This window comes from Aotus nancymaae, unplaced genomic scaffold (genome assembly GCF_030222135.1).
Source record: "Aotus nancymaae isolate 86718 unplaced genomic scaffold, 86718_ANA_hifiasm-v0.15.2.pri h1tg000062l, whole genome shotgun sequence".
NCBI classification, from domain to species: domain Eukaryota; kingdom Metazoa; phylum Chordata; class Mammalia; order Primates; family Aotidae; genus Aotus; species Aotus nancymaae.
The window spans coordinates 25,568,958-25,713,136 of NW_026988476.1; the positions used below are offsets into that span (position 1 = coordinate 25,568,958).

A 144,179-nucleotide genomic window follows, 5' to 3' on the forward strand; every position below is an offset into this window, starting at 1 on the left:
TTCTCACTTCTTATAATGTTAGCTGCTTCTTGTGAATTCTTTAAGCCTTAGCTCATTGCTTCAGTCTGCTGTGAAATCAGTTTCTTTGTCAGAAGCAACACTGTGTGGTGTGTCAGAAGAGCCACGGGGATGAGATGACTGGAGTCAAGGAAAGAGAAGCAGTTCAAGAAGTGATCAGTGGTGTCATATGTAACAGGGAGGTTCTACCAGATGAAGACGGAGATGCTTCACTGGAGTTAGCAGCTGGAATGTCATTGGTGACTTTGGTGAGAAGAGTTTCAGAATCTGGTTGTGGGTACAGAAGCAGACTACCATAATATGAGGAGTGAGTGCGGGTGAAAATACGCAGTCAAGTAAGTGACTTTTCTTTTATTTGAGACGAGGTCTCACTCTGTCACCCAGGCTGGAGTGCAGTGGTGCAATCTCAACTTACTGCAACCTTCACCTCTCCGGTGATCCTCCCACCTCAAATTCTGCAGTTGCTGGGACTACAGGCACACACCACCATGCCCAGCTAATTTTTGTATTTTTTTTTGTAGAGATAGGTTTTTACCGTGTTGCCCAGGTTAGTCTCAAACTCCTGAGCTCAAGCAATCCACCTGCTTTGGCCTCCCAAAGTGCTGGGATTACAGGTGTGAATCATCACACCCAGCCTAAGTAAGTGACTCTTAACCAACCAACCAACTAACCAACTAACCAACCAGCCAGCCAGCCAGCCAGCCAGCCAACCAACCAACCAACCAACCAAAAAAGTTCCAACTCCAGATCACCCCATCTACTTCATTTGATCTGGAGTTGGAAGTAACTTTTTTTCCCCATTTAAGTGGAGAGAGCCCTAAATGCACTAATGGCTGACAGAGAGAGAGAGAGGTTGGAAATATAGACAGAAAGGGCATTGCTGATGGAGTGAGGTCCCTGAGGGGGCTGAAAAGGCTGACATCCAGAGCTCTGTGTCATGAGACCTGGCATCTAGAGAAATTATTCTACAGCCCTCATGGCATAATGATTTGTAATGGAGCTTGGAGTCTATTTACTTTTTCTCATAGACAGAAAATTTCCAAAGCAATATGTAGAAGTACCAAAAGGTGGCTTTTAAAAAAATTGTTGACTCAGATTAAAGAAATTGGTAAATTGGAGATGTGGTCAAAAATAAATGGAACAAAGCCTGTGAAGGTTAATCACAGAGTTGTCATACTCCAGGGGGGAAAAACCCTGGGTAAGTGCTGGCTGGGATCCAAGCGTTATCACAAAGGAGCTGAATAGGAGTCAGTAAACAGAAGTGAGGTTTAAAATGTGAGCACCATTTTGGAGGACAAAAATTTTTGAATGCATGTTTTATGTTCAAACACCTAACAGGATGCTATGCACGTTATAAATATTTGCTGACTTGATTTGATATGTTGCTACTGATCTGCCCTTGCCTGGCCATATTAAGAGTTATTTGGACAGCAGTGGTGATGGTTTATGCTGACATATCCACATTCTCTGGCCTGAGGAATCAGGCCAGGTTTATCCCTGCAACATGGCTAGTTGGGATGAAGGTTGTATAGGGAGTGGAAGAGAGCTTTTTTTTTTTTCCCCTTATATGACACTTATATGACAGGCTGCTGCCCATATGTTGATGAAATTTTTTATTTAGGTCTTATTGAAGAGCTAATACTGATCACTTAAAACTGATCTAACCTTCCAAGCAAATAAAACTTATCAAGTGAGGTCTAAAGAACTACAAAGTAACCTTCCATTACTGGGAGCATTCTTTAGTGATCTTACTAGCAAAAGTGTAGCATCCACTATTAAAGACAGCCATGGAAAATCTTCCAGAGACTTTCCCAACCACCGCCCCCGCCCCTGCAAAGACAAGGAGAGCACTGGCATCATAAGATGTGTGGGCAATTGGATTAGAGGATGCTGCAAGGTTTGATTTTTAACAAACACTTTAAAGTATTGACTAAAAAAGTAACCATCACAAAAGATACAAGGAAAGGTTGCAAACCATTGGTTTTTGCGCTTATATATTTTTTCTGCAAATTTTCTACAATAGTCGTATTTTTCCTTTGGAATTTTCCCTCAGTATTTTATTGTGAACATTTGGAAGCATGCAGAAATGTTGAAAAACAGTGCAATGTACACCTGTACAGCTACCACTTAGACTCAACAACTGTTGACATTTTTCCATGTTATCTTTATCTATATATATTTACTAAATCATTTGAAATGAAAGTAAGTTAGAGACGTCATTAATTTACTCCTAAAGTACTTAAATGGGTGTTTCTGAAACATAAGGATATTGTACATAATTCTGTAGTATAAGCACACATATAATCATTCCCAAGAAAATTAACAATTCCTCTAATATTATTCAATATTCAGTCCATATTCAAATAACTCCCATTTGTACCAAAAATATCTTTTATAACTTTGTTTTTTGTATGAGAATCCAATCAAGGGTAACTTAATTATGTTTCTTTGTTCTGTCTCTTTGGTCTTTTAAAATATATAATAGTCGGAGCTTGGCTGTTAGGCAACTATGCCACCTTGCTCCAGGACGAATAAACCCTCCTTCCTCCTGTATTAGGTGTCTGAGAGATGTGTTTCCTGGCAGCCGCTCCTGCTACATTTTGGTGCGTTGGCCGGGAAGTGAGTCTCGGATAGCAGACGGCGGGAAAAAGTCTCTTAGGTGGTTTGCCTAGCCCTGTGGAGCATCCCTGCAGGGGTACTCCTACTCGCTGGGGTGATGCATCCTGAGAGCGCTCCTGGGTAGGTATTTGCCTGGTGGAAAAGCCTCACCAGAGTGGAGCAGGGAGGCCCTGCAGTGTGGATCCACCCAGTGGCTGAACACCGAGGAGGAACGAGTATTTGGGGAAGTCCGGACCACTGAATTTGGTAAGATTGAACCCGGGAAAGTAGCCCACCCCATTTTGGGTGGAAGCGTGACCTGATCACCCACGGGTGCCAGATCAGCACTTTTGAAGGTAGCTCTCTCTGTAACTAACCTTGGAAGCTTTTGCTTATGGTTTTTTTTTTTTTTAATTTTAATAATTCTTTAAAAAATAAAAATAAAAAAATATATATACAATTGTCTTCCCAAATTTATTTGTTAATTTTAAAGTCAGAAAGAAACAGATGTTAAAAAAACAAAACAGGACATTATTTAAAAGTTTTGCATGTGTTATTTCATTTAGCATTCACTATCACAATTACAATAAAAGTATGCACAGACATTTAAAAAGAAATAAAAATGCTACTCATGACTGTATCTAGATATAAAACTATAGGTGATTTTTCAAAACTTCTCTTTTATTTTTATTTTTTTCACAATGAACATGGAATTAAAAATGTTTCTAAGACTGAGGCCGGGTGAGGGGGCTCACGCCTGTTATCCCAGCACTTTGAGAAACCAAGGAGAGTGGATCACCTGAGGTCAGGAGTTGGAGACCAGCCTGGCCAGCATGGTGAAACCCTGTCTCTATTAAAAATACAAAAAATTAGCCGGGTGCAGTGGCGGGCGCCTGTAATCCCAGCTACTCGGGAGGCTGAGGGAATCTTTTGAACTGGGGAGGTGAAGGTTGCAGTGAGCCAGAATTCTGCCACCGCATACCAGCCTAGGCAACAAGTGCGAAACTCAGTCTCAAAAAAATAAAAAAAGAAAACAAAAGTTTCTAAGACTGTGTTCAGTGACAGAAGAATTACATAACAGTGAAGGACATTAAAGGTAAGTGGCTGTTGAGAAAGGATGTTGACTTATATGTAAAGTTTTTAAAAATAAGGGCTGGGCATGGTGGTTCATGCCTGTAATCCCAGCTCTTTGGGAAGTCGAGGCAGGTGGAGTTTGAGCCCAGGAGTTCAAGACAATGCTGGGCAAAATGGCAAAACCCTGTCTCTACAAAAAATACAAAAATTAGCCTAGTGTGGTGGTGCGTGCCTGTAGTCAGTCCCAGCTATTTTGGGGGCTGAGGTAGGCAGATTGCTTGAGTCCTGGAGGTCGAGACTGCAGTGAGCTGAGATTGCACCACTGCACTCCAGCCTAGGCATTGGGAGTGAGACCCTGTCCTCCTTCCTCTGCCACAAAAAAAAAGGATTCCCACCTATGTGGTGGTGGAACTAAGAGTGGTTTTCCTGAAAAGTGAGAAGGAAGAGATCAAATCTTCCTTTTTTCCTACTGTTCAAGAAGGTTGTAAACTAGCCTATTGGCATGTAAGGAACAGTTTGGTAGAGAGGAAGGAGTTTGAACTTCAGTCCCATCTCTGCCATTTAGTAGCCATTTGACCTTAGATAAGTTATTTCATTCATTCTTTCTATTTTTTCCTTCTTTTGCACACCTCTCTGCTGTGAATTATTTCCTTTTCTAAGCCTGCTTTGTCATCTGTAAAGTGAGCATAATTACATCCCATGCGGTTGTTAGAATTGGCAATTATATACAGTATATGAAAAGTAGGCTAATAGAGTGGTTATTATTATTCAGATACATTATAGGTTAAATAATGCCTATTTATATTTAGACCCTATTAATAAGGTGGTTACTCTATTATATAGTTATATGCTATTTTATTATTTAAAAATATTTTAAAATACATTAGCTCATGTATTAATAATTCTCACACTAACTCTTAGAGCTAACTCTTGGCCTCCATTAATTAGTAAGGGAACTACAGCTCTGAGAGGTGACTTGTCCAAAGTCTCACAACTAGAAAGGGGCACAGCTGGGAGGAAAACCAGGTTTTGTAATTGCAAAATCAATACCTAAAAAGAAAAAAAAATTCTTAAAAGGCAATGTATTAAAAAATCACAGAATCAAACAGCGAAGTGGCTTTAAAGATTCTTTCTTCCAACTGCTAGGTGTACTCGGACAAAAATGTACACATTTCAATGCTACGTTCTTTCTGTTAGAAAAATTTACATGAAACTGGCTGATAGCCAATATAATATTGCTAATGTAATGTTATATATCTTATTATTTATTCAAATGACAAGATATCATAAGTAAAATTATGTATAAATGAAAATTCACATTTTAATTGTATACTAAAGATTTTACACCTTGGGAGTCAACATATTGGGGCATGTACACTGGAATTGGAGTCACACAGCTCAAGATTCAGGTACCAGTTTATGAGCCTTGTGTCTTTGCACTAGTTACCCGTCTGAGCCTGTTACTACAATATGGGGTTGTTTCAAGGACCACTTGAGCTAAGATATATTAAATATCTGGCACAGTGCATACGCACAATAAATACTTGCTTCTCTGTCCTCATTTAATCCATTAGTTTCCAATTCGCTGGCAGCCTTTGAGGATGGGAGACATCAAGATGGTTTCAATCATGTTAAATAATGTTACATGATAGCTTTACCTCTCTACCTACTTCTGTCCAAATTTCTCTTGAAAGTCTCCAGTGATGTCTTGAGACTGTATGAACAAAGTAGAAATTTCCTTCTGCTTGAATAAGATTTCTTGCAGCTATTTAAAAAAGAAGTGGAAGAAGGTTGTTCCATTGATCTATCACGACAAATTGTCAAAAAAATCACAAAAATTATTTTATTTGTATGGGGGTCAGAATTCTGCGGGGTCAGAAACTCAGGCAGTGCTGTTGGGTGGCACTGTGCTCCATGTAGTATTAACTGGGGTCAGTTGGTGGCATTTACCTTGTAGTATGGATGGTCTGCAGTTCAAGAAGACTTCATTTATATATCTGTCATCTTGGTGGGGACAGTTGAAGATGGTCCAGCTGAGCCCCTTTCCCACCCAGTGTAGTCTCAGGGCCTCTCTACATGGTTTCTCCAGCAATGTAGATGAACTTTTTACATGGCTCTAAGAGACAGTGAGTGGAACTGCCTGTCTTATACAGCCTGGCCCATAAGTTGGTAAAGCATCACTTCTGCCATATTCATTGGTCACAGCAGTCACAGAGCCCCCCAAGATTCAAGAGGGAGGCCTACAGATCCCACCTTTCATGCAATGATTGGAAAATAATTTTCATTCATCTTTAATTTGTTATGAAAGCACATGCTTGAAGACACAGGTCAAAGGAGCATAGTGCAGGCCTTTATTAAGCACCATTCTGTGACAGACACTTTGCTAGAAAAGTGGATTACTTCTAGATCTGCAGCTCAAGAAGTTTCGATGAACCTTCCCTCTCCATTATTTGGGTGAAAATCAACCTGTAATCCTCCAGTTGCTTCCACTCTACTTTCATCTCTGCCATCCCTGATCTTGTGGAGTCAAGAGATATAATCTGTTACTCACGTATTACTCAAATCTCTACACAAATCACCACTTATGGGAAAACTACCCTAGTCAAAACAGGAATAGCCAGCTTGTTCTCCATCTTCAAGACAGGCATGTTTTATTTCTCTTTAAAACTTTCCCCAAACTGAGAAGAAACAGTTGTTACACATAAAAATTTCAGAAGACAGTCTTCAGTAAATTGTAATTTTGTTAAATTAAAAATAAAAAAGGATATGTGCTCTTTAGATAACAGTGTTTAGACTTTATAGTTTTCAATAAAATTTAATTTCTTGTTGCTGCTGGAGATACCTCGGATGCTGGGTGTGTTGCTAATCCTTTTTAACAAGTTAGTTGTTGGTTTCAGTGACATTAGGGGGTAGTAAACAGGAGCCAAAGTTAATTATACCTTGGTTAATTACATGTGTTAACTATAGCTAATTATATTACATTATACTATACTCTAAAACCTAGAGGGTTGATGTTAATTTATAATAGGGCTGGCCTATTTATGTATAACACCGGAAATGCATAGCATTTCTAGTAAATCTTCTTTTTTTTTTGAGATGGAGTCTTGCTCTGTTGCCCAGGCTGGAGTGCAGTGGCATGATCTTGGCTCATTGCAACCTCCGCCTCTCGGGTTGAAGTGATTGTCCTGCCACAGCCTCCCAAGTAGCTGGGATTACAAGCACCCACCACCATGCCTGGCTAATTTTTGTATTTTTAGTATAGACAGGGTTTCGCCATGTTGGCCAGGCTGGTCTGGATTTCCTGACCTCAGGTGATCCACCCAGCTTGGCCTATCAGAATGCTGGGATTACAGGCGTGAGCCACCGCGCGCAGCCTCTAGTAAATCTTTTTGTTTTGATGTGAATAAATAGAAAGCTTATAAAAAATAAATCATTCAACCACTTCCCTTTCAAAAGTCAAAGTTCAAATGCCAGAAAAGCTGAAATAGCTGATACAAAGTCATCCTTGACTAGTATATTTTGAGAAAATCTTAAAACTCCACTTACTATCTTTTTTTTTTTTTTTTTTTTTTGAGACGGAGTTTCACTCTTGTTACCCAGGCTGGAGTGCAATGGTGCGATCTCGGCTCACCGCAACCTCCGCCTCCTGGGTTCAGGCAATTCTCCTGCCTCAGCCTCCTGAGTAGCTGGGATTACAGGCACGCGCCACTATGCTCAGCTAATTTTTTGTATTTTTAGTAGAGACGGGGTTTCACCATGTTGACCAGGATGGTCTCCATTTCTTGACCTCGTGATCCACCCGCCTCGGCCTCCCAAAGTGCTGAGATTACAGGCTTGAGCCACCGCGCCCGGCCTTCCACTTACTATCTTACAAGTACACCGAAATATTGCCTCCGAATGACACTGTGGTTTTACTGATCAGGAAAATGATATAAATTTTTAATTCTAACCTAAAACCTGCTTTAGTACTAATCTGAGGAAATTACATGGTTGTTTGTAAGCTAATCAAGAGCCCTTAAACTCCATTACAGAAATGATACACTTCCCCTTTGTATTAAGGAACTAATGGCTTCGCTTTTCAACAGAGCTGGATCTTCTGGCACACGCTCAGAAGACAGCCAGTACTTGAGAGATATATTGCTTTGAGGGCAATGGAGCCGCTGAGGGGCAGAGTAATCCTAATGAGAAAGGAAAAAGAGGACGCCTCTGGAGTTAAAATAAGACAGAATGCATCTGTGGAGAACACAGTGACTGAAGACTGGCAGAATTCTCAATATCTCAGGCCACTACACACTGCACAGTTTTCATTTGTACTTTGAAGGTGCTCTAGAAAACTTAAAAATGATTAGAATGAAAAGTATAGATACTGTTAACCAGCCCATGTACAGGTAATTTTGTTGGTGTAGAATTTCCTGTTCTGCTGTTCATTCCTTAACTGCTTCTTCTGTTCCCACTTTGTCAGGACGTAGAAGAGGTGGTGGTGGTGAGTCCTAATTTTTTGTATCTCTATCCACACTCTGGAAGCATTTGGATCATTTTGAGCCTTCATAATATTTGCGGAAAGCTTGGATTGTTTTATTCACACAGTGGGCAGTGTCTGTCCTTCTGTGAGAGATTGAACATCGGTAAATAATCCACATAAAACTCATTTGCCACTGGACCAGGAGAGTCGCCGCCATCCTTTCAGCAAAGAGCAAACGAATAAGAGATCCGGGCCCATCCCTCCTTGAGCAGCAGTTTCTAGATATTTACCCCACCTTCAGGAATGGCCACCAGCTGGCAGACACAACACTTTCATAATATTTGCACACAATTTATTTGGGTCGCTTTTTTTTTTTTTTTTTTTTTGAGAGACAGAGTCTCATTCTGTCGTCCAGGCTGGAGTGCAGTGGCTCGATCTCGGCTCACTGCAACCTCCACTTCCTGGATTCATGCAATTCTCCTGCCTCAGCTTCCCAAACAGCTGGGACTACAGGCGTGCGCCACTACGCCCAGCTAATTTTTTGTATTTTTTTTGGTAGAGTTGGGGTTTCACTATATGTTGGCCAGGCTGGTCTCGAACCCCTGATCTCAGGTGATCTGCCCGCCTCGGCCTCCCAAAGTGGTGGGATTATAGGCATGAGCCACCGCGCCCGACCATTAATTGGGTCACTTTCTAAATTCTTTCTCCGTTTATAGCTAGCGTTGCCTGAAGGAGAATTCAAAGAGAGGTCCCCTGGAGACAAGGACGGAGGAGGTGGTTTTCCATTGATTTATGGGGGAAATCTGGGACAGTCAGGGGGCAAATCTAGTGCCGTTTGCTGAAGTTAAAGGAAAGGCGTGAGGAACCAGGCGGTGCCCTGGAGCAAGGGCCATGCGAGACGAGACCAACCTTCTGGGGAGGAGAGAGCAGGGCTACTGAACGCAGGGCATTCCGCGGAGCCTCCAGCCCCTGAGCGCCCACCCTCGGCCCAGCTGGGGGACGCGGTCTCGGGAGAAAAGCCCGGAATCCCGAGGCGACCGGCCGCTAGTTGCGGGTACCGGAACGCGTGGGCGGGAGCGCTGAGGCAGAGGCGGGCGGGCGTCTGTCCCTTTAAGGGGCCGGTCTCCGGGCGCCGCCGGCCCAGACGCCCGGACGTGCCGGGGCCGCCCCGCCCCGAAGCCGCCCGTTTCCTGCCGAGCGGCGCGACGGCACCTGAGCTACTGCGGCGGCGGCGGCGGCGCCTCGGAGCGGGCGGCCCGGGCTGTAGTGCCGGCGCCGCCGCGTCTTTCCGGTCTCCTTCCCCGGCCGCGCAGGGTGAGGGAGAGCAGGCCGCACCGGGCCGGGCGCCGGAGGCGGCAGGGAGCGCGGGGGGAGGCGGCGCCGGCCGCGGGGTCCTGGGGCAAGCGGGAGGTCCGGGCAGGGCGGGGGGCGCGGCCGCGGGGCTGGGGCGCCGCCCGCCGGGTAGGCCTCGGGCATCCGGTCGCCGGCGCCGGGCTCCTGCTCGGGCCGGGACGCCGTAGGGGGCGTGCTCGGAGGGGCCTCCTCGGCCTCGCGGGGCCGCCCAGGCCCTGACCCCGGCTCTGTCGCGGCGCCCGGGGCGCGGCAGAGGGACACCCCCCTCCTCCGCAAGGACGACTCCAGAGGGGGAGGTCGGCCCAAAAGGGCCCTGGGGTGACCGACGCACCTATTTTTAGCCAGGCCTGAGGGCCCCCGGGAGGGAAGGTGGATTACCGTCGCCTCGGCCGGTGGACGGACGCAGCGCGTCTCCGGCGGTGTCCCTGGGCCGGAGCTGGGCCATGCTTACGCCATGCTGGAATTCCAGTCCTCGCTGCTGCCTCCGGCTGCCCGGGGACCCGGCCCGGGCGCTGTCCCCCTTCCCTGGCGCCCCTCCCGCTGCCTAGTGCGAGTTCCCAGGTCAGGGCGGGAGGCGGTTGGGCACGGAAAGCAGCGTGAGGGGAGACTTTGGAAAAATCCATGGAGCACCCTCGAGATTGGCGAAGTTATCCCTTCCTCTCCCCGAGGGGTGTGTCTTAGCGATTCTGCTGGACCCCTTCAGTTTCCCACAGTGAGATTTTTGGCCTTGGGGACCTCGCCGGAAAACTACACGAGTAGTCTAGAGAGAAGTCGTCTGGCCCTCAGCCATGCGCTTGGTGTGGGATGTGCAGCCCCGCACGCTGGCGTTGGAGGCGCTGGGTGCACTAGACGCGGGCAGCCCCGGACGCGGACAACGGTGTCCCAGCCTCGCCCCGCTGCACCTTGACTAGGTTAGGTTAAAAGTAAGCGTTCAGTGTTAGCCCTTCTTCCTCCTGGGAGGAAGGAGGAATCTAAATTCATAACTGTGTGGGGCTTATATCAGAAACGGATTCTTTAGCAGCTGTTTGAGTTAGTAGTGCTTAAAAAGCTGTATATGAAGTTAACTGTTCACATAAAGTTGTGGATTTTTTTTTTTTTTTTGAGATGACTTCGTGGAAAGCCTTGAAAAATTTATATACCTATAGCCAGCACAGCTAAAGATAAGCATCTTGAGGTGAACGAAACGTTCCGAATTGTGTAGGAGTTGACTTTAAAGTTAGAATTTTGGCTAAATTAGGTTGCATTTGTTTTCCTTCACTCACCAAGCAGGCAAATGGCAACAGTGTCTCCAGTTTGGTCCAAAGCAGTAGCTAGTGAGACTTGGGATAATGTTCCCAAGAATAACACTGAATTACTCTGGAATGTTTTGGGTAGACATGCCTTGTAATAGACTTTCATATTTGGTGTGTTGCGTGATAAACAAGGCTCTTTTTTTCCCCCCTTTTTCCTTTTGTCTTTAGTTTAAGGATCTAACCTGAAATAGCTGGGTCTATTTTGGTAAGTTCCCCTCCCACCCCAACACTGAGTTACAAATGTCTCTTCTAATTTTGTACTTTCAGCAGACAATACCTTATCAAGTGAGCTCAGAGAATAAGATGTTCTACTTAATTTATTTGACTGATAACGAATCTGAAAATATAACAAGCTATTGAAAAATTTTCTTAAATACTTGAAAATTATAAAGAATATAAAGTATTTAACTCTTAATGATTCAGGGTCAGCATTATGAAGGGACATTTATTTACGATTTTGTTTCCGATTTAGATCTTTATATATTCTTTTAATACCAGTAGTCTCGTCTGTTTGATGTTGTTTTTCCCTAAAAATTCCTCACTTCAGGCCTCCTTCTGGTTTATAGGCTTTAATCTGCTTTTGGTAGGGAGATGGTTTTAATAATTATATGTTTAATACTAGTTAATATGGCTTTTTAAAATCGTCTAAAACGTGAAAAACTTTTTGAGGCTTAACTTCTAAAGAACCCATATTAAGATTGTCGCTGTTGTTAAGTTCTTAACTTGAATTTAAAGTTATGGTTAAAAGGTCTTAATCAGCCTGTCATGATGATGGCACATAGAATACTGGAGCAAACTTTTTTTTTTAAGTTGAGTATGTCTTACACATTTCCTGTGTGTATAAGTTCTTAACTTGAATGGAAGGTGTATTTTTCGTTGTATGCTTATAATATTTATAGCAAATGAAATTGTAACCTAAAAGATTTCCAATACTTTGTAAAACTATAAAAGTGTTACTGAACTTAATGGTTTTAGTAAGGTTTTGGTTCTCTTGGGAATCTGACCTAATATGTAATAAATGAGAAAAACTACTTTGCAAGATCATTCATATATTTGAGAATACATCTTACGACCTGCTTGTTCTCTGTACTGTTTTCAGTGACTTTGAAGGTAAATCCAGAGTATACTTAGAGGATAGAAGCAAGTGATTATTTCTCTAGAAGTGACATTGATGCTCACTCATGCACAAAGAGAATTGCATTTCATTGCTTCCTTTTTCAGTTTCTGTGAACATGACTTTTGAGTGTCCTGATCAGAAAAATGTAATTTATTTGTAAATCGCTGGGAAAACATTGGTTTAGATGAGAATGTAAGGCTTTTTTCCCCCTCTATAAATAGAAAATTAAACAGTAAGGAGAAGAACCTTATGTGCTGTGAACTAAGGAGTTTAATTTAACCTTCAGTATCTGAGGTCTAGAGAAAGAGAAATAATGATAGTTTACAACTGTGTGCCAGGCTGTTGTGCTTAAATGTATTTTTGGTCTTTGACAGGTAGCAGTGAAAACTAGGCTATTTCTTTTTCTTTTTTTAAAAATGGTACAAGTGTTTAATTGGTTTTATGTAAAAAGAAAATAGGCAAGATATACTTTTAATTCTAACAATAATTTTAGTAGACACTGATAGGAAATATAGTGTTCCTAGGAAATACATAGGACATACTGTGAAAAAAAGTTATGGCTTAGTATTTTATGACTCACCTTAACTACTACAGGCTGATTAAGAAGTTTTAAAAATCTGGTTTCAGCAAAGTGATTTATACACTAAGTGTAATTTGTTTGCACTCTTCTTCCAGGACATTCTGCTTTTTGGGCTTTCTTCTTACTAATTGCTTTGTTCATTGTATCTTATGGATTATCTTCTACTCTTAAAGTTGACATGCTCAGTCCTTGTTTCACTTTTCTTTTTATATTCCTCTGACGATCTTATCCAGTGTCATGGTTTTAAATACCCATATGCTGATGGCTCCCATATTTATACCTCTAGCCCAGACTTTCCACACATCTCGTTAGGCCTATCTACTTAGATGTGCAGTGGTCAACTCCAACTAAACTTACATATTTTTCCTTAAACCTACCTCATATACAGCCTAGCCCATCTTATCTGGAGGCAGCTCCATCCAGCATTCAGGTAAAAAAACGTTGGAGTCATCCCTGACTTACCTCTTTCACACTTAGGATTCTGTGCTCTGTCTTATCTTGAAAATATAACCAGAATCCAATCAGTACTTACTGTCTCCACTGCTCACTAGCCTGGTCCAAGCCATTCTTATCTCTTACCTAGATTTCTGCTATTAGCCTCCTAACTGATCTCCCTGCCTCTGCACTAGCTCTCTACAGTCTTCTCAACACAGCAACTGGATTGTATCACTTACCTTCTCAGAATGCTACAGTGACTTTTTCTATGCAGAGTGAAAGCTGAAGGTCTTAACGTCCTCAAGGCCATACAGAATCTGGACACTTCCGCTCTCCCCATTCCCCCTTACCTCTAAGGTTAGCTACTATCTTCCCTCTGCTTATTTCCCTCTGGCCGGATTGGCTTTCTTAGGACAGCTACATAGGCCAGACACTGCCCTAAACACTTAGGATCCATCAATAAACAAAACAGATGAAAAGCTCTGCCCTGATAGTTATGTAATAGTGTGTGTTTGAGGGCAAGGGAAGGAGGTGGTAAACACAATCAAGAGGAAATTATATAGTATTTCCTTCGTCTGGCAAGAAGGTGACAAGTGCTATGGAGGAAACAGTGCTGTTTTTTACCCTGGCTGTTGCCCCTCTTTAGGTCACTTTTTTTCTGAAGATACATGCATGGCTTATTGTCTTTGTCTAGTCTTTGCTTTTAAAATGTCACTTTCTTTAAAAGATCTGCTTATTTTATTTAAAACTGCACTCCCCTACGTCTAATTCTTGTACCTTGCTGTTTTCTTTATAGCACTTGTCACCTTCTGTCATACTATATAATTTCCTGATTGTGTTTATTGTTTCTTCCCTGTACTCCTGTACACATAGTATTATATAACTTCTATGAGGGTAGGCTTTTTGTCTGTTTTGTTTATTGATGACTCTCAAGAGTTCAGAGCAGTGTGTAGCACGTAGCAGGTCCTCAATAAGGATTTGTTGAACAAAATAATTAAATCCTGACTGGGTGTGATGACTCACATCTGTAATGTCAGTACCTCGGGGGACCGAGGTAGATGGAGTGTTTGAGCCCAGCAGTTCAAGACAGCCTGGGCAACATGGCAAAACCCTGTCTCTACAAAAAATATAAAAATAGCTAGGCATGGTGGCATGCACCTGTGGTCCCAGCTTCTTGGGAGGCTGAGGTGGGAGGATTGCTTGAGACAGGGAGGTAGAGGTTGCAATGAGCTGAGATCCTGCCACAGCACTCCAGCCTGGGTGACAGAGTGAGACCCTGTCTCAAAAAAAAAAAAAGAAAAAGAAAAGAAAAGAAATTCTCATCTTGCATTTCTTCCTTTGATGGATACCTTGTTATTGGATACATGTAGTTTACAGTTTTCTCCTTTCCTCTTTTAGGGATGGGCAGAGAGTGGAAGAAAGTGGCATGGAGCCTTTGGGAACTGCTTGGTGGAGGGAGTGATATTAGAGTGTGGTAGAGATCCTCTTACATATCCCACATGATTAGGACCATTCATTAGTTAATTCAAAAAGTTGATTAAAGCGAGGGCTCAAACTATATATGCACCTTAAATGTTTTCACTTAAAACATTTGCTTTTACTTTTATTTGCCTGTCTTTTTATTTGTACTGATTTCTTAAAATAAAGGTTATCCTGATTTTTCTTTCATAGATTGTACTTTGAAAGCATTATCTATGATTTTTAGTATTGGTTTATTTTCTTTTTTCTTTTCTTTTTCCTATACGGAGTCTTGCTCTATCACCTAGGCTGGAGTGCAATGGCGTTTTTGGCTCACCGCAACTTCTGCCTCCCAGGTTCAAGCGATTCTTCTGCCTCAACCTTTTAAGTAGCTGGGATTACAGGTGGCTGCCACCACGCCTGGCTAATTTTTGTGTTTTTAGTGGAGATGGGGTTTCACCATGTTGGCCAGGCTGGTCTTGAACTCCTGATCTCAGGTAATTTGCCCACCTCAGCCTCCCAAAGTGTTGGAATTACAGATGTGAGCCACCGCGCCCAGCCTGGTATTGGTTTCTTTAAAGTGGAATGAAAATGTAGGAACTGGGAAACTCTCCAATTATAAAATCTTTATGGATTTTTTCCAGTTATTCATCAAGGCTTTCCAAAGGATTTAATGTCATTTTTATAGAAATAATACCTTTTGACTCTATTTTCACATTTAATGGATTTATAGAAATAAGTGAGTAGGAGAGTAACTGCTAGCCAGAAAAGCTTTCTGAAGACACCAGACCCTGTATTTTTACAAAGGAGGAGAATGTCAGTTAATCCAGTGAGAGAGCCTTTAAGACAGCTTCCACTTTGAATAGGTTTCATAGGGGCCATAGGATCATAGCAGCCTAATGATTACTAGAGGAGAATGTTATTTACCTATATTTATTTATTTTGACTCTGAGTAACATCTACAATTAGTTATCAGAACTTAACATGAATTCAAGTAAGTACATTGTCTATCAGGACACATGATGTTATACTATATTTTCACTGGAAAATGTGGGACAGTTCTTCTTACAGATGAGTCACTGAGTTGTCAAGGAAACAGTCTGGTCTGGTATAATAGGCTGGAATTCAGTAGTTAGGAGACCTACAGGTCTTAGACCTTATTAACTCTAAGGTTTTATGCAAGTTCTTTATTGTCCAGTTCTTTAATTACATAGTGTCCTGTGCTATAGTGGAAAGAGCGTGAACACTAGGGAGTCTGAAGACCTTGAGCTTGAATTTAGTTTTGCTAGTCAGTGCCACTTACTGTATGTGTGATCTTAACCTGTATTAACTTGCCTAAGGCTCACTAGGGAATTATTTTATCTCAGTAGTTGCCTCATAAGTGATAGCTAACATTAGAGTACCTATTTGCTGTTAGACTATAAATGCTTTATGTGCATTATCATATTTAGTCCTCTAAACAACCTTATGTGGTAGGTACTGTTTGGTAAAAACCAGGGAGACTAGTTAAATGATTTGTTCAAAGACGCAGCAAATGTCTTTAGGAGGAGACTGAATTTTAACTGAGGCATTCTGACTTAGCCCATTTTTACCCATTGAGCTGTTTTATAAGAATGCTTTCTGAAAAAATATAAAACGCCGTCCATGTGTAGTTGTCTAATATTAGGTGTTAGTTACAAAGCTAAATTAAGGCCACAAGGATCCCTCCCCACCATGGGAGTTAGAAGATTAACTGTTTAGTGTTTAAATTTAAAGACTTGAAGTTTTTCATTTACTATTTTCAAGAGAAAATAGTAAAAGCTACTTAAACCACATGCTACAAAATGTTTTAGTTACATGGAAAGCAGTAGATAGAATGTCATCCGTTTAGTTACCAAGAAATTTTTCTGTCTCATTTCCTGCGTATGTTCATTATGAGTTATTCTTACATGATCTTACAGACATTTCTTAATGGTTACCTCAGAAAAGCTAACCCTGATTACACTATCTAAAATGCATATCCTCCCTGTTCTTTGTTGCAGCCTTATTTTTCTCCGTTGCACCATCAGTCACTACCTGACATTATAATACGCTTATTTCTTTTTTTTTTTTTGAGATGGAGTTTTGCTCTCGTTACCCAGGCTGGAGTGCAATGGCGCGATCTTGGCTCACCGCAACCTCTGCCTCCTGGGTTCAGGCAATTCTCCTGCCTCAGCCTCCTGAGTAGCCGGGATTACAGGCATGTGCCGGGATTACAGCTAATTTTTTTTTGTATTTTTAGTAGAGACGGGGTTTCACCATATTGACCAGGATGGTCTCGATCTCTTGACCTCGTGATCCACCCGCCTTGGCCTCCCAAAGTGCTGGGATTACAGGCGTGAGCCACTGCGCCTGGCCCGCTTATTTCTTTATATAGTTGGCATCTCACCTACAAGATTATAAGCGTTGTGAGGCAGGGACTGTGTCTTGTTCATCACTGTAAGCTGTATGTCTGACCCTTAGGTAGTGCTTAACTTGAATGAAGGATGCTTGAAAATGATTGAGACTCATTGAGTTTTTTGCTTTACTTGCCATCCTTTATTAGAATGGCTGAGTGGTATTTGGAATGCCATATAAAGTGAAACTCTAAGAATAAGGGTTTCATGGAATACTCTGCAGTCGTAAAAAGGATGAGTTCTTGTCCTTTGCAGGAACATAGATGAAGCTGGACACCATCATTCCAAGCAAACTAACACAGCAATGGAAAACCAAACACTGCATGTTCTCACTCATAAGTGGGAGTTAAACAATGAGAACACATGGACACAGGAAGGGGAATATTACACACTGGGACCTGTTGGAGGGTGGGGGGCTAGAGGAGGGATAGCATTAGGAGAAATACCTAATGTAGATGACGGGTTGATGAGTGCAGCAAACCACCATGGCATATGTATACCTATGTAATCTGCACATTATGCACATGTACTCCAGAACTTAAAGTATAATAATAATAATAATAATAAGGGTTTCAGGTTTTTACTCTTGGGAGAGTGGAATGGAAAACAATTTAAAACATGAATTTCAGCAAAATACTTGTGCTTAGGCTGGGTGCAGTGGGTCATGCCTGTAATCCCAGCACTTTGGGAGGCCGAGGTGGGTGGATCGTGAGGTCAGGAGTTTGAGACCAGCCTGGCCAACATGGTGAAACTCCATCTCTACTAAAAATACAATAATTAACCAGGCGTGGTGGCGCACCTGTAATCCCAGCTACTTGGGAGGCTGAGGCAGGAGAAGCATTTGAAACTGGAAGGCGGAGTTTACAGTGAGCTGAGATTGCGCCACTGCACTCCAGCCTGGGTGAAAGAGTGAAACTCTCAAAAAAAACAAAAACACAAACAAACAAACTTGTGCTAAGTACCAGTTAATCTTGTTCATCAGTAATGTAAGTGTTCTAAGTGGAATCTGTACATAAATAATTAAGTGAATGCCTGTGTTTAGATCTAATTATCTTTTGAAATAAAATTGGACAAACTAAGCTATGCACCAAAAACTCCCTGTGTTCTGAATGCTGTGTTGCAGAACATTGAAGATGTTTCCTTAAATCTGTAATATCCACACAGATTGAATTCACTTACGTGCTACTGACTTGTACTTACCTACTTTATTGGGAAGTCATGTTCATTTGAAATGTTTCCTATAATTATTTTACATAGTTTTCTATAGCCTGGATCTCTTCGGTTTGGCTGAACGTCGTGATTTCTGTGAAGGGAATTTCTCAAAGTAGTATTTAGTGCTCTTATTTCTGGGTACAGTTTCAGGCACTGTGCTGTATAATCTGCTTGGTACTCCATTGCTGGGGAATCATTTCTTAAATAGCTTCCAGTTTGACCTAGATGTTTGCTGTAATTTTAAGTTTAAACTGGATCCTTTTTGTGAAAGTGGCTTTAGTTCTTTTGCTTTGTTTTTTTTTTTTTAGTCTAAATAATTGGATTTAGTTTTAACTTGAAGTATTTCTGAGCTTGAAAATTTTGGAGTTTTTTTTTTTTTGAAAGAAAAAGAGAAAAAAAAAAGAAAGAAAAAGGGGAAGAGAAAGAGGGAGAGAGAACGGGAATCTTGTTCTATTGCCCAGGCTAGAATACAGTCTAAAAATGGGTGTTAAAAACCTCTTTTATGCCAATGATTGCGCTTAACAATGGAGATAGGAGGGAATGAGGGAAGAAAATAACAAATAAGCAGCCAACCAATATTTCATTTAAACCTGTGAAATGCTATGCAACTGGTGAGGAGTGATTTACTTCCAATTATGTGATCGCTTTTAGAATAGGTATGATGTGATACTGAGAAAAATATGTTTTGTGGATTTGGGGTCGAGAGTTCTGTAAATATTTGTTAAGTTTACTTGTTCCAGGTCTGAGTTCAAGTCCTGGATATCCTTGTTAATTTTCTATCTCGTTGATCTAATATTGACAATGTAATATTAAAGTCTCCCACTATTATTGTGTGGGAGTCTAAGTCGCTTTGTAAGTCATTAAGAACTTGCCTTATGTATCTGGGTGCTCCTGTATTGGGTGCGTATATATTTAGGATCGTTAGCTCTTCTCGTTGCATTAATCCTTTTACCATTATGTAATGTCCTTCTTTGTTTCTTTTGGTCTTTGTTGCTTTAAAGTCTATTTTATCAGAGACGAGAATTGCAACGCCTGTTTTTTTTTTGCTCTCCATTTGGTTGATAAATCTTCCTCTATCCTTTTGTTTTAAGTCTTTGTGTATCCTTGCATGTGAGATGGGTCTGGATACAGCATACTGATGGATTTTGGCTTTTTATCGAATTTGCCTGTTTAAGTCTTTTGATTGGGGCATTTAATTCATTTAAATTTAGGATTAATATTGATTTATGTGAGTTTAATACTGCCATTTAATGCTGGCTGGCTGTTTTGCCAATTAATTGATGTAGATTCTTCATAATGGTGATGCTCTTTACCTTTTGGTATGTTTTTGGAATGGCTGATACAGGTGGTTCCTTTCTATGTGTAGTGCTTGTTTCAGAAGCTCTTGTAAAGCAGGCCTAGTGGTGATGAAATCTCTGAGTACTTGCTTGTTTGCAAAAAATACTATTTTTCTTTAATTTATGAAGCTTAGTTTGGCTGGATATGAAATTCTGGGTTGAAAGTTCTTTAAGGATGTTGAATATTGGCCCCCACTCTCTTCTGGCTTGTAGGATTTCTGCTGAGAGATCTGCTGTGAGTCTGATAGGCTTCCCTTTGTGCGTAACCTGACCTCTCTCTCTGGCTGCCCTTAGTATTTTCTCCTTCGTTTCAACCCTGGTGAATCTAACGATTTTGTGCCTTGAGGTTGCTCTTCTTGAGGAATATCTTTGTGGTATTCTCTATATTACCTGGAGTTGACTATTGTCCTGCCTTGCTAGGTTGGGAAAATTTTCCTGGATAATATCCTGAAGAATATTTTCCAGCTTGGATTCATTTTCTTTGTCACATTCAGGTACACCTATCAAACGTAGATTTGGTCTTTTCACATAGTCCCATATTTCTTGGAGACTTTGCTCATTCCTTTTTTATCCTTTTTTCTCTAATCTTGTCTTCTCGTTTTATTTCATTAAATTGGTCTTCGACCTCTGATATCCTTTCTTCTGCTTGATCAGTTTGACTGTTAAAACTTGTGCATACTTCGGCAAAGTTCTCGTATTGTGTTTTTCAGCTCTGTTAATTCGCTTATATTCCTCTGTACATTGTCTATTCTCGTTAGCATTTCGTCAAACCTTTTTTCAAGGTTCTTAGTTTCTTTGCATTGGGTTAGAACATGTTCTTTTAGCTCACAGGAGTTTCTTATTATCCACCTTCTGAAGCCTGATTCTGTCAATTCATCACACTCGTTCTCCATCAGGCCTTGTTCCCTTGCTGATGAGGAGCTGCGATCCCCTGTAGGAGGAGAAGCATTCTGATTTCAGATGTTCTCAGCCTTTTTGCAGCGGTTTCTTCCCATCTTTGTGGATTTATCCACCTGTTGTCTTTGTAATTGACGACTTTCAGATTGGTCTCTTGAGTGGACTCTGGCTTGTTGGTAATGAAGTGTTTTCTGTTTCTTAGTTTTCCTTCGGCGGACGCCTCTCCGCCACAGAGCTGGACCTTCCCGGGTTCAGCTGTGCTTGCTGTGAAACTCTCAATCCTCAGCACTTCCAATTGCTGTTTTTTTTTTTTGTGGGGGTGGGACCAGCCGATCCCCATGGCCTGACTCCCTGTCTTAGAGCCTCTTCTTTTTTTTTTTTTTTTTAGTTGAACGGTCGACTCTTTCCCAGGTGTTCTAGTCACCCGCTGATAAGGCGCCGAAATCTGTGTAGTTTCCCCTGCTCGACCCACTGTGCCGGCTGAAACAGCGGTGTTGAGATTCGTCGTGCTCTTCTGCCCGGTTATCTCCCGGTCTGGCTTCCTGGTTCAGTCTCCCCTTCAATCAGCTGAATGGGCGACTCCGCCTTCCCGGAGCTCCAAACGCCAACTAAAAGGGCACCCAGTCCCATATACTCCACAGTGAGAACCACCGCGCCGGGGCACCGGCAAAACAGCTGCGCCGGCCAAAAGATTTGCACTGGCGACCCGTGGGGCTCCTCTGCTGGGAATCTCCTGGTCTGTGGGCAACAATAATTCGTCTGGAAGTGTGGCATCCACTCACTCTCTGCGCTTTCACTGGGAGCTACAATCCTGAGGTGTTGCTAATTGGCCATCTTGGATCTCTCTCTGGAGTACTTTTCAAATAAAAAATTCAGCTGGCCTTTGGACAGTAGGGGCTCCAGCTCTCTGTGCAGTCAAAAATTTTTGTGTAACTTTTGACTCTTCAGAAACTTAACTACTACTACCTTACTGTTGAGTGGAAACCTTACCAATTACATAAATAGTGAATTAACATGTATTTTGTATGCTTATGTATATTATATACAGTATTCTTACAATACTAAAGAAAACAACGTTACTAAGAAAATCAAAAGACAGTACATTTACAATACTGTTTATTGATACCATAAGTTTTTATCATCTGTTTGTAAAATGAATCATCTGTCTGAAATGGTGAGCAACTGTACTGTAGACCTCAGTCTACAGTACATATCAAGTCATTCAACTTCTCCTTCTAATGTCATGACTTTTCTCTGCTTCTTGGGAGAACTTCCAGCATTACTAGTGGCACTTGGTATGGGTCCCATGGTGTTATTCAGGGGTTTACAGTGTTATGCTAAAAAAGATGAAAAATACACAGGAACTACAAGAGATCACTTTTTGCTATGATACTTTTACTGGAAGGACGGACTGCTCATATGGAGATAGAGTCATGGATAGGAGTCATGGATACTTCAGACACTTGAGCTCACAGTAATAGCAACAGGAGGTGGCTACAGAATTATTACAGTGGTGCAATATGTACTGCAGTTAATTTTATGCAGTTGTGATTTACTATTGTATCTTTGCGTTTGTTTACATTTCCTTCCATTGCAAATGACACCATGTACAGTCACCATATAGGGTCTGGTTTGTGTTTGTGTAAGTTTTAATAAATTTTAACTTTCTAATTTGTGTACGTTTTATGGTAGTAAATTATAAAATAGACTGGTATCTGCATATATTTTATGTATTAATGACATCTTTTTCTTAATTTTTTCAATATTTCTAGGCTGTGGTTTCTTTGCAAGTTTTTTTCAATTTGTTGCATTCTCCAAAATATTTTCCAATATAGTTACTGAAAAAAAATCTGCATGAATGGACCCACATAGTTTAAACCCATGATGTTCAAAGGTTAGATATACATTCAAGATTAGCCTTGGAATTATATGTAAAATATAGCCCAGGCATTTATCTTGTTTGAGGTTTTGGGGAGAAAAGAAATAATTCATAAATCTTAAGTTAGCTGTAAAGTGATGAAAGCTGAATTTTTGTCTATTCTTCTAGGATTAATTACCTGGCATAAATTGGTAGTTATATTTCATATCCTTTCAGTGTTATGTAATCTTCATTTAAGCAAAAAGTACTGGCAGCATTCAGAATAACATAGTACTTTAGGTATAAAGGGATTCTTTTTTATGAAATGGAATCTCGCTCTGTCACCCAGGCTGGAGTACAGTGGCACAGTCTTGGCTCACTGCAACCTACAACTCATTGCAACCTCTGCCTCCCTGCCCAAGGGATTCTACTGCCTCCCAAGAAGCTGGAATTACAGGTGCCTGCCACCACACCTGGCTAATTTTTGTATTTTTAGTAGAGATGGGGTTTTGCCTTGTTTGTCAGACTGGTCTCGTTCTCCTGACCTCAAGCGATCCGCCCGCCTCAGCCTCCCAAAGTGCTTAGATTACAGGCATGAACCACTGTGCTGGGCCAGAGATTCTTTAGTTATTATTCTTCATTACTATATCTGATTTCTTAAGATAGCTTTGTACTAGGTAAAACACACACACACACACACACACACACACACACACTCCTAGATATTTTCTGTAAATTTTATTTATTTATTTTTTTGAGAACGAGTTTCGCTCTTGTTACCCAGGCTGGAGTTCAATGGCGTGATCTAGGCTCACTGCAACCAAATATTTTTAATAGATTTCTTATTTTAAAGTACTTGTTTTTCTTTTTGAGGAAAATTTCTTGCAAAGTAGGAATACCTTTTTAGAATTATTCAGTGCTTTCATTGTAATTATATAAATAAAGAAGCAGGGAAACTTATGCCTGTTTGCTTGCTTGTTTTGATTTACATTTTTCTCTTCCTACTTGTCTTTTTATTGTTTTCTTCTTCTTTTTTTTTAATTTCCAAATAATCAGGCAACTGAAATCTTTTTATTGTTAAAGTTAAAACCACAATTAAATTATTCAGACATAACAGAATATATAATGTATATGTACAGTTTAAAGATAAAATATAAAATGAACATCTGTGTACTGAACACTTGTGTACCTTTCAGCTTTATTTCAATTTTTTCTTTTAAAATACATATAAAATAATGTTTTAAAAATACATGTAAGATACAAAGACATAATGAACAGCTTTGTATCTAATACACAGTTTAAGAACGTAATCCTTTTAATTTCTTTATGTCCCTCCCCACACTCTTCACTACTACCTTTCTTACCTTTGCTTTTCTTTTAGTTTTGCCAGATCTATCTGTATCCCTAAACTACTTTGTCGTTTTGTTGGTTTTTGAACTCTAAATGGAATCCTTCTGTATAAGTTTATTTGTAACTTCCTATTTCCCCTTAACTCTATTGTCTGGATATTCTTTTTTTGTTTGTTTGTTTGTGATGGAGTCTCTCTCTGTTGCCCAGGCTGGAGTGCAGTGTTGCGATCTCAGCTCACTGCAACTTCCTCCTCCTGGGTTCAAGCAATTCTCCTGCCTCAGCCTCCCAAGTAGCTGGGGTTACAGGCGCGTAACACCACACCTGGCTAATTTTTGTATTTTTAGTAGAGACTGGGTTTCACCGTGTTGACCAGGTTGGTCTCTATCTCCTGACCTCATGATCCACCCACCTTGGCCTCCCAGAGTACTGTGATTACAGGCGTGAGCCACTGTGTCTAGCCTCGGATATTCTTTCACCATGTTGTATGTAGCTCTAACTGATTTACTTTTGCTACTTCATGTATGAATATTTTACAACCTATTTCCTGTTGTTGGACATTTGGGGTTTTTAAGTTATTTTTGTTGTTAGTATGTATACACAGTGCTGCTATGAATACCTTGAATAGCATAGGTCTATTTGTTGGACTTGTGTCTCTAGGATAGTGTTTTTTTATTTTCAAACTTTTTGTTACCACTCACAATAAGAAACACGTTTTAAGTTATGACTCACTGTATTATCAGGTGTACTATTCCATGCTATTCTGTTTTATTAAAAGTAAAAATGCTGGTCAAGACTTAAATTTTTTGCTAATCGCTAATGAGTTGAGACTTAAGAGTTTAGATAGTTTCGGGGCTTATAACTAGTAATAGAATGCTGGATTGTAGGAGACATACATTTTCAACTCTATTAGTTAGTGCAAACTTGTTTTCTTTCCAATATAAATGTGTCAGTTTATTCCCATCACCAGTGTATATATGTGATGGTTCCACATTCTTTCTTATACATGATGATGGCAAAAACTAGTCAGCCTATTGTGTGTGAATTGATACATTGTACATATTGCATTTCTTTTTTTTCCTTTTGAGATGGAAGTTCCCTCTTGTTGCCCAGGCTGGAGTTCAGTGGCTTGATCTCCGCTCCCTGCAACCTCCACCTCCCGGGTTCAAGTGATTCTCCTGCCTCAGCCTCCCAAGTAGCTGGGATTACAGTCATGTGCCACTATGCCTGGCTAATTTTGTATTTTTAGTAGAAACGGGGTTTCTCCATGTTGGTCAGGCTCGTCTCGAACTCCCAACCTCAGGTGATCTGCCCACCTTGGCCTCTCAAAGTGCTGGGATTACAGGCGGGAGCCACCGCACCCGGCTTTGCATTTCTGATTAATGAAAAGAAACATTTTCAGCATTTACTGGGCACTAATTTCCTTTTCTCTGAAATGACTCTTCATTTTTCTGTTGGATTTATCTTTCTGGGTGATGAAATTTCTTCACATGTTCTGAATACTAATTATTTGCCAATTACGTGTTATAAATGTCTTCTTCCTACTTTGTGGCTTGTCTTCTGACTTTCTTATGTTGTCTCTAGTAAAAGGTAAATGTTGAATTTATCACTATTTTCATTGTATAATTTGTAATTTGTGTCTAGTTTAAAGAATTCTTCTCTACCTTAGGTTATGAAGATGTTCTTACGTGTTGTCTTATAAAGTTTTATGGTTTTATGTTGTCTCACAGTTTTTTCCCTGGAATTGATTTTTATTTCTTCACCTTTATGCTGTTTTCTTTTCTCCAGGATTTCCACTGCTGACCATTTCAGTGTTCTTTAAGGGCTAAAATGTGTTTATTTACTAGATGCTTTGAAATAATACTTTAACAATTCACTACAATATGGGGTTGTTTTGAGATGTAAGTTGCATCTACAGCTTACTTTTAGAGTCATAAGAAATTAATTGCAGTTGACCCTTGAACAACATGGGTTTGAACTGCATGGGTCCACTTATACGTGGAGTGGGATGGTGAAACCTGAGTAGATGGACTATGGGACTTGGCTGTGGCAGATTTTGGTATACCTACGTGTGTTCTGGAACCAATTTTCGGTGCATACTGAGGGATGACTATATGTAGGAGTGATTTAAAAAAGAAACTTTGGATAGTTATTCGGTAAACTTTGAAGTCCCTCCCTTCCCCAGTCCCTATTTGATATCCTAAGTGTTTTGTAAACATTTCAAAGTGATGCCAGTGTTTGCATGTGGTTTTTCTTAAATTGTTTTGCACGTACATTGTGAAGTAGATCTTTGTGCTTGGTATTTTGAGTAAGTATGAACAAACTTCTGTTTATCCACCTGATACTCAGAGTATACATACTTACAGTCTCAGGGATTGAATCTTTAATTTTGAAAAACTCTCACCTTTTTAAATTTTGCTTCTGTTATTTTCACTTTTCTCTTTTGCTAGACCTGTCTTGGACTCTTTTAGTTTATCTTGTGTCTTTAATTGTTCTATCATTTTTTTCTCTTTTCTGTGCTTCATTCTAGGTGAATTCATTACTGTCTAGCAGTTTATCATTTTATTCTATTCTGTCTAGTCTAGAGTATATTGTATCTATTGAGTCTGTATGCCAGTATCTGTAATTTTCTTTTTTTTTTTTTTTTTGAGACGGAGTTTCGCTCTTGATACCCAGGCTGGAGCGCAATGGCGCGATCTCGGCTCACCGCAATCTCCGCCTCCTGGGTTCAGGCAATTCTCCTGCCTCAGCCTCCTGAGTAGCTGGGATTACAGGCACGCGCCACCGTGCCCAGCTAACTTTTTGTATTAGTAGAGACGGGGTTTCACCATGTTGACCAGGATGGTCTCGATCTCTTGACCTCGTGATCCACCCGCCTCAGCCTCCCAAAGTGCTGGGATTACAGGCTTGAGCCACCGCGCCCGGCCTAGTATCTGTAATTTTCATATTTTAGATTTGGAATTGCTTTTTCATATTCACCTGTTTCAGGTGAATTCTCTTTGTTTTGCAGTGCTTTTGCTACTTAGAAAACCTCTGTCTCTCTTCTTCTTTAACATGTTCAAGTTTAAAAATCTTCGTCAGATTATTTCATAAAACATCTGGTGTGAATTCATGTTTTTATGTGATTTGTTTTTTCTCATTAAATTTCTTGCTATGTTTTGGATTTAAAAAAACTGGTTTTACTGTTGGACCGACTCATTATTTTGACAGCTAGAAATAAGCAGTTATCCTACTTTTCCTCTGTGATTTGTATCTTGAGATAACCAAATAGGTCATCAGTTTCTATGGTTGTGTTCTAGCTAATGAGGAATTAAGGAATTAGAATATCACCATTTTGCATCTCCAAATGGATAATGCCTAGGCAAAGATCACCGATAGCTGCTCATCTGGAAAATATGTTCCCGATGTTAGATACTTCCTAATGAAAGTGTGCCACACTGTGTTAATCTTGCATTCAAATCAAGACCCTGAAATGTAGTCTTTGAATTTAACTACGAATTGATCAGAAATAGACAACCACTCCTCCGCCCCCCCCCCCAAAAAAAACTTGTTAAGCACATTGAGGGTACTATCAACAAAATTCACGCTGGGAAGCTCTCTTAAGACTAGTTGCTTTTTTCTTTTTCTTTTTTTTCCCCCTCCCTTCCCCAGCTAAAAGTTCTAAGAATTGTAAGAAACTGAAGTAAAGAGAAAGGTATGGTAGGTGAAAGGAGACAAGAAGTTTATGAGTCAAGGAATAACATACTTAGAAAGCAATTGGGAAATGTGAATGAACACTGGCTTTATATTAAGGACGTACTAATTTTTTATTTGCTATGACATTGGATGTTTTGTTGTCTTTTTTTTCTTCAGGCTTAGAGCTTCTATGAAGTTATAGCTCTAGATTTGCATTGTCATTGGTGTTCTCTCCTCCCCTCTCCTTGTTTTCCTTTTTTATTTTTTTTAAAACCTCTTTTTACAAGCTATGCAAATCCTATCTTCTACCTTGCCGCTTGGTGTCAGTCCATGAACCCGCTTCTTATTTTGTTGCTGTTACCTTTAGGAGCTGAGCTATCCAGCCATCTTCCCATTTCCTTCTTCCCTCTACTCCACCTATGATATGGGTTATTGTTTGAATTTTTATTGCATGTCTCACCCAGTACGATGTTTATCTTAGTTTTGATTTTAGCCATATCTTGTAAATAATTTCCCTTTATATTTGTGCAAAATGTTCATGCAAAAGTAATATTTCACACCATTATTAAGTGTTTGGAGTAGGAGGATCCTTATTGGAAGTCTTTATCTTCATTTCTACCTATCTTAGTCTTACTTGTTTTTTGAATCCCAGCTTACATATTCCGGGTAGTATTCATAGTGTATCCTGAGTGCTCTAGTTCAGTGATCTATGCCTTTCCTTTGCAAAAATCTATCTTTTAATTTTGTTGAATATTATTCAACTCTACAGAACACATCTGATTTTAGTATCACACTGATTTATGATTATATAATAATTAGAATCCTTAAGCCTTGAAATGTGATTCTTTTGCTGCCTGATCTCACTCATCCTATGTTTCTTCATTCTGTTTTGGAGTTGCTATTCCCACTCAAGCAGATAGTTTTTTTTTTTCATTTTTGAGTTTGGACTGGTATCCATTGTTGTCTGAACTATTTTTGCTTGTTGCCTCCAACTTGAAAATCAAATATTCAATGTTTTTAATTCGTTCTTGAAAACACTGCTGCTAATTTGAAAGCATATTTCCATTAATTTTAGTAGGGAATTATGGTGCGGTATTTCATCTCTAACAGTTTTCACATGTAGGTAAATATTAATCTAACAGTGAAGACAAATTTATGTAGATATATACAAGTTGAAAGTAAATACACCTTATACATAAAATGTAATGTAGTATAATGAAGGTTAATTGTATTTGCCAGAGGAGAAAGAAAACTTGTTAGTGGATGGTGGTGTAGTTGGTAGGGTGTCACTTTTTAGAAAGTCTGTTTCTTCTGAACTGTTTTTTTACCACTTCAAACTTTCTGGAGTTCAGAGTTATCTTGTATTCAGTCTGCACTTAAGTTGTCTGCACAGAAAACCATTACTAAGGCAATAACAGATAAACACAAGTTGTTTAAAACGTGGGAGATAGAATGCAGGCAGAAAAGACGGAGTGTAGGAGCTGGAAGCTCATTGACTTTCTTGCTCTGCATATGTACACAAAGCATATCTAGGTTCATCCAGTATACCATATGTACAGTATACATCTGTTCCATATGATATATTCTGAGGAGAAATAATTATGTTGAATTAAACATTGAGTGTATCTTTGTCTGAAATCATAAATGTTGAAATTTCACTCCATAGAATATTTTTGTGTTGTGTATTTAGGTAAACAGTCACTAATTACCAAAAAAGGTAATTTCATGAAAAGTGGTAATTTTCAAGAGCCATTTTGATGAAAACTAGTTAAATGAACAGCTCATTATGTGGGGTAGGTCTGTAGACTTAACGTGTGTATCCCAGCTTGTCTGAAGTAATTGTCAGAATTTCTGCTATTTTAACCAGGTAACTGAAAGAGTAACACAGGATAATAAAAACCTTATTTTCTAAAACCTTTAGTTGGCTTGCCCTTTGTTCTCATCTTTGTGTTCAACACATTTGTATAAACTGGCAAGCTTTATCTAAGTAACTGATTAAAATGTTATTAAGGTCAGGCTAAGCACAGAGTTTTTTCATACATTATTAAGATACTTTCTAAACCATTAATTGGCAATTTTGGGATATTATTTCTTAACCTTTTAAATCTTCTCCAATTCAGCCATATTCAGGATTTATCAATCTTGTCTCCAAGGATAGCTTGTTTATTGAGTGTTCTGCCAAAATCAGACATTCCATAATGTGTATTGGTTTTCCTGATTTAGTAACCCTTTTATTTAAAAAGGTATTGGAGTGATTTTCTTTGTCTTTTTCTTTTAATAGTGACTGGTTTATAGTGGATGGCTTTTGATGTGCCTAAATTTTTGAGTTAGTAACGTTGTCTGGATTTACCTAAAATAAATTCATCAATTTTAATTTGACTATTTTCTGCTATTTTTAGTACATGATATTTAATAGCTTTTACTTTTTTCCCCCTAACTCTTTGGGCGTCTTCTAATAGTGAGGAAAGCAGAAGCCTTTCATGGAACTTGAAATGTAGGATCATGGTAGCTATGTCTATCGAAGGTAGCATACATCTATCTTTGCATGGCTGTTGAGGTGGTTGGGTTGTAAACACGGTTTCTAAGGATGGCCATAGCATAGGAGCCTCTACTTGTGGCTATATTTCAGGTTCTGATAATTGATCACCTTTCACACTCTTACCTAATACTTCCGTTGTCTGGAAGGCGGTCTTTGCAATCACAAATTTTGAAGGTGTCCTGGTATGCAGTGTTTTAATTATGTTAATTACATAATTTACATACTTAAACCAGCTTTCAGTTGCTGAAATCACAAGGACTACTTTTTCTTGGAATTAGCTCCCTAAGATGGTTCTTAGCATTGGTTCTTTCACTGTTTTTTTGCTTAAGTCTCTGTAAGGTTCTTAGTGGTTCTCTCACTATTTATTTTGCTTAGGTTTCCTATTACTGAGAGTGATGGCAAAAGAATAGAGCCTTTTTTTTTTTTTGAAGAACTTTCTTTTTTTTTTGGCTACTGTAGACTTAAACTTTGTTAATATATCAAAGCTACACTTATTTCCAATTCAAGGTAATTATATCTGTACATTTTGATGTTTCTTCTGTCACATACTCTTTTCGCAGCTTCAGAAACAAAACATTATAATTAAGTCCATATCATGATAAAAAAAAATCCTGGATTTTGTGTTTCAGAGTACTAGTGAACACAAATAGGACAATATATACTGTATATATGAAGGATTATTTTGAAAAAAGGTCCAAAGGGAAGAACTCACAAGGATTACCTATATAAAGTTATTTACGTTAAGAGAAGTAAATATTTGACAACATTGCATGTTGGGCTCTGTGTTGGGCTCCCAGATAGATGGGAGATCGTACATTTGAAAAGAGGAGTTACACATTTGACTTAAACTTTGAGTAGTATAAAACTAAACCTTGCATAATAAATGAGTAAAAATCTTCAGTGAATGTTTTCTTAAGCCATAGTTCTTAAGGTACAATTTCACAGAATGATAAACACATAAGATTGTGAACGTATTAAAGCAAATGCCTCTTAATTTCAGTAAATCAGAATGAGAATATTTCTTAATTTTATTGGATTCTTCATGTGTACTTGTTTTTAGAATATGTGTGAGATTTTGCTGTTTATTCACAATTTTGCTGTTTATATGGACGTCAGATGTCTTTGCTTTTTCTTAAATAGCAACGATAGGAATTTCCTTTTAGAATATCAACATTAAAATTGAAGTGTAGAAGGGCCTGCATGGTGGCTCATGCTCCCAAAGTAATCCCAGCACTTTGGGAGGCTGAGGTGGGCAAATCCCTTGAGGTCAGGAGTTTGAGAACAGCTTGGCTAACATGGTGAAATTTCATCTCTACTAAAAATATAAAAATTAGCTGGGCATGGTGGTGGGCACCTGTAATCCCAGCTACTCAGGAGGTTGAGGCCAGAGAATCACTTGAGCCCTGGAGGTAGAGGTTGCAGTGAGCCAAGATTGTGTCACTGCACTCCAGTCTAGGTGACAGTCAGACCCTGGCTAATAAAAAAGTAGAAATGTAGGTTGTAGAAGTGTAAGGTCAGCTGTAATCCCTAATGAAAGAATATTGGTTTCTCAATCAGTCATACTGTGGTTAGAAAGATATACTGTTCATTAAAAAAAAATTACTTTTTGGATTAGCAAATTTCATTTAAAGTCTGAATTTTTATTTACTATTTACTAATGTTAATCAGTTTTGTTAGTTGCATAGCTGACAGACTTATATTGCTTCTGAAAACTAATATTCCAATATTCAGCAGGGTATACAATTCTGTGGTAATTAATGGTTATTGTTTCTATGGAGTTTTTTTTTTTTTTTTTTTTTTTTTTCTGAGACGGAGTTTCGCTCTTGTTACCCAGGCTGGAGTGCAATGGCGCAATCTCGGCTCACCACAACCTCCACCTCCTGGATTCAGGCAATTCTCCTGCCTCAGCCTCCTGAGTAGCTGGGATTACAGGCATGCACCACTATGCCCAGCTAATTTTTTGTATTTTTAGTAGAGATGGGATTTCACCATGTTGACCAGGATGGTCTCGATCTCTTGACCTCGTGATCCACCCGCCTTGGCCTCCCAAAGTGCTGGGATTACAGGCTTGAGCCACCGCGCCCGGCCTCTATGGAGATTTTTATTACATTATCCTTTGGCTTCTATTTGTAAGTACCATGTAAGTCTAAATTCCTTTATAGCGTGGTCTTTTCTGTGTTGCTTTCAAGGCTTGCTTGAGTTATACAACATTACTACAAATATGTTTAAATATCTTTTATTCTGTTCAAATTTTGTTGCCTTTCCTGAATTGGAAGGTTCATAGCTTTCAACAGTTATTGAAAATTCTCAGCCACTGTGTTTCTTTGTTCTTTCCTCTCCTTGAATTCCCATTTAATTTATTGGACATTCTCATTTTATCCTTTATGTCTGTTAGTTTTGCTTTTATATTTTCCCTTACGTATCATTTTTTTGTGATACATTGTCAGTTTTTTGTCAAGTTTGTTTTTTTGATAATTTAACTTTGTATAGTTAACAGGCCATTTAGCTTTTAATTTCTGGTTGTGTGTCTCTGTCTATATTATGTACGCACACAGATATTTTATAAAGTACAGGTTCTAATTTTTGTGTGTTTTTTTTTTTTAAGACGGGGTTTCACTATGTTGGTCAGGCTGGTCTTGAACTCCCGACCTCAGGTGATCCACCCACTTTGGCCTCCAAAGTGCTTGGATTACAGGTGTGAGCCACCGTGCCCGGCCAATTTTTGTTTTTTTAAATGAGTGTTTTCTTTGTGTCTGATTTCTTTTACAACTCTAATGGCTGAAATTTTTGTTTTAATTGTCTCTCACATTCTGTTATCAGTTCTTTGAAATCTACTCCCTGTTGGTATGTGCTACTCTTGTTCATTTTGACTGGAAGCTCATGGCAGGAGTGTATCTGCAAATACTATACTGTGCAGACTAGACTGGATAGAGGTAGTTATTTTCCAGAGAGATTTTTCCTTCCTAAGAGTTTTTCCTGAGTCCAAGGGCTTTCATGGCCCTTGAGCCAACTTTTTCTTCTTTTTGTTAAGATGGAGTCTCACTCTTGTCACCCAGGCTAGAGTGCAGTGACGTGATCTCAGCTCTCTGCCAACCTCTGCCGCACGGGGTCAAGCAGTTGTGCCTCAGCCTCCAGAGTAGCTGGGATTACAGGGGCCTGCCACCATGCCAAGCTAATATTTTTGTATTTTTAGTAGAGATGGGATTTTGCCATGTTGGCCAGGCTGTTCTTGAACTCCTAATCTCAGGTGATCCTTGAGCCATTTTTATTTTAATATTTGTGGTAATATTTGTGGTAGGAAGGGGGCAGTAGAGGTGTTCTGGATGATAGGCAGAGACTGTAGCTGCAAATACCAGAATTCATGGTTGTAAAATCTTAATGGAGACTTCTGTTTTTTGGAAAAGCAAACAAGCTTTCTCTTCTTTTGTCTTTTTCTCATTTGTGAGCATTAGTTATTCAATCTATTTTTAAAAATTACTGATGTGAAATGGCACTGTGATAATATACCAAACTTTTTGTATGTATTTGGGCTGTTTTGCGTTTATTTGGCTGTTCTTGGACAAAGTTTAAAAATTACTGTTTTCATAAGCAAAACTTTCAGTAGTAATTTTTGATAGTATTTGATGTTCTCATTTACACATCATGTTTAGTTTGTGAGTTGTTTTAGGTATCATGTCTTTTCTGGGGATAAGCAAGAATAAAACATGATACCCAAAACATTTAGTCATTTTAGTACTTCCATTGTTGAGTGACCTAAGGTGATAACACCTAAAAGTTATTTTATTAATTAGCCTATTACGTTCAACTTTAATACCCTAGCTAAACTTCCAAAGAATAATAAATTTTTGTGAATGACAAATTTTGAGGTAGGTTTTTCTATTTGCTGGTAAATTAAATTTAAATTTAACTGATTATTAAGACTACCTTGTGGTAGTGGGATTGGACAGATTTGTTAAGGTTGGGGTAGAGATACGACCACTGAGAGACGTTATAGGGTGATGTCATTTTGGATCTAAACTAAAAAGAACTAAAAGAAATAAAAGGGGCTTATGGGAGGTGTTCATCCCTGCTTTTCAAGCATAGGCTGAATGCCCATCCAGCTAGGTATAATCTCTGAGTGGCTAGTTGGATTAGATGGCCCTTTCTAACTCAGAAATCTTGTAAAAGGAAAAGTAGGTCAAGATGATAGATTTTAAGGGGAGGAAAGCTTCTGTACCTAGTGCAGCTGTTTTACAATTACATTATTGGTGTGAATTTCATGTTGTAGTGTTAATTTTTGAACAATTTTGGTGACTTACGTTCTTTTGTCTTTGAAAACTGATTTTATGTGTGGATTTGAAAGACTGGGTATTTAAACTTTCAGTTTGTCTAATTATAAATTAGATTTCTTTACAGAATAAACTTTTAACCAGATTATTTCCTGTGGAAGTGTTTTTAAATGAGCAGTGCCTTTTCCTGAGAAAATGGGCTGGTTTGAGCGTGATGAGTAAGCAAAAGTCTAAAAGATAATTTCAGCAGTTACCAGCTCTGCAATTTCTTTTCATTTCTTGGAAAAGCTATTCAAATGGATTTATCTGTTCTCATATTAAAGGGAAAAAAGTTTGCTTAAAAAATAGAAGTTTCATTTGTTGTGACATGATACCTAATGGAGAAATTAAATTTCATTACTCATCTCTGGCATTAGTTGTTTTCATTTCAGATTGGGGTAGTAGTAGTTTAGAACGGGTATTGCTGAATAAGGGTGTGTTAAGATGTGAGTCATAGAAATAACTGTGTTGCAGTTTAAAAGGAGAAATTGTACCATAGCTTTGAAATTTTAGTGTGGTCTATAAAGTTAATTTTAGAAAAGATGTTGTAAATGAGGTTCCCATGTTGGGGAATTCAGTGTTTGGATTTACTAGTTGTCTTTTGCTTACTTTGAATGTTTTTCCTCTTATTTTAAAAGATAATTGTATAATTGTGTTATGCATTTTGGGGCCATTATACTTTTGTGTAGTGACTGATTAGGACAGTAGGAATTTAGATGAGTTTTTGCATTTTGATGGCCGTCTCAGGAAATGATTAATGCTTTGTCTGTTTTTCTCATTGAATTTTTTGTCTTTTTAAATTGATTTGTAGAATCATTTATTTTTTAAAATTCTTACTACAAATGGAATATACTTATAAACATTTAAACATAAAACTATATAAAATAAGTCTGTCTTTTCTTGTGTTTTCAAGTACTTTATATTTTTTCTTTTCTTTTTTTGTTTTCCAGATAGGGTTTCACTCTGTTGCCCAGGCTGGAGTACAGTGGCATGATCTTGGCTCACTGCAACCTTTGCCTCCTGGGTTCAAGTGATTCTCATTGCCTTAGCCTCCTGAGTTGCTGGGATTACAGGTGCACCCCACCACACCCAGCTAAATTTTGTATTTTTGGTAGACACAGCATTTTACCATGTTGGCCAGGCTGGTCTTGCACTTCTGCATCAAGTGATCCACTCACTGTGGCCTCTTAAGGTGCTGGGATTACAAGTGTGAGTCATCATGCTTGGTCCTCAATACTTTATATTTTTTTATGTTTGAAACTTTATTTGGATGTTTTTATTTGATCTGAATGATAGAGCCTTCTACTGAGTTGAAATAATTTACCGTAAACTAAATTTGTGTATGTATTTGGATTTGTTTTAGATTTTGAGTTCAATTATTATCTATTTTCTTATCTTTATCACACTGCAGTATGTTGCTGCCTTGCTATATTAGTTGAAACCATTTACTGTCTCATAGAATTATTTGCATGTGTATGTACATAGAGAATAAGTGCTTTGGAATTTTAGGAGAGCTAGCTATAGACATGCTACTTGAGCTGGAAGAGTAGAACCACATTGAGGCTCAAGTTAGGTTTTTTGCTCTAGTTAGGTTTGTAGATACTATATACTTCCTTTCTCAGCAAGATTATAAATTCATTTTAAGTCAGTAAATTTATTTGTGAATACTGTCAAATATCCTACATTCAAAAATTTAAGTGGAACATTAAAATGAATGCAACATATAAGAATGAAAAAATTAATAATTATAATGTGTTTTATAAGACCTTATAAGACCTTGTAAGTCCTTCAACACTGTCTTTTTTTTTTTTTGAGACGGTGTCTCCCTCTGTTGCCCAGGCTTGAGTGCAGTGGTGAAATCATAGCTTACTATATAGTCTTGAGCTCCTGTGCTCAAGCGATCCTTCTGCATTATTTTCCCAAGCAGCTGGGACTATAGATACATGCCACCACATCCAGCTAATTTTTTATTATTTGTAGAGACAGGGTTCTGCTATGTTGCCCAGGATGGTCTTGAACTCCTAATCCCAAGCAGTTCTTTCTCCTTGGCCTCCCAAAGTGCTAGGATTACAGGCGTCAGCCACTGTGTCTGGCCACCATCTTTTTTACCCTTATTCTCAGCTAATGACATTGCTTTTCATTTCATAAAGAGAATAGTAGCATTAGGAATGTAATTTTCACAAACGTCTGTACTATCTACCTCCTTTCTGTCCTGTGTCTGTGCTTTTATATTCTTCCTTCTTTGTTTCTACAGATGAACTGGCTGTGCTACCATCTAAGGCCACTTTATCTACTTGTATGGCAAATTCTGTTCTTTCTTGCTATTTGAAGACATTGCCTCTCACTCCTGCGTCATTAGTCTTTCCCTTTTTTACTGGATCTTACTTTTTTTTTTTTGTCAGCATATTATGCTGTAATTTCTCCCATCATTATAAACCAAACTCTTAACCTCATATTCTCCTCCAGGTTCTATCTTATTTCTCTGCATCCCTTCACAGGAAAGCTGCTCCAAAGAGTTGTCCACACTTGCTAGAGTTCTTCTAACTTTTTTTATTTCCCAAGTGGTGAGGCAACTGAAAGAGATCTTCTGATTTTTAAATTCATTTCAATCAGGTTTTGATCACCACTACTCTACTGCTTTAGTCAGAGTCACCAGTAACATCTATGTTGCTAAATTCAGAAGTCAATTACTAGTTTTCATTGTATTTTACTTGCCAACCCCATTTGACAAAATTGATGCATCTCTCTTCCTTAACAGACATTTATCTAGCGTCCAGGACAGCACACACCTGGTTTTCTTTCTACCTCTACTCAGTCTTCCTTGAGAGTTCTTCATCTTCCCGTTGTTGAATTTCAGTGCTTCAGTCTTGAGACCTGGTATCTACTTAAACCCATTTGTTTGGGATTTTATCTAAGTTTATGGCTTTAAATATAGTCCATTTGCTGAGTACTTGCTGAATACTTCCAAATTTATATCTCCAGCCTTCACTTCTCACGTGACCACTCTTATTTAGCTGTCTACTGGATATCTCCACTTAGATATCTAACTCCTTTTTTTTTTTTTTTTCAAAGAAGATTTTTTTTTTTTAATTGCATTTTAGGTTTTGGGGTACATGTGCAAAACATGCAAGGTTGTTGCATAGGTGCATACGTGGCAGTGTGATTTGCTGCCTTCCTCTAACTCCTTGTCCTCAACCATGTCCCAGCCACGTTTTCCATGTCTCAGAAAAGGGCAGCTCCTTTGTTTTTGGCCTAGTCTAAAAGCTTTGGAATTGCCTTTGGCTTTGCTTATTCGTTCATACCCCACATCCAGTCCATCAGCAAATCATCTTGGCTCTACCTTTATAAAGTATGAAAAATTTGACCACCTCACCTTCTACCATCATTTCTAAATTATTTCAATTGTTTCCTAACAGTTTTCCCTGCTTTCACTTTCTCCCTACACCCTTCCTTACTCAGACCCCTCCGGTAGTTTTCCCATATTACTGGGGAGTGCTAGCCACGGTCCTTTTCCTGTAAGAAACTACATGAATTGTTAACCACAGCCCCTGTCTCTTTCAAATTCTTTCTTTGACCTTGTCAGTTTATCCTTTTGTTCATTCTACCTGAACCACATTGTCTTTATTGCTATTGCTCAAATATAGCAGGTTTGTTTCGGTCTCATGATCTTTGTGCTTGCTCTTCCCTCATTCACTCTGTTTTCTCTTCACTTAGGTACAGATAGCGACATGGCTCTTTCACTTATTTCAGGTCTTTATTGAGATGTCATTTTTTAAAAAATGAAATCCTCCCTGACTGTTCTACCTTGAATTTTATTTTATTTTTATATTTATTTTTTTTTGAGACGGAGTCTTGCTCTGTCGGTCAGGCTGGAGTGCAGTGGCGCAATTTTGGCTCACTGCAACATCTGCCTACGGGTTCAAGTGATTCTCCTGCCTCAGCCTCCCAAGTAGCTGGGACTACAGGTGCGTGCTACCATGCCCGACTCATTTTTTGTATTTTTACTAGAGACAGGGTTTTACTGTGTTAGCCAGGTTGGTCTTGGTCTCCTGACCTCATGATCCGCCTGCCTCAGCCTCCCAAAGTGCTGGGATTACAGGTGTGAGCCACTGCGCTAGCCTCTACTCTAAATTTTAACCGTTAGGAGTTTGAGACCAGCCTGGGCAACATGGCAAAACCCTATCTCTATATTAAATAATTAAAAAAAATTAAATAAATAAAATTTAACGACTGTCCGCTTTCCTTCTTCCTGTGTTTCCTATTTCTCTTCCCTGCTTATCACTATTCTTGCTACTTATTACCGTTTTATATACTGCATACTAGTTGTTGGTCTGTCTTAGCACTTAGTAGAATGTTAGCTCTGTAAGTGCAGGGTTTGTGGCCCTTTTACTGCTGTCTACTCAGACTGTCCTAAAACAGTCCTGCATGGTCAGTGCTTAATAATGAATAATAAAGACTATTGTGGAAGAGAGTTGAAATGACATATTCATAGGCTTGATTTAAGCTGGGTTTTGAAGTATAGGTGGAGATTTCATACAAAGGACTAGGCAAAGATTTTTAGATTTGATTGCATGGGTAAGGTGATATGCTTTAAATTGAACTTTAGAAAGTGGTTCCTTTGGTTGCCTGATTTAAAATCCATAGTAGCCTCTTACTGCTGATTTTTCCCATTTGATTTGACTGCTGATCTTTTCTAGCTGGTTGTCCCTTATTTTCTTCCAAATCTGATCAAAAACTCTCTGATAGGAACCTATTCCTGTATTCTTGTTCTTAGTAAGGGGTTTCCTCATTTATGGAACCTTACAAGCATGACGTGGGACTTGTCTTAGAGTCCTCACTGATTTTCAGATAGTTGCATTTTTTTGTTAGTTGTTCCACCCAAGTATTTGTCTGTGTTGAAATTGATTTACTCTCATTAGATCTACTTAGACTACTGAAAGTAGTTTTAATTGGTCTCCTTGCAACTATTTTTAACCTATCCATTGGGTTTTAAATTTTGTTTTTTATTTATAGATAATCTGCCTAGTCACTTTTGATAGTTACTCTACTTTGGTCATTTTTGGATTTCTTCTTCTCTATGTATGTTATTAATAGAATCAGTGTCTGAATTCTGGTAACTTAAGTCTTTGAGGATCTAATTCTTTAGTTTGTTTCGGCTGCCTCTTGCTTATGATGGCTTATAACATGTTTTCTCATTTTGTATTGTGGGCTCATATCTGGATAATAATTTTTGAAAACCTTAAGGAGCCTGGCTCTGGGAAGCATTCCACCAAAGAGGTTATGCATTTGCTTTTGCTGTGGGTACTCTGGGCACTACCAACCGGGGGCCATTTAAATTTTTTGGCTGGCAGATCCAAGATCATGCAAGTAGTTTGGACCCTAAAGCTATGTGAGAAGAAAGAAACTCATGGTTAAAAATGTTTAAGTAAGACTGAGTGAAGGCAGAATTGGGACTAAAAGCCAAGACTCTTGCCTTCCATTTTAGTGCCTCATTATGTTGCTGTTCACTAATCTTAAAATAACTTACTTTTGCTCCGGATGTATCTGCAATGTAACATACATACTACAGGTTATCAACTACATCAACTACATGATGCCTAATCTTTGATTTTAGCAGGAGGAGTTCTTTGTAGCTAAATCTTCTTCGGAATGGAAATCTGATTAAGTGATACTTGGCTGCCAATAATAAACTTTTTATCATTGTAGAGTGCTTACCATAAATCATTTTTCTTAAAAAAAAGACTAACTTGTCTGTTAAAAAAACAAGATAGTATTGTGGCTTTAAAGAAAGGGAAATGTAGTATGAAGAGTGGCATGGTTGGAATGCCAAGTATTTAGATTCATTGATCAGATTACAGACAGATTCAGTGTGATCAGATTACAGATAGTTTTTTCTTTTTAACTTATGAACATTATTTTTACAAATAACCTGCAATAATAGCTTTCAGCTTAGGCCTCACAGCTACTTTTGTAATATTTTAACTGTATTCATATAATCAAATAAAGCTCTTACAGGCTACTCTGGGAGCCTGTATATCTTAAAGTTGTATTCATTTAGTTGTTCAGACATTGATTTATACAGGAAATCATTTATTTATAATGATTTATAACTTATTTATAAGTAATTTATAATTACTTTTAGGAAATTATGCATTTCTATGTTGAAAACTACCTTTCTCTCAACTTACTGTTTTTGTTTTTTTCAAATGTATCTGCTTGCTTTGCATGTTTTTTGGTGTACATCAGTGGAAAAAGACTTTCACTGTGTTCAGATTTCAGTCTTGAATTTTGATGTATTAAGTTTTTGCCAGTGGTTCTTTTGAGTCACTCGAACTGGTAAAATTGTGTCCATAGAAGGACAGAAATATTGATAAAGTTAGTTTCTTTGTGTCATTTGTTTTCAGTGTTTTTGATCTGAAGAAAAGAATAGCAGAAGCAAGAGCAACTCAAACACCATAGTAGTAAGAAAATAGAATTCAAAATTTTGAGATTTAATAGTATACTTACCAAAGTGCCTCAATTTTTTTCTCATAATATTAACAATAATTCTGTGTTTATGTGTTTAAGCCTTTAAAAGTTTCATATTGTACATTCAGGTTGGTTACTTAAATTATTATTTTAATGTGAATTTTTTTTTTTTTTTTGGAGATGAAGTCTTCTCTTGTAGCCCAGGCTGGAGTGCAATGGTGTGATCTGGGCTCACTGCAACCTCTCCCTCCTGGGTTCAAGCAATTCTCCTGCCTCACCCTCTTGAGTAGCTGGGATTACAGGCACCTGCCACCATGTCCAACTAATTTTTGTATTTTAAGTAGAGATGGGGTTTCACCATGTTAGCCAGCCTGGTCTCCAACTCCTGACTTAAGGTGATCCGCCTGCCTCAGCCTCCCAAAGTGCTGGCCGCACCCGGCTAATGCGAAAATTTGAAAGTTGAACAATTAATTATACAGTAAAATGTTTGTAATAATCTCCCTTCAAAAAATGTAATGATTCTCATTTTTTTGGTATCATCTATGTATGTATATAATGCTCATCACAAAACTTTTAGTCTTTCTGCTATGTAATGTATTTTGCTGCATTACAGTCTTAATTATTTTAAATGGTTATGTGATGTTTCTTCACATGTCCCACACTGAAGCAATTTCATTATTTTACCATTATATAAACAGTGTAGTCTGTCTTTAAATACATAAATATATTATTCTTTTTGGTTAAGCAGTTCTATTGAAATTCTAATAATTGCTGCCAGATTTTTATATCACTTAAAAGTTTAAGTTTCACTTTTTTTGATATATTAATATGAACAGGTCATTGTGCCTTCTGAGAAGTTTATAAAATTTAACTCAGTGATGTGTCTCAGTTTTTGTATTGAACAAATAAAAGTTATAGGAGGGCGAGTAAATATAATTTTTATTTTTATTTTTTGAGACTGAGTTTGCTCTTGTTGCCCGGGCTGGAGTGCAATGGTGTGATCTCGGCTCACTGCAACCTACACCTCCCTGGTTCAAGCAGTTCTCCTGCCTCAGCCTCCCAAGTAGCTGGGATTACAGGGCATGCACCACCACATCTGGCTAATTTTGTATTTTTAGTAGAGACAGGATTTCTCCATGTTGGTCCAGCTGGTCTCAAACTCCCGACCTCAGGTGATCTGCCTGCCTTGGCCTCCCAAAGTGCTGGGATTACAGTCATGTGCCACTGTGCCTGGCCTAAAATATTAAAACTGTTTGATTAGTATTTGTAATACACACTCTGACGAAACACAACTTACATATTATTTATGCATGTTGTTAACTTATTTTTGTAGTTATTTTAAGACAGGGCAGGAATGAAAACTCTAATTGTCGAGCAGGGTTTTAACCTGGGACACATGCATTTTCTTCAGGGAATCCAGAAACCTTCTGAGCTTATATGTAAAACGCAGTGAGTGTGGATGCTTTTTTCTTTGAGAAAGAGGTTCAGTATCTTTATCAGTTTCTTGAAAGATTTACGTCCAGGTAAAAGATAAAAGACAGTGGTGTGGAAGGTGGTTTTAAAATAGTTTCGACTTACTTTCCTGTCATTCCATGGAATTTCTCTCCTGATTCTTTTGACAGAAATCCTATTTACCACCACTGGCTGTTTATTGCATTCAGATTGGAATCTATTATGACTTACATGTGATTAGGTTAAAGAGGTAGCGAATATCACAAAGGGTAGGACAGGCTAGGTGGTACATGACTGTAGTTCTAGCCACTTGGGCGGCTGAAGTGGGAAAACCTGTAGAGTTTGGTGCTGCAGTGTGCCATCATAGGGATTGTGAATAGCCACTGTGGTCCAGCCTGGGCAGTGTATGTATAGAGACCCCATTTCTTAAAAAATTGTGAAAATATTACACATTTTTGTGATAACTAAGGTTGTGAGTTAGCAAAAATCATCAGTATTATTTCTTCATGTATGAAAGAACAACATGAACTTCTACATGACTCTCAACTCAATAAACATGTATTGAATTGCATACTGTAGACTTAGAAAATTTAAACGACCTGGTTCTTATCACCCAGAGCTAAATTAGCTTTGTCTCAACCTCTCTTCCCCTTTTATTTTTCAATTTTGCCTCCCTGCTTTTAAATCTTTCTGTGTTTGTTCTTTCCTGAATTTTCTTCAGTTTCATTCCCAGTTCCTTTTTGCCTCCTTTTTCCTCTTCATATAACTTTGATGCTCATGGGTAGAATGTGAATCTAAGGTATATTAATTGGTATTGTAGTATTGATTCAATAAGTACTTGTTTTGCCTTTTTAAAATAAAGAATATATATATATATATATTTTGTTTACTTGTTTTTTCTTTTTTTTAATTTAAGTTCTGGTGTGCAGAACATACAGGTTTGTTACATAGGTATACACATGCCATGGTGGTTTGCTGCACCCATCAACCTGTCATCTACATTAGGTATTTCTCCTAATACTGTCCCTCCCCTAGCCCCTCACCTCCCAACAGATCTGGTGTGTGATGTTCCCCTCCCTGTATTCATGTGTTCTCATTTTTCAGCTTCCACTTATGAGTGAGAACATGTGGTGTTTCATTTTCTGTTCCTGTGTGTGTTTGCTGAGAATGATGGTTTCCAGCTTCATCCATGGCCCTGCAAAGGGCATGAACTCATCCTTTTTTATGGCTGCGTAGTATTCCATGGGTATATGTGCTACGTTTCCTTTATCCAGTCTATCACTTATGGGCATTTGGGTTGTTCCAAGTCTTTGCTATTTTGAACAGCACTGCAATAAGCACGTGCGCATGTATCTTTTTAGTAGAATGATTTATAATCCTTTGGGTACGTGCTCAATAATGGGATTGCTGGGTCAAATGGTATTTCTGGTTCTAGATCCTTGAGGAATTGCCACACTGTCTTCTACAGTGGTTAAACTAATTTACGCTCTTATCAACAGCATAAAAGCGTTCTCATTTCTTCTCATTCCTCTCCAGCATCTGTTGGTTCCCAACTTTTTAATGATTCCCATTCTAACTGGTGTGAGATGGTATCTCATTGTGGTTTTGATTTGCATTTTTCTAATGACCAGTGATGATGAGCTTTTTTTATGTGTGTGTTGGCTGCATAAACGTCTTCTTTGGAGAAGTGTCTGTTCATATCTTGTTGCTCACTTTTTGATGGGGTTGTTTTTTTCTTGTAAATTTGTTTTAAGTTTTTTGTAGATTCTGGATATTAGCCCTTTGTCAGATGGAGAGATTATTCCATCTCAATGGAACAGTGTTCAAAATTTTTCTCCCATTCTGTAGTTGCCTTTTCACTCTGATGATAGTTTCTTTTGCTGTGCAGAAGCTCTTTAATTTCATTAGATCCCATTTGTCAATTTTGGCTTTTATTGCCATTGCTTTTGGTGTTTCAGTCATGAAGCCTTTGTCTATGCCTATGTCCTAAATGGTATTGCCTTGGTTTTCTTCTGGAGTTTTTATGGTTTTAGGTCTTACATTTAAGTCTTTAATCCATCTTGAGTTAATGTTTGTATAAGGTATAAGGAAGGGGTCCAGTTTCAGTTTTCTGCATATGGCTAGCCAGTTTTCCCAATACCATTTATTAAATAGGGAATCCTTTCCCCATTGCTTGTTTTTGTCAGATTTTTCAAATATCAGATAGTTGTAGATGTGTGGCATTATTTCTGAGGCCTCTGTTTGGTTCCATTGGTCTATATCTCTGTTTTGGTATGAATACCATGCTGTTTTGGTTACTGTAGCCTTGTAGTATAGTTGAAGTCAGGTAGTGTGATACTTCCAGCTTTGTTCTTTTTTAAAATAAAGAATATTTTATGAATCTCTCATAAAATTTAGAGTATTAAGGCAAATGAGACTGTACCCATGATTCTGGCACAACTTCTTAGTTACCGAACTTGCATATATAAAATGTTTTGATCATATAAATACGTATATGATTTTGACTTTTTAGCAATATTGAATTGAATTTAACAAAGTTTTAGTGTTCATGGTTTTAATACCTATACTTTGAGTTAATATTTGCTGATTTAAATCATTCTGGTATTGAATGTTTTATTTCTTTTTTCAGTCACCTATTGACTCATCCTCTAAGTTCCCTCCCCCTCAGCCTTCACCCCCTTACAGCCCCCCTGGTGTGTGTTGTTCCCCTCTCTCTGTGCACGTGTTCTCAATGTTTATCTCCCACTTAGGAGTGAGAACATGTGGTATTTGGTTTTCTATTCCTGTGTTAGTTTGCTGAGGATGATGGCTTCCAACTTCATCCATGTCCCTGCAGAGGACATGATCTCATTCTTTTTTATGGCTGCAGCAAACATTTTCTTAATTCTTATTGTCTTTGTGTCTAGTTACGTTCCTCTAAATGCATAGTGAGACTCAGGTGAGCTCAAGTGAAGGTGAATTGAATTGTGTGAAGAGGCACTGCCATGAAAATCCAAAGACAGAAAGCTTAATTCGTTTAGGCCTGTATATGAAACCTGGAAAAGGAAACTAGAAAATCATCAAACATTTGAAGAATCAGTGCTTCAGAATTCTTGTGGTCTCATAGCCTCTTTTCTCCTTGAACATTTGCTACTTTTCCTTTCTACACAGGTGAATTTGCTGTGCTTGATCATAATTTCTGCTTTCCTAAGACATAGGTTTGCACAGGGCTACAGCTTATTCATTAGGCCTTTTTGACTTTGACCCCTTTTTTGAGCTTCTTTTGTTGCTGCTAAGTGCTTTAGCACCTCTTCTTCACCAAAGCAAAAATGTGAAACATTCAACTCATTGTTTGGTGCTTTTTCTTCTTCAGCTCCCCAGCTATGTTGAATAGGCTATGTATTCTATGGATGCTGTGTTTAAAATAAAAATCTTGGCTCTTTAAAACCATTCCTGGTTGACGAATCACACTTAGGCAGGCACAGTAAAATATGTCTGATTTTAAAACCTGGATAGTTCATGTTAATTTGAATTATTGGGGAAACAATTCTGTATGAAATTTCTTTTAGTATTTTGTTAGCACATAATTCCTTTTCCCCTTGCTATAACTTTGTCTTGGTAAATCTAGAGTTTAATTAGTACTATTAAAATTGCTTATGGAAGTATGAAATGTCACTTAAGTCATAGAGATTAATAGCATGCCTGTTGAATAAATGACAGTCATTCTTTGGTATATGCGGGAGATTGGCTTCAGGACCCCTGTGTATACCTAAATCCAAGCATACTCGAAATCCTGGAGTAGTCCCTGTAGAACCCTAGAATACAGAGTTGACCCTCCATATACTTGGATTTCACATTCAGAGAATACTGTATTTTCAGTAACAATTTTTTAAAAAAATCTATGTGTAAGTGGACTTGTGCAGTTCAAATTCATGTTGTTATAGTTCTGGCGAAGTCATATTCAGTAAGCTCACATTTATCCAATTTAAAATCAGATATTTTCTTAGGTGTAAAATAATTTCTAGAATAAGTTCCCTGTTTAGGTACAATCTGGTTTCTTTATCTAATCACTACACATCAAGACTCTCCAAATTGATAATTTAAAAACTTTAAAAATTCTTGGATTTGTTTCTACATTAAAAGTGCAGAAGTTAACTTTAATTTGCTTTATTTTAAGTGTGTCCTGGTGTTTACTTATATCCGTATTCTACATCTTGTCTTTTTCTACAACACATTTGAGATGGCATAAGAATACAAGTCACTTTTATGTGGCTTAGGCATGTTTGTAGGAGCATCAATATCTAGAATCTAAACATCAGAATCATTTTTGCTTTGAGATTTAATTTTAGCAGAAACTACCTTCCATGTAAGTGATATAATATCTATATTCAAGGCAGATGTTGGTAGTGAGGTTCCATCTTTCTTTCCCCCTGTACTTACTGGGTTAATGTAAAAATTGGGCTGATGTTCTGTCGATGAGGTAAAGCCTTTTATTTAGCATTGGGTAGAATAATGATGGCAGCCTTGCTTTTGCTGTATAACTTGTTTCATGCAGTATGGGGTGCCTTTAAAAAATTGAGGTAAGTTCTTAACTTGTAATTTATTTCATTATTTTAGTGTTTTGAGACAAGGCCTCGCTCTGTTGCCCAGACTGGAGTGCAGTGGCACAGTCACAGCTCACGAAAGCCTCGACTTCCAAGGCTCGTGTGATCCTCCCACCTCAGCCTCCCAAGTAGCTGGGACTATAGGCTCACTTCACTATGCCCAGCTAATTTTTTGTACTTTTTCTTTTTTTTTTTTTTGTAGAGACAGGGTTTCGCCATGTTGCCCAGGGTGATCCGGAACTCCTAGGCTTAGCTATTGTGTCTTCAGGGTATTAAAATCACTTTTGTAGTAGGTTTTATTTTAGTGCTCAAGTGAACCATCTGCCTCAGCCTCCCAAAGTGATGGGATTCAGGCGTGAGCCACTGTGCCTGGTCTGTAATTTATTTTAATGCCAAATGCTACATCTTAACATTCTGATTTTGATTTTATTGTATTTTTATATCCTTGATAGATCCCATCACACCATCAGGCTGATAGTCACTGGTGTAAAGATGCAAGCAGGTTGTGACTAGTCTTAAATCTGTAAATAAACCACCTCTTTTTGTGTGTGTGCATTTCAGAATATGACACTTATTTAATGACTGTCCAGTGAATTGGTAATAGTTAATACCTCTTTATTTTCACATATAGTAGTAGTCCTCAACACTGTACAATAAACAAAAAATAGTTAACTACTAATAAAGTACTAAATACGGATACTTGGGGAAAAGAAAGTAGTGAATATTTAAATTTTTTATCTTCAATTAGGATATTTTCATATGATTTAGAAATGGAAGGATGTGTTCCACTCTTTCTAGTTACTACTCGTCTTATTTTTCATAGTATATATGAATTGTAGTTGGCAAAGAAATCAAGTATGTGATTTAAAGAACTAACCTGTTTAGATTTGTAAGTCAAGTTAGATTTGAAATGCCACTTGAAAGAGCAGTGGTTTTGATTTTAATTTTTATAAGACTGACAGGTTCTTTTTTTGTTTGTTTGTTTCCACCTTCTCCCCTATTTAGGTTTTATAGGATTACATTAACAAAAGTACCATGGAGTTTTATGAGTCAGCATATTTTATTGTCCTTATTCCTTCAATAGTTATTACAGTAATTTTCCTCTTCTTCTGGCTTTTCATGAAAGAAACATTATATGATGAAGTTCTTGCAAAACAGAAAAGAGAACAAAAGCTTATTCCTACCAAAACAGATAAAAAGAAAGCAGAAAAGAAAAAGAATAAAAAGAAAGAAATCCAGAATGGAAACCTCCATGAATCCGATTCTGAGAATGTACCTCGAGACTTTAAATTATCAGATGCTTTGGCAGTAGAAGATGATCAAGTTGTACCTGTTCCACTGAATGTGGTTGAAACTTCAAGTAGTGTTAGAGAAAGAAAAAAGAAGGAAAAGAAACAAAAGCCTGTACTTGAAGAGCAGGTCATCAAAGAAAGTGACACATCAAAGATTCCTGGCAAAAAAGTAGAACCTGTCCCAGTTACTAAACAGCCCACCCCTCCCTCTGAAGCACCTGCCTCAAAGAAGAAACCAGGGCAGAAGAAGTCTAAAAATGGAAGCGGTATTGTAATCTATTTTATCTATTTAATTTTATTGTATGGTTTGGAGCTTGGAATTGAGATATTCTGTTTGGTGTGTACATAGAATGTTTAATACTGAATCTGAAACTAAGATTATTCTTTTCCTTATATGTTTGCTTCATTAACATTAATTGCTGGTAGAAATTAATACTGATCATAAAACAGCACTTAAAACTAAACTTCAGGGCCAGATTTTGGGGCTCATGCCTGTAATCCTAGGACATTGGGAGACTGAGGTGGGAGGACCGCTTGAACCCAGGAGTTTGAGACCAGCCTGGGCAACAAAGTGAGACCTCATCTCTACAAGAAATTAAAAGAAAAGAAAATTAAGTAACACCCCTACATCTTATAAATATCCTACTTTGACTATTTTACTAAAACCACTTAGGACCTGTAAGTATCAGCAGTTAGGAACTTCTACATTTACTTCAACTAGCCCTTTCTAAATCATGTGATAAGAATTAAGATGAAAAGCTAAAATAAGGTATCATTTCTCACGCTGATTGCTTCATTTTGCGAACATTTGTCATATATCTGTTTTATGCTAGGCATTATGCTAGGTAATAGGGCTACAGAGATGAATACATTTTCGAGAGAGTCGTGGACTAGCTGTAGGCACAAATAGGTCATTATAAAAGGTTTCGTGTAATAATCTAGATATGTCTAAACCAGTGTAGGAATTTTAAGGTAGACCACTTAAAGCATAAAATGCCAGAAATTTTTAAAGTTTGGATAAATACTAGTTAGGTTTTTTTTGGGTGGATGGGGAGGGGTAGGATAGAGATTCCAGGGAGAGAGGGGTTTGATAGGTACAATGGAAAAGACTTGAGAAATGGCATGGTGATGTGTGAAACTGTAAACAGTTTGTTTTACTTGAAAGGACTTATGTGTACCGTTAAGTCATTTGTGTGTCTTAACCTGTAGAAGGTTATATGGGATTTTTTTTTTTTTTTTTTTGAGACGGAGTCTCGCTCTGTTGCCCAGGCTGGAGTGCAGTGGTGCCATCTCGACTCATTGTGTCTTCTGCCGCCCAAATTCAAGTGATTCTCCTGCCTCAGCCTCCCGAGTAGCTGGAATTATAGGCATGCACTATCATGCCCAGCTAATTTTCACAGTGTTGGCCAAGCTGGTCTTGAACTCCTGACCTCAGGTGATGCACCCGCCTTGGCCTCACAAAGTGCTGAGATTATAGGCGTGAGCCACCGCACTCGACCCAGTTATATTGAACTTTAAATATTTGCATGCCAGCTAGGATCAAGGCATAGTAAGCATAAGCACTACATGTTTTAGTTGAGGAAGAGTACATGTAAGCCAGTAACAAAATGTGATTTATGTAGGAGATAGAGAAAGTATAGAGGAAATACAGAAACTAAAGCAACTACTACTTATGCTGGGGTGAAAGGCTTTATAGAGGAGGCAGTGCCTGAGCATTGAATCGCTTCATTAAGCAAATAGTGGGGTCTCCTTCCCCATTGGCAGAATATCATGTAAAGGCACAGAGTGCAAGTATACGGTATATTGCTGAGCCATAAAATGTGAGGTAGAGAATGGTAAGAGAACAGAGCTGAAAAGATGGCAGTGGCTAGATCATGATGGTTTTTGGATGCAGTGCAAGGAGCTAAGACTTCTTAGGTTAGCCATAGTTGAAGATTTTCAAGCAGTTTAGTTACATGGTCAGATTTCTGTTTTAGAAAGATGATTTTGGCAGAGCTTACAAGAACAGATTTCATGGGGCGGTATTTGATGGCAGCAGACTAGTTAAGAGGTTATTGTAGTTTTCTAAAATTAAGATGTAGGCCTGAACTTGGTAGTGACAGAAGAAATAACGTCGAGAAGTATACAAAGTAAGAATGACATGAAAAACCTCACTATATAGAAGTATGACAGATGAAGGAGAAGATAGGATTAAAGCTGATCTCCGAAGTTCAGAGTTAGGTTGGGATTGGCAAACTGCAACCTGTGAGCCACATGTAGCCCACTTCCTTTTTTTCAGGCCCATGAACCAAGAATAGTTTTTACATTTTAAATGGTTGGGAAATAAATCAAAAGAAGAATATTTTGAGAAGTGTAAAAATGTAAAGAAAGTCCGATCTCAGTATTCATTATGTATGCAGCTACATTGATTCACTCATTCATAATACGTTTATGACTGGCTTTCATGCTTCAATGGCAGACTTGATAGTTGTACTAGAGTCCATATGGCCTACAAGGCCTAAAGTTTACTGCCTGGCCCTTTGCAGAAAAAGTTTGCCAGCTCGTGCTTGGCAGATGGTTGGTAGCACTAAGATAGGTAAAACTAGAGAGAGACTAGATGTGTATGGAGAAGAAAACACTTTTAGTTTGTGTTTCTGGTGCCTATGGGGCCATCTACATAGATAGCAACTCAGGATGCGGTAGGTTTTGTAAGTGTAGAACAGTAGATTCAGAAGCCTAAGCATGAAGGTAATAGAAATCATGGCCATCCAAGGGAAGTATTTAAATTGAAGCCCTAACCCTGAGAACTAGCAGTATTCAGTAGAGGCAGTTTCCAAAGGATACTGCAAAGGAATATTTCAAGTGTAAAAAGACAATTATTTTATTTACTTTTATTGTGGCGAATGACACATAGCATGAAATTTACTATTTTAACAACTTTTAAGTGTATAGTTGTGGGGTGGTAAGTACATTCACATTCTTGTATAATCATCCCCACTAGCTATGTCCAGAACGCTCATGTTCTCCAAATGAAACTCTGTATAAATTATATACTAATTCCCCATTCTACCTGCCTCCCGGATCCCCCCTATCCCACCCTCACCCCCAAGCCCCGACAACTACCGTTCTACTTTCTGTCTTTATGAATTTGACTACCCTGGGAACATCATGTAAGTGAAGTTATACAATATTTGTCTTTTTGTCTTTTCCATATTTCACGTAGCATAATGGAGAGGAGAGAGTCTTAAGAAGGGGGTAAAGACCAAAAGTATAAAATGCCAAAGAGTAGTGAAATAAGGATTAATGGCTGTTTGTAGAATGTGGCATTTGGGACACTGCGGGGTCTGAGTTAATCTTTTCATGGAATGAAAGAGATAAAAATCAGGTTGCAGTTAGTTGAGGAATGATTAGTAGAAAAGGAACTAAGAGTATTTTGTCAATATGTAAGGAAATGGATGTGGGATGCTGGGAATTATGGTGATGGGGAAGGGTTTTCTCTTCCTCCCTTCCTTACCTTCCTCCTTTTTCTTCCTTCCCTTCCCTTTCTTTCTTCCCTTTCTTTTTCTTTTCTTTTTCTTTTTTTTGAGAAAGGGTTTGCTCTGTTGCTCAGGCTCCAATGAATGGCGTGATCTTGGCTCACGGCAGTTTCGACCTGCTGGGCTGAAGCTATCCTTCCACCTCAGCCCCAGAGTAATTGGAACCACAGATGTGTGCCACCACACCTGGCTAAATTTTAATTTTTTTTCATAGAGATAGGGTTTCACCATGTTGCCCAGGCTGGTCTGGAACTCCTGGGTTCAAGTGATCCGTCCGCCCGCCTCAGCTTCCCAAAATGCTGGAATTATAGGTGTGAGGAACTGCACCCTGCTGGTTTTTTTTTTTATTTTTATTTTTTAAAGATGATAGAGACTTGCTTATGCCTATAGGCTGAGTAGGGTTGAAAATAGCTAAGGAATGGGAAAGGGAGAAGCAACTACAGTGAAGAACTGGTGTATTGGAATAAGAAAGCTAGAATTAAGTTATTGGTGAGAGAGTTCTATGTCAGACTTTAAATTTTTAGTGGTAAAGCATTCTGGGAATTACTCAGTGATTGCATCTTTTCTGTTATGTTCGTTGTTTGCCACAATTACTTTTTTCATGTGTGTTTAATAAAGATGACCAGGATAAAAAGGTGGATACTCTCATGGTACCATCAAAAAGGCAAGAAGCATTACCCCTACACCAAGAGACTAAACAAGAAAGTGGATCGGGGAAGAAAAAAGCTTCATCAAAGAAACAAAAGACAGAAAATGGTGAGATGTTTAGATATGCATTATTATAATGCTAATTCTAGAGAAGTACACCAGCACAAGGACCCCGGAAATCTGACATGCTCTTTAGCCCTCAGTTTAATGTGTGCTAATGACTACTGTAATACTAATGCAGGTCTAAAATTATCTTTAGCCTAATGACTTTGTAGTGCTTTGACAGATGGGCAGAGTGTATGTTGGAGATGAAAAAGTTTATCTGCCATTTAAAAAGGGCAAAGCATTTATAAATATTCTTAACTCTGTTTTGAAAAAAAATAAATAGCATACAGACCATAGAAGAAAAACATTCTTGAAATATTTGTACTTTTTAATATCACTTAAAGATTATGCTTAAGGATATTAGCTAGATTGGGCATTAGCTTACATTTCTAATTCCTAAACAAACGTGCATGCGTATATGGTAAGCATCAAATTATAAAGGATAGAACAATCTTATTTGTTCAGAGTTTTCCAGGGAAAGCTTGGTTGTGAAATTTGTGAAGACTAAACAACAGTGATTTCCAAATAATACTGGGCTTTGGTATTAACTAGTGCTAGAAAATAGTAAACTTGGAAAGGGAAAAGATGAAATTCTATTATTTACATTAAAATTATGACATATCAATTAGGTATGAAAGAAATATTACCTGAATATATATGTTAAAATTAAATGTTAAACAGTTTTAAATAAAAGAAGAAAACTATATAAGGTTAAAAGCTCTTTTTAAAAGGTAGGAATGAAACAAAAAGAGATTTTCATCTGGGTGTGGAAGTTTGTATCTCTAACCAGCAGACATTAGGCTTAATGTTCAGACTCTTCAAATTCTTCCCATTTAAATTAGGAACAAAATAAAGAGGTTTCTTCTTCCACTTTTAATGTTATATTGGAAGTTTTGGCAAGTGTAGATATGCCATGGAAATTAGAGGCATAACTATTCAGAAATGAGAAGCTGTCTGCAAGGAACAGTGATTTTTGCGCTTAGCAAGTACAAAGAACTTGATTAAAAATTATCAACTACAGCAAGTCAGTAAAGTACCAACATAAAGACTAATAGTTTTCCTTGAGCACTAATTAAGTGGAAATAATTCTTACATTAAAACAAAAATTAAGACCTAAGGATGTGTAAGAAGTTTGTAGATATCATTAGAGGAGATATGCTATACACTTCTAGATAACTTAAGTGATTTACTATAAAATAAGACTTGAACTGGTACTGCTTCATTGGAATGATTGTTTTGACTTGTTAAATGATTAAATAGGAATTTAAAACCAAATTGAGCTACTATTAGAGGTTTCAAAATAACTGCATTTATCATTAAAGTATGCTTGCGTGTCATTTACTCTGTTTTTAAAAAATTCTAATTATGATTTTGTTGAACTTAAATTTCAGTCTTCGTAGATGAACCCCTTATTCATGCAACTGCTTATATTCCTTTGATGGATAATGCTGACTCAAGTCCTGTGGTGGATAAGAGAGAGGTTATTGATTTGCTTAAACCTGACCAAGTAGAAGGGATCCAGAAATCTGGGACTAAAAAACTGAAGACTGAAACTGACAAAGGTAATATATGGGATTTATAATCTGTGTTGTACTATAAAAACACATTTGTGAGTTCTGATTGAGTCATAGATTTCATTTTCTCATAGAAACAATGCATTACTTTGGGAGGCCGAGGTGGGTGGATCATGAGGTCAAGAGATCGAGACCATCCTGGTCAACATGGTGAAACCCCATCTCTACTAAAAATACAAAAAATTAGCTGGGCATGGTGGCGCATGCCTGTAATCCCAGCTACTCAGGAGGCTGAGGCAGGAGAATTGCCTGAACCAAGGAGGCGGAGGTTGCAGTGAGCCGAGATTGCGCCATTGCACTCCAGCCTAGGTAACAAGAGCGAAACTCTGCCTCAAAAAAAAAAAAAAAGAAACAATACATTGCAAAAGATTAATCCAATCCTTGTAGTAGAAGACTTATTGGTAGTCTTTTAGTCCAGCCTCCTCAGTTTTGTAGATCTAGAACTTGAATTTGACTTGCTAAAGGTCCCACAGCTATTTTACCATCTGATGATCATTTTCCAGCTACTACTGTCTCCTGTGAGGTTTCTTGACTAATTCATAACTTTTTAAATTTAACAGACTCTTTTTTTTTTTAGAGTAATTTTAGGTTCACTGCAAAGTTCACTGGAAAGTACAGAGTTCCCACATGTCCTGTTTCCACATGTGCACACATCTACCTTTTAAAACTTATAGTTTAGCTGAATTATTAAAAGCGCAAGGCTCCTTTGAGTCTGGTGGGTGGCACTGCCTTTAAGAAGAAGATGTTAGTGCCTGATACGAGAACCTTGGGAAAAATAAGGATGGGTGGGTCAGGAGGTGCTTGATGCAGGGATTTTTAAAGTGTCAGGATGGTTTGTATATATTTGATCTTCATAGAATCAGATTTCCTTTTTATAATTATCTTAGAACCTATTTTCTCATATGTGAAATTTGGCTTATGTATGTCTCAGGATTGTTTTTCACAGTTGGTTGTTAGTGTGCAAGGATTATTAAAGTTGAATGAGAACATTGTGAATATATCTAGTGCAGGTACTAGCATGTACTAGACACCGAAGTGATTTATTTTTTAAGTCAGGACATACTGACATTTTAGTATTTTGCAGTTTGAGCAAACTTTTAGTTAATGTAATTATTCTGTATTATAGGTGGTAAACCCATTTTTTCCTCTTCGCTGTAGTATTTATTTTATTTGACCTGAAGCGTGTATCTATTTTCTTTTGGTTATTGGCTTTCTGGGCCATGAATTCTTCAGGCTTACCTTTGCTAGAGTTGTCTTTTAAATGCCAATTCTTTTTTTTTTCTAATTAAGAAAATGCTGAAGTGAAATTTAAAGATTTTCTTCTGTCCTTGAAGACTATGATGTTTTCTGAAGATGAGGCTCTTTGTGTTGTAGACCTGCTAAAGGAAAAGTCTGGTGTGATACAAGATGCTTTAAAGAAGGTAAGCATGTGTTTTAATTATGGGCATATTTATGAGCAGTCATTAGAAGTTCACCAAACAAGACTTTAGCCAGAGCAATTAGTATCTTCTTCCATCCTTAACATCTCAGAACATATAGTGTGGAATGCCTTCAGAAAATACTTTATATATTGTATTAGTTCATTTTCATGCTGCTGATAAAGACATACCCAAGACCTGGTAAATTATAAAGAAAAAGACTTTAATGGGCTCACAGTTCTACATGGCTGGGGAGGCCTCACACAATCATGGCAGCTGGTTAAAAGCACGTCTTACATAGCGGCAAGGAGGAGAGAATGAGAACCAAGCGAAAGGGGTTTCCCCTTATAAAACCATCAGATCTCGTAAGGCTTATTTACTACCATGAGAGCAGTATGGGGGAAATCACCCCTATGATTCAGTTAGCTCCCACTGGGTCCCTCCCATAACACGTGGGAATTAATGGGAGCTACAGTTAAAGATGAGATTTGGGTGGGGACACAGCCACACCATAACATTCCACCCTGCTCCTCTCAAATCTCATGTCCTCACATTTCAAAACCAAACATGACCACCCACTGGTCTCCCAAAGTCTTAACTCATTTCAGCATTAATTCAGAAGTCCACAGTCCAAAGACAAGGCAAGTCGCTTCTGCCTGTGAGCCTGTAAAATCAGAAGCAGGTTAGTTACTTCCTAGATACAATTGGGGTACAGGCATTGGGTAAATATAGCCATTCCAAATGGGAGAAATTGGCCAAAATAAAAGGGCTACAGGCCCCATGCAAATCCGAAATCCAGTGGGGCAGTCAAATCTTGAAGCTCTAAAATGAATGATCTCCTTTGATTCCATGTCTCACATCCAGGTCACACGGAAGCAAGAGGTAGGTTCTCATCTTCTTGGGTAGCTCCACCCCTGTGGCTTTGCAGGGTACAACCTCCCTTCTGGCTGCTTTCGTGGGAGGGTCTGTGGCATTGAGGGTCTGTGGCTTTTCCAGGCACATGGTGCAACCTGTCTGTGGATCTACCATTCTGGTATCTGGAGGATGATGACCCTCTTTTCACAGTTCCACTAGTCAGTGCTCCAGTGGGGACTCTGTGTGGAGGTTTCAACCCCACATTTCCCATCTGCACTGCCCTAGCAGATGTTCTCCATGAGAGCCCCACCCTGATGGCAAACTTCTGCCTGAATATCCAGGTGTTTCCATACATCCTCTGAAATCAAGTCAGAGGTTCCCCAAACCTCAATTCTTGACTTCTGTGCGCCCGCAGGCTCAACACTACGTGGAAGCTGCTAAGGCTTGGGGCTTACACCCTCTGAAGCCACGGCCCACGCTGTACCTTGGCCCCTTTTATCCATGCCTAGAGTGGCTGGGATGCAGGGCATCAAGTTCTAGGCTATATACAGCAGTGGGGCCCTGGGCCCTGCCCAGGAAACTATTTTTTTTCCTTGTAAGTCTCCAGCCCATGATGGGAGGGTCTGCTGCAAAGGTTTCTGACGTGGAGACGTTTTCCCCATTATTTCGGTGATTAAAATTTGGTTCCTCATTACTTATTCAAATTTCTGCAGCTGGCTTGAATTTCTCCTTAGAAAGTGCGTTTTTATTTTCTATTGCATCATCAGGCTAAAGATTTTCCAAACTTTTATGCTCTGTTTCCCTCTTAAAACTGAATGCTTTTAATAGCACTCAAGTCATCTCTTGAATGCTTTGCTTCTTAGGAATTTCTTCCTCCACAGACACTAAATCATCTCTCTCAGGTCTCTAGGACAAGGGCATAATGGTGCCAGTCTCTTTGCTAAAACATAGCAAGAGTCACCTTTACTCCACTTCCCAACATGTTCCTCATCTTCATCTGAGATGACCTCAGCCTGGATTTTATTGCCTGTATCATTATCAGCATTTTGGTCAAAGCCATTCGTTCCAAACTTTCCCACATCTTCCTGTCTTCTTTTGAGCCCTCTAAACTGTTCCAACCTCTGCCTGTTGCCCAGTTCCAAAGTCGCTTCCACGTTTTTGGGTATCCAGCAGCGCCTCACTCCTGGTGCCAGTTTACTGTGTTAGTCTGTTTTCATGCTGCTGATAAAGACATACCCAAGACTGAGTAATTTATAAAGAAAAAGAGGTTTAATGGACTGTTTCATGTGGCTGGCCTCACAATCATGGTAGAAGGTGAAAGGCACATCTTACGTGGTGGCAGGGAAGAGGAAATGAGAACCAAATGAAAGGGATTTCCCCTTTTAAAACCATTACATCTTGTGAGACTTATTCACTACCATGAGAAGAGTATGGGGGAAAACACCCCCATGATTCAGTTATCTCCCACCAAGTCTCTCCCACAACACGTGGAAATTATGGGAGCTACAATTCAAGATGAGATTTGGGTGGGGACACAGCCAAACCATATCATATATTCACACTAATCAGTTCACTTATTTAAAATGACATCTGTTGTCATCTCATTCTTTGACAGAAGCCAATTGCTTAAAATAAGTAAGATGATTTATATTATTTTTAAAGTCATTTGGCCCTTGACTAAACTGTACTGTGCTTTGCTCTGACTAGAAGTGCTAAAGGCAGTCAGATGATTTCTGGATGGCGTATATGAACTGTACAGTTCATGAAGATCACACCGTTCAAAGAACCTTGGGACTATTGTTGAGGGTGTGTGTGTGTGTGGGGGGGTGTTTGTAATAGTACTCTTCTAAAGGAAATTATTTGGATGGCATAATCACCGCTATGGCTGATATTTTAAAAAATTCTAAAACAAAGACCCCAGGCAGTTAACATCTCTATTCTTATGGGTCATGTTTTTTATAATATGTACTATATCATACTGGGAAAGGTGACAAGTTTTCAAGGGTTACCAATGTAAAATAAAGTGACATGGTATCTGCTATTCAATATTAGATAGTTCATTTAACTGTTTTTATTCTAAGAACACATACATGCACAGATCTTTCCCCATAACCTCTCACATACTTTCAAACCTTCAGTGGTTTAATTTTTTCTTAAAGACTAGTCTACATGATTATCTCTCACCTGATTACCTGGAATAGTCTCCAAATTGATGTTTCTGCTTTTCCTCTCAGTCTTCTAATCGTTTTTTTTCCACATAACTGTAAAGTGACCAGTAAGAGTTAAGTTATATTACTGCTTTAAAAAACCCTTTGGCTTTTTTTCTGTTTTGCAGTTAAATCATAAATCCAGATTCCTTAACAGGTCTATGTCCTGCCTGCAGCCTCATCTAATGGCACTTTTTCTTATTCCCTCACTAAATTTCACTCATACGGAGTTTTCTCTGGTTCTTCTCCCATACTAGACTTTTTTCTTCTGTCTGTCCTGTCTCCCTTTTCCTCCCAAACCCTCCCCTCCAATTTGTTCTTATGCCTAATTCTTCCTGTAAGTCTCAACTTAAATGTCCTTTTCTTATATAAGCCTAACCTGAATTCACAGTCTAAATTATGTGCCCTGCTATTCTTTCTTAAAACTGTCTGGACGTTTTGCCATAGCATTAGTATTGTAAGTCTCATACTTCTGTTGACAGTGCATTTTATACAAATCTATGGCAATTTTACAGTGTACAATGTAGTATGCTTGTTAGACAGTCTACATGTGATGCCAGTAATGTGACTTTAGAGTTAATGCTTTTTAAGATTAAAAGTAATTGCTTTAAGTGTCTCTCTTCTAATTAAAGATGGGGGCAAGAGTAATTATTTTATTGTCTGAGACAGCTTTGAACTCTAGAGTCTGGGTAATAAATCATACTGCCCTTTATTTTAGGCAGACCTTGGGAGAAGTTGGGAACTGTTAAAGATAGCATAAAGGAAGTGTTTCGAAACTCCACCTTTTTCCCCTTTTCTGAGCCTTTCGGTTTTAGATTAAAATCTTCTTGTTCTTGGTTTGTCATGGGTCGGTTCTGTTCTCTACTAAAGGAACTCTGCCTTTGTAGATGTCCTGTATCTGAGTAAGACTAGGTAAGTTTAATTTCTCTCATTTCCTGCCTTAGAAACTGAGTTGGTCAAACCTTTTCACAGATTGTTCGAAGTCCCAGATGTAATTGAATCCTTGTGCCTAATAAAGACCACCTTAGAACAAGGGGGAAGATAAATACAGGGTACTGGCATAGGATAGAGGAGTTAAGGGATTTGCCGACCACTTGAATATAGTGGCTAAGGAAGAGTCAGTCCATGGTGACTGCTTATTTTCTCTTTTGAGTAACTGGACAGATTGTGCTGACGGTGTTTGTGAACACTTGGTAGAGAGAGTAGAGGTTTGGGAAATTTTGGAAAGCTGTTTTAGACATCCATTGTGCCATTTAAATGGATATAGTCACTTTACAATTGAATGCATATTTCTCTGGAGTAGAAGAAAGGCTGTAATGGGAATGATTGAGGAAGATAATCCACTACATCAGTACATATAGTGGATGTGTATTAGATGAGGGAGGATGTGGGAGGTGATAGAAGGAAGGCTGAAGAATGAACCCCAGGAAACACCAACAATTAAAGAGCAAGGAAAATCACCACGGAATATACTAAAGAGGAGCAAAGTGGGAGGAACACCAGGAGATAGCGGAGTCACAGAAACTTTGAGTGTGGCAAGTAGGGAGGATGGGAGAAAGATCAACAGTAACATGTTTTAGAGATGTCAAGGAAGATTAAGATTGTAAAACTGGGTTTGATAGCCTTAATGAAATCAGTTTAATTGTAGTATAAGACTGTAAATAAGTACCAAATGAAAGAGAAAAGTGACAGGGAATGTCCGCTATGAATAAGCTGAGGTGGGAAGGGGAAAATAGAGCAAAAGCTAGAAGAGTTGGGGCAGAGATGTTACTTTGTGTGAGTGTACATGTGCCCTTGTATATGAGATACGAGGCAGTTGAGAGTGTGGTTGAGATCCTGAGCTCTGGAGTCAGACTTCCAGGATTCAAATCTGGATTCTGCCACTTACAGCTTTGTGGCCTTAGATAAGTTACTTAGCCTCAGTGCCTCAGTTTTCCCATGTCTAAAATGAGGATGATCAAGTTTCGAGAATTAAATAATAATGCATGTTAGGTGCTTAGAGTCCCTAGCATATAGTAACTGCTGAAAAATTTAAACTATTAATGTTATTATTAGTAAGAAAATGTTTAATTATTTTTTGTCATTGACCTTTAAATATACTTGCCTTCGATTATATTTTAAACTTTAAGTTATTAACAATTTGGGCCCCATGCTATGTAGCAGGAGGAACTGCTGTTATACCACTTAAATTTTTTTCCTAGCTTCTTTCTTCCACCCCTCTCAACTTTTGTTAATCATAGCTTTTCTGTTTGTCAGATACTTGTAATATTTAACATCTCTTCTGTGACTATAACTTTCATGTTTTAGTTACAATTTTATAGTTTAATAGTGGGTCAAAATCTCAAGTTAGTACTTTTGTCATAGCTTCTTTATTCATCTTTTGGTTAGCTGAAGTTGTTTTTCCTGGGATTTTGTCAAGAAATTTTCCAAAATTTGGCAAGTTAACCTGCTCTTTGTTGTATTTATACTCAAATAATAGTTTGGTGGGGTATAACCTTCCAGAATTTCATTTTCTTTCCTTGAAAAATTTTATGTATTTGTTGTTTTACTGTTCTCTTTATTTATATTGCTGGGTAGAGGTCTGAGGCCAGCCTGCATTCTGTACCCTTTTCATGTATTTTTGTAAAACTGCACTCTCACAATTAAAACGTTCTTTGAATAATCAATCACATTTATTATTTAGTGGATTTTTTTCAGTGTCTGATCTACTCTACACACATCAAGGGTTTCAGTTTCTTTGGCATTTAGTAATTGTACTATAATATGGCTTGACATTGACTGCTCTATTAAATTTCCCTTGGATACAGTATGGCTTTTTGATTGTTAGATTCAAGTCAGCTTTTTTTTTTACTGGGCATTATATATAATGTCCTTGAAATAAGTAAAATAACGGACATCAATTAAATACATGTAGGCTCTCCTCTGCCTATCTTCCTTATCTTTCATACTTTTAATTAAAAAAAACCTAACACATAACTAAAACTATTTGTACTTTTTATTTACTTCTCTCCACCATGAACTCTGTGGCTTTTACTGTATTTACAGCAGCATGTGCTTTTCTGTTTGCTGGTTCTAACTAGATTATATTTCTGGGATGGTGTTACTTTTACTTCCACTTTAGTTTTGCCAGCTCACGTTTGATCTCATTTTGTGTTATCTTTTCTCTGAGGTCTTTTATTTTCCAGAGATGATTCCTATATTATATTTTTAACCACAATTTTTATCTGCTCTTTGATAACCTTTTTCTCATGATTTTTTTTCACTTGTTATTTGTGTTTTTCTTCTTCTTCTTCTTCTTTTTTTTTTTTTTTTTTTTTTTTTGGTATCTTATATAGATTCTGTTTTATTTTTTTTTTTTTACTAGTACTATTCTTCCAATGAGGGGTGTTTTTCTTGGATCATCTTTATGCTAGAACTTGATACTGTTGGAGGGTCAAGCCTGACTGGTGTTCCCCTTGGGGACTGTGTATGTGTAATGAGTTTTTTTTTTTTTAGCCTTTGCTGCTTTTCAGATAAGAGACCTAGGACCTATCTGTAGAGAATCTTTTGACTGCCTCAAAAGATTGCCTTTGAGTGATGTTTTTTCAAAAAATTCTTGAGATGTGCGATTTTATCTGACTTTTTTCCTTCTTGAGACCTTCTTCCAAGAAAGTTCCTGTTTTCAGTCTTTGCACTTGTTTGTTGTTCCCCATGTCAAACTGGGGATTGCTGGTTTTACCTTTCAGGATGTGCCTGTTAATTTCAGAGAACTACACATTTATGGAACGTGTATATTCTGACAGGGTCATGGAGCATCTGGAATTGATATTTACTATATTTGGCAGTCTTTCCTCATATGCTTTGAGATTACAGGTTACTGTTTCATTCGTAGCAGCTTATATTTTGGTTTCTTTCTCTCGATCGAGGAGGAGAAGCAGGAAATTGACTCTGAGTTTAAAACTGGAATTCCCATAATTCTTCGTAAAAATCTGTTTCTTGATTGATGTGTACCTAGTTGGTAATTTCAGGATGTACAACATTAAAGAGATTTTTCTGAATATTTCACTGATCAGTATTTAATAGTTATTTTACTTTTTATATGATACAGAACTCTGCATTGACCCAAGACACTTGATACTAGATACTTCATTTTCATAGGTTTTATTAGCTCATGGTAACTATTACTAATTCTGCATTGCTTTGTCCATTGCAGTCAAATAAGGGAGAATTGACAACGCTCATACATCAGCTTCAAGAAAAGGACAAGTTACTTGCTGCTGTGAAAGAAGATGCTGCTGCTACAAAGGATCGGTGTAAGCAGTTAACCCAGGTGAAGACATTCTCATGTACAAGGGATGTACTTTCCAAATCAGAAGCAATGAAAGATTTTAGAAATTGTCCATAATTAGTTGTTTATTTATTTGTAATTTATATCCAACAAAAGTAACTTTCTTTTAGAGTTTTGGAAGGGTAGATAGAGCTGTCTCTCTCATGATATTATAGCCTATAGTTGGATTATTTAAGATAAGAGTACTTACAGATATTCTAACTTCAGAGTAACAAAAGCATTCTGTACAGAAACATGGGAATTTGTTTTAATTGGATCTGACCTAGATCTGTTCTCTGTAGAAACACAAAACTTAGTGTGATGTTGTTTAAGTCTGATTAATGGAATAAATGTGAACCCCTTAACATAGATAATTTATTTATGGAGGTTCTTATGATAAATATAATTTTTTGTCAAGTTCTTCATACCTCAGAAATTTTACTTTTGAGACGTTAAGATTAAAAAAAATCCAGAAAAGCCGATCTTTAAAACATCATGAAACGGAGAGAACAGAATTGAAACTATAGTCATTCTTCCTGAAGTGCTTATTTCTCTTTCTAGGGATTAAATGTAGTAGAGTACATGATGTTAATGTTGAGTCATTTACCTAGCCACTTGATGACATTGTAAGAATGAATGGCCTTGTTTGAATATAAATCCTTTATGTGAATTTGAAGTAAATTTAAAAAGTCAATGGAAAAAGTTGGCAAGATTAAAGTTGTTAATAAAATTAGAAACTTTAACGTAGTTTTATGTGACTATATGACTGTATTTTAAAAGTTAAAAATTAGGTTAAGTAATTTGATAATTCATTGAGCTGTATACTTAAGATGTGTATACTTCTAAGTATGTTATACAGGAGTATAACAATTTATAAATATGAATGAACAAACTCTTGCAGGCAGCCATACATTATGTAATATCTCAAATTTTGTCAAACGGTTGCTTTAGAGCAAGGACATGAACTAATCATGCCTGCAGCTAAGTTTAATATTGCTTGGCTTTTATGTACTTTGATAATTAGTATTTGTTCTAGGAGTTCTTAGTACTGGCAAAACAAAATGAAATCCCTCATTTAAGATTTGACTTAGGAAGATGATAAAACTTTGCTGATTTTTACTTTCCCTTGTTTCAAACTTTGACTCTAATATAGACTTATCTTATTCCTATTTCTTCCCTTAGGAGAGAGATTTCTGTTTCCTTCTAGGCCTTTTTTCCCTGAAGGAGAACTTGTACCTGGGAATGATAGAGAATAAACTGTTGTGTTTTAAAAGGTTCTTTCATGTAATCAAGTTAGAATGTAGGATTTATTCTAGGTTCACAGTCTAACTCATAATAAACTAGAAAATGCATTTGATTAAGACTGAAACACAGTGCTAATGTTTATGAAGGGAATTGGTATGAAGAGCAGATGAGATGCAGAAGACTGTTTATAAAATCTTTTCACCTTGTGTTTTTTAAGCAGGTACTTAATGTTTTATCATTCATGATTATTTTACTGATGTTAAAAATATTTTCTTATTGTTGCAGGGTTATAATACTTTTTTAATAAGTTTTTAATAATTTCTGGCATATTCTTTTAGGAAATGATGACAGAGAAAGAAAGAAGTAATGTGGTTATAGCAAGGATGAAAGATCGGATTGGAACATTAGAAAAGGAACATAATGTATTTCAAAACAAAATACATGTCAGTTATCAAGAGACTCAACAGATGCAGATGAAGGTATATTTTCATTCTTTGAAAACAAGAAGAAATGTGTGCATTCACTTTATTAGCAAACCTTTAAGTAGCTAGTATGTGCAAGACCCTTTGCTGGGCCATCAACATACAGTGGTTAGTGAAGTTCACTCTGTGTCCTAAGTAAAACAGCTTTTCTAGGTGGGGATGAGGTAGGGAGGCTGGATGTAGATAAATATGATGATAGAGATAAGTATTGGCTAATTTAGAGCAATGGTGATGGGAGGTAGGGAAAAGAAGGATTGATAGGGAAGACTTGTTAGAAGTGATACCCAGACTGTTCAATCTTTTAAAACAATTAGGCATTATCAAGTAAGAGGGTAAAGAAGTGGGCACTGAGGATAAGAAGTTACTTGGTGTGACTTCTCAGTGTATCTCTGGAGCTGATGGTTCAATGGGTATATTTTGGGACCCAGGATTGGGCTTTTTAATGTTTGCACTCCAGTTGTTACCAGTACAGATTATCTAGAGTAACTGCTCTATGAGAAATACGGTAAGAGTTGTGGTATTTGGGAATCAGGGCTGAAATGAAGAAGGGATATAGAGAAGTAGACAGAGGCCCCATCTTAAAGAGCCTTGTATACCTGAAGACTGGGGAGCCAGTGAAGGAGTTTAAGCAATGCACAGTTGCTGGGATTATACTACTATTTAAAATTTTTACCTTGGCGGCAGTGGGAAGAGTAGAGCAAGGGATATTGGAAGATTTTTGCCAGAATTCAAGTCAAAGAACAAGGGCTTGAAGTTAGATGTTGACAATGAGAGAATGAGTTTGAGTATACAAAGAGATAGTTAGATTGGGCTTGGTGTTAGTGTGGAGGGGAGAGGTGATAGTGAACTATGACTTCCAGTGTTTTGGCCTGAGTGACTTTGTTGTTACTTCCTACTCTTTCACTTGTCTTCTGTCAGAATTCAGAAGGTTCAGTTTTTACATTCTGTCTTTTGTATGTATCTTCCATTTTTATTATCCTAGTTAGGATTTGACCAGTGTATTTTTTTTCTTATTTTTAAAAAGATTGAAATATCTTTATTACTGCTAAAGAGACTATTAAAAAGAATATGGCATGGGTCTGCTTGCCTAGTGGTCATATAATACTTTCCTTAATTTAACTTTCTTGACCAGCGACTTTTTGAAATTGTTACTTCCATTTGCTGGGTGATCCTTCAATTTGGAAGATCTGTCATTACCTCAGATTTAATATAGGTCTAAAAACTCTTGTCTATTGATCGGGTTTTTTTTTCTATACATATATATATATATATATTTTTTTCTATATATATGTGTATATTATTTTTTCAGGCAAATCATGAGCAATGATGTTTTTAATGTTTTGAGGCATTATTATCTTTATGCTTGAATCCTTTGACTTCTCTCTGCCTCGCTCAGTCTACGATTTGCTATGAAATCTTAAAGACATTTTATTTCTGTGGCCAGGTGCCATGGCTCATGTCTGTAATTGCAGCATTTAGGCAGCCAAGGTTGGAGAATCACTTGAGACCAGGAATTTGAGACCAGTTTGGGCTACATAGTGGGACCTCATCTTTACAAAAAAATTAAAAAATTAGCCAGTCATGGTGGTGTGCCTGTGGTCCCAATTACTCAAGAGGCTGAAATGGGTGGCTTGAGCCTGGGAGGTCGAGGCTCAACCTGTTATATACTGTTGCATTTCAGCCTGGGTGACAGAGTGAGACCCTGTCTCAAAAAACAAAAACTCCAAACCACTATTTCTAGTTACTCTTGCATTTAATTGTTAGACATGTTTTTATTGTTACCTACTAGGATAATTATAGCCCATATTAATAGATTTGTCATTTCTATTCCATCAGGTATTTGGTATCAGATTTTTTTTGTGTGTGAAATATTGCTTTGATAGTATCACCATTCAGCTAAAACTTTTAAATTATTCTTTGCTGCTTTCAGAGTCCCAATATTTTCCTAATAGCAAAAAATAAGTGAATGATGCTATTTTCATGTTCTTACCATATCCACTGCTTTTAGCGTTTAACTAATTCCTTCATCTTCTCATCCCCCAGCAATTTCAATTATTGAAGAACTGATTTTTCTAGCCTCAATTGATCTTTTCTTCTTAATTCTCACTTCCTGTTATTTCGAAAATAAGTCAAATACTTGTAGCAACATCTTTTGTTGAAGGTGAAAGGTATTTAAGTGATTCATCCTTTTTTACTTGATTACTTACAGATGTCAGGATATAGATTGCATATGATAAATTCTGTGAAATTTCGGATTTGGCTCACACCTGTAATCCTAGCACTCTGGGAGACTGAGACAGGCAGATCACGAGGTCAAGAGATTGAGACTATCCTGACCAACATGGTGAAACCCCGTCTCTACTAAAAATACAAAAATTAGCTGGGCATAGTGGCGCATGCCTGTAGTCCCAGCTGCTCAGAAGGCTGAGGCAGGAGAATCGCTTGAACCCAGGAGGCGGAGGTTGCAGTGAGCCAAGATTGTGCCACTGCACTCCAGCCTGGGCAACAGAGCAAGATTCCATCTCAAAAAAAAAAAAAAAAAGGCAACAGTTTATTTTGAAAGAATTATTAATAAGATAATTTCGTGTTCTTATCAGAATATAAGAGTTAGTGTGCTTTATCTTCAGATTCTTTAATCCAAAATTTAAGTGGTAGTTGCTAGGGGCTGTGGGGAGAGAGGAATGGGAGTTATTGGTTGAAAGGTGTGGAGTTTTGTTTCACACAATGAAGAGAGTTATGGAAATGAATCATGGTCATGATTACACAGCATTATGGATTTATTTAATACCAGTGAACCATATACTTGAAAGTGGTTAAAATGGTATGTTTTATGTTATATGTATTTTATAATGTAAAAACTTGGAAAAAAGAGGTCAGATATTTTAGCAAGCAGGTTTTTGTGTCATCTATATGATTATGACTCAATTGGTAACTTAATATAAAATATACCAAACATTTTCCATTTTTAAACTTTGGCTTACTAAAACCTTGATATTGCTAACATACAGTTGACATGGGATCAGAACAAGCTTAATTCTGTATGAATCTCTTTGGTATGAAAGAAGTCCTAAATTATCTTTAGTTCTAAAACATTATCTCTAAGCATGTATTGTGTTTCAAATATGATAGCAGCTAGCATCTATTTGTATTCTTGAATGCAGTGACAGATTATATTTAATTTGCATTATCACTAGGAAAATAATTCTTGCTTTAAATTTGTTTATATTTATTTGAGAAGAATGATTCAAAATTCATTCTATTGATGCTTTTTACATTCTATAAAGTTTATTTTAAAAGTTAGCTTTGACAGTCTGTGTTTTCTAAATCTTACATGTGTAAAATAATTTTAGTTTCAGCAAGTGCGTGAGCAGATGGAGGCAGAAATAGCTCACCTGAAGCAGGAAAATGGGATACTGAGAGATGCTGTCAGCAATACTACAAATCAAATGGAAAGCAAGTATGTTTCCAATTGCCTTATTTTTAATTGAATGGCAGAGTATTTTCTTGAATCATCAGAATATTAATAGGGTTTGATAGTAATTGGTTAGACTTTTGTTTTTTTACATTTGTTTCTAAAATGAGTTACTTTTCAAAAACAATTCTCTGGCTTTGTGAAGAACTTCTTCAGTTGTACATATATAACCTATGTTATATATAATGTCATGCTATTATATACTTACACAGATGCATTAATATATATTACATATTTATATAAACATGTATGTGTATATTATATATAAACTATGTAGTAAATACTAGTATCACCAATGGAATGGTCTACAAGCTTATGAATTTATAAGTTTTTTTTTTTTTTTGAGTCAGAGTCTTGCTTGGTTGCCAGGCGCCAGGCTGGAGTGCAGTGGTGTGATCTTGGCTCACTGTAACCTCTGCAGGGTTCAAGCAATTCTCCTGCCTCAGCCTCTCGAGCAGCGGGGACTACAGGTGTGTGCCACCACGCCCAGCTAATTTTTGTATTTTTAGTAGAGACGGGGTTTCACCATGTTGGCCAGGATGGTTTTGATCTCTTGACCTCGTGATCCGCCTGCCTCTGCCTCCCAAAGTGCTGGGATTACAGGCATGAGCCACCGCGCCCGGCCGAATTTGTAAGTTTTAAACCATCTGTTCCCTTTCACAGTAGCTCCCAAACTTCATTATTTTGAAGAACACCTGGCATTCTAGTTAAAAAGTATGTTCTTGAGTCCTTTTCTTAAAAGATTATGATTCACTGACTCTGAGGTCAGGAATCTACCTATTAAGACACTTTCTGGCTGGGCATGGTGGGTCATGCTTGTAATCCTAGCACTTTGATCGGCCAAGATGGACGGATCACCTGAAGTCAGGAGTTCGAGACCAGCCTGGCCAACATGGCAAAACCCTGTCTTTATTAAAAATACAAAAATTAGCTGGGCATAATGGCATGTGCCTGTACTCTCAGCCAGTTGGGAGGCTAAGACAGGAGAATTGTTTGAACCCGGGAGGCGGTGGTTGCAGTAAACTGAGATCGCGCATTGCACTCCAGCCTAGGCAACAGAGCCAGAGTTGGTCTCAAAAAAAAAAAAAAAACACTTACCTTGTGAAAGTGACTGGATCTGAGGCCATACTTTGAGAAATAGTACCTTAGAGAGACTAGTAATATGGTTGCACAGTACCCTGACTGGTCGATTTTTAATATGTTTTCAGAAGACCAGTTTGAAGGTGACACTGTCTGTTTATTAGTTTGTGGTCATGCATTTTTCTTGATATCTTACAGTGATTTTAGAATTTGTATAACTCATTAGAATTATGTAGGAATTACACAACTAAACTTTGTAAGTAGTTACTTGTGTTCTGTTTCACTTGGCTGTAAATGGAACTACTAGCTTAGCTCAGCAGAACTAACAAAGTATGTTTTGTTTATTCCTTACATATATTTGTAACAATGGAAAGCTCCTAATCCAGTTACTGTTTTCAGGCAGTCTGCAGAACTAAATAAACTGCGCCAAGATTATGCTAGGTTGGTGAATGAGCTGACTGAGAAAACAGGAAAGCTACAGCAAGAGGAAGTCCAAAAGAAGAATGCTGAGCAAGCAGTTACTCAGTTGAAGGTGATATATTCCCACCTTTATTTGTCATTTAATGAATAAGATAGGTGTATTAGTCTGTTTTCATATTTCTATGAAGAACTGCTCGAGACTGGGTATATTTTTAAGGAAAGAGGTTTAACTGGCTCACAGTTCAACATGGCTGGGGAGGCCTCAGGAAACTTAACAATCATGGCAGAAGGTGAAGAAGAAGCAGGGCACCTTCTTCACAAGGTAGCAGGAAGGAGAAATGCCGAACGAAGGGGAAGAACCCCTTATGAAACCATCAGATCTTGTGAGAACTCACTCACTGTGACAAGAATAGCACGTGGGAACCACGTCTATCGTTCTCTCTTGACACATGGGGATTATGGGGATTACAATTCAAGATGAGATTTGGTTGGGAACACGGAGCCTAACCATATCAGTAGGTATTTAATTTATTGACTTAAACGTATATATAGGTTTGAGAAATACAGTTTGAGGCTTAGTGGGACCTGTAGTCTAAATGCTATGCCCTGATGAAAGAAAAAGAAGCATGTGCCGTATTGAAAGAATTGAATATAGGCTTGAATTTGAACTTAAAGACCATTCGAAGATACGGTATGTGATGATAGCCGATTGACAGGTATAAATAGTAGAATTTCATCTTATATATGGGGATTAGGGTCTACATGTATAAGGCAGAAATCATGTAGTTAAACTTACCTTTAATACCAGTTTATCACCGATGACTTGGATTTTTCAGCAGGTCCAATAGAACCTGTTTTTCTTTCATCATTGGAATATAGGTAGTTTTTCCTTTGCTTCAGTGCAAGACCAAGTAGTGCTCCATTGACTTGCACTTGATCCATGATGTACAGAAATCACATACTGTAACATTAGACACCAGAGTGTCACTTGGTTAGATGAGATGGTCATACTGTGAAGAGGTGCATGGCTTTGCTCATGCTGACTGAGAGAGGAGCAGATTCATTTGTCTCATTTTATATGCATTCTGGAGCATATGCACATTGAATAGAATGATAAGTTTAATTCTCTATTCCTCCTTTTATTGAAGAGGAGATTTGTTGAAAGTATAGTTCAATTTGTGTAAGTTAAATGCTACCTCATTATATTAGATAGATTCCTACCTAGGTCATTGATACAGTTGTACTTTGATACCGCTTCCAGAGTAGGAGTTAAAAAGGCTTCAAGAGTAATTAAATGTGGAAAATAGTGTGAATAATCTTTGTTTTTCTTTTCTTGGGTCTTGTGGGAGGTTTGTATAAGTATCCTTTCTTTTATTTAATATTGATCTTGCTGGTGGGTTTACTACTGGCATAGATATGGAAGTCTGTTCTCTGTGGATATGGATAAATAAATGACATTAAAGATTATAGTCGTGATTAGAGTGTTGTGTTATAAAAATACCTCAACATACGAATTTTAGCTACTCAGATTTAGTAATAAAGACACCATCCTGTCCTTTGGAAGCTTATCAGCTGAAGGAAGATTAATGGGAAACAGGCTATTGCTAAGTGGATCAGATATGTATATAGTAGTAGCTATCTTGATCCAAACTCAGCACAAATATTGAGTCTCTGAAATAATCTCCAAACTGTAAACCCTGTAATGTTGAAGGATAGGATGGCTATGGCTGATAAATAAGTGCCTTTCAGACTGTGTATATCTGCCTATCTTACTACAGTGTAGGAGACTAGTTACAATAAGCAGTTTATGATACAACAGTAAAGGTAGAGGATGCTTCCCCCTCCTCTTTTTTTAAAGTAGAAATTCTGTGTTTGTGCTGATTTATCCTTTCTCCCTTTTAAAATACCAAGGTCCAACTACAAGAAGCTGAGAGAAGGTGGGAAGAAGTTCAGAGCTACATCAGGAAGAGAACAGCAGAACATGAAGCAGCACAGCAAGGTAAGGGGAAGAGGTATTCATGTAAACTTTGTATATAATTTTGGGTAAAATTTCCTCTCTCCTCCATCTGTGAAGAAAGTATAATTTGGCATTTTGGTTATAGCTCAATAAAAATAGCTTTTATAGTTTCAGAATATCTTTCTTTCTTTGACATTTGTTAGTGTGTTAAAGTTAAGTACTAGCTTTGCCTGAAGCATTAATGTTGCAGGCAAAATTACAGTACATGTTAGGGTAAGGGGATCCTAGCTGTGTGTGTTTCTTTTCTGTAGTTATTCCTTTGGTTCTTTGGTTAATGCTTCATTTTACTTTTTGTTCCTAAGAAAAGACTCACTTCTTATTTTGAAGAGAAAAAAATAGTAACTTTCACTAGTCATTTATTCTTAATTTTATGGATCTATCTGGGAGATAATGGAGTACGTGTTATGTGTATTATTTATTTCTCTACTACTCCCTTTCTCCCATGAAACGCAAGTATAGGCTGCTATAGGAGCATGCAAGAGCAGAAGCAGGAGAGATTCAAAGATGGTTTTCTAGAGGAGAGAATGCCTACATTAAGATTAGTACCAGTAGGCAAAGAAAGAGACCTCTAAAATGTAATGTTTTATTTCAGATTTACAGAGTAAATTTGTGGCCAAAGAAAGTGAAGTGCAGAGTCTGCATAGTAAGCTTACAGATACCTTGGTATCAAAACAACAGTTGGAGCAAAGACTAATGCAGTTAATGGAATCAGAGCAGAAAAGAGTGAACAAAGAAGAGTCTCTACAAATGCAAGTTCAGGTATTTTTCCTTCTTTAAAAAAAAATACAGGTGGTCAGTTATTAGGTCTGTGTGTCTAGAAGAGAAAGGTCTACCTTATCTTAATTCTGAAATGATGATGAATAATTTTAACTTTGTCCTTGAGCCCTTGTTACATGTGGTGTGTTTGAAGATGTGCTCACCCATAGTCTTAGGCTCCTTGTATTAGATTAGGAATAGCACAAACATGTTCTTAACTTCTGTTTTATAAGCTAACTCAGAATGTCTAATCATTGTTTAAAATAATGCCTTTTGGAATCTAAGAATGCCTTTTTTAAAGATAAACATGTACCTATAATACATTGTGTTCATATACATGGGGGTATTTATTAGCATGCTTTTTCTCTTTTTGGTTGCTATTTATAAAAGGATATTTTGGAGCAGAATGAGGCTTTGAAAGCTCAAATTCAGCAATTCCATTCCCAGATAGCAGCCCAGGTAATGATGCTTTCTTATTGCTTATGATTAATAACGTCCAGTCATTTAAACACTCATCTGAATGCCTGTTGAGTGCCAGTTACTGGATTAATAGCTGGGAGACTTGTCAATGAATCAACAAATGATCCTAAGTGCTAAACACTTGCTAATTATGTACAGTGCTGAGGGAAAACACTTAAGAAAGAAATCCGTAGCCAACTAATTGGATGAGGGGAAGGTTAGAGAGCTTTTATTACACGAAAATATCCCCAGTTCTATCACAAAACAAGGAAAGAATTGGCCACATGCTATCTAGAATAGTGGCTTATGTATTACAGATGTTCATTAAATATCAGCCAGCTCTGGAAAATCCTCATGTATCAGCAGAGGGAAGAGTATGGTAACCATAGTTCACAGATTATATTTGGAAAAGGATCAATTGAAAATATTGTACCTCAGTTTAGTTAGTGATTCAATCTTCCAAAGTTTGCAGGTGATAGTGTAAGACCTGTTACTCTTTGACGTGACATGCACATCTTTATAAATAATATAAAGAAAATCAAGTAAAAAGTTAAGTACTGTGAATTTTCAGCTTCAGTTTTTCAACTTGAAAATTCTCAGACTTATTTGTAGTAAAAAGGATTAGCTTTGAAGTCTGACATTTCTGTATAAAAAGTGGTTTTAATACTAAAATTTTATTTTTAAGGTTCAGAGAAGTTCAAACTCTCAAAGCTTTGACCGTGTAAACATATTTTTCCTAATTGCTTTATTTGTAGAAATTCTAGTTTAAAATTAATTGGGAAAGAATTAATGCAGGAAGGGTACTGGTATGGATGTGTATGTATATGTGGATTATCAACTCAAATTGGATTGTCATCTTTAGTTATTAGCTGAGAAGTAGCTCTAAAAAAGTGTATCAGGAATTAAATAGAGAATGCTGTAAGTACCTTTTAAATAATAAAGATGAGCGTGGGTATTGCCAAACTACTTTATATTAGTCACAAAATGGATAATTTTATTATTAAAAGTTGTTACCAAGGAGAAGAAACACAGGATGACAAATGGCCTTTCTGTTTTTTTCTATGCATTTGTTACTTGTCAGTTATTTAATTTCCAGGCCTGTCAACTTGTTTTATTCTAAATGTCTTGTGATATATAATTCCCAACTACTGGCTGTTGGTAATCAAACTTGCTTTCAGAATGATAGTTACCCTATTGAACACTTAACGTGGGCCAATACTTTCTTAACAATTTATATACATTAGTTTCTCTTAAAATTTAAAGCTCTGTTATGATTATTGTATAGCTTTAAAGCTTTTTCTTAAATAGTTTTATGTTGACACGGTTTTTCTTTCTTAGACCTCCGCTTCAGTTCTAGCAGAAGAATTACATAAAGTGTAAGCCTGCCTTTTCACATTCTTCTAATTTTGTAGTCACCACTAAATGATACTTATTAGAGTGACACTTACAATTAACTTTATACTTCTGACCTGTTCAGAAAATACTCTGAATTAGATTTGGAGCAACTTTTGCTCTTTTTTTTCTTTTTTCCCTTTTTCCCATTAGTGAATTGGTCCCTAAACATTATGTATTCTGCTTTTATTTATGTATTTATTATAAAAAGAGTTGGGGAGAATTTCATTTGAGTGTTAGCAATTAAGTGGAAGAGGTAATTGTGTTTAGAAAGTAGTGGAAGTAAATTAATTTTTTTGTTTAATAAGTAGTTACAGTTCTTCTGTGACCAGCTCTGTGGTAGTATACCCAAAACAAAGTTATATGCTTTTTTGTGCTGTGTAATTTTGCATAGACATTGATCACTCATTGCTAGCCTTAAGCTTTAACAAATTAACCCCTTTATCTGGAGTTTTAAAATAAGGGTATGTATTTTAAGGAGCTACAGTAATATGTATGACAGTTTTTAGTAAACTGAAAGGGACTATAGAAATGGAAGGTATATGAGAACTATTGAAGTAAGGATGATTCTCTTTAAGGCTTTAAATCCTTTTGATTTGTGACTTTTAGGTGTTTATTGAATGTTCAAATGTCTTTCCTTCTAAAGGATTGCAGAAAAGGATAAGCAGATAAAACAGACGGAAGAGTCTCTAGCAAATGAACGTGATCATTTAGCAAGTAAAGAAGAGGAACTTAAGGTATAATAATTTGTATAAATGGCTGCAGTATTTTACAGAACTGAAATTTAAATTGCCTTGATCCACGTAATCAGTAAGTGTAATGTGAAGAATGGAAAATAGTCTAGAGTTCATTTGAAATAACTGTTTTCTAAACTACAAAAATCTCTAGCTCTCTATGAGGAAAAATTCAAAGGGCTTCTCTCACGTGATATAATTTATAATAATTTACAATAATTTGATAGGAATATGCTAAAAAGAATTGGTGGTTTCTCTTAGGAAAATTTTGTAAGTTGAGACACTTGTTTAACTCTTTAATAGAAAAGATGCTTTACAAACTTTAAAAATCAATTGTATTAAATGTTTCAAATACTATTTTTCCTTGTTCTAGGATATACAGAATATGAATTTCTTACTAAAAGCTGAAGTGCAGAAATTACAGGCCCTGGCAAATGAGCAGGTAGATCTTTATTGCTTTTGAGCATTGACATCAGAATTTCAGTTTGTCTATTTTTACTTTCATTGATATTGTGAGTTACAGTTTTATTGTTTAAGTAAAAAATAAAATGGTTTCTCATCTTTGGCTGCATGGTTTGATGTTAACTATTTTTATGTTGAAATAAATGTTTGATCCAATGAATTAATCACTTGATATCACAGGAGTCAATTAATATATGCTGGTTTATTTGAGCCTCTTGCCATTTAATTAAAAAAGGGTATACCTTTTATTAGGATAAAAGTGAGAAGTAAAAAATATCGAACAGCAAAACATGTTACAAAAATGTATGGTATTGCTGTAACTTCAAGTATATGGAAATATAGCTTTTTAATATGTAAAATTTAGTGAAAAAAATAGTTTGGAGCATTTCCTGAGAAGTGATACCATTTTCCTCTCATTCCACACACAGGCTGCTGCAGCACATGAATTGGAGAAGATACAAAAAAGGTGACTAAAGTATTGTACATGTAACCATTCATACATTTATGTTCAAGTATAATTGTTGCAGAAAATGTTGCTACTTATGACTGATAGTTGTGCCCATTATTTTTGTAGATTTTTTGAATGTATGAAGTAATTTATTTTTTTCACTCTTACAGTGTTTATGTTAAAGATGATAAAATAAGATTGCTGGAAGAGCAACTACAATGTGAAATTTCAAACAAAATGGAAGAATTTAAGGTGTGTGATTAAGCTTGTAAACTTAGGTTTCTTAGAACAACCTTGTGTAATTTGCAGTTGTGTGAATCTAGAAGTACTACTTTTTATGTGAAGTCACTCTGAAACAATGTTTCTCTAGTTTATTAGGGGACTTATATAAGCCATGAATTTTATCATAGACTTTTTCCCTAGTTATCTGTTCTTTTAGTAGAGTTTAGAGATTTATTTTGCCCCCCAGCCTTTTCTCAGCTGATAGTTTCTATTCAGGACTGTCTTTCTTGTCTCCATTGTTACTGTAGTTCTAGTTTCTGGTCATGGCCAACCAAGTGCTAGGGTGTATCTCTGTGTCCAGTGAAATTTGAATTATGTCAATGATTGACATAAATGACCTGTCACTTTGAATACTGAAAGCAGCGATTAAGGTTTAATTGTTCAAAAACCCATTTAAATGATTGCTTTATTGCCTTTTTTCTTAATAAAACAGTAAATTGAGATTCTTTCTTCCAGATTCTAAATGAGCAAAACAAAGCATTAAAATTAGAAGTTCAGAAGCTACAGACCCTTGTTTCTGAACAGGTAAGGCTTTTACTAAATTACAAGGTAAAATACTTAATACATAACAGGATCTGGTTCTTCTTATTTAGGTTACCAAATCACTAATTGAGAAATTTTGTTTAAGCTTAGATATGTCTGTTAGTTGCCTTTCTATTCATCCGGTATCTAAAGTAAGGAAAATTTTTCTCCCTGAGATGAAGCTAATGCCAATCTGCTCAAAAGCACATTCCAGCAAAACAAAAAAGTATGTTAGGATACATAAAAATAATTTAAGCCATTTTGATACATTTGGCTCTGAAAATAAATGTCCTGCCTTACACTTGGGGCCTCAGCTTTTTCTTTTAGGCAGCATGGTGTCTTTAAAGGTTGAAACTTAATACTAGCACTTAAAAGCAGAGTGATGTTGATCAAATGGCTTAACCTTTCTGACACCTCTCATTCCAAGTCTTTCACACGGGGATTATATTAATACTTACACCATAAGGTTGTTAGATTTGAAAGGAGAAGCTTATGTATCATGCTTAGCCTAGTGCTTTGTTTATGGCAGGTATCTAAACCGTAATTCTTTTCCCTTAGAATATTTATTTTATCCATCTCATCTCCATCCCCTGCTACTACCACTATTCATTTTATATTTATAGCAATGCATCAAAACTGTACCAGCTTTGAATAAGCATGGTTCCATAAATTAGAGCCTAGTGGTATCTGTTCTCTGCTTATTCCTAAGTCCTGCCTTAATATTCCTCTCCTGCATAGCTCTTACAATTACAGTTTATTGATAAAGCAATATTCTAGAAATTCTTGATGACACATTAGAATAGAAGTTGTGCATTTGTTCCTAATATTAACTTTTTGGATTGTATTTTTATTGGAAGGTGAAATGTAAGCTACTGTAAATGGTAGCACTTCCTTTAGCAAATGCATGCATTCTTCTTTCATTTATTTTAAAATTCACATTTATGCAGATATTGAGCTGGTGTTAGTAGCTGTGCCTCTTGAAGTATTTTGTTAACTTGTCAAGAAATAATCCATTTATTCTATCTCCCCATATGATATTGAGTGCATTATTGCATAGTCTTTATTACTTTGTATTTGCTTTATCCTTGTAAATGAAAGATAATAAAGGAGAAAATGCTGAAGGGATGATATTTAGTTTAAATGGCATTTAAGGCTTGTTTTATTTTATTTTATTTTTTGAGGCAGAGTCTTCCTCTGTTGCCCAGGCTGGAGTTCAGTAGTGCCATTTTGGCTCATTGCATCCTCTGCCTCCCAGGTTCAAGCCATTCTCATGTCTCAGCCTCTTGAGTAGCTGGGACTACAGGCGCGTGCCACTATGCCCGGCTAATTTTTGTATTTTTAGGAGAGAAGGGGTTTTGCCATGTTAGCCAGGCTGGTCTTGACCCCTGGCCTTAAGTGATGCCTGCCTTGGCCTCCCAAAGTGCTGACATTACAGACATGGGCCACCGTGCATAGCTAAAGCTTATTCTTGTCTTACTTCATTTTCCGGTATAGCTTATGAAAGATATGATATCTCATCAATCGTAAGATTTCCCCTTTACCCTCCCCCCATCCCCAATTTACCATCTCTGAAATATGAATGTATCTTGTAGTCTCTGGTTACAGTTTAGTTGGCAACACTTAAAATTTTTACTGTTAAATAGCAGTGGTGAGATACAACATTGGCGACTTGACTTGGATTAGATAAAATGTAATAGGGGTGTGTGTGTGTGTGTGTGTTGCTCCTTACTTGGAAAAACAGAGTACAGTTTCTGTGTGTTAGTCACCAGAGATTTTTGAAATGCTGATTTCAGTATATAAAGTTTTAACCTTTCTAAAATTAACTTCATGGAGGTAAAACAAATGCTTAGAAACTTCTGAATCTGTCCTAGAATTCTTGTATTTTAGTAATAACCAGGTGATGGTGACTGTTACTTAAGCAGAAAACTTTTTTATTCTTTACTAAAAATGGTATTCTGCTTCATTAGATAAAAGTAAAACTACCAGCCTTAAATTTTTCTTTTCCTTTACGGTTAAAAAAATATAATACCTTGAGTAATGCCATTATAATATCTTATGTAAAATTCCCAATCATATTTATGAAAGTAAATACTATTGCTATCTTATTAAGTCAACCTTCTATTATAAGGTTCCTGTGTACTTTTAGATGTTCTGTTAAAATGACAACTTTTAGTATGGGATGTGCTTTTGTTATGAAGAATAGCAACTCACAGAATAAAATTTTATAGCCACAGTTTTTGACTTATTTAAAATAATTACTTGATAAGAGGAGAAACTCATTTTGTGGTATTAAGATCTGCTGTTGGGTAATTCTTAGATTGTTCTAACTCTGAAAGCTTTTTATTAATAGTCTAGAAAGCTATAGACTGATGTTCCGGTTATACTTGTGACTTTTTTCATCTTGGCAAAGAATCATCTTTGTGGCTTTTTCTCTAGTTGTTTTTATTGTTGTTGCTAGTGAAAGAAGAGAAAAGATTGATATAACCTTAATTTCTGTCATTTCCATTTTTCTTTAACCCCTTTCTATCCTGCAGTCAGAATTCCAAGTGACAGTTGAGAGATTGAACAGTTAAGTTGTGTAAAAATTTCAGTCCTTTTACCTCATGAATTTTTATTCTGGAGGAAAAGATTAAGCTTATGAAAGCAGAAGCCAATAATGATGTCAAGTTGTTGTTTCCTCAGGTGTAGGAAGCAGAAAGACAACAGGTACCAGGTAAGGTAACCTGTTGCTACTCTAAAGGAGGGAAGGCTGCATTTGGATTTAGGGTTGCTGATGGTCAAATAATGCAAATAAGTCATTTACTAATACCTCATTTACTGAGAATAAGACTTTTTTTTTTTTACTGGGGGAGAGCACATACTGACTTTTAGTGAAGGAGCAGCATGACTTTTTATTCTTATTCCAGAAGATTTTTAAGATTCAGTGGTCAAGATTAAGGAAAAACTATAGGAAGTTTCTTCTTTTTGCCCTGCTGCCTTGTTATATTGTATTGCAGAATAATTTATTACTGTATATGATATGTTTTGGAAGTCATCTAGGGAGGAAATAAGTAGGATTGGATTAAACCAATAAAATATGAAGTAAAGTAAAAACGTTTGAGGAGATGCAAACTAAGCTCGGTCAGTTTTATGCAATTGAGTATTTGATGAGCTGAAGACTAAGAATACTTTTTAAACTGTAACTTCATTAAAAAATTAAATTCATCAAATACTTATTTACTAGTTGATTATATGCTAGGTACTTACCTATATGCTGAGGCTACAGAGATGAATGAGACTTGATTCTTGCCTTCTTAATATGGAGATAGATGTGTTAAACAGAAAATTATGGTGAGTAAAATTTCTGAAGTCTGTGTACAGGTTTAGAGGACGAGATAATGCATTCTATTAATATTTGAAGGAGGTGCAGAGTTAACACAGGGAACAACTATACCTGATTTTGAAAAATAAGCACGAATTTGCCAAAGAGCTAAGAGGCAGTACAGGCTGAGGGAATACAATGTTCGAAGACGTGACAGTGTGGCAAGATTGGCATATTCAGAGTATTGGTATATTGTAGAAGTAAGAAATACAGGAATGATGTAAGGAATAGAGAAAGATTTGCTAAGACCTAATTATGAGGACTCTGCATGCTGTGTGAGGACCATGAACCTGATGTAGCATGTTGTGAGCCACTAAAGGGTGTTACAAAGATAAATGAGCATTTAGCCTAACATTTTAGAAAGAATACTCTGGTAGGTAGGACTGAGTAAAGGTACAATATAGTAAATGGTTAAGGTGCAGGTAACTTAATAGTGTTATATGTTTTTGTGAGATGGCATTCATTGTAAACAAAGATGGACAAAACCCATCTTATGAATGATTTAAAAGCTTAGTGCGTTATCTGTTTTTCACAGTATAAACCTGATTTAATGTACTTTTGAGAACTCCTCTTTCCCTTCTGATGTTTGGATTATTTTTTCCTTTTGGGAAGTTTTTCCTATGCCCCCTACAAAACAATCCTTATGAACTGGAAGCAGGGAGAAGAATTAGGGTATTATGATATTTGAGATGAGCAAGCTGAGGGCCTAAACTTAGGATTAAAGAGAAGGGTTTAATTTCATATATATTTAAGGAGTGGACTTTTAGGACTTGGATATGGCAATGGGAAATTAATATTATTTGTGAAAAATGATTGTAATAAGATTGAGAAAAACAACAGAAAACAAAGATTGGGGAAAAAAGTAAGAAACTAGCAAAATTGGGAAAGGGGTGCACAGAAGAGAATGTTCTAGGAGAAAGACCCTAAATCTCTTTGGTCAGGCTACTTGGCTGTCTGAATATATGGGAATACTGAGGGAGAAATTTCCACTTTGTACATAAGATAAATTTTAACAGTGAGGACTTGTATGTGTACCGGGGGGATGCCAGGAGAAGATTCAAATGGAACTCACCTTACATGTCATGTATGCTTTATAAAGAGAATGTACTCCTGTTGCTTTTGCAGTTTACAGTTGGTTTTAAAATATTTTATATCTTGATCTGGTTGGTATATACATAATATCTATCTACCAAAATTCACTGAGCTGTAAACAGGATTTACACACTTGCTTATGTAAATGTTATACCTTAGTATAGAAAAAAAAAATCAATTAAAAGAGCCTCCCCCCTCTACCCCCGCCTCCTTCTTTCACAAGGTCTTAGAGTCTGGGCTCTTTATATTTGAAGAATTGAATTAATGTAAAGAAAGTGGGCCAGGCACGGTGGCTCAAGCCTGTAATCCCAGCACTTTGGGAGGCCGAGGCGGGTGGATCACGAGGTCAAGAGATCAAGACCATCCTGGTCAACATGGTGAAACCCCGTCTCTACTAAAGATACAAAAAATTAGCTGGGCATGGTGGTGCATGCCTGTAATCCTAGCTACTCAGGAGGCTGAGGCAGGAGAATTGCCTGAACCCAGGAGACGCAGGTTGCGGTGAGCCGAGATCACGCCATTGCACTCCAACCTGGGTAATGAGCAAAACTCCATCTCAAAAAAATAAAATAAAATAAAGAAAATGAGGCAAATTATCTTATCCCTAACTTAAGGTTATCTTTTCTAGTGATTAAGATTTTTTTCATAAAATACTAATTCATTTTGCCAGCCATTTTATACTGCTACTTTTTCTGTGTCTCTTGTGTAGATATATCTCTTCTGTTGGTGATTTCTGAATTCAGTAATTATCAAGTCTTCAAATAAAAGTTATTGTCCTAAATTTTGTATCTATTTAATAACTCTAAACAATTTTCACAGAATTCTATTTCTCATCTGGTTTTACTTCATACATATTTGGTAAAGTTAAACTTTTTTTGGTGATTTTTATTTTAGCCTAATAAAGAAGTTGTGGAACAAATGGAAAAATGGTAAGAGTTTAGTTTTCTTTTTATATTTTGATGAGTCACTTCAATGAAATTAATTACATTAATCTAGATTCTTAAAATTCTCTTTACATTTTGTAATGTAAGAAAATGTGTAATGCTGTTGATTTGGGATTTTATTACCATTTGTGGGTTTCATGTGTGGCAGTAATTTTACTTGTTTAGGCTAGCATGTAAGTATGATTTACTTGAATATATTTTACTTTTAAAGAGGCAGTATCCTCAGACCATGATCAAGGATCCTTAGAAATCTTTCTAGAATTAAAAGTTTGTAAGAAATGATGGACAAAGGAGTTGATCCATGTAAAATGTTTAGAAATAATATCATTAACCTTGAAAAATTGTTAATACATGTGTTATAAACTTATAATTTCAGCATTCAAGAAAAAGATGAGAAGTTAAAGACTGTAGAGGAATTACTTGAAACTGGACTTATTCAGGTGGCAACTAAAGAAGAAGAGCTGAATGTAAAGCATTTTGTAGTTTTATTTTCCTTGTGATTATTTAGTGACTTAGAGGGATTTCACTGTAATTTGTTTAAGGTTTTTCCCATAGATCTTAAACTTAATAGTAAATATTACGTTTTCTAAATTTATATAATGCTTTTTTTATTAACAGTTTATTTTAGAAGTTAAAAATACATGTTTGATTGTAACATTCATTGCCTTAATGAGGTAGATACTATTGTTATAGTTATCAGTTTCCCCTCTTGCATCCATGTCCAAATGATAACCGAATAACCAGCAGACTTATTCATGAAATGGTATTAGAGGCCAGAGAAGAGATTGCCATTCTATTTTATGATTGTCATTAGCTTTAACTAATTTGATTGGGAAAGAATTGCTGGAAGAAGTAAGTTAAAAGATGTATTTGAATTTAGGGGAGAGGAGTAGCTTAATTAACAAGTGGTATACTATGTATTTTGGGGGTTGTTCAGATATGAGTAGAAATGTGTGTGTAATTGAATTAAAAATCCATTTGGGTAGCTATAGAAGTTATAGAATTATAGACATGGAAAAATGAAAGTTTTAGGTCTTCCAGAGAGGAAAAGAGGCAGCTTAAATGTATTTTGAAGCTAGCTATATTTTTTCAGAAAATAAAAGCATGTTTTGCTTATGTGTCTTTGAAAAAGGCAATAAGAACAGAAAATTCATCTCTGACGAAAGAAGTTCAAGACTTAAAAGCTAAGCAAAATGATCAGGTAATGTATGTAGTAAATTTTTACAACTATTCTTTCTCTCATTTTTTTAAAATTAAAATGGAGTCTTGCTCTTTTGCCCAGGCCAGAGTGCAGTGGTATAATCATAACTCACCTTAACCTTGAACTCCTGGGCTCAAATGATACTCCTTTCTCAGTCTCCTAAGTAGATAGGACTATAGGCTCATGCCACAATGCTGAGCTAATTTTTATCTTATTTTTTGTAGAGATAGGATCTTGCTATGTTGTCCAGACTCACACAAACTTCTGGCCTCAAGCGGTCTTCCCCACTTAGCTTCCTGAAGCTCTGGGATTATAGGCATGAGCCACTGTGCCCAGGCTGCTCTCTTTTAAACAGTGGGCAAACTTGCATAAAAACAAGTCTGTTGTTTCTTTTTTCCAGGTTGGAATTCGTTAATTGTAGTTTTAATTTATGAATGATAATCAGTAATACAGGCTGCAGTTTAATACTGATTGTATGCCAGATACTGTAATGAATACTCCAGATAGGATGCCATTGCCTCTTAGTAGAGTGATAAAAAAGTTCTAAGTATACAAATGTAAAGTAAGACTCTAGTAAAGGAGGCTGCCTGAAATTAAGCAGTTTCCCAGTTGTATTTTTTCTATGGTTGGAATTACTGATTAAATAATCTTAACATTTACCTAATGATTTTTTTCTTTTGGCATATTTATAAGTGGCCTTAAGATTGCTTATTTTCAAATGCTATTTATTGTCATTAATATGACATTTAAAAAGTCTCGAAAAAATGCCTGGGCTTACTTTTCCTATTTGGATTTTGATTGTACTCGAAACTTTAAGGATAATGTACATTTCTATTTCTGACCCATTTCTATTTCGAGCAAACTACTAAGTAGGATACTTTCCTATTTCTAGGTTTCTTTTGCATCTCTAGTCGAAGAACTTAAGAAAGTGTAAGTGATAACATTATTATTAACTGACTTTTTTTTTTTGCTCCATCTTTTTTTGTGCTCAGAAATCTAGTTTTATTGTGCAATTAGTATAGCTGATGTATGTTTAACTTTCACTCTAGAATTTTTCTTAATGGAATATGAGAACTTAGCTGTGCTTTCCCAAATTCATATAATTAAAAAAAGATCTATTTCCAGAAACTGGGAGTCAATATAGTTGAATGGAACTTGATTCTCTTCTGTGTTCCTCAGGGTCCAAATCTCATATTTCTGATGCACTTTTGACTTAACTGACTTCTTGTGCATATAGGTTTTAGCTCTCTGTTAGGAGGACCTTTAATTTTGCCCCGAACCTGTCTACAAAGATACGTTGCTATTTTATTTAAAATGGGGAAAGGGTTGATTTGGAGAGCCATTTCATTATTTGGTGCTATTTTTATATCTTCGTGGATCTTGGTGATTTCTAATCAAATTATACTGCATTTATTTAAGGATCCATGAGAAAGATGGAAAGATCAAGTCTGTAGAAGAGCTTCTGGAAGCAGAACTTCTCAAAGTTGCTAACAAGGAGAAAACTGTTCAGGTATTGGGAGATAGAGAACTGTGTTTTATGTTTTGTTTATCAACTTTAGTTAATATCATTTAATTTCATGTGTTTGTCTGTGTATTGCATTTTATGTCAATTTCTGTGTTTCCATTGTCCAATCTTGTCTGTTTTGTCATTGTCAAGGATTTGAAACAGGAAATAAAGGCTCTAAAAGAAGAAATAGGAAATGTCCAGCTTGAAAAGGCTCAACAGGTAAAAATCCCAGAGCCATAGCATGACAGATTTATTAGTTATGTGTTATTTATGAGCTATTTGGTTTTTTTTCCTTGTTGCTCAGAAAAATCTTTTGGTAGTATGCTGTAAGCATATTGGGTGATGTGCTTTTGATTTTATTTTCGCCTGATTTGAGAAAGTGTTCTTGATATTTTAATCTATATATCTTCAAAATTTTAACTGTTAATGGTTATTTTCTAGAACTTTTTTGTGTTAATGTTTCATTTTAGTTTGTCAATTAAAAATGAAACACAAAACACTTTGGCAATTTTTTTTAATCCTCCTCCTTTAAAAAACAACTGCATGGACCAAAATGTTACTTAAATATACATTGCTCAACCTCTGTATTAGAACAAAGTTCAAGTTTCATTGGGATTTCAGACCTACATGTGATTACTGGAAATTGATGAGTTTTGCTGATTTTAATTTGATAAAGCTGCATTGAAAAAATGGTGAGATTTCATTGAAGAGATGATTGATTCATCTCATAGATTCATTCAGCAATATTTATTGTCAAAGCAATACTTGTCGAAGCACTGTGCTTGTGATTGGTGGATCATTAGCTAGTGATTGGAGATAATCTGTTGCGTGAAACAGGTAGGATGAAAAGATCATACTTTTCTGATATAGATTGAGAGTCAGAAAAGTGTCCTCCTGAGAAACTGACATCTAAGCCAAGAATCTGAAGGGCTGTGAAAAGAGAGTGGAATATAAAAGGTTTTATCAGACTGTGTGTGATTAAGAAAAAATTTAAAAAGAACAACATAGAGGACTGTTGAGTATTTGGCCTTGAAAACTGGGATGAAGAAGAGCTCTGATATGTTAGGGAGGTATGTGGAGAGTTAATATTCTAATTTTCACAACTGTAGAAGTATCATGGCTGGTCTGAGTGCAGTGGTGTTTACAACTAATCGATCACAGCCAGTATAGATATCTTTGTTCTTCCTTCTCCACTCCCACTGCTTCGCTTGACTAGCCTAGAAAAGAGCGTCACATTAGACTTATTATTCATAACTATTTTCCTTGTCCCTCCCCCTTAGTATTTTTAGTTTGTTACTTTTATTGTTATTGGAGTCAAGAGGAGGTGAACTCAAAACACATCTCATTTTGTCGTGAAAGATTTAGCTAGTTTCTTTGTAATTTGAAGTGTACACATTATATAAAGACTTATAAAGCTTAGAAAGTTAAATTGAAAGGATTATGAATTGATTTCTGTGTTTTGTATTTCAGTTATCTATCACTTCCCAAGTTCAGGAGCTTCAGAACTTGTAAGTAACATTTATCTCATTTCCTTTTACTATTTCTTTTTCATGAGTTAAATAGAAGTATAATGATAATTATAGCTTCTTGAATTCAAGTGTTGTTTTAGAAAATTCAAAAATACCAATTATCTCAAAAGTCCTTAGAGTCCTGAGTTTCTTATTTGGCTTTATCCTGTACATTTCTTTTGAGGGAAGGAGGTAGGAAGTCTTTTCATGATTTATAATTTGAATATAACTGTAAATTGAGATGTTGCTCTTCGCCTATTTTAATAGCATATGAAATTGGTATCTATTTCACATCCAGATCAATTGTAGTAAGTTTTAGATGTTGCACTTCGCCTATTTTAATAGCATATGAAATTGGTATCTATTTCACATCCAGATCAATTGTAGTAAGTTTTCCAAATTTATTTATATTGATTTAAGCAAGGTGATACAAGGTAGTGGTAGAGCTAAACTAACTTATCTGGGTATTCAGTGATGGAATGGTTTTCCTTAATCATCCTATATCTCCTAATTTGATTGTCTCCAAAATCTTATATACCTTTTTTTTTTTTTTTTTTTTTTGGAGACAGAGTCTCGCTTTGTCACCCAGGCTGGAGTGCAGTGGCGCAATCTCGGCTCACTGCAACCTCCACCTCCTGGGTTCAAGCGATTCTCCTGCCTCAGCCTCCCAAGTAGCTGAGACTACAGGTACATGCCACCACACCCGGCTATTTTTTGTATTTTTAGTAGAGACGGAGTTTCACTGTGTTAGCCAGGGTGATCTCAATCTCCTGACCTCGTGATCTGCCCGCCTCAGTATCCCAAAGTGCTGAGATTACAGGCGTGAGCCACTGCACCCAGCCTTGTATGCCTTTATATTTGATAAGTTTTAGTTTATTTTAATCAGTTTCGACTGTGAGTACTACCCAAAATATACTTTTTTCAGTGTCTAAAATTTGTGCTTTTTAAGGTCATGTAACATTTTCATTTAGAGTTCTGATTAATTTATTATCAGATTAAAAGGAAAAGAGGAACAGATGAATACCATGAAGGCTATTTTAGAAGAGAAAGAGAAAGACCTAGCCAATACAGGGAAGTGGTTACAGGTGAGAAGTTAAAAACAATAAAAAATTGATTTTTTTATACTTGATTATCAACTTAATTTACACCTGTTCTTTTTAAGGATCTTCAAGAAGAAAATGAATCTTTAAAAGCACATGTTCAGGAAGTAGCACAACATAATTTGAAAGAGGTATAGTATAAACAGATTACCAGCATATTACATAAGGAATGAGACACCTTTGTTTAATGTATAAGAAAGTAAAGATGTAAATATGTTCTGAGTTTCTTTGCCAGAAAAATTATGTTGTACCTAGTTTTGTTGCTGTTTAAATAAGTTAACTTTTATTTCTGGCAAGTCGTACTTAACTGCTTAATTTGTTAACCTGAGCCTGAAAGAATTTCCTTATCTCTACCTTTTCAAATAGACTTTTAGCTCATCCTTAACCATGTTTAAAGTATTAGTCTTTGTGCTCGCTTTGGCAGCACATATACTAAAATTGGAACACTACAGAGAAGATTAGAATGGCCCTGCGCAAGGATGACACGCAAATTTGTGAAGCATTCCATATTAAAAAAATAAAAATAAAAAAATAAAGTATTAGTCTTTAATGTTTTAAGAAATAAGTATTAAAAATTGTTTAATAAAACTGATTCTGTCCTTGCTTTATAAATGGCCCAATCTTGTATTTACTGCATATAATTATGTTTTTGTTTTTATTGGTGGGTGATTCTTATTTATATGTTGTAGCACCTGTTTTTTTTTTTTTTTTTTTCTTACTAAATGTTAGCATTAAAAATGTGATTCTGTTTCTCAGGCCTGTTCTGCATCACAATTTGAAGAACTTGAGATTATGTAAGTATGCTTTAAGCCAGCACTTTGAAGAGAAACAAACATCTCATTATTTTCCAGAATGTGCTTGAATATGATGATGAGTTTCCTGTATATCATTAACTTTATTGTTAAGTGGAAATTATAATCCAGAGGCAAATAGGCTGAGTCTCTGTTGGGTAAAATAAAGGTTCTTTAAATGCTTTCAGATACCTAGAGACTTTATTCTTTCTAAATCCATCAAACCCATTTTTTCAATTATTCTTTCTGTAAATGTAGACTGGTTTTAAGTTATTTTTTAAAACAAAGTATGCAATTATTATGGAGATTAAACTTACTTCAAATGAAAACTAGTATTTGAAAGTGTTAGTAACATCTCCGAATTAACCAGAAGATAATCTTAGCCATAATCTTGATGTAATGAATTTTAAACTTTTCTATAATTTTAAATTATTTATAGGGAAAATAGAACTTGTCATGTTAATTATCCTGTGCTGGATAGGAAAAATACTGAATCTAATCAGCATAGGAGGTGTCAGTTTTTGTAGATACTCATCTTAGAAAATGTTTGATTCTAGAGTCTGTTGTCTTAAGCTATAGCAGGTTACAATGGTGAGAAAGGGTCTCTGGACCTGATCTTTTTGGCCCACTTTAAAATTGCTTTTAACGTATTTTTCTTGGTGATACCATTAGTCTTTATTGGTATTTGTTTTAAAGAAGTGCCCACCGCCCCACCTCTCCATTTTTTCTTGAGACTGAGTCTTGCTCTGTCGCCCAGGCTGGAGTGCAGTGGCGCGATCCCAGCTCACTGCATTCTCTGCCTCCCGGGTTCAAGTGATTCTCCTGCCTCAGCCTCCTGAGTAGCTGGGATTATAGGTGCGTGCCACCATGCCCGGCTAATTTTTTTGTATTTTTAGTAGAGATGGGGTTTCACCTTGTTGGTCAGGCTGATCTCAAACTCCTGACCTTGTGATCTGCCTACCTCAGCCTCCCAAAGTGCTGGGATTATAGGTGTGAGCCGACGCGCCTGGCAAGAGGATGTTGAGGATATTTATTAGGCCTTTATCTTTCTGAAAACAAGGGAGATTATTCCATTCTTGGAGCCAAGATTGCTCATTTGTACAATTATTATTTGTCTTTTGGGCATTGTATAACTGTCAAGGTGCTTATCTCTCATTTGCTTGGGAAGTTTAGGGCCACATTTCTGGCCTGTTTCTCGTAGAGATATGTAGATCATTAAAGTAGGTAATTTTAGATATATTTCCGCCTTACTTTTTTTTTTTGCCATTTTCTTTTTTAAATTAATATACTTTATCTTTTGTGGTAGAGCAGTTTTTATATTTATAGGAAAAAATGAGAGAGAAATCCAGTTTTCATATACTCTTCCCAATTCCCCCTACTATTAACATCTTGCATTAGCATGGTACGTTTGTTAAAACTGATGAACCAATAGCAGTACATTGTTATCATTGTTATTAAAAACTGAAGTTCATAGTTTCCATCAGGATCACTGTCTGTGGGTTTTAACAAATGTATAGTGACATGTATGCAACATTATAGTATCGTGCAAAACAGTTTTACTGGCCTAAAAATCTTCTGTGTTCTACCTACGCATCCCTTCCTCTCTTCCTCCACACTCTCGCACCACCCCCCCAACCAGTGATCTTACTGTCTTCAGAGTTTTGCCTTTTCCAGAGTATCATAATTGAAATCATACAGTATATAGCTTTTCTGAATTAACTTCTTTCTTTTTTTTGGAACAGAGTCTTTCTCTGTGGCCCAGACTGGAGTACATGGAATGTAGTGGTGTCATCCTGGCTCACTGCAGCTAGACCTCCTGGGCTCAAGTGTTTCTCTCACCTCAGCCTTGGGAGTAGCTGGGACTGCAGGCACATGCCACCATGCATGGCTCATTTTTTAGAGACAGGGTCTCCCTGTGTTCTTCAGGCTGGTCTCAATCTCCTGGGCTTGAGTGATCCTCCAGCCTTGGCCTCCCAAAATGTTGGGATTACAGTCATAAGCCATCATGCTCAGCCGTGTATTGGCTTCTGTTACTTAGCAATATGCATTTAAGTTTTTCCCTTTTTATACATTTATCTGACTCTTCATGTACGCTGTTTGTCATTTTTTTCATATAGATTTATAAGCATCTTGAAATTAATTCTAGATCAAGTTTGGTGAAAATAGTGTTCAGCTCAATAAATACTTAAGACTCTATTATGTGCTTTCTGGCCTTGGGGATACCAAAATAGATATGATTTCCTATCCTGAGGAAACAGTTAAATAGATCCTTTTGATGGTGTTGTTATGCTAGAGGTCTGTTGCTTAGGATGACAAGGGCAATTGAGATTCACTTGAGCTAGATATAGAGTAAGATTTATATCAGCATTGGGTAAAGGAAAAACAGACTAAATTATACATAGCATCTTGTCAGTACAAAGGTTAGACATATTTTGTAATTTCCAGGGTCAATAAATTGTGACGAAGATTCCTAGGGGCAAAACTCCTTTCTTTAAGTGGCAATTTTTGAAATCAGTTGGTAAAATATAGTTTTGTTCTTAGTCTTTGTTTTAGAGTTTCTTCCTAGATTAAGTCACATTTGCTTAAGAAATGTTAAGTATGGCTGAGTAGAATGATCCTAGAAATATTTTTTAAAACAAACATCTAAGTTGATACAGTATGGGAAAAAGTGTTGGTATGTATTGTTTCTGCCGTCTTTTTTCTTAGGGGTGATGTTGGAGGCTGGTTTTACTTTTTTTTATGTACTTCAGTAAATGTAGATCTTTGTAAAAAATTCTAGGTTGAAAGAAAAGGAAAATGAATTGAAGAGAGTAGAAGCCATGCTAAAAGAGAGAGAGAGTGATCTTTCTAGCAAAACAAAGCTGTTACAGGTGAATATGGTCACTTAAAATTAATTATTTTATAAATTATTGTCTTTGCATGTTTTAAAATAATTTTTAACTGCTGCCAAAAAAATAGAGTATAGAGTGAGTTTCCCTCCCTCCCCGACACTAGGTCTCATTATTGGCATTATTTTTTTGAGTAAGTACCCATGCATAAAATGTGTGTATGTATGTATACTTACTTGTTTATAAAATACTCTGTTTAACTATACTAACTTGTGTATTTTGCTTCCTTCACAATTAAGAGTGTTTTTAAGATCTTTCCATATAAGCACATTTCTGCCTTAACTTTTAATAGCTTTATGGTATTGGATGGTTACATCATCTCTCTCTTTTTTTTTTTTTTTTTTTAAGACAGTCTCGCTGTGTTGCTTAGGCTGGAGTGCAGTGGCATGATCTCAGCTCACTACAACCTCCGCCTCCTGGGTTCAAGCAGTTCTCCTGCCTCAGCCTCCGGAGTAGCTTGGACTGCAGGCGCGTACCACCATGCCCAGCTAATTTTTGTATTTTCAGTAGAGATGGGCTTCACCACGTTGGCCAGGCTGATCTTGAACTCCTGACCTCAGGTGATCCACCCACCTCAGCCTCCCAAAGTGCTGGGATTACAGGCATGAGCCACCGCACCCAGCCTATATCATTTATATAACCAATTCCAGTTGATGGATACCTAGATTAGAGGTTTTTTTTCCTGCACAAACAATGCAGCAGTGAATATCCTTGCACACATTTTGAATACTTTTACTTGTTTATTTGTAACCTAGAAGTGAAATTCTGGATCAAGGCTTATGTAGGTTTTTTGTTTGTTGAAAGTCATAGTTAAATAGAAAATCAGTGTCTTCTCACCTTCATGCAGTTAGTATTCAGGGTACTTACAGAACATTGATTTGAAGTTATAGCAAATTTGTAGATGCCTATATTGTCTTGGATTATTCTTGCTGACATTACATGCTTCAGTGTTTGAGTCTGTCATATTTCTTCTCTCTCTCATGTAGGTTAATTTTAAATTTTGTTAGACAATGCTAAATAGACCTCCAAAAGTGTTTTTACTAATTTTCACTCTCACCAGCTAAGGGCCATTTCCCCTCTTCCTTTCCAACATTGACAAGGATAAAAATATTTGATACTATACTTGAAAAGATGGTAAGATCATTTTTATTTTGCTTTTGATTGTGAGAGAAGTTAAGCATTTTTCATATGTTTAAGCCATTTTTATATAAATTGTCCTTTAATTTTTCCCACATTTTTTCCACTGGGTTGACTTTTTCTTATTAATTTATAAAATCCTTTTTTTGTAATAAGGGAAATTAACCTTTTGTCATTAATTAAATGGGATGATTTATTTTCCCCATTTTTTTCTTCTGACTTCATTTGTGTTTTTCCCCTTTTTGGGAAATTAGAAACTTTTATGTACTCAAATATAAGTAATTTCCAGAGTTTTAAGTCTTGGGAATAAAGTTATCTCTCATTCTATGATTATAAAAATATATTTGGACGGGCGTGGTAGCTTGCACCAGTAATCCCAGCACTTTGGGAGGCCGAGGCAAGTAGATCTCTTGAGGTTGGGGGTTTGAGGCCAGCTATCGCCAACATGGTGAAACCCTGACTCTACTAAAAAAAAAAATACAAAAATTAGCTGGGCATGGTGGCAGGCGCCTGTATTCCCAGCTACTCTGGAAGCTGAGACAGAAGAATCACTTGAACCCGGGAGGCAGAGGCTGCAGTGAGCCAAGATCGCACCACTGCACTCCAGCCTGGGCGACACAGTGAGACTATCATCTTTTAAAAAAGTTTATGTTTTCTTCTAATGTGTTTATAATTTTTAGATTATTTATATGTCACTTATTTCAGTAAGCTGTAACGATAACATTGTAACCATTAAAAAGAGAAGGCTAGCCACATAATTAAATAATCCATCATAACAGTAGTGATTCTGCTTCCCAGGGAACATTTGTCAGTACCTGGAGACATTTTTGGTTATCACAGCTAGGGCAGGCGTGCTGGGGCATCTAGTGGATGGGTGCCATGGATGCTGCTAAATGTCCAGCAGTGCATAGGATAAACCCCCACAACAAAGAAAAACAGCCAACCCAAAATATTACTAGAGTTGAAGTTGATTTGAAATGTCAGTTCGTACTAAATTCTTAGAGCTATTTGGGTATATTTCTGGATTCTATTTTGTTCCATTGAAACATGCAAACTCTGCTGCTAGTACTAATATAAATACTCTGATTTCATCATATGTTTTAATACAGAACTTATTACACCCCTTAAAATTATTGCTATTTTGGAATTTTTATAGCTTGTATGATCTGTTTCCAAAGTTTATGTGGAAAAAAAATCTGTTTAGATACTGATGTCTACTTTTTATTTAATTAGGATGTACAAGATGAAAATAAATTGTTTAAATCCCAAATTGAGCAGCTTACACAACAAAACTACCAACAGGTAGGTGCTGTTAGATGTCTTGCCTTTCATTTGTGTGGCAAAAAATTGGTATAACCAGTGACATATAAGTATTCTTGCCATTTGTGCATTTTCTTTGAGAGTAAAGTGTGTTGTTTAATTTATGTTTATCAAATTTTATACAAAAGAAAGCAATTTGCTATGTCACATCTAAAGTAAAACAATCTATAAAGTGTACACAAATAATGTTATTATCTATATTTCAGATATGTTTTATATCCGTGTGTGTTTTCTGATCTTAGAATTCTTAGCAAGTCAGTTTAAATACCGTAGAGGTTGGCTTAAAGATACGTGTACACATTCTATCTCCCCTCTTCCCAAATGAAACAGTAACTGGAGAGAAACTAACAAATGTATCATAAGTGATAGGGCAGGGCACAGTGGCTCATGCCTATAATCCCAGTACTTGGGGAGGCAGAGGCGTGTGGATCATGAGTTCAGGAGATCGAGACCATCCTGACTAACACAGTGAAACCCCATCTCTACTAAAAATACAAAAAATTAGCCAGGCATGGTGGCATGCGCCTTGTAGTCTCAGCTACTCAGGAGGCTGAGGCAGGAGAATCACTTGAACCGGGGAGGTAGAGGTTGCAGTGAGCTGAGATCACACCACTGTACTCCAGCCTGGGTGACAGAGTGAGACTATTCCAGCCTGGGTGACAGAGTGAGACTCTGTCTCAAAAAAAAAAAAAAAAAAAGTAATGGTCTACTACTATTTAAAATAGCTTTTCAAGTTATAATTCTGCTTGGCAAAAACAAAAATGTGTTTTTGTAAAAGATGCTACCCCAAATAGCCTTTAAATTAATTTATGAATGTATATGGATAGACACTATAGTATTTTGAGAAACAAATGGCGTCCTTGCAAACAAGAAGTTTGAGAGATTATAGTCATCAAGGAATAAATATCACATGTGAAGGTCTTGTGTACCTTTGCATGTTGACAACTTTTTGTTAAATGTGAGGAAACTTAACCTGTCCTAGTTTTCCTTTTGATTTCATTTCTGGTATTTTTTTTTTTTTAACTTTTGGAAGCTTAACATTTTTATGTAGTCAAATATGAATTATGTGGTATGAAAATTTAAGGTATGCTTCCATGCACATAGTGAAAAATTGATAAATACTTATTAAGTGAGTTTATGTCAAGACAGTGAAGGTTGGATTTAGCATTCAATACATTTTACAGATTTGTACATGTTTTTGTTAAAATCACTTAAGTCAGGGTGACTGGCATATGAAATATGTACTATTTTTACTTTTGTTGTTTTCTTAATTTATATCTGAGAAAAGCTTCAGTATTTTCGAAGTCTTCTGAAAAGTTTTGTTTTGAAATAACATTCAACTCTTTTAATAGGCATCTTCTTTTCCCCCTCATGAAGAATTATTAAAAGTGTAAGTAATAAGTTTGATTCATAGTTTATAAAGTGGTAACTGTTTCTATGTGTTAAACAGTTCTCAAGCAATTTAGTGTAACTGCAAAAGGCACCTGATTTTTACAGTTCTATTTAGATATCTTGAACTGCAGTTTAGAGTTGAGTGGTACCTTTGACTAAAATGCCTTTTTAATGGTGTTTGCATTTGAATATTTCATTGAGGGAAATGTTTTTGTTTTTTAGTTATTCAGAAAACATCAAGTTAAACTATGCTTTGCAGGTTTTACTAAATCACCTTCTGTTATCTCAGTTATCTTACTGGGTCTTCTTCTAGATATGATTGTTTAATTGAATGATGCAAATTTTGGCTTAGCTTTATTTTTTTAAAGAAATTTTAGGCTAGATGTGGTAGCTCACACATGTAATCTCAGCACTTTGGGAGACTGAGGCATAAGGATTGCTGGGCCCAGGGGTTTGAGACCAGCCTGGACAACATAGTGAGACCTTGTCTCTACAAAAAATTTAGAGATTCCGAGTGTGGTGGCATGCACCTGTCACAGGTCCCAGCTACTCGGGAGGCTGAAGTGGGAGAATGTTTTGAGCCCAGGAAGTTCACACCATTGCATTCCAGCCTAGCACCAAGAAAAATATAGTATAATCTTTATGATTATTTTTCTTGAGATTTTTTTTTCTTTTGTTTTAACTGAAACATTTTTCTTGTTGGCCTTTTCTCTGTGAGGCTACATTTAAGGTCATTTCAGATAAGTTTGTTTCAACATGTTAAAATGTCAACCACATTAAGTATATTAATGGATGATGGAGGTTGTCTGTCAGGAATATTGTTAATTTCTTTTTAAGTAATCTTCCATCTTGGTTTGTTTACATAGTTGCTTGTTTACTAGGTTAGATTTATTGACTGTAAAATCGAATCTTGAGTTTGACTGTATAGAGCATAGGTTGGCAAATATTTTCTGTAAAGGGCCTGATAGTATTTTAGGCTTGTGGGACACATAGGTCTGTTTTATATATGTGTATGTGTATACATATACAAACAAAACAACACTGTAAAAAGTTCTTAGTTTGAGGACCTACAAAAACAGACTGGAGTGGGCCCATAGCCCTAGTTTGCCAACCCCTTATATAGAGTCTTATTCTTAGGGAAGAGCTATCTGTCATTTAACTTTCTACTCTAGCCACTCTCAACTACAAGAGAATCCCGTTATTAATCTTTTCCATTGCTTTCTGCATTTTGGGGAAACAGTTCCAGAAAAAAACATTAATGCTAAGATTGGTATGAAAATGACAAGAAAGCACTGAGCTCACTTCAGTATTATACTTTTGTTGTAGGTTAGCCATTTAAAGCTATAACTGATTACCTTCAGGAAAAAATATTTAAGGGACTGCTTGTACATCACTTTTAACTCCTCTGAAAATAGCTACTGTGTACTGACCCAGGTAAAAATAGAAATAGCAACAACAGTTCCTATATTCATAAACTGTTTCTTAAGGGATGAGGTTTCTCTTTAGTACAAACCTGGGCATGCCATATTGGGTATAAACTTTTAATATTAAAAGTCATTTCTGAAATTCATAGGATGTGCTTTCTATGGTAAACCGTAGGTAGACTCTTTAGTTAATGTACTTTTCAAGGTACCATGTACTTCATATTTTTATTTTGTAGTAACAAATGTTGATAGGTGGGGATCTAAGTTGTATTACTGTTTACCTAAAATCTTGCTACATGTATTCGTGTTCTGGTTTAGAATTTCAGAAAGAGAGAAAGAAATAAGTGGTCTTTGGAATGAGTTAGATTCTTTGAAGGATGCAGTTGAACACCAGAGGAAGAAAAACAATGTAAGTAAATAGCAGAATGAAGCTTTTCTTTATAACTTTAACATTGAAATATGGTTCAGGAATTTTTTTTTTAATCTACTTTTACTTTAGATTTCTTAATCTTTGTAAGAATGTACTATTTTCTGTGTGTAGCTTTTTTGAGGGGGGGCATTATTGGAGAACGGTTTTTTTTTTTTTTTTCAGTAAGTGAAAAGGTGAATTCTTATTCTTACATCATTTTAAATGTTGAAGTTATGATTATTACACCTTTAGTTTTTTTAAGAAGCTGAAAGTGCAATTGACTTTTGTTGAACTTTTATTTGGAAGAACATGTTTTTCAGCTTGATACTTTAAAATCAAAGATATTTCCTCTTACTAGATTGGACTGGCCTTTTTGTGAACTAAAAGTAATGCCAGTATTCAAACCCAGTATACTCAGTAATGAGGTCTTTTCAAAGCCTTCTGGAACCTCCCCCCTGCCTTTTTTTTTTTTTTTTTTTTTTATTAATTGTTGTTGTTGTTTTTAAGACAGGGTTTCATTCTATCACCCAGGCTGGAGTGCAGTGGCATGATCTCGTCTTACCGAAACCTCTGCCTCCTGGGTTCAGGGGATTCTCCTACCTCAGTCTCCCGAGCAGCTGGAATTATAGGTGTGCACCACCACACCCAGCTAATTTTTTTTTTTTTTTTTTTGGTTTTACCATGTTGACCAGTCTGGTCTCAAACTCCTGACCTCATGTGATACGCCTGCCTTGGCCTCCTAAAGTGCTGGGATTATAAGTGTGAGCCATGGCGCCTAGCCAGAACCTCCCATTTTTAACTGAGAGGTGGCTCAAATTTTGGTAATTAAGTGTGTTAGAAGCTTTAGAACCTGAATACATTTATATTAGAAAGAGAAGGGATAATACTTTTAAGAAATATGAATTCTAATAACTTACTGAATAGACAAATAATGAATTTAGTAGAATTTCTTAAATTTTCTCATACCAGAGTGCAACTCTTATAAGTAGAGTCCAAGCATTCTTGCTAGAGGAGGAATTTTTGTACACTATAGTGTGATTGCTAAGACTTGAGCAAGGATAAAATGTTACTGAAATCTAAGGGAGTATTGCTAATAAATGGATGTATGTTTCCTATGTTTCAAAGTTTGTGTTAAATTGTTAATTTAACAAGTTGACATTTTCTTATACCCCTGAGTTTGTCAAAATTAGGTACATGAATTGCTGTTTGTGTGTTGGTATAACAGTATTAACAGCACTGCTTAGCCAAAAAACTTGAGGTGAACTTGCTGATATACTGCTAACATGTTAACTGTGTTTTATTATTGGGATTCTGAGATAAGGAGGGCATGGTAATGCAGCAGCAGCAGCACTGGAGGCATTGAACCCATGTGAAAAGACCCAGGACACTGGAGACCAGCAGATTGCAGTGTCAGTCTTTCCTTCTAGTTCTGCCGCTTCTTTTTCTGTGTATACTTGGCTCAGTTTCCTAACTTATTGAGCTATGGTATCTATAGAATGGGAATAAATACCTCATGGGGTTGTTGTAAGGGTGAGAATTTGTGAAGTCCCAAGTACGGTGGTTGGCATATGTTAAGTAATAAATGGTGATTATTGGTTTTTAATTTTTTGTTGTTGGTTTTTATCTGTTTAGATTTCCATTCTGAAGAAAGACTGAAATATAGCAGATTATATTTGTGAAGGAAATGCTGTTAAAATCCAGCTCTCTCAATTTTTAATAACCTCTTTCTCCTCTAAGAGAATCTATTTTATAGCTTTCTAGCCTTCTTTGCTTTGATCAACTAGCTCATACAGTTAACGTAAGGTTGTTTTGTGGCATGAATATTTGGCCATGCCAAGAAAGAGATAGAACACAGTGAGTTACCATGGGATTCCTAGGTAGATTTGAAACATATTAGCTGTATTAAAACATACAGAAAAAAATGTTACACTGCAGTGGAAAGTCCTATTAGTGTTCCTGGGCCCTGTTTAAAAATCACATGAAAAGCTTTTTTAATACTTATATATTTGCTCTGTCGTTAATCTTCTAATGTTCAGTGTACCTGAAATCATATATGTATTCTTTGTTTGTGTCTTTACTTTTGAATGCTTTCTTCTTTGTCACATATGCATAGTAATTATTTTAAAAGCTGGCATATTTGGTGTATATACTAAAACATGGAAAGTGGGCGTCTTTATTTTCTCATTCAAACTTCTAAACATTGCTTTTTATTTTTTTGCTAATATGCATATTTTCCCATTGAAATAATTTTGCAGTAACCAGCATTTAAATGCAGTGCAAAATACTGATGAAGTAAAAGAGTAAAAATCTTTCAATAATGGATAAACTGAAATCATTCTTTCTAAAAATGATTAGGACCTTCGGGAGAAAAACTGGGAAGCAATGGAAGCATTGGCATCAACTGAAAAAATGCTGCAGGACAAAGTGAACAAGACTTCCAAGGTTGTAATGCTAACTCCTAGAAACAATCCACTGAACAGAGAAAATCTGCAGCTTGTCTTAAAATCAGACTAAAGCATTTACATTTACTGCAATTTAAATATAAAATCTCCTTATCCACATTTATCATATCTGTCATCTCTGCTTTTTTCATCTCCTTGAAGCTTTAATTTTGGGCATGCTGATTTGTTATGATTACTTGATTGTTTGGGCTTTGTTGAGCGCAACTTTAAGCTGAAGAGTCTCAGAAGACCTGTGTTAACCTCTTGTCAGACATTGTGCGCCTTTTGGGTTGGTTAAGAGAACTTTTGTGAAAACTTTAAACCAAAGAAATCTAGGTGAATTAACAAACACATTTGAATATGTTGGATGTGCCATAAACTAGGTGTTTTGGAGGGCACACCAAGATGTCTCAAATAAGGTAGAAAAATGATAAAGTCTTAAATACAGGAAAGCCATCAACTTTGGGTGTATTGATGGGCATGGTTCCTTAGAGGTGGTGAACTGAAACTTCATATATTACTGGATAACAATGACACCTATGGCATGTTTAGATGAAATATTACTATCAAGGGATAATTCTCTTGACCAGAGCATGTAAAGTACTCCTGAAACAGATAGCCCCCTATGTCTTCAGAACAATGGAGGACATTCTCCTTGAGCTCAAGTTGTACCATTGGGTGTGAAGATTTCCAATGAATTGTAATAGAGAACTTGTTTTTAAAGATTGAGAAAACTGAATCTGCCAGTCCAGTCAAGGATTTTGAAAATTCCTCCCAAGAATAAATATGAAACAGGGATACTAAATTTTGCAGATAGGTAAATGAAGGAATCTGAATGATTCATTTTAGCACTGTGAAAATATTTTGTGTGCCATAGTGATCTATTGAATCTTCAATGTAAGTCTTAATGACACTTGAAGGAATTTTTAAGCATAATATAGTAATTTTTTTTTTTTTTTAGCAAGTATACATTTGTAGTTACATTTCCTATGGCTTAATGGATTTGTATTTAACTATATCCCTATTCATCTGGCCATAATTTCACTAAAGGTTAAATTTGAGACAGCTGACAGGTATATTGGGACCAGGGAGTAGGGACATTTAGGTCAGATAGGACATTACTATTTCATTGGGAGTGGTTGCAATCGTACAGTCATTTTTGTCAGCAGTGAGGGTTTTAGTGTGCTTTGTGGTTGTTTCTATTTGGTTTTGACTGTTAAGAGATGGCTTTTGGTTTTATTTTTTTAGTGAGACTGAGTATCTGGGTGCTAATCATGCTGTTCCTGCAAGAAGTTACATGCCACTTGCCATAGGCATTTTTGCATTTTATGATTCTAAAAGAAAGCTAGAATTTTTATGCATAATGCTTTCTTGCATAGCTAAAGATCTACAGAGAGTAGAATTGAAAGTCTTCTGTATTTCAGTGGAATTTAGACAGTTCTTAGATAGCATAATTGTAAAGCAATGTTGATTGACCCAGTGCCGTAAATATGCTGTGATGAGAAGGAACTATGTGAAACACTTGTAGTATTTTAACTAGAAATAAGTTACGGTCAACTTACCTAAAATGTAAATAGGATGATACTTGCCATCTTTACGGATTATTTTTAAAGACTAACTACTCTTGAGGAGCTTCTGTACTTTTATACTACTGAAAGATACTTTTATACATTTCACTTAAAGATGATATGCAAATTATAGTTCAGTTTTTAATATTAGATCTTTCCCAGATGTTAAAGTGGAATGGAAATTGCTATCTGTAACTAAACTACTATGTCAGATGAAAACTTCTTAGCTAAAATTGTTAATACCAAATAACAGTAACTTCTCATGTTTTTGGCTCCTGGTTATGTTAGACACTTAGTTCTTTTAGTTAGTCTTTTTTTTTTTTTCCCCTGGGAAAGTTTTCAAAAAGCTATTCCTCAATGTATTTTTCTAACTGGTTTTCTTTAAAGATGATTACTTTTGTCAAATGATAAAAATTACCTCTTAATGTCCTTGAAGTTGCATTAATTATTTTCCTTGAATGAATATACCTTATTTTATGCAGTTAGGTGTATTCCTGAAAATTAGTGGACTTTATTGAATTATTGAAAATACCCCATTAAAACACCTATTGTAAAAAGTACTGCTGCTGATCTTTAATTAACAGCTTTTTATGTGTATGGAAAATGGCAAAATCTGTAGCTGTTTATTGTGTAAATTTTCATCTGATTAGATTTTCTAAAATTGAAGTGTGGAGACCTTGAATCAGTGATAGATTTCAAAATTCACATCTAAATGGTGGGGGAAAGATATGGTTGAGATGTTTCTAGCTTGCTTGCTTTCTTGTCACCTGTTGAACTTTGTAACTTGTTTTTAGATGATATTTTGGGCTTGGTTTAGATGTGCATTTTTATAGGGGTCTTTTTTTTTTTTTTAAAGCTTGTGGAGGTAGTTTGGATATATATTTTATTTTATTTTATTTTTTTGGTATGTGATAAGTCATTACCCTAATTTTGACAAACCATGGTTTTGAGTTTATAATTGATATCCATTAGACTTGGAATTAATATCAGCAAATTTATACTTACACATTTGTAATATCTGTAAATTTATAGCAGTCTGTATACAAGTGTCGGAACTAGTTTTTATGATGCGTGGCATTAGTGAAGTAATATGCCATCAGTTGCTCCTTGTTCTTTCTTTTTCCCATTTACATCATCTATCACATTTTGATGGTCCTCCTTGTTTAGCATAAATAGCTTCACTTCACCTTGAAGTTGGAAATAAGAAAGTTGCCATTTTAATGCCATGACATTATATAGTCCATCAGTGATGCATTTTTTTATAGAGATATACCAGCCAATAAGCCTCAGTTATGTTCGTCCAATTTGTATTTTCCGGTATAGGTAGTTTATCAACTTTTAGCTATAAGAAATGTTTTTTGTATGTCTGTTTTTAAATTGTTCCTGGACAGGCAAATCACTTGATTTCTAAATGCCAAGGAAAATGTCCATATTGTCAGATACTGCTAAGGCATTATTTGATATTTAGGATGCTTTAGAGATTTTGCAGATTTTTTCTTATGGAAGCATTTTAATATCTTAAAGTGGGAAATTTTAACATTTGTCAGTATTAAATTTTTTTTTAACTTTTTCTTCCTGTAGAATTTAAAATACGTTAGTTTTCTTTTCTTTTTTTAAAAAAATTCTGTGATCTTGTAAGTTTGATTTGGTTCATCTTCTGCTTTAGGAAAGACAACAGCAGGTGGAAGCTGTTGAGTTGGAGGCTAAAGACGTTCTCAAAAAATTATTTCCAGAGGTCTCTGTCCCTTCTAATTTGGTAAGACTAATTTATTATTTTCTTAACCTGATGACATTATTCAAGAAATGTATGAATAAGCAACATCATTTGCACTCTGCACTTGGTTTCAGTAGAGTGCTGATTCCTTGATCTTTCCCATTGTTAAGCTGATGCTTTTCAGTAAAGACTAACAACTTGGTTCAAAACTCATTTCTATTTACCTGATACTTTTGTTTCTATAAAATTTGTATATGAGACATTATTTAGAGGGTTAAAAACATCATATTTGAGAAAGAAATGTTTCTTAATGCTAATAAAACCAATGTGGTAACATTCTTAATGGCTTTATTTAAAACTTAATTTTAAGTGATTGCTTCTTAGTTTTAGCAACACTTTATTTCTTAATGTACTTGATACTATTAACCAGGATATTTACATTTTAAAACCCAAGATTTTTGGTCATCTATTACCTTCTTCAAGGAAAAGCCTTACAGATAATAGAGAACAACCTGGTTTACTTGAGGTCATACATATTCTAAATGAGAAAAGTTACCTTTGTTCAGAGAATTAACAGTAATTATTGGAGGGCAGAGAAAGCCAGTGAATGTACATGTACATTTCCTAAAATAAAGTGGAGGGTTTTTTTTTTTAATTTAATGGAAAATTGTTCAACAGTAGAGAGACAAGCATAATGAGGCCCGATGTACTCAACATCTGTCCGTAGCACTTAAGAGTATGTGGCATGCATATAAGCAATCTTGTCTTATCTCTCACCCTGCACTCCCTAGATTATTTTGAAGGAACTCAAACATTAGAGCGTTTCATCTGTAAATATTTCAGTACACATTTCTAAAACATAAGTGTTTCTTTTTAAAAAGTATCATATTACACTTAAAAATATATTCTTAATTTTGTATAGTATGCATTTCTCCATACATCACATAAATTGTCTATTTTAATTAATAATTGATTGTAGTTGCTTAATCAGAATCCAAATAAGGTCAATATGTAACTGGTTTGAGACATTTCTCTCATCTTTAATCTACACGTTCCCCCACTCTTTCTCAGCAACAACCCACCTCCTTTAAAAAAAAAAACTTGGTGGTTTTCTTTTCTTTGAGATGGAATCTCGCTCTGTTGCAAGGCTGGAGTGCAATGGCGCGATCTGGGCTCACTGTAACCTCTGCCTCCCGGTTTCAAGTGATTCTCCTGCCTCAGCCTCCTGAGTAGCTGGGATTACAGGCACCTGCCACCATGTCCAGCTAATTTTTGTATTTTTAGTAGAGACGGGGTTTCACCTTGTTGGCCAGGCTGGTTTCAAACTCCTGACCTCATGATCTACCCGCCTCGGCCTCCCAAAGTACTGGGATTACAGGCGTGAGCCACCGCTCCCAGGCAACTTGGTGGTTTTCTATGAAGTTTCCAACAGTTTGGATTTAGTTGACTGAATCCTTGTGGTGTTAGATTATTCCTCTTTTATGTATCCTTTATGTTCCAAATCTGTAATCAGGAATGTGATTCCTGGTCAAATTAAGGCTCAGTATTTGGGGGTTGTTGAGAGTAGTGGTAAGACCACTTCATAGGCAGTGGTGTGCACTCTCATCAGGAGATTTGTAATGTCTACTTGTCTTCCTTTGGCCCGTTGGAACTTATTTAAGTTGGTTACCAAGTCCTTTTGACACAATGCTACTAAACTTTGATAGCTTCTATGCTTTGTGGTATGATAAGGTGCTCCTGATTTATCATATACATTTCCTGCCCCAAACATAGAATCAACTATTTCTCCAAGGAGCTCTGTGGGTGCTAGGGGTGGGGTAAGTAAACTTAATGGCTTGTTCTATTTGTAGTCTGAGTTAAGTATAGCCTACATTTATTTCAAGTAAGGAGAGAAAACTCCTTTGTTTCCATTGTAACTATGGCGGATATGTTCAGATTTGATCAGTTTAGTAGCTCTCTACCACTTTTGAATTGAACTGATAAAATATCTAGCACTGAGTAAACATATAGATGTGCTGTCAGTTCTAGTGCTGTTGTTAAACTGAACCTAAGAGAAAGGGTTGCTACTAATATATTTAGTATTTTTTTCTTTGTGGCATAACCTGTTTTTGTTTCTACTTTATATTTTATTTATGCAAATAATATTAGAGGGTGTACTTTTTTGGCAGTGCTTTATGAGCCAAGAGAATTAATGATTGATAATTTCTGTTCTTCAAAGATTGTGTAATATCACCAGCAGTAAACATTTTCTTTTTTAACAGCAATACTACCCACTTTCAGTAACCAAATCTTTTTGACACTGTAAATTTTTATAAGTCATCATAAGATATGGATGATATTGTTTGACTTTTGTTCATATACTTGTTAAAAGTTGAATATTTCTACATATAGTCTATAAGAAATGTCTTAAACTTTCTATGTGCTAATATTAGAGTCTGGCATTTTAGGTTTGTAAAGATAGGAAGGACAAACTATTTACCTTATAAAATAATAAAGCAATACACTTCATTAATATTAAGATAAATCAACATAATCAGTAGATATAAAAATATATACATTTTTTACTGTTTCCTTTTGCTGTGTTGCTAGGCAGTCAACATAGGAGAGATCTAAATTATATGCCCTAGAGGGAGATTTACAGACTTTAAGCAACGAAACTAGTTTTTTATCTGATTTTAGTTTATGTTGGGTACCAGTAGTTGAAACTAATTTGATATTAAAGGCATTGTACTGTGGAGTGATCTGATCTCAGCATCTACTTTTCTTTTTTGTTATTTGATAGTTTATAGAGAATCCTGATTCAGCTGCAAATGTTAACAGTTTATATTATAGCAGTTAATAAAAATTTCATGAGAGTTTGTTTTTCTTAATCCAGAGACTTAAAAGGAAGTATAAGAGGAAATTTGATTTAAAGTATCGAACACACAGATACCTTTATCAAAGTGTAAAATTCAGATAAACCTCAATAATTCAGAGTAATTTATTCTGAAATTTAGAGTAAATGCCAGAACCATTACATATGCATATTTATGTCAGCTAACCTGTTGGCGTGAATTGAGTTTTTGTTGTATTTAAACAAGTAAATGTTTGTGTATGTGTATCATTTCTCATTAGGATTTTTTAAATACTTCATAATATTTCCTAATTTGAATGAAATATTTTTAGAGTCCTTGGAGCATTTTCATAGAATTTTAAATCCTCCAAATGAAGCATCTTCAGTTGAACTTTTACTTTATGAACTCACAATACTTTATTTTTGAGAACTGTTTTACCTGGAAACAGTTTTGAAAACTTATTTATTCTGGTTTTTCTGTGTTTTAAAGATTATTTGTCATGGTGTTAGTGAGTGGTAGAGGCCAGATTTGAACCTAGGTTTTTCTACCTGGAACTGCAGAATTCAATTGAAAATATATAAGATTTTATTTTGATGGTAGTACATAGGTTTGTTTTTAGTGCTGATTTTCAAGACTGGGTTATGTCCAGCTTACGCAGTAGTTACATTCCTCTTTGAAATTTGTAGCAGTGTCCTGTTTGTCTATGTAGATTTCTTTAATAATTATCTAATTTGGTTATTTAAAATGTTTGATCTCTTTAGATTTTTGTTTTTTTTGGAAATTAATGATTTTGACTTTTCACGCCCACAGAGTTATAGTGAATGGTTGCGTGGATTTGAAAAGAAGGCGAAAGAATGTATGGCTGGAACTTCAGGGTCAGAGGAGGTTAAGGTTAGTTCAAGAAATGAACTGTTTGTAAATTTAAACATAGAAAAAAAGAAGCAAATCAGAGTTTGTCTTCATGAGCTTGGAAAAGATAAAAGATACATTAATAGACTAAAGGTTCTTTTGAGAAAGTGTAAGAGGTGATTTCATTTTGTTTAAATTTTAGTTGAATACAGTAAGTCATCTTTGCATTTGATTTGTTTACAAAGCTGGTGTTTGCTTTTCCTTAAACTTTGTATTTTGTTTCTAAAATTGAATATTTAGTTATTCTTTACTGTCTTTTTAGCCTAGGTTTATAAAGTAAAAATCAGTTGAGATAGGTAGAATCTCACAGGTTTGCTGAAGCATCCCCAGATACATCACTAGAGATATTCAGAAACTGGATTGGTTTTTATCCTTCGCTACTGAAATTGGGGGGATTTATTATTATTGTTTTCTTATTTCTTAAGTGGCATGAATAAAATCCTCTTTTCCATGTGTGTAGCATAGGCATTGTGACCTTTCTTAACATCATATGTGGGTCTGCTTTAATTTTACCACCTGACTAAAGATTCAGTACCAAGACTATATATAACGTTGTTTAATAAAATGACCAAAAGGGTCATTGAATGAACTTCATTGCTACTTAGAAAGTTGAAATGTAGTGTTTCATTATAAAACAGTTTGAAACCATTTATCGTAATACAGTATTAAGTACTGAAACAAACTTGCAGCATAAAACTTTCTGGTAAGATTATAGAGTTTTTCTTTACTTCATTCTTTGCAGGTTCTAGAGCACAAGTTGAGAGAAGCTGATGAAATGCACACATTGTTACAGCTAGAATGTGAAAAATACAAATCCGTCCTTGCAGAAACAGTAGGATATGATTTTTAATCTACATTTTGATTTTACTTTAAATTATTACCTTTTTCCTTCATGGCCTAAGTACTTTATCTTGGCATTAGAATATGAATTTTTCAAAACAACTATACTTTGTCTGTAGGAAGGAATTTTACAGAAGCTACAGAGAAGTGTTGAGCAAGAAGAAAATAAATGGAAAGTTAAGGTTGATGAATCACACAAGACTATTAAACAGGTATTTACAAAAGAAAAGCTTAGAGCGGTGGTTGTCAAAATGTAGGGCTTCCAGCAGCATCAGCATCAACTGCGAATGTGTGAGAGTTGCACATTTTTGGGCCCCAATACAGCTACTAAATCCAAAATATGTATGTGGGGTAGCAGCAGTCTGTTTTTATGAGCCCTCCAGAATATTCTAACGCCCACCCAAGTTTGAAAATCACTGGTTTTAAAGTATGAATATAGAATGTAGAGTGCTAGTTACAGAACTATTGTGTAATAAGGTAAAGAATACTGGGTTCAAAATCAGTTTTAAAGTGTTGATATTTAACCCATAATATAGAATTCAAGAAAAAATTTGTGGGACCTGAATGTTATTGTGCAACCTCAGTTTTTCTCCCATTTACTTCAGTATGATAAAGAGTACCATGTTACTCACTTATTTTTTGGGAGCAATTTGCAGAATTTACAGTTGCTGATGGTATTCTACTTTAATGCACTTGCAGAATAAATACAGCTGAATATCAGTTAATACTAATAAAAAGTTAATCACTTTTAGCTGGGCCTAATATACAAGTGGAGTAGGTTTTGACCACAATTTAATCAAGTTCAATGTGACTCATTTTTAAGGTCTTTTAAAATTCAGTATGACTGTGAGATGCATTTCAAAACTTTGGAAGTGTCTTTTAATTGATTCAGAATTCTACATGGTTTACTTGGTCATATAATTGTGTCATATTTCAGATGCAGTCATCATTTACATCTTCAGAACAAGAGCTAGAGCGATTAAGAAGAGAAAATAAGGATATTGAAAATGTATGTTATTTGTTTGACTTGCAACCTATGAATTTATTGTTTTAGTATTAATGGTTGTCTGAAGATCTAGAGTTTAAGATTACTTTATAGTTATGCTCTTAATATCTTGGGTAGTGTTTGAATTGATACAGTTTTATATTCGTAAGTGTCATAACTTTGCGTTGTGGGGAAATACTGTGAAAATAAATTTAAGTGTGTTGATGTTAGCTTTCCTTTGTTGCATTGCTAGCTGAGACGAGAACGAGAACATTTGGAGATGGAACTAGAGAAGGCAGAGATGGAACGATCTACCTATGTTACAGAAGTCAGAGAGGTACTTACAACAGAATCTTTTCAAACTTGCTTCTCAATTCAGATTAAGTTTATAACAGAGTGATATTTCAATGTAAGTTGTTTGTGGCAGAGCTTCCGAGTAGCATACAAAACATGGGATATCATAAAGAGATCAATCTTAAACTCTAAACTTCATTGCAGCTGAAAGATCTGTTGACTGAATTGCAGAAAAAACTTGATGATTCATATTCTGAAGCAGTAAGACAGAATGAAGAGCTAAATTTGGTAAGAAGCTTGTCCTCCACTGGGCATCAAGTAGGCACTGAAAACACTTGTATTGACATGTGGAGAAAACATCCAAGCTTTTTTTTTCTTTGCTAACATCTTTAGCTTGGCTTTTTTATAAGTTTAAGATAATCTTCATATTCCACGGATTCCTAAGATATCTTTCTTTTCTTGACTCCTAAAATGATCCTTCTTTTCTTAGCTCCTAACAATGGCATGTTTGGCTTCCATCTCTTTTTCAAAATTTTCCATGTTTTATAAATCCTGTTTTCTCACATAGCAGTCTTTTCTGTGAATACAGAAATGAAACAAAGATTGAGTTACAAAGATTTTCTTCTCAGACTGTCAGTTAATGAGGCCTTTTATTTTCTAACCTGGGAGAAGATTGTATTGAAAGTTGAAGATACATATTCTTCATTGAAGGGCAATAATCTAATCCAGTTTCTAATTTTAACCTAGTCTTTCTATATATTACAAATATAAAAAAGCTTATAAAATTCTTTATTATCAACATATTATATAGAGCGTAGTAATACTCAAAGCATAGACTTTGAGATAAAGTTAGCTAAATGTCTCAAAACATATAGTACCTTGTATTCCTATTCTAAAGTTTTCTAAAAACTTATACTGACTGTCACAGACTTAGCTATTAGACAAATATGGCTGTCTTGCTGTGTTTCAAACAACAATTGTTATGTCTTCCTTGTGAGTTAAAAATTGTTTCAGCACAGGGATTAGATTTTTTTTTAAAGTACCTTAATAAACTCTCATAAGATTACAGTAAGTTTTCTCCTTACCCAAAGTTTACCCTGCCCAGTTTGGAATTTTCTCATTAGCATTACTCCATGTACCAAGAAAACTAACTCATTCATTTGTAGTTGGTATCCTATGTTATGGCAGAGATTTATGGGAAACAATTTTTAGAGTAGAGCTGTATGATATACAGGTTGTGTATTCTGTATCTGGAATTCTTGGAACCAGCAATTTTTGGGGGGATTTTGGAATATTTGTATTATATACTTGTTCTATATCCTTTATCTGAAAATCTGAAATCTGAAATGCTCCAATGAACATTTCCTTTGAGTGTCATGTGAGTGCCTAAAAAAGTTTAGGATTCGGGAGCATTTCAGAGTTGGGCTTTATACACGTAGAGCCCTACTCACTCACACACACACACACCCCCCTCTACACCTCTATTTTTTAAATCTTTATTTTATTTACCAATGTTTTACTTTAGTTGAATTCATTCCCACTGCATCGTGAGACTAGTTTTACGCTATACATTACACAGATTAGGACTGTGATATGTCATGGCTATAAGTCCTCACCCTATAATAAGTTTTTAAAAAATCATTTCTGACTAGTTGTTGGAGATTTTACTTAACTTTGGTGCTTAGTGGCTGACTCAACAGTTGCATGGTTACATCTCCACTCAGCTTAATGCTTTCTTTTTATTTTTTGTTCCTCTGCTGCTGTCAGGAGAGACCATTTTGAGTGGTTGATTTTTTTTTTTTTTTTTCCCCTAGTCTTGAGTTTGGAATCTTTATTTTAGTTTTTGTTTGCTCAGGATAACTGTTGCTACTTTTTATGATAAAATAGTTTTGTTTGTCTGTAAGTACTTTGTATATTCTTGGGTCAAAAGATTCATTTCTCTGACAGAGAATATTAAAACTCAAGAGTTGTATAAAGCAAAATATTTTTGGGTACTTAAATAGAGTTCCCCAGATAAAATTTCCCAGTGGAGTTGCCCTCCACCCCATTGCCACCCCTTACTAATTCTCTTTTGGGCCTCCAGAACTGTTTCAAAAGTTATGCCCATGGGTGGGAAGCAAAAATAATTACCTTATGAGAATAAGAAGAAAGTTTTTTGGGAGCAATTTGGTTCATTTTCCTTGGTGATATTTAATTGGAAAATCAGAGAAGCGGCATTATATATTTGCACTGGCATTACAGAATTTTGTAACTGTTTTGACAAATTCGGTGTTCATAGGTATATCGTAAGACTTTCTTGGTGGTATAATTTATGCCACTGTGATCTTGTACTACCCCTTAGTGAAGCCTTAAAAGATGGTCAGTATTTTGGAAGTTTTTAGTTCACTGGATTTGTAGTATTCTGTTCAATTGTCTTTAAAAATATTATATAATTGACTCTTTACTTGAACTGTATAGGTTAAGAAAGCCTTTAAAAACTAATGGGTAAAGTATCTATTTGCCTTTTAATTTGGAAGAATTTCATTGACTATATATAGCAGTACCTTTAAAAGGCATTTTACTGGAATTTGATGGTTTTGTTTTTTTCATTTGCAGATTTCTACTCTAAACTCTAGTTCATTTCTGTGGCTTTTCTTATGTTTAGCTTTACAGATGGGAACTTCTACTGCTTAGCCTTTCTATACATCTGGTGCGGCATATTGGCTAATCCACTGTGCATAATAACTGTTAGCAATCCCATTCATTCTTCAGTCCTAGAGGTATCAGCATAATCAAAGAATGATGCAAATTAATTGTGATGTTCCTTTATTTTTACAGTTGAAGGCACAGTTAAATGAAACACTCAAAAAACTTAGAACTGAACAAAATGAAAGACAGAAAGTAGCTGGTGATTTACATAAGGTAGGGACTGTTGATGTAGTATCATGAGCCTATGTTGTGCCTTGAATCTTAAGCAAACTTAAGCTGCTAATTCTGGATTTGTTGTTTTGCATCATATTAACCCTTTATAAATGTAAGCTACGTGTTGTCATTTACTATTTTGGAACAAAACTTTTTGGCTTGTTTTTCCAGGATTCTTAGTTCACCTCATTATTTCATCACATTTCTGTAATTAATTGTTTTATAAAGTACAGAGTAAAATTTAATTGGAGTTACTCATTAAAATTTGACTGCATCCCTATATTTTTTTAAAATTGGGATTTGCCTGTATTCATTTACAAAGTATGTTTCTATTTGTCTTTTGGATAAAACAAAGATAGAATTTTCTATTTTTTTTCAGAAGTTTTTCCTGCATTTATTTCTTCATACAAATATATTTTTCTTAATCTCAATGCAAATGGATGATTTTTGGTACTGCATTTCTTCTCATTGGTCTGACAGGTTATTTATAATTCTGTTTTGAGATATTTTTAATAGTAAAATTCACATATGATTATATCAAAGCTGTTTTAGAGCTATGATGGTGTTTATGAGAGATAACCATCATTAGAAAAAAAAGTCACTTTTTGGAATAGCAAGAACAAGAGGTATACACATCTTAAATTTTGATAGTGTAAATGGAATCTCAGAAACCTAGCAGTAGTAATTTATACTCATTCCAACATGGTATGAGAACGTGTGTCTCCCTGTACTCTCACCAGTATTAGATATTGTCTAGCATTTAAATATTTGATATTCTAATAGATTTTTTAAAAGTATCTCATTTAAAAAAATAAGACTCCTTTCAAAGAGTTGACAGAAATATTTTTGTTGGTTCTGTATGCTTATAATTGTTATGTATAAGTCTAGGAATCCCCAAGTGTTTCAGATTATTTTAATGTAGACAAAATGTGAATTTAGGGTCTGCTTCAGGGGACAAACTTTGATGCTTAATGCACTGTCAAGGTTGAGCAGTCAGTTTACTTTGATAGGTGATTTTAATTTTTGCCCTCTGGATCAAAATAGAAAACATGCAATTTAGCCTAGCAATGTAGTTTCTTAGAAAGTACTTTAAAAATATTAAATGGGTGCTCAAAGATAATAGATACACCATCTTATTTACCATAGCTAAGATGGCAGTGATGGGTGGCCCTATACCAAAACAGTAGAAATATTGTACAGCATTTGATTGGAAATGCACATAAATATTTGACTAAGAAAAGTTTATAATGACTGGGCTCAATGGCTCACCCCTGTAATCCCAGCACTTTGGGAGGCCAAGCTTGGAGGGTCACCTGTGGTCAAGAGACCAGCCTGGCCAACATGGTGAAACCCTGTCTCTACTAAAAATACAAAAATTAGCTGGGCGTGGTGGTGTAATTCCTGTAATCCCAGGGACTCAGGAGGCTGAGGCAGGAGAATCGCTTGAATGTGGGAGGCAGAGGTTGCAGTGAGCTGAGATCATGCCATTGCACTCCAGCCTGGGTGACAGAGCGAGATTCTGTCTCAAAAAAAGAAGTTAATAGCATACTTTGTAAAACAGTTAAGTATAAAGCAGCGTGTATGTTAAGGCTCATTTATGTAATATTTTCTATAAGCACATAATATATGCAGAGAAGGATCTAAATTAGGAGTGGGTATACCCCAAAACTATTTTAGGGCTTGTGGGTCACATATCTCTTTAGAATATTTTTGTCTCTTTTTTGGTTGGGGTGGCTCATGCCTATAATCCCAGCACTTTGGGAGGCCAAGGTGGGCAGATCACAACGTCAGGAGATCGAGACCATCCTGGCCAACATGGTGAAACCCCATCTCTACTAAAAATACAACAAGTAGCTGGGTATGGTGATACATGCCTGTAGTCCCAGCTACACAGGAGGCTGAGGCAGGAGGCTCTCTTGAACCCATGGGTTGGAGGTTTCCGTGAGCTGAGATTGTGCCACTGCACTCCAGCCTGGTGACAGAGCGAGTCTCTGTCTCAAAAAAAAAAAAAAATGTGTATATACACACACACACACACATGCACACATATATCTATATATTTGTTTCTCTTAAAACCCTTTAAAAAGTAAAAAATCTTAGCTTATGTTTTGTACAAGAACAGGCTTTGGGCCAGATTTGTCTAACCTTTAATATAGATTAATACTACCCAAAATACCAACTGTAGGTATTTGTGTTTTTAAATTTCTTTATATAGTTTCTATATTAAGCTTTTAAAAACAGTGAACATATGTTCTTATAATCTGGTGGGGGGTGAAGGTATTTTCATTTTGGAGGGAAAAGCCTTCTATTGTGTTTTGAGAGGAGCTTTAATCTTGTACAAAATGAATACAATTATTTATTTTTTATGTATTTATTAACTGTATTATTTAGTAGGTACCATATTGCTTTCTTTACAGGCTCAACAGTCACTGGAGCTTATCCAGTCAAAAATAGTAAAAGCTGCTGGAGACACTGCTGTTATTGAGAATAGTGATGTTTCCCCAGAAACAGTATGTATTTTCTTTATCCCCAGATCTCTGAGCTAGTTAGCTTGTGAACTGTGTAAGAACAAAAATGTACAAGGTCCATCTCCGAAGGTCATCTTTCTTGAAAATATCCTGCCCCTAAAATGTAGTGTTTTTATTGATGTTTGATTTCACTTTTGCTTAGTGAGGTATTATGTTAATTTTAAGGTTTGCACTGACAGGTATAGAGCCAGGGGTCCCCAATCCCTGGGCTGTGGACAGGTACCAGTCAGTGGCTTGTTAGGAACCAGGCTGCACAGCAGATGAATGATGGCAAATGAGCATTACCACCTGAGCTCTGCCTCCTGTCAGATTAGCAGTAGCATTAGATTTGTATAGGAGTGCAAACCCTGTTGTGAACTGCACATGCAAGGGATCTAGGTTCCATGCTCCTTATGAGAATCTAATGCCCGATGATCTGAGGTCGAACAGTTTCATCCCCACAGCATCGGCCCCCATCCATGGTAAAAATTGTCATCCATGAAGCTGGTTCTTGGTGCCAAAAAGGTTGGGTACTACTGGCTTACAGACTCTGGAGCTAGACTGCCTGTGTTTGAACCCTGGCTCTGCCACTTAGTAGCTGTGTGACTTTGGACAAATCCTTAGCCACTCTGTGATTTAGTTGCCCCATCTGTAAAAGGCAGTGATAATAGTACCTATGCTATAGGGTTTTTGAAAGAAGTAAATGAAGCCAGGCCCGGTGGCTCACGCCTGTAATCCCAGCACTTTGGGAGGCCGAGGCGGGTGGATCACGAGGTCAAGAGATCGAGACCATCCTGGTCAACTTGGTGAAACCCCGTCTCTACTAAAAAATATAAAAAATTAGCTGGGCATGGTGGCACGTGCCTGTAATCCCAGCTACTCAGGAGGCTGAGGCAGGAGAATTGCCTGAACCCAGGAGGCAGAGGTTGCGGTGAGCCGAGATCGCGCCATTGCACTCCAGCCTGGGTAACAAGAGCGAAACTCCGTCTCAAAAAAAAAGAAAGAAGTAAATGAGTTAATTCATAAAACATTTAAAATAGTAGGTGGCATTTAAGACAGTGCCTAGCACTTACTTAGAGCTCAGTATATAAACTTTTTTTACTGTTTGGAATGTCCTTTCTTTTGCGGGGCAAGTTTTTTTTTCCTGAAAGAAAAACTGGATATATTTTTGATATTCATAGATTCTAGGTTTTTTCCCTTTGTGGCCAAGTCACAGCATTTATAACATAGTTTTCTTTGGTGCCAGCTAGTTTGCACCACTAGTTAGCAAACAGTATTTTTCCATGTGGCTTTTGCTATTGATTTTCATGTCATTGTTCAGATTTTTTTTAATGTTTATATTTAAATCAGTATAACATTTTCTTTTGTTTGGTTGTACATTTCTTTTCCTTGTGTATGGAGTTAATCATCACTTCCATCTTCTTTTCAGGAGTCTTCTGAGAAGGAGACAATGTCTGTAAGTCTAAATCAGACTGTAACACAGTTACAGCAGTTGCTTCAGGCAGTAAACCAACAGCTCACAAAGGAGAAAGAGCACTACCAGGTGTTAGGTAAGGATAACTGAAATATTGCTGTCTATGGGTAGCTGACATTAGGTGTATGTGTAATGTATGTTTACCATAAATAAAGGAAACTCTTACTTCACTAGAGAAAATATTCCTTCTTTATCTCTTTTTTTTTTTTTTTTTTTTGAGACAGAGTTTCGCTCTTGTTACCCAGGCTGGAGTGCAATGGCGTGATCTCGGCTCACCGCAACCTCCGCCTCCTGGGTTCAGGCAATTCTCCTGCCTCAGCCTCCTGAGTAGCTGGGATTACAGGCATGCGCCACCGTGCCCAGCTAATTTTTTTGTATTTTTTTTAGTAGAGACGGGGTTTCACCACGTTGACCCAGGATGGTCTCGATCTCGACCTCGTGATCCACCCGCCTCGGCCTCCCAAAGTGTTGGGATTATAGGCGTGAGCCACTGCGCCCGGCCATCACAGCTTCTTAAAATTGAAAGCTGGTTTTCATTCAAGTTTGCTTTTGTTAGGTAATCTAAGAAATTCATTCATTAACTCCTGAAGTGTGGTTTTTACTTGAGGGTTCATAAACCTGTCATTAACCAAATCGTGTTATGAGCTTTTATTGCCTATATTACCTTGGAAGGCTCAGATTTGGTAGCATTTTAAAATGATTTGTATTCTAGCTGGTGAATGCAGTTTTTGTTTTTCTGGTTGTAGGTTTTGGTATTTTTTGTTTTTGCTGTTGTTGCTACCTCGATTTTTTCTGTTTTATGAATAACTTAAGTCACACTATCTTAAGTTAGAGTGTGCACAAAAGCATAATTAGAGTATTCAGATATGCATTGAATACTTCAGATATTATTTTGAAGCTATTTTCTCTAAAACCATGATATCCTGGAGACCCTAAAGGGCAACTCATCACTGAATTGTCCCTTTCAGAACCCCTGATAATACTATGTTGGGCTATACAAGGCCTCGGGGAAAACTTAGGTTTCCTGGAAAAGTTGGGATGGATTTCCATTTTGATGTTAGAGGGGCATTCTGTCTCACTTTAGAGTGATCATCCTCTGGCCTATGTTGACACATTCTTTCCTTCAGAATGCTAATTCAGGTCAGTTATCTCTAACATGACTTTCCATATAATAAGCCCAGCTCATTCTTTAACATATCAACAAAAGTAATTAAGCCTCATCCCAAATCTTTTATCCCTGTTAAGCTGAGTTCTCCATTTTTCCAGTGTAAAACTTCTGCTACATTTTCTCGCTTTCCAAATTAGAAAATAACCTTGCTTCCTAGGGAAACTCTTGCATCTCTCCTTCCCAGGACTTCAGCGTTTTTCTTTCCACTGGCTCCTCTGTTCAGTCTTGAAAACATGCTCAGATGGCTTATTTTAACCTTGCACTTCCTTCAGGTTGCCACCCATATGTTTTACTTTTTTACTATTTAATATTCTTAAGAAACTACTCTCTCAATATCTACTTATTTATTTGTTATTGGTTACTTTATCCACTCTAGAATGGCTTTTCTTCCTGCTAGTCCAATGCAATAGTTCTTGCAAAAATCATTAATGATTCCTAATTGCTAAATCCAATATAGGCTCTTCTTTTGCATATGATGAGATACTGAAAGTACTTAAGAGAAATATGTTAAAAATGCTGATGTTAGGCCTTTGTGTTATAAGGGAAGAGTTTCATTTCTAGAAAGCTTAAACAATTAAAAGATTGCCCATTACCCCTTGCCTTTAGACCTCATCAGTATTCTCTCTTCAGCATCTCATAGATGTTCTTTAATATTTTCCTTTTGTTCCTAAATACATGGTCTTCTCATTTTAAGTCTTAGGAACTATTTGTATTACATTTGAGACTTTACATGAATCATTGGTAGTAACACTTTTTCTTGATTTACAAAATTGTAAATTTTTAAAATTTACAATTAAATATACAATTAAAGTGTATATTTATTAAAATATATCTGTATACCTTCACAACACAGTTAGCAGGCAGCTCTCCTAGGTGATATCACAGCGTTCTTTTGTCAGCTGATGAACACAAGTCCAGAGTTTGGCAGGTGGGTGGTTGACAGTATTAGATCATGAATGATAGGATGGATTGTTATGAAAATAGAGGCCCCTTTTTCCTTCCTTAGGCTATAGCTGGCATTGGTGTTGGGAATTCTTCCTTATGTACTTATGTTTTGGTTCCCATAGCTCTTCTTTATACCGTTTAAATGTTGGTGTTATCCTCAGGTTTTTATCCTTAGCCATCATTTTTGCTCATTTTCTCCCTTCTGTGTACTCTGTTTAAACTGACACCAGATGATTAATTTGAAAATACACATTTCTTAATCATTAGAATATAGGTAATAGATTAATATATCTGATGTCAAGAAACCTTTAAAAATATACACAAGTACTTACGAATTGTTTACAATAATGCTACACATATTCAGTAAAGGGAAAGTTGTTTTTAAAAGCAAATATGCAAGAGTTAATATGCAGGAATTTAGTTTTTGTAAATACTGATACATAGTACTTAGATTTCTTAGAGCTGTAGGGATAGGTGTATTTAGCTGATACCTTTAATTTGTGAAAACTTTGCTTGTGGAATTTTTTTTTCCCATTCCTTATTTTTTCTTCCTCCGTCAAAAAAAAAAAGGCTATCATCTTCCTTTTTCTTTTTTGCGGGAGTGGGGGATTAAGGTGCCTTTTATATGAATGGACAATATTGGCATTTTATAATATGCTTTTTTGTTCCCAGATATCTACTCTTTATGTTTCACATTTGCCTGGTTTCTAAGTATTCTAGGTGTGTTTCTAACCAAATCAGAAAACTTTATTATCCCAGGTTACCTTATCTTGGAACCAGTTTGTAAAATCCTGTTGAGAGAGGATAATAATTTTAATAGCTGACACTTCATGAGTATGCCTGTAAACATAAACATGGTTCCAACATGTGGCAAGTCATTTAATCTTCAACACCACTCTGTGCATTTGGTAGGTAGATACTATTATTATTATTCCTGTGTTACAACAGACCCAAAGAGATTCTATAACTTGACCCAGGTCATACAGCTAATAACTGGGCGAGCTGGGGTTTAAATCATGGTAGCTGGGGTCCAGGGCTTGTGTTCTTAATCAGTACTTTTCTTCCCCTTAATTCGGGCACTGTGTTCCCCGATTCCTTTTGTCACTGTTTTCTTTTTTCCTGATTTTGTTTCATTTACTTATTTATTTATTTGTTTTTTGCCAACCTCTTTAAAGTTTTCTCAGTCAATTCTGACTTTTTCCTAAAGTTGATATTTGGTTTGTCAGTAGTGTATTGGAGAGGTTTACAGTATTATCCAGAAGAAATGGAGGTGAAGCTCTGTATGTACTCTCTGTACTCCCTTTAGCAAATAAATTCTTATGTGATACAGTCGTCTGTTGTTGCTGAAAGAAAAAGTTGTTTTGTAGTGCTTCTGAAGTACAAGAGTTAACGCTGTGGAGAAAAACTTAATCTTATTTCTACACCGAACCTTGGCTATCATATGGATTGGGTTTTCATTTTCTGTAATACGTTTACATAGCACTTTATAGTTTAATGTACTAGTGGTCTTTTTAGACTTTCCGATCAACTGTTAATAGCCATTGATAACTTTGCTTTTTAATTTTCGAACTGCTTCTTTTCCTGTAAACTTTTTATTTTGAAAAATTTCACACATAAAGTTGAAAGAATGGTACAACACCCGCAAACCCCCACCTACTTCATCTCTTCTATATGTCTACATATTTTTTGTTGTTAAATTATTTGAAAGTAAGTTTTAGTTACTATGACATTTTATTTCTAAGTACTTTAGCATGCATCTCCAAAAACAAGGCATTGTTTTACCAATCCGTGGTACCATTATTATATCCAAGAAGACAAAACAGTAGTTACGTAATATCTAATATTAAACCTTTATTCACGTTTTGTCAATTGTACCCCAAATAGCTTTTTAGCTATTTTTTCCCAAACCAGAATCCAAGGCAAAATTTAACATACTGTGTTTGATTAAGTCCTCTTAGTCTCTCTAATGGCTTTTGAAGTTCAATTTTTTATTTTTATTTATTTATTTTTTGAGATGGAGTTTTGCTCTTGTTACCCAGGCTGGAGTGCAATGGCGCTATCTCGGCTCACCGCAACCTCTGCCTCCTGGGTTCAAGCAATTCTCCTGCTTCAGTCTCCCGAGTAGCTGGGACTACAGGCGGGCGCCACCATGCCTAGCTAATTTTTTGTATTTTTAGTAGAGACGGGGTTTCACCAAGTTGACCAGAATGGTCTCGATCTCTTGACCTTGTGATCCACCCGTTTCGGCCTCCCAAAGTGCTGGGATTATAGACTTGAGCCACCACGCACAGCCTGAAGTTCAATTTTTTTAGTCATCTTATCTGACTTGGAAAACTTAATTTGCCCTAAAAAAAAAAATCTATGTCTGCACTTTTATTTATTCATGGGGGTAAGGTTGTATTCAACTTCTTTTTAGTGCCACTCACTTACTTTAGCTTTACATATTCTTGAATAGGACTAATAAAAATGGATTACTGGTGTTTTCTTAAATGTTTTCTAACAATTTGGCTCACGTTTAAAAATATCTGCCTAAAAGCTTGTTTCCTTTGAATCCTGAGATTTTTCTCATTTTGATTACCATTAGTGTAAATTGCTTTGAGCCTAGTTGAAAGGGCCTTGCTAGATCAAATAGAATATGTACTTTTGGTGTTTGACAAATATCTTCTGATTGCCTTCTGTTGCTTTGTTTTTAAAGTGAAATTCATTCTTTCTGATCTTTTACAGAGTGAAGTAATTGGGAAACTGTTCATTTGAGGATAAAAAAGGCGTTGTATTATATTTTGCCAAATTAAAGCCTTATTTATGTTTTCACCCTTTCTACTTTGTCAGAAACACTGAACAGAGTTTTGTCTTTTCTAATCCTTGTTAGACTACTGATTTAAAGAAAGAAAAAAAGCCAACTCTGTAGACACCTTCAGAGCTTAGTTTTATAAAAAAAAAAAAACTGTTTGAATAATTAGATCTTTACATTCCTGAAGATAAAATAAACATGTAATCTTTTATCTTATTTTGCTCAATAAAATTGTTCAGAAGATCAAAGTGGTAAAGACAATGTAAAATTTAACATTTTAATACTGATATTGTACACTGTTTTACTTAACATTTTGGGAAGTAACTGCCTCTGACTTCAACTCAAGAAAACACTTTTTTGTTGCTAATGTAATCGGTTTTTGTAACAGCGTCAGCAAATAAAAGGATGCTTATTCAAACTTGACTTGCTCTAATTATTATTAAGCTTTAACAGATTTCGTTAATAGTACAGATCAGTATAATTTAGAACACAGCTATTATTTGCAACCATTCAACAAGATAGGTTTATGTAGCTTCTATAACCTTTCTAACTGGTACACTGGGTCCTCTTTGGTTTGGTAATGTAAACTGCCCCAGGAGTGCTGGGTTTTCAGAAAGGACAGGGCAGGCATTTAGGATTTCAGACTTATCACCCACACTTCAGGTAGAGGAGCTTTATTTTTACCATTACTATTATTTTTTGAAGTAATAATAATTAACTTTAATTTTCCTTTTCAGGCACTATGTTAAACAATTTACACGTTATCTTTTTTGTTGAAAGTTTTGTTGTTGTGTTTTGATATAGAGTCTCACTCTGTTGTCCAGGCAGGAGTGCGGTAGAGTGATCTGCGCTCACTGCAAACCCCAGCTCCTGAATTCAAGAGATTCTCATGCCTTAGCCTCCCGAGTAGTTGGGATTACAGGCGTGCATCATCATGCCCAGCTGATTTTTGTATTTTTAGTGTAGATGGGGTTTTGCCATGTTGCCCAGGCTGGTCTTGAACTCCTGGCTTTAAGCAGTCCACCCATCTTGGCCTCCCAAAGTGCTGGGATTATAGGCATGAACCACTGTGCCTGGCCTTGAAAGTTTTTTTAATAATTGGATGAAAATATTTCAGATGCTAAATAACCACTGAGAAATACCTTGTGCCGTTGAGTATTAAGGTTCCCATTAGGCTGCGCTGTGGCCATCTTGCTACTTTTGTGTGCATAACAATCAGGCTTGTGCCGTGTGACCTTTGCATTTTCTGTTCTGTGTGCTTGGAACTCTCTGGTGTGTCAGCTTTGGCTTGCTCCTTCACTATGTTGAAATCTGCTTAAATGTCACCCTTTTCATTAAGTCTTTCTTGACTATCCACTATCCTTCCTGTCCTCCCTATTCCACCTTATTGTCTGTCATACTTAATTTCCACTCCTCTTGCTCCCACCAGTAAGTGAGCTCCACAAGAGCAGGAAACATCTCTTTGGTTCTTTGCTGTGTGCCAGAGACAGTGCCTGATACTTCATTGTGCTCAACTATTTAAATGAATGAATGGATGAAATTGATTTTTGGAGATTGAAGATTATCTAAAGTGATGCTTCTAACCTTTTCACTGCACATATAGTATTTCTAAGGCATATAGAAGTCAACTGAAGTGACTGCTTATGGCCAGCGAGGACTGGTATGGGGATTCATGCTACCTTTTGCTACCTTTGCTGCTTTCAGCAGATCGTTGGGAAATTGATCTGAAGTCCAGATACTATATCATCAGCCTCTTTCCTTTTTCCTTTGCCATAGCCTAAAGATGCTCATGTCTCTGCCACCTGTAACAAACCAGTTCTGCCTTCCAAGTTAAAGTGTCTTCTTGCTGCTCTTTCTCTATTCAGAGCTAAGTTCCTAAGAATAATTGTGTAATTATTTTTTTCAACCTCTGTATGTTTGAATTAAAAAAAAATAAATTTCAAGGGACTCTGGGGACACAGTCCAGTCTCCTTTCAGTTTGTATCCCATCCCTCAACATCCCAGCCTTACAGTCATTCATCTTTTGCCTCTGAAGTAGCAGGAAGTTCACAACATTGCCTTATCTAACTTGACAGCTGTTATTGGTTCTTGCATGATATTATTGAAAGTTGTATCCCTGATGCTTACATCAGTCTGTCTTTTCTTACTACAGAATCACATAGGAAAAGCTTATCATATCTCACTCAGTGACTGTTCAGATATGCAAAGATAGTCCTGTGCTCTATGTTCATTCCCCTTACAATTAAATATTCCTAGCTCCTTAGTTTCCCTGAGTGCTTAAAGGCCAAACTAGCCTCCTTGCCTCATTAATCCCTGACTGTCCATGTTTTCTCAGTATATACAAGCATATCTTCAGGAGAGGAAGGGAGCATCAAGAGAAGGAATCCTGTGTCATCAGACTCAAGGCTCTCCTTGCCACTATCACAGGCAATTGAAGCAGAAAGTCCTAATAATATTACGCATTGAAGAAAGCTTACAGGAAGAAATAAAGAATAGTCAGGAGCAGACTTCTTGATCCCCAAAAAGAGAAGAGAGAGAGATGGAAGGGAGGAGTGGGAATGTCTGTGAAGTTGGCCGTACCCTTGGGTTTGCTGTGGGAAAGCTAATTTATTTCCTGGAGATAGTGATACTGTGTAAAGCATCCAGGCTTGAGCTGCCTTGCATGTGTTTCACTCTAGCTGCAAGAGGCTATGTGGTATAGAGCTGTGGGCAATAGCTGTAGTGCTCACAGAGTTAGAGCTAGATTTTTCATGTGTCTTGGATCCTGGGACAGAGACTGCATATGGGCACCTGCCACTTGTGGAATCTGCCCAGGATGGGGTGTAGGGAGAAGCAGTTACCAACAGAGGAGGCTGCAGTTACACCCTTGGTTAAGACATGTTTGTACCTTGGCCTCATTCATTTAGGTCCCCAGAAAAGGGAGGGCAAAGGAGGAATGAAAGCAAAGACGGTTCCTTGTTGACCCTATTAAAGCCAGGGGGCAGATGGGAGATGGGTTGTTACACTGGATTGGGCTGGACTTGTATTAACTGAGTTACAGAACAAGCTATGGGCTCTGCTTAGGATATGCAGAAGAGAGAGACTCCACAAAGCATGTTGTAGACCATGGTTGGGAAAGTACACTAAGTTCTCAGACTGTTCTGCAACCTGGGTGGTAGATTTTTTTTTTCTTGACTAAATTTTTGTCATTTTTATTTTCTAAGAAAATCTGGCCATTTCATATTCGTTGGCAGTTCTGCGAGACAGCCAACATGCCACTCGTACAACCTATCACATGCCAGATATTTTTAAAGCAGTTACATTAGTTTATTTAATCTTCCATAGAATTTAACTGGCCAGGGGGTTGTGCTTTCATCATCTTCATTTTATAGATAAGGAAACTGAGGCACAGGGAGGATAATTAAATTGTCCAAGGTCTCAGAACTACTAAGTAGAGGAGCCAGGTTTCCAACCTCCAGTCTAAGCTGTCTGGCTTGATTGCCTTATTTACACCGATTAAATTTTTTTAAAAAATATATGCATGTATGCATTTAAAATGTGGGTGTAATTATATATATAAGTTAGTGATTTTAAAAATTAGACTATACATAGTCTTCTCTCATTTTGTCTTGATCCTACTTTGCAAGGGATTACCTACCTTTGTGGTTTTCAAAAGTATGGTTTGTAGACCACTGGGCATCCCCAAGATTCTTTCTAGGAGTTTGCAAGTTCAAATTTATTTTCATAATAAGACTTTATTTGCCTTTTTCACTGTATTGACATCTGTGCTGATGGTACCTCAGCAAATGTTAAAGCAGTGGCTCCCAACTGTGTTGTTACTGTATTTACACCACTATGCACCCCAGTAAAAGTCCTAGTACAATGTCAAAGTCACCTAAGAATGTCTTCTGATGAGATCAGTAGTGATGGTAATGAATGTGATTTTGTGATATGTTTATTGAAATGTGCCAACATTTGGAAGATCTGTATAACTCAGTGAACCAGTATTTTCCAAATAATCAATGCACGGTGTTACAAAGTCATGCATGGGTGAAAGTCCCCTTCAAAAAGCAAGTCAGGACTGGGTATGGTGGCTCATGCCTGTAATTCCAGCACTTTAGGAGGCCGAAGCGGGCAGATCACCTGAAGTCGGGAATTTGAGACCAGCCTGGCTAACATGACTAAACCCTGTCTCTACTAAAAATACAAAAATTAGTATTTTTTTGTATTTTTGGCCATAGTGGCAGGTGCCTGTAATAACAGCTACTTGGGAGGCTGAGGCAGGAGAATCCTTTGAACCTGGGAGGCGAAAGTTACAGTGAGCCAAGATCATGAGCCAAGATCACGCCATTGCACTCCAGCCTGGGCGACAAGAGTGAAACTCCATCTCAAAAAAAAAAAAAAGGATTTTAATGTAACATTGCAAAAAGTTCATTGATATCGTTTCAGACTCCATATTGTGATTAATCTTTAATAACTTACCACTTGAGTTTGGCTGTATTGAAGAACATCCACAGTTGTCTGAAATGGCTGTTGCTTGTTTTCCAAGGATATGTCTGTTTGAGGCCAGATTTTTTTCATACACTTCACCGAAAACAACATATTACAACAGATTGAGTTCAGAAGCAGTTGTTTTCTATTAGGCCAGAAGTAAATTAAAGAGATTTACAAGACCAGATGTGGTGGCTTATGACTCTTTGGGAGGCCAGAGTGGGAGGATCCCTTGAGGAGGCCAGGAGTTCAAGAGCAGCCTAGGCAACATAGGGAGACCCCTTTACTACAAAAAAGATTTGTAAATATGGAAAGCCATGCCACTCTTCTCATTATATCTTTTTAGTTTTGGAAAATGAAGTTATAGTTCATGAAAATATGTTCATTATATTGTTATTTTAAATTAGTAAACTTCTGACTTTCTTGGCTTTAATTTGTAGTACATGGAATATTGATAGAAATAACAAAAACAAGTTTTTAAGTCTAAAGCAGTTCTGAGATCAAAAACTTGAGTCCCTGGTCTGGCATGTTAGTTTATTTTTCTAACAGTTTCAAATTATATTGGACAACTTAGCACTATTTTTTATGTATTTTGTTTTATATTCATTTATGTTTTTATACTTTTCATTCTTTTTCTTTGCCAGCTTACCTGCAAATTTTAATTCATTTATTTGCAGTTCTTGTTTTCTAATAATTTAGGATATGCGTTTTCCCCTAGACTTCTTTACCTGCATCTCAGATTTTGATACATAGGTATTCTGTTGTATTTCAGTTCTTAATTTTTTAAAATTGTGAATATTTCAAACATATAGAAAAGCATAGAAAATAAGAGAAAAAGCCTGTGTTCCTCCACTTTCTGTTTGCTTGAATTTGTAAATAAAACGTTAGATACAGTTGAAACATCTTATATAACCCCCATCCCATTTTCCTCCATTTCCAGAGGTAGCTGCTGCACTGAAGCTTAGATTTATCATTTAATTTCGTGTTGTTATCAATTAATACCATAGGTGGGTATCTATAACTAACGTAATACTATTTTGCATGTTTTCAAAATTTATATGTCATTCTGCTATTTGCTTTATTCATTCAACATTAACTTTAAAATTTATTCATTAAACTATGAATATGCCACAATTTATATATTCCTCTGCTAAGGGACATTTAAGTTGTCACCAATTTATGCAAATTTTGTAACTTTCAGTTGGGTTTTCTTTAAGCTTTTTTTTTTTGGAGTGTTATATTTTTCACATGCGTGGATTTTTAAAGGATTCTTTTCTAATATTGCATTTGTGTCAGTGAACATGACCTATATGACACCAATTTCCTGAATTTAGGAGGCTTCAGAAAGAAATTATAAACCAAAAAAGAAATTTATTAAGTCTTGGTTTAGAATAAGAATATATCAACAAGAATGTGAAGCTTTGGCAGGAAATGATTTCATTATCTGAAAGTTTGAGTTTTTAAGTTACTATACCAGGCTGCTTATTACTCTCTTCAGTTAAAAAATAAGAGGGAGTTGGGGAATATATATTTTCTGGTGATCACAGGAACACAGGAAACAGTCAAACAGGCGGGGAAAGGCCTTATTTACAGTTACATTTCTGCGTTGTTTCTTGCTTTTGCTATGAAGAATCTAGCAGTTACAGTTTATGAGTCAATAGCAGGTTCTTCCTGAGCTATTCAATTCAGAGTTCTTGGGATTTCATTCAGTGCCAAATACAAAGTTCATGTTTATCTAGCGAATGCAGTATTCATTTCAAAATATAGAAAATTTGTCATTGTTGAACTAATCCACAGACTATAGTTGTAGGAAATGGAAATTTGTTTACTTAGGTTGATGAATTGTGTTGATAAGTTGCATTGCCACCTAAATTGTTCAGGCTTATCAAACCTCTGCATCTAGTTTTTCTCCTTGCTAGTTATGCAAATAAAATAAAAATGTGGCCATGTTAGTAAGTTCTTGCATTGCTATAAAGAAATAGCCGTGGCAGAGTAATGTATAAGGAAAAGTTTAATTGGCTCGCAGTTTTGCAGGCTGTACAGGAAGCAGGGTGCTGGCATCTGCTTCTGGTGAGACTTCAGGAAGCTTATAATCATGCAGAAAGCAAAGGGGGAGCTGGAGTATCACATGGCAAGCAGGAGAAAGAGAGGGGAGAGGTGCCACACACTTAAACAACCAGATCTTGGGTGAACTAACTGAGCAAGAATTCACTCACCACCAAGGGCATGGTGCTAAGCAAACCAATGAGGGATCTGCTCCAGTGATCCAAATACCTCCTGCTAGGCCCACCTCCACTGGGGATTACATTTCAACATGGATTTGGAGGGGACAAACATTCCAACCATATTGGTGACTAGCAAATTCTAACCCAAATGCAATAATGAGTTTTCTTTAACAATTCCTTTGTTGCCAATTATATACTCAATACCTGTAAATGTTTCAAACTATTGAAAAGAAAGTATGTTTTATACTTGTTCAAATTTGTTAATTGATACATTCCCAATTCCCAAACTGTGTTTCTGGTTCAGTGGGTGTGGATTAGGGTTCAAGAATTTGCATTTCAAACAAATTCCCAGCAGCTGATTTTGCTGGTTTGGGAACCACACTGAAAGTCATGCATACGGTTTTCAATTTGCCTTCCTTCTTTTGCAGTTTCTTCACAATTTCTTATTAAATGAGTGTTCTTGTTTTCAAGATTTTAAAATATTTACTAAGTATTTTTATACCATTTCTATAAATTCTACAAATTTGGAGAGGAACAGAGATTGGAACATGTGCTTGGCTCCAGTTGGTGGTTCTCTTGGTGTTTCTTGATATTTTCTCATCATGTCACACAGGGAATACTTTTTTAAAGCTTTTTTCCTCTTCAGTGAATTTCTTTATTATCCACCCCCACTAAGTCTGAATATGCATGAATGCTATTCTCCTTCAATTGACCAATATTATGATTTTTATCCCCTTGAAGAAGGCGTTGCTTGGAATAATGTAAGATGAGAAAAATGTAAGTTTTCCTCACTTTTGGTTAGAAGGACAGAGTGGTTTATTCACCTAATACTATGAGGACAATATAGGAACCCAGTTGTAAAGTTTTTATGGAATCTTGGCCTTAATGTTCTGTTAGGGAACAATCTCTAGACTTAGTCTTCTGTTAAAACAGACAAACATGTCCAGTCAGATGAAACAGGTTTTTTTGCCCTGACAACTAATCTTGGTAACTTTCTGCCTGTAACTTGACACCTATTTTGAATAAACTAGCTTGCATTTCCTACCCAGGTTTGCATGGAGAATACAAAACTTTCACATATGTGCTGAGCACCTGGATTTAATATCATGAGTAGACTTAACACATAATCGCCCCAGTTTCTATTTACTCTCACAGTGGCCTAAGAGTTACCTTTAAAATTTTTAACTGTATTGTGGCTGATGCTTCTATAAAGCGATTTTAACATGTATTATTAGTAATAATTATAACTACAAAATAATGGCAATTATAGTAATTGCAAACATTTATTGATTGCTGTTTTCCAGGTACCATGAGTAGTGTTTTAAATGCATGTTTCATTTTGCTACTGTTCATGTTGGAAGGTTATCTAGAAAGTTGTATTGCTGTAGGAGTATATTCTCTGAAGTCTTTATAGAGCTTTTCAGTGCCTAAGTTGAATATTAGGTAATAACTTTCTTAAAATTACTTTTATTAAATATTGATTTGATTGAGAATGATAGTTACAAAATACATGTGGGATATAAATAACAAGAATGCAGTGCGCACTTGGTTAAAAGAGAGAATGTTATCCTGTTTAAAAGAGAGAATGTTACCCTTACTTTGAGGTCCCTTGGATATCCTTTCCCAATCCCATCCAACTCCAACTACTCACAGACATAATCACAATTCCAAATTTGTGTGTATTATTCCTTTGTTTTTTGTAAGTAGTGTTTTTGCATAGGTTTACACGTCCAGTAGTACATTATTTAGTTTTATATGCTTTTGACTTTTACTAAGATGGATGATGAATGTCTTCTGTGATGTGCCTTTTTTGCTCAACATTATTGTATGAGAGTCATAAATATGGTTGCATATAGCTTGAGTTCCTCCTCCTTTTCCCTTTTTCTTTCCCCTCACTCTTTCTTCCTCTTCCGCCTTTGTCTTCCTATATGATGTTTTACTGAGTGAATACACCATAATTTCCTTTTCCATCTATTCTAAAAGGACAGTAACAGGGTCCAGTTTTTAGAATATGAGCTACTGTGGACATGGTGCTCTGTATATTCTGGTACATATGGTTCTTAGGTATGAGGATATGAAATTTTTTAGGGTATATACCTAGGGATGGAACTTTGGCTTATAGAATATGTGCATGTTCCATTTCATTCGGAAACACTAGACTTTTCTATAGTGATTGTTTTAATTTACATTTCCATAAAAAGTATGTGGGAGTTTCTATTGCTCTACAACTTTACAACACTTGGTATTATTCTACAGATTATTTTTCTTTTGCCAGTATACTGGCAGTTAAATTAGCTCTCATGATTTCTTTTTAAACAGTTTTATTAAAATATAATTGATGTAGAAAAAATCACACGTGTACAGTTGGATAAATTTTGCAATATGTATATACACCACAATCAAAATGAACATAAACATTACCCACAAAATATTTCTTGTGTACCTTTGTAACTTTTCTTCTCCCCCACTTTCCTGTCCCCACGCAATCCCTGCTATGCTTTCTGTCCCTCTCTGGTAATTTGCATTTTCTAGAATCATACAGTAGGTACTTATTTTTTGTCTGGCATCTTTCACTCAACATAGTAATAAAAATAGTTCCTTTTATTTCTGAGTACATGTCATTGTACATATATACTACAATTGATTTATCTGTTTATAGATCACTGTATTTTTCCAGTTTTTGTTTATTATAAATAAAGCTACTATCAACATGTATGTACAAGACTTGTACATAAGTGTTCTTAAAAACATAAACCAAAATGCCAAGCTATAATTGAACATTAAGAGATGTCCATCAGGATACTCTGTATCAGTCTTTTGCATAGATCATCCTTTTAGTAAGCAGGGCTACTCCAGCAGTTGAATCATGGAAAAGGAAGATTATGAGGGAATGATAATTCGGGATATGGTGGGCAAGAGGGAGTCAAGGGATAGCATCCCTACATTGCCTGTCAGTCTCTCCCCTTCAGAAGTCACTCTGACCTATTTTCCTAGCTCCCTGCTGCCAAGCCACTGTGTCTGGAGCTGATTCACCTTCTTATTGATACTCTTTGTGATCTTTGTGTTTTTTTTTTTTTTTTGCTACAACAAGAATAACAATAGTTAACATATGTCGAGCTTTCCATGTGCCACCACCCTTCTCCCAGTGGTTTATCCTCACCCCATTTTACCCTCACAGCAGCCCCAGGAAGTCAATAATGTTTTTTAATCCCTCTGCCTCATAGGGCTGCTGTAAGGATGAGGTAAGAGAATGCTCATAAAGTACTCAGGCTAGTGTCTGGAACACAAACTTAATGTATGTTAGCAGCTACTATTGTTTTTAAAATGGCCGCCTGGACACTAAACCTCTCTCTGTAACCATTATACACCCTTTATCTGGACCCTGGCCTCTGAGGGCTTTGGGCAGCAGTTTACATTTTCCAAAAAATATTTTCCAGGATTGAAAAGGGCTAGGAGAGGCCAGGAGTCAAATAGAGAATCCCTTACAGTCAGGCTTCCAACCTTCCATTAAAGAAAACATATTGAGTAAGTTTTCCTCTTCTCGCTTTTAAGATCTCACTAAAATGATAATAGACAAATTACAAAAAGGTATAAACTTGAGACATTTTCAGATAAATGAAAGCTGAGAGAATTTATCACCCACACACTTGCACTATAAGAAATGCTAAAGGTTTCCCTGTAGCTGGAGGTAAAGGTAAATGACACCAGATGAAAACTTGAATGCACAGGAAGAAATGAGGAGTTCCAAAAAGGCATAATATATGAAAATATAAAGACTATCCTTTTATTTAAAAAAAAAACATTTAAAGGTTAACTGAATTTTAAGTAAAACTATAGTATATAGATATAAAATATATGACAGAAGGAGCACAAAAGATGGGACAAATGGAATTATGTTATTGTAATGTTCTTGCATATGACATGTGGTAGTACCATGTTAATTTGAAGTAGCCTGATAAGGAGGCATAATGTAATCTCTAGAGCAACAACAAAAAATAATTATACAAAGGGGCATAGCTGACAACAAGAAAGGGACTAAAACCTAGTACTAAAAAGACGGGGAAAAAAGCAACAGTAGAAAATAATGATGATAGAAGCAACCAATAGCTAAAAAGCTGAACAAAATACAGAATCCACCATTTTCAGACGTTGGATAACAGACAACAGGACCATGGTGACTGAGAAAAGGAGGCCAAATGAGATGACCTTTCACTCCCCTGAGTCTCTCTCTGCCTGGGAGCCATGTCCAGAATATGGTGTGAGGAAGGGGATGTTAGAGTCATGCAGCCTCATGGAGTTGAAGAGATAGAAGTCTGAGTTTGAGATAGCTAAACCAACTATAATTTGTGGAGCAGAATAAGAGGAGGGAGCTATAGAGTTCCAGAAATCGAACAGGGATTCCCTTGAGTCTTTGACTGAATGCAAATCTGCTTGTGCTTAGGGCAAAACCCCACAAAGCTAAGCTAGGATAACTTCCAGGGAGATAATTGGCTTATTAAACAGATAATTTGATAAGTTTTGATTGGTTCTTTGGTGCCTGTTCAACCTCACAGCAAAAGATTTTAAAATCTTTCTTCTGTTCCAGAAAAAGAAAAAGCATGAGATTCTGAACCAGTAGAGACCCCATCAGAGTACATGTCACTGTCCTGAATGTCTTGCTCTCTCTACTCCCTACCCTGTATGTCTTCCTCTATTTCTATTAAAATTATAGCAGAATTCCAAACACCTGGTTCCTTCCTTGCCAGATAACAGACTTTACTAGACTATCATCAGCCTTTTATAGGTGAGGTAACCAAGACAAAGCAAGGTTGTATCTTGTTATAGGTGACATATAGAAAGTCAGGCCGGGCGTGGTGGCTCACGCCTGTAATCCCAGCACTTTGGGAGGCCGAGGCGGGTGGATCACGAGGTCAAGAGATCAAGACCATCCTGGTCAACATGGTGAAACCCCGTCTCTACTAAAAATACAAAAAATTAGCTGGGCATGGTGGCGCGTGCCTGTAATCCCAGCTACTCAGGAGGCTGAGGCAGGAGAATTGCCTAAACCCAGGAGGTGGAGGTTGCGGTGAGCCGAGATTGCGCCATTGCACTCGACCCTGGGTAACAAGAGCGAAACTCCATCTAAAAAAAAAAAAGAAAGTCAGCTGGAAGGAGAACTTACTGCACCAAGGTTTCAGTGTAGCTGCACCAAGGTTTCAGTGTAGCTGGCAAAATAAGCTGTCAAACTCAACTATTTGAATTATTAGATTAAGCACAATTGAGGCTTCAATGTGACTTCCTGCCAGAAAATGAACAAATGGCAGATTCAGTTACTACCATTTTAATGACAGTCATATTGTTTCCTTTTATTTGAAGTGTTTGGATGTTTGGAATCTGAAGTTTAAATAACCCTAATCATGATAGAGCAAATAAACACATTTTAGTGATATTGACACTTTCCACAACCATAGCCCTCAGCAATTTCAATAGCCAGATCTACTTTAATAGCCAAACTTTAAAAACATCGTTAACTACAGAACAGAGTCAAATTGAAATTTATAAGTGTTAAGGTTTGATATCTTTACTTCCTTGAGAGATCATTTGATTAATTTACCTGGCTTCCTGGTGTGTCTGATGAGATCGTATTTTACATGCCTTCATGGAAGTGGCTGAGGGATTCAAGTTTAGAGGATTACAAATGAAATCAGAAAGGGAATTCACCAGCTGCTGAATTATAAGGTGAGTGATAGGATTTGGTATTGAAGCTACTTTTTTTTGCCATAACTTAAAAATCTCCTTTCCCAAAATGGTTATAGATTGAGGGTGGCCTAATTAGGCCCAGGAGACATTATAAATGTTAAAAAGAAATATTTTGCAGTTTGCAGTAAATTTTTAGGTGTTATTCATAGTCCTGGCCTTTGGCTACCCCCAGGGCCTGGTCTACATAGGTCTTAGGGTCTATGGGCTCAGCTGCTCTGCACTGGCCTTCACATCTACAAGTGCGGCTGGCCACCAGTTGGCCACCATCTAATCTTCAGCTCTCTAGTAACTATATGCCAGGGTTTTTCTGGAAATTAGGACCAGTAAGCTCACCAGCCTCATTACTGCCATCCTTGGTTACCACCCCAAATTTAAGGGCCCCCTGAGCCAGTTATAAATTTATTGCTTTTCAGCTGCAAACTTACTTTTCATTGTCTGCTCTAAAATGGAGCTGGGTCCTTTAAACCTTTCTCCTTTGCAGCAGGTACACTGTTAAGCTTTGTCAGTAGAAGGTGTTGGAGAGACATGGCAGGAAAATTACTTTCTCTTTTTAGTTCTGGTGTTTCCTATCTGCTTATTCCTCCTATGGTATGGCTGCCAACAGCGTGTGTGTGTATATATATATATGGTTGGGAGGGGGAGGTTTCAGGGGTACTCACCTATAATAAGTTTCACCAACCTCCGTAGGAAGAATCTTGTGAGTACCCTAGTGGTTGGCTTCCCCACCTAGGCCTGCCAGCCTAGGGGTGTTTTGTGTTTTCTAGTGTGATAGGCAGAGTAATGGCCCCAAATATGTTCATGTCCTGATCTCTAGAAGATATGATTAGGTTTTGTCACATGGCAAGAAGGAAATAAGGTTGCAGATGGGAATAAAGTTGCCCATCAACTGACCTAAAGATAAAGAGATTATTCTGGATATCTGGGTGGACCCAATGTCATCACAAGGGTCCTTTAAATGTGGAAGATGGAGACAGAACATTCAGTCAGGTAATGAGAAGTGACCGTGGAAGTGACTTTGGAGTGCTGCAGTGTGGGGACTCATCCTGCCACTACTGACCTTGAAGATGGATGGGGGCCATAAGTCAAGGATTGGGTTTTCTGGAAGCTGAAAAGGACAAGGAAGAGGGTTCTTGCCTGGAGCCTCCAAAAGGAACCCAGCCCTGTCAGCACCTTGATATTATACCAGTGAAACTTATGTTCAGCTTCTGACTTCCAGGATTGTAAGAGAATAAATCTGTGTTGTTTGAGGTTTGTGGTCATTTGTTAGAGCACCCACAAGAAACTGACAGCACCACTTTTGACTGTGGCTTCCTGCCCTTCTGTACCCTGGGTGGGAGTTTTGTGCTTGTGTAACTGTGGACCAAGGGCAACCAGCGAGCTTCTCTGCCATCCCTGGGCTGCAGCCATGCCTTCTCCATAAGGTTTGAACCTCCCTTTTCAAGTTTGTCTTTTCCTGCAAACTCTTCCTCAGTCTTTTTTTTTTTTTTTTTTTTTTTTAACAGACTGAATCTTGCTCTATTGCCCAGGCTGGAGTGCAGTGGCATGATCTCAGCTTGCTGCAATCTTCGCCTCCCGGGTCCAAGCGATTCTTATGCCTCAGCCTCCCGAATAGCTGGGATTACAGGCATCCACCACCACACCTGGCTAATTTTTGTATTTTTAGTAGAGACAGGGTTTCACCTTGTTGGCCAGGCTGGTCTTGAACTCCAGACCTCAAGTGGTCCGGTTGCTATGGCCTCCCAAAGTGCTGAGATTACAGGCGTGAGCCACCGCGCCCGGCCCCAAGTATTCTTTAGTGCTACTTTTTATCCCATATGTAGGTCATCTCCCATTATAATGAATACCTCTTTATATTGAACTTTCCCTGTTCACTTTTTGTGGGGTTTGTTTCCAGACCATGACTGATCCACTCTTTCAATCAAATATCCTCTCCCAGATTCTCATCCCCACACTGCCTCATGCTTCCTCACCACTGACCCAACATCTTGCTTTCTTTTCACCTGGGCCACTCCACGCCTCCTTTTGATAACCCCTTCCCTTGGAAAACTGATACCCCTCCCCTATTCTTTAAAATAAAATTCTGCTCCCTTGAGCCTCATGCGGTCTAGAAACATTGCTCTCCTCTTTGCCATCACTCATTCACCCCCTGGTCACTTCACCTCATGTGTTAGAAACTGGCATCCACCTTCTGCTTCCTCTCCAGTGCAAATTTTACAGCCATTGCAGGTGATTTGGACACTGTGGATCTCACCCAGTGTTCTAGGCTCAAAATTCTTAGACCATGACTCATGTATAGTTTCTTATGACTGATGAAGCAAATTACCACTAGTGGCTTAAACGAGTGGCTTAAAGCAACAAAAATTTATTCTTTTACAGTTCTGGAAGCCAGAAGTCCAAAGTGTCTCATGGGCTAAAGTCAAGATGTGGTCTAGATTGGTTCCTCTGGCGGCTCCAGGCGGGAGTGTCTTCCTTGACATTCTCTGGCTTCTGGAGGCCCCCCTGCATTCCTTGGTTTGTCAGCCCTTCCTCACAACACTCCAACCTCTTGCTTCTGTCATCACATTCCCCTTGACCTTTGTATTGGTCTGGATTCTCCAGAGAAACAGAACCAATAGGAGAGACGTCTGTTTATAAAGGGATTTAATATAAGGAATAGGCTTACGTGCTTATGAAGGCTGAGAAGCCCCACGGTCTGTGTTTGGCAAGCTGGAGACCCAGGACAGCTGACAGTACAGTTTCAGTCTGAGTTCAAAGGCCTGAGAACCAGAAGATGGTATAATTTTCAGACAAAGTATGAGCCTGAAGACAGGAGAAGGTCGATGTCCCAGCTTGAAGACAGGCAGAGGGAGTGAATTCTCCCTTACTGAGACTTTTGTTCTATTCAGGCCTTCAATGGATTGGGTGAGTCCAGCTCACATTGGCGAGGGCAACCTGCTGTACTTAGCCTACAGATCCTTATGTTACCCTCATCTAGACACAGCCTCACAGAAAACCCAGAATAATGTTTAAACAAATAGCTGGGTACTCTATAGCCCAGGCAAGTTGACTCATAAAATTAAACATGATCTTGACCTATTGCATTAAACATAAAAGGCTTCTTGCCTCCCTCTTCTGGGGACCCTTACAACTATATTTAGGGCCCATTGGGTGATCCAGGCTAATTGTCTCATCTCAAAAGTCCTTAGCTTAATTACATTTCCCCTTGCTTTGTAACATAACACATTCATAGGTTCTGGGGATTAGGATGTGGCTATCTCTTGGGGGGCCATTATTCAGACTATTGCAACTTGAAAGACCTTCATCTTTTTTATGCTTAAGACCACAGCTTGAACCTTGCTATTGTTGTCCAGTATTCTACCCTCTGATACAGTCTCTTACCATTCCAGATTTCTTAGCTGCTAAATTCCACTGTTCCTGTCATTTGCTCTCATGGAGGTGTTAGCTCCTTGACAGCTTTAAAAAAAATTTTAAATAATATCTATTTTTTTTCTCTGTGATTCATCATATATACATGTCTTTTGTCAATATATTAAATTCTTTTACCCCTTGTCGCTCATAGATGCAAAGAGCTCCAAATATATATATTAATATATCAGATTGGAAGCTCACATATATAGAGGTGAAATTGCAAAGTGGGGTGTGATTCTGAAACATGCAGGGACTGTGAAAATGGGAGATGGGAACATGGTGTTGCTACTCCCAGTTCCTGCATCCGTGATCCTATCAATGGGAGTTAGAAATTAGGAGAGAAGGGAGTTTTTCATAGATTGCTGTTATTGTACTGTGAGTTCCACCTCCGTCAAGAGTCAGGAATGGGGGAATCCTTCATCTAAAGAGGGAGGAACTTCCATGAGACCAGCTTGAGAGTTTGTTATGCATCCTCTGTGTTTGGGAAACAGTGTAGACTGGGGACTGACTCCATCCTGGAAAATACAAAGGTCAAGAAATGGCTACTTTGATGGCAAAATAAGAGTGGTGGCTATGCTGGAGGGCCTGCATTTCCCACATTTTCAGAACTAAGGGTGTGTAGATGCCTGCCATGGACCGACAACTGTGTGAGAGAACGCCAGTGGGATTGTCTTGACATCAATCCAGTAGGGTCATCTGGAGGAGGAAGAAACCTCATCGGACAAAAGCCAAAGATACCACCAGACACGAGTTAAGGAAGAAGGAAGCGACTAGTTGGAATAGAATGTTCTTGCTCTCAAAGGAGTGGCAGGTGAGAGATCGTTAAGGATGGAAATGAAGGATTCAGAGTTGGCCAGGATTCAGAAGGATTCAGGTTGGAGTTACACCAGGGAGCTCAGGTCCCAGAGTCACTTCCTGGAGGAGAGCCGTGGAGGACAGTGTCCACAGCATGCTTTGCATGGGTGAGAAATGATCTATTGTGTTTAGCCCCTGGGGCTTATTAGTTAACACAGCGTATTATAGCCTTGTCATATGTTCCCACAAACAACATACTCATTCTACCTCAGAGGGTTGTGAGAAAAATGGAATGGTGTATGGAGGGCCTGGTGCGTGTTGGACCCTCAGCAAGTGTTCATCTCCCTTCCTCCCCGTGAGCACACACCAAGGGCCAGCCTGTGTTCTGAGATGTGTCTGTAGCAGGGAGCTGGTCCTTGTTTCCAGGAAGCCAGTTTAGGTCCTTCGAGCACCATCTCCTGATTGTTGGTTTGTCTTCCTTATTCTTTCTAATTTGGGTTCCAATTTTAGGTTTATCTGCAGATGTCAACAGAAAGCAGCACCTTGGTATTGAGCCCTATCTGGATTAAGCCAATCCCTTCTCGGCTTCACTTCTAGGGTGGTTTTTATTTGTTTGCTTTCTTACTGGCTTGCTTTTTGGCCAGGAAGAAAGGCATTTGCCTAAAAATACAGGGATGCTGCAATATGTCTATGAGGATTTGTGATTTTTGTTCATTCAACAAGTTTTTATTGTACATCTTCTAGGAACCAAGCAGAAGTTCTGGGGCTAGAACCACAGCAAAGAACAATAGAGACATGATGGTGCTTCCATAAAGCTCAGGGCAGCCGTGGGGGTGACAGAGACAGAAAACCAAGCAGGAGGGCACTGAGCCCACACTAGGGAGGGCTCCTAGAAGGACACAGTGTCTAAGCTAAGGCCTGAAGCAGGAGGTACAGGCAAAGAAGGGAATGCAGGGTGCTGGGGAGCAGAGAGCGAGCAGGGGATGGAGCAGGAGGTATAGGAGAGGACAATGGAATAATGTTATGTGTGTTTCCATCTTTATCCAAATAGTTCTACCTTCCTATTGTTGAACAGGTATGTGGTAATGATAATATGAAAATTCTATACATAAAATTCACTCTCATAGCATTTCTGAATGAGAGGCAGTACTCATTTATGGGCTGTGATATAGTTGGGCTGTGTCCTGATCGCAACTTGTGTCCAAATTGCAATTTGTGTCCAAATCGCAACTTGAATTGTATCTCCCAGAATTCCCACATATTGTGGGAGGGATGGAGGATGCGTAACTCAATCATGGGGGCTGATCTTTCCTGTGCTGTCTTGTGATAGTAAGTCTCATGCGATCTGATGGGTTTATCAGGGGTTTCTGCTTTTGCTTCTTGCTCGTTTTCTCTTTCTGCTGCCATGTAAGAAGAGTACCTTTCACCTCTCACCATCATTCTGAGGCCTCCCCAGCCATGTGGAACTGTAAGTCCAATTAAACCTTTTTTGTTCCCAGTTTTAGGTATGTCTTTATCAGCAGTGTGAACACAAACTAATACAGGTTATGAATTGGAAATCAAGATTTGGCTTAAGCATCACATCTGCCTTGAAACTTTAGTGCCCATGTGTGATCTGGCTATCTAAATGTCACATCAAACCTCCTTCTTCCTTACTGCCTCTACTAGAGAGGCCTAAAAGCCAAATACTCACTTTTCCCGCTTCCCTTGCAGCTAACAGTGGCCATGTAAACTAGATCTGGACTGTGACCCCTAAGGAAAAGTCTGCAGGGGAGACTTCTGGAAAAGCAAAAGTTCTCTTATTTGTTTTTTTTTTTTTTTTTTAAAAGAACACAGGAGCTGATCCAGCCCTTTTGCCTTTCCTCCTTTTCTTGCCTTGAACATAGACATGATGGTTGGTGATGCAGCAGCCATCTTGTGACCAAGAAGGAAAGGCCAGAAGAATTGCAGGAGAATTGGCCCTGAAATCAATGAAACTCTGACCCACCCCTTTAACCTCTTACCTCCAGACTTGTGGGTATGTTAAAAACAAACAAACAAACAACAACAACAACAACAAAACCCCAAAAAACAAAAACCTAAAACCAAATACCATTGATTTTGTTTAAATCACTCTAGTGAATTATATGCAAAATAAGTCCTATTATATCAAACTAGGCAGAATCTGGTAGTCCTTTCTCTGAGTTCCCATCTGATGTGTTGCATAGGTCTGCATTTTTCCCACTATTTGTTACTTTTGCCTGTCTGACTTTCCCAATACTGTGAACTCCTTGAGGTCAGGGACTATGTTATCCACTTTGGTGACCCCAAATCTACCACTATGCCTGGCAATGTTAGCTGCTTGCTAATGTTTTGTTATACTTAGCAATGCTTAGTGAACAAGTGAATGGCTGACTGAATGTGGTGATGTGGAGGGTGATGTGGGGGAGGAGTCGTTAGTGGCCATGAGACCAGTGAAGAGAGTTTAGCAGTGAGAATCCAGGGAAGAGGTGATGAGAGCTCAAGCTACAAAAAGCAGGACCATCTCAGGGAAGTGAAAGGGATGGGTTCAGAAGTTTAGGAGGCAGAAGAGACAGGACTTGTTAGCCTGAGGGTAACAGTGAAAGAGAAGAGGGGCTCAAGGATGGCTGGAAGATCCTTACTGTGTGGTGGATTTGGGCATGCACTGGTCCTGTGATTTTGGGCAAGCTCTTCAAACATGTCAGTGCCTTTGTCACCTCATCTGAAAAACAAGGATAACAGTAATGTGCACTTGTTCGGCTTGCTGTGGGAAGCAAATGACTTAATATGTGTAAATTGCTTATAACAGTATGGTGAGAAACATTAAGTTTACTCTGCCCCTGTGGCTCCCTTGTGGAGAGTACCTTTTAGTTTGTGGTTAGTGGTTGGCGGGTAACAGCTGCCCCCTTGGTATGTTTTTGGGTTGTGAGTACATACAGAACACCTGTTTATTAATAAGAATCACCTGTTTAAGAGAGACTAAATAAGTGGATCAGAATCTGCTTGGGGCCTTCAGCCTTTCTGGAAAGCTGTCGGCTCCTGAGGCTCTCAGGTCGGTAGGCTGCTGCCCCCCCACCCCCCCACCATAGTTCCACTTTGCTGTTCTAGCTGGGTGCCTGCCTCTCATTGCCTTCAGCACCGCCGGCAGGGTGGGAGACCTCCTCGGCTAAGCTGGTACTTGGTAACAGTGCCTGGTGCAGAGTAAGTTCAGGCTGTGTTTTCAGTTACCACTATCACCATCACTGATATTGGGGCAGGATGGCAGGAAAATGGGGAGACTGTTGAGAAAGGAGCATGAAAATGAGCAGAACAGGGCACTCAGGAGGAATGAAGAGGAAGAGGTAGTTCAGAAGCAGTGACTTTCAGATGCTAAATACTTCCTCTCTGCCTTGGAAAGAAAGATTTCATTTAAAGTGGGACTGAAAGTCATTTAATGAGCTCAAGAGGAATGGGATTAGGGACAGCCTGCTTTTATTCAAGGCTCGTGTCAACGGGTTATGCTGCTTTGATTATTGTTTTAAACATGTCCCAGGTGGCTTGGGGCGAGAAAGGAAGGGTTGAGCATGCTCATTTTTAATGTGAAGCATTGTAAGCTCTTCCCGGGCACAGTAGGAGTCTCAAGAGGGTTGTACCTAACAGATTTCTGCAACAATTAATGAAGCCCAACAGCAAGAATATCATAAGAGGCACAGTATGAGGGCCATTAGCCTCGAGGCAGTGGAGGACCCTATGAGATTAGGCAGGACGAAATGGCAGGGCAGGAACCACACTCAGAGGACTGCATCCAGGGGCCACGGGCGAGCTTCCATCAAACAGTGAACTTCCGCTTACGACATGCCTAAGAGGGTCCAGTATTTCACACGTTACTTTCATCCTCTTGATTTCCCTGCAAGAGTGGGCTATTATTTTGCCCACTTTTAGAATGGGAAAACTGAAGATTGAAGAGATTAAGCAATGTTTCCAAGATCCACCAACCCAGAAGAGGTAAGACTAGGATTCAGGCCGGGCCTGGCTATTTCCTTCTCACTGTGTTGTACCACGTTAACAGTGCCCTGCAGGACATGTTATTTGGTGAATTTTTGTCTCTGTATTACAGGAGGTGTTTTCCAGCTCATGCTCAGTCTGGAAGTTTACTTGCTGCTGGAAAGAGCAGCGTGTAAACACTAAATCGCAGGCTGAGGATGGAGGCCCCAGAGGGAGGCACTATTGCAATGCAGGGAGGAAAACCTCACGCTGCATCTGATGGTTAATGTTATATGTCAACCTGGTGCCCAGATATTTGGTCAGACATTCTGGGTGTTTCTGTGAGGGCACTTTGGGATGAAATTGATGTTGAAATCTGTAGACTGGGTAAAGCAGATTGCCTTACCTGGTGTAGGTGGGCCTCATTCAATCAGCTGAAGGCCTAAATAGAACAAAAACTTGGACTGTCCCCCAAGTCTTTCTTAAGGAAATCAGACCCTCCTGCCTGATTTCCTTCAAACCAGGATAGTGGCTTTTTTCTGCCTGCAAGACTTGAATGGCAACATTGGCTCCTCCTGGGTCTCCAGCTTGACTCTGACTCTCCCTGCTACCTGGCTTGTCAGCTTCCATAATTGCATAAGCCCATTCCTTATAATAAGTCTCTTATGATAGAATATGTCTACCCTATTGGTTCTATTTCTCTGGGGAACCCTGATGATACACTGCAGTACCCTATGTGTATATGCCAACAAGCGGTGGTAAAGCAAGAAAGTACCTTTCCCTTCAAAATGGAGAGTTTTTACAGAAATATGTGGACTTGGAGCAGATATTAGTTATTCCTTGCATTTAGTGTTATGGACCTTGGTTCAAGGAAAGGAACAAGTCAGGGGGGCAAGGCACTGATGAACAGGGCAGTTGACAGCTCTTCTAAGTCCTACCACCAGACTTCCATCACAGCCCCTGTGAATGCTCTGTTGACCATGCTGGTAACTGATGACCAGTCTGGAAGCTCTGCCTGCCTCCTGGCCCCGGAATGAAGACAGACAGGGAAAGGGCATGTGTTGCATGGAACAGAATCTGCAGAACATGTAAAACCAAAGAAAAAGAAAGACATTTCCTTTAGCCATATCCGGCTAAAGCTGTTCATCAATTCCAGCAAGGAGAATTTGGAAATTAATATAAGTTCACCCTAGTACAGATTATTTATCTTTTAGTGTATATCATGATTGATAACTGTAATGATAATGGTGAGCATGAATTGAATGATTGCTGTGTTTCAGCTGCTGTGCTAAGTACTTTCAGGATATCATCTCACTGAACCTTCCACTAAATGAAGTAGATCCCATTATTATCCCATTGTACAGATGAGAAAACTGAGACTCAAAGAGATTCATTGACTTTACAAGATCACAGAGCTATTAAGTGGCTCAATCAAGGTTTCACCCAGGCAATGTGACATTAGAACCTCTATGCTCTTAATCTAATTCCAGAGAGTTAATGTGGTTATTCTCATCTGGTTCTTTTGGCTGGGTTCATAAAATTAAAGAACCCTCTTCAGTTCTTGAATAAGGTGGCCCCCAACTGACAACTGCAGTCAAGATTTGAGTGTCCAGACTGGATTCAGGAAGTGCACAGCTTGCCTATTAAATGCTGCCTTAGCCAAGCTTGTCCCCAGACAGGTGAGTCATCTTTTCAGGTGGCAGTTCCCACTCACAGTAACATTTGCTGCTTCTTAGGATATCAGCATTGTAATCAAACCACCTTTAAGTAGACGGGCTTTGGTTTCAAATTCTTGTTCTGTTCCTCAAGCTGTGTAGTCATGGGTAAGTGACCTAAACTTTTACAGCCCCAGTCTTTGTTATCTGTCCAGCAAGTCTTCTAACACCGTCTCATAGATCATTGTGAGGACTATTTAAACTTGGCTCAAGCATCGTACACTGCCTGGCACTTAGACAGTACTCAATGAATGTTCATCTCCTAGAGCAAGACCTGTACCTTCTTGGTCCTGTACCCTTCACCTACCATCACCTCAGACTTGGAGACATCTTAGGATTTTTTTCAATGTGTATGAATGGAATTCTTCAAGCAAACAGACGTTGTTGAGTGCAAATATGATGGTGCAAATACGATGCTAAGCACAGTGAATTAGGCCTCTGGTTCCCAAATATCCCTGGCCCTTGAGGTGGGGTCAGCTAGGCAGGTCCCTGGTTTGTTACTGTTTTGTCCATCCTTGGTGGGGGCTTACAGGGAAGGCTGGAAGCTTTGAAGAAACAGACTCAGATGGAGTCTGCGGTGTGCACTTAGGGATTGGAGTATGAGTTCTCCAAGCTCATTGCAGAGATGCATGCAGGAGCTTGATTGTGTGGGCTGGTATCTCACACCTCAGGGCATGACTTTTGAGAAAGACCTTCCTAGTATGCAGGAAAAAGAATTATAGACTTCTGCAACTTGGAGGTGGCAAGGATGGTGTTTTCTTCAGTAGTAGGAAGGAAGCATTAGGACAAAGAAGTTTCTGTAGTTCCTGATTGCCATTTTACTTTCTCTCCTGCTTATTATTTCATAAGGCTCTAAAGGGACATGGCAGACTCTTGACTCCTCCATGAAGTGGAGACAGGCCAGCACCTGCTATGAGGGCTGCCTGGATGACTTGTGCTTGTGTCAAAGGTGTTTGCTCAAGAATAAGCTGTTTGCTCTTCATCCTGACATCTGCTAAGCCCAGGTGCTGGAGCTATTTTTGGTAGTTGACTTCAGGGATTACTTTCTGCTATCCCCAAGCAGATCTCATAAGCCTATAATTGCTGTGAACCTCTGTGTGTCTATGTGCGTGTGCACGCGTACTGGGACGCATGTGTGCTTCATAAGCTTGCTCACTGATAATAAGCCAGATTTAGAGTCTTAAAAAACTCCCTATCTGATTTTCCACACTTTCTGATGACCACTAGTTCCTCTTTAACCACCAGGGGATAAAGTCTTTGAGGAAGAGAATTGTTCTGAGCAATGCCTGGTCTAATGTGCTCTTCCAGTTGTACTTGGCTCTCGGGGTTCCTAGGGTGAACAGGCAGACTGTAGAGGAGCCGAAGGAGCATCTGGAAAGGACATCCTGCAGTTTTGCACTTCTTGTAATGCCAAAGTTCTTCTGCTTCAGAAATGAACCATAAGACAAGTCATAAGCCAGGCCAAGAAGGGAAAAATAGCTGGAAAATAAGGAAAATTGAAAAAGAGAAAGTAGATTTTTTTTCTGAGACAAGACAAGGTCTCGTTCTGTCACCCAGGCTGGAGTGCAGTGGTGCAATCATGGTTCTCTGCAGACGTGAACTCCTGGCCTTAAGTGATCCCCTACCTCGGCCTCCCAAAGTGCTGGGGTTAGAGGCACAAGCTCCTTCATCTGGCTGAAAGTAGATTTAAGTAGTTAAAGTACATGTTTCTCAGTTAGATACGAGAAAGAATTGTCTCCCAGCAGACTCAGAAATCATAAATGTGATCCTAAGGCAGTGTAAGACCCCCTCTAAAAGATGCTATTAACAGCAGCAGCAGCAACAATGACCATGACATTTTGAAAGGTCTTACCTCATACCAGGCACAGTGCGCAAGCCAATACTGAATGATTCACTTAGTGGTTATTGTGTCTATCATATATGCAGTCTCAACCCCATTGTACACATACGGAAATGAAGGCTCATGGTTTAAGCCCCTGGCTCGAAATCACAAAGAGGTGCATGGTGGCACCAAGCTTCAAATGCAGGTCTGACTCCAAATCCCTAGATTGTTTTCTTTCTCTGATTTTGATTAATAGGCTCCAAAGCAATGTCAGTGTGAGATAATTTGGGGGTGGAATCCATATTGCCTATTTTACAGAGTAGTTATCCAGATACATGAAATTGCCTGTGTGAAAGCACTTTAAGGAGCTTGCAATACTGTTCAAGTATAAGGCATCGTCATCATCGTCATCATCGTCATCACCACCATC

General features: G+C 37.2%; 1 protein-coding gene and 1 non-coding gene across 17 annotated transcripts; both read left to right on the plus strand.

The window, feature by feature from the left end:
- The first annotated feature begins 9,327 nt into the window (after positions 1-9,327).
- On the plus strand, positions 9,328-120,035 carry KTN1 (kinectin 1). Of its 16 annotated transcripts, none has more exons than XM_064365892.1 (44): positions 9,328-9,466; positions 47,482-48,034; positions 51,902-52,039; positions 53,428-53,598; positions 54,901-55,031; positions 62,283-62,399; positions 63,980-64,120; positions 67,474-67,580; positions 69,075-69,207; positions 71,007-71,094; positions 71,705-71,871; positions 72,259-72,327; positions 73,666-73,703; positions 74,366-74,456; positions 74,827-74,895; positions 75,344-75,381; positions 75,534-75,615; positions 76,102-76,170; positions 81,515-81,549; positions 81,941-82,031; positions 82,697-82,765; positions 83,658-83,695; positions 84,185-84,275; positions 84,423-84,491; positions 85,743-85,780; positions 86,775-86,865; positions 86,943-87,011; positions 87,637-87,674; positions 90,451-90,541; positions 92,930-92,998; positions 94,369-94,406; positions 96,151-96,241; positions 98,597-98,683; positions 101,917-102,006; positions 105,609-105,689; positions 106,450-106,539; positions 106,667-106,759; positions 107,485-107,556; positions 107,786-107,869; positions 108,031-108,114; positions 110,644-110,727; positions 113,145-113,237; positions 114,664-114,784; positions 119,546-120,035. In XM_064365892.1, the coding sequence occupies exons 2-44, from the start codon at positions 47,512-47,514 to the stop codon at positions 119,548-119,550; spliced, it is 4,074 nt and encodes a 1,357-aa protein (XP_064221962.1). In that variant the 5' UTR covers positions 9,328-9,466; positions 47,482-47,511; the 3' UTR covers positions 119,551-120,035. The 16 variants fall into 16 exon arrangements, with proteins under 16 accessions (XP_064221962.1, XP_064221966.1, XP_064221968.1 ...); XM_064365891.1 differs by lacking the exon at positions 9,328-9,466 and adding an exon at positions 10,980-11,002; XM_064365896.1 differs by lacking the exon at positions 108,031-108,114.
- Positions 87,289-87,394, plus strand: LOC135270439 (U6 spliceosomal RNA). Its single transcript, XR_010338619.1, has one exon. It is a non-coding gene; the product is annotated as a U6 spliceosomal RNA (small nuclear RNA).
- Positions 120,036-144,179: the final 24,144 nt, after the last annotated feature.

Coding starts and splice junctions, on each gene's coding strand:
- KTN1 (XM_064365892.1), top strand. CDS start 47,512: ATGGAGTTTTATGAGTCAGCATATTTTATTGTCCTTATTCCTTCAATA. Junction 53,599..54,900: donor GAAGACTGAAACTGACAAAG/GTAATATATGGG, acceptor TTTCTAATTAAG/AAAATGCTGAAGTGAAATTT. Junction 90,542..92,929: donor GCAAAACAAAGCTGTTACAG/GTGAATATGGTC, acceptor TTATTTAATTAG/GATGTACAAGATGAAAATAA.